Raw genomic sequence first — 144,179 nt, forward strand, 5'->3', positions numbered from 1 at the left:
TCTTACAGCTTGCAGTGCACGTGTTGTGAGGGTTCATAAATTTGCTGTTATTGCAGACTTGTTACTTTAGACCAGACAACCTCTTAAATTAAGCACACAAGAAAAAATCCACGATCAGTCCATTGTGGACATACTGTACCTTCATAATGTCATCATGTGGGTATTATTAATAGCAAAATAATTAGGGCATGGTCTGATCTTTATATTTTCAGTTGTAACAATGCTGCCGCTATGTAGATACGTGGATTGATTACTAATATTGCTACACTTTTTTCTTAATTCATCACTATCATTGATATCTACAGTGCTGACATAATGATGAGGGCTAAGTGAATGAAGAACACTGCTTGCAAGGTATTACTGTCCAGTGTAGGGTCTGTCTCTCACATTGCTATAGACATCTTATAACTATTGGCAGCAGATGCCCATTGCGTTAAAACTGAATTATTGTGCGTTCTTGGATAAATACCAAGAGATGATTGAGTGTAACGAAGGAGTGATGGGTGATCATTAGCATTGATTTTAATGTCAGCTTATGCAGATGAGACTCTGGGTGATTATAACTATTAGTGGTTTTGTGTGTTCCTTCAGCAATTTGTTTAGCATTGAGGGTCTTTGTGGGGGTTAAAATATACTATAAGGGTACTGTCACACAGTGCCATTTTGATCGCTACGACGGTACGATTCGTGACGTTCTAGCGATATCGTTACGATATCGCAGTGTCTGACACGCAGCAGCGATCAGGGATCCTGCTGAGAATCGTACGTCGTAGCAGATCGTGTGGAACTTTCTTTCGTCGCTTGATCACCCGCTGACATCGCTGGATCGTTGTGTGTGACAGCGATCCAGCGATGTGTTCGCTTGTAACCAGGGTAAACATCGGGTAACTAAGCGCAGGGCCGCGCTTAGTAACCCGATGTTTACCGTGGTTACCAGCGTAAACGTAAAAAAACAAACAGTACATACTTACATTCCGGTGTCTGTCCTCCAGCGTCTCAGCTTCTCTCCACTGTGTGAGCGTCTGCCAGCCGGAAAGCGAGCACAGCGGTGACGTCTGACGTCACCGCTGTGCTTGCCGGCTATGGCGCTTACACAGTGGAGAGAAGCAGAACGCCGGGGACAGACACCGGAATGTAAGTATGTACTGTTTGTTTTTTTTACGTTTACGCTGGTAACCACGGTAAACATCGGGTTACTAAGCGCGGCCCTGCGCTTAGTTACCCGATGTTTACCCTGGTTACCGGGGACTTCGGCATCGCTCCAGCGCCGTGATTGCAAAGTGTGACCGCAGTCTACGACGCTGGATCGATATTCATACGATCGCTGCGACGTCACGGATCGTGCCGTCGTAGCGATCAAAATGGTACTGTGTGACAGTACCCTAAGACAAAAGAAGAAGTGAGGGTGGGGTTACATAAATTAGGGGTCCTTTGCCAGGTAGGCCATCTAGTCTACAGTGATAAGCTCCTGCTGATAAAACACTGATTGCATTGAAACTATGTTCAGCTGCTGAGAAAGTGACATCACTGGAATCTGGTTCTCTGCTCTAACATTATGCTGCTTTCAGATTAAAAAGCAAAAACCTTCTGACACATCCCTTTTAAGGAAGTCATATGAGTCCATGATTTTCGTTATGGAATGAAATGATCTCAATAGTATCATCTTAAAGTTCATAATTTTTATAGTACATTTATTAATAAATTGTCATAAGATATGATGAAATAGTTGTTATCTTTTTTCACTTATCTGCTACTTCTTCTCTTTCCCCTGCCTCGTCATCCATTCTGAAAAACAACTAAAATCTGTTTTGGTTAAATTGAGATGTTCTGCTAGCTCACAGATGTATTAGGTAAAGATTCCTGTGAAAACTTATGTAGAGTGGAGGGGTGAGGAGCAGTAACGAGTGAGGAGATGTACTGACACAGACAGATAACCATCGATCCATACTGCAGCTTCAAGCAAGTGATTTATATCCTGTGCAGAGCTGGATTCACAGAAACTCAGCTCAGTACTGCTGTATAAAATCATTTAATCTGCTGATACTTCTGTCTGTATGCTACACATACAAAAAAATCTTTCTGTGGTTACATTGTAAAACATAATAGCAGCTAGTCTCCGCACACTAGTTCAGAAAGAACTGAAAAATTGTGAAAACTGCAGGATATGACATATAATTGTAAGGGGCACAAGGAGGTGTCCGTAAATATGAATGTTTGCCTTCCTTGTTATGCTATTGCAAATAATTCATGTTGTGCATATTTATGGTACCCGTTGTGTAAATACTATGTACGACTACTGTTATAGTTGTAGGGAAAGCGTAGTACCCTAGTTTGGCCACTGGGTGGGGGTGCAGAGTTACTCAGCTTGTAAATAGTTAAGTGGGAGGAGCTAATGGTAGTTAATCTGGGAAACATCTGGAAATTTTAATCAGTTGGGTGGGAGCGCCCTGTCAGGGCAGTCAGCTCTGCAGCAGCCCAAGATCCAGTCAGGCAGCATCAGGGCCAGGAAGGCCAGCCGAGAGAGAAGAAGGGCATTGAGTCACTGACAGCGCAGTATAAGTGGGACTGTGGCTGACAGGGAGGAAGGAACTAAGCAGTATGAACAGGTCACTCAGAATGTGGTGACTTGCTAAGTGGATGCATGTACTCGGGACCCAGGGCGAAATGGTCAGAGGAATCTCTACTAAAGTAAGACTGGGCACAGAGGAAGCTGGAGGACCGATAGGCACAGTCCTTTTTGGAAGCAAGCTTAGTAAAGATGAAGGAAAGGCAGAGAAAGAGGAGAAGCTGTGTAAAGCGAAGCCAGATATAAATACTGACAAGATCAGAGAGGAGAGAGGGACAGCAAGGAAACTGTTTAATGTAAAACTTGCTGTAAATGCTGAAGAGAACTGTTATGTGCCCGTCTTTAATAAAGTTTAACGTTCAAGCATTCAATGGGACTGTGACTCTGTTTATTCTATTTCGGCTGAGGAAAATGTGCAGATCTTTATAGGAAGCCCGAGAGAAAAGGAGCAGGTATGCTGACTGATTCGTGGAGTGTATGTGATGGGAGGTCAGGGTGTGATGGAGCAGAAGTCCTCAGCCACGACTTCCCGTGTGGCAGACCCTTACATAATAAGTAGAAATCTCAGTAGCTTATTGCATCCAAGCTATATGAGAGAAAAACAGCAACAGCTCTTCTACTCTATGTAGCAATTTGTATGCTCTGACATTGCCCCTGAAAGGTTGCAGCTGTTTTGTCTCATATGGCATGGATGCAATAAGCCACTAAGATTTATTTTGTTGAGGTGCAGCTCTTCTCTTGTTTTGAATACTATAGCTTTTAAGAACTAGAGTTAACCATTTGGATGCTTGCACCCATGCATTTTGGACTGACCTTTCTGTGCTGTTGCTGGATATACTCTTAATGTGATAGCCAGAAATAGTCTTAATCCTCATGTAGCATGACACCTGACACATAACAACCTAATATGAAATATCAGATACCCTTTAACTTTTAATTTATTTGAGAAGAGAGGATGAGCAAGAAGCTGTGTGTGTTTACTGTGCAGGATGACTAGCTCAGGTTGTTATGCTTGTGGTGATACATATGTACTGGGGGGGGGGGGGTTAAATGCAATTTTGCATTTTTTGTTTTGTTTTGATTTTTTTACTTAGCATTTGTGCCACTAATGAAATTCAACATGCATTCTGTTGATCACTTATATAATTTGTTACAATAATTTTTATTGCAATCTCTAAGGCCTGTCAGTGACACAAAATTAAATTAAGTCTCAGGGCCAGCATAACATAAAGCAAACCTAATATGCACAGAATTTAAAGGTATTTTCCCACAAACCATCTCAATCAAAAATCACCTGTGACCCTGTGCTGTCCTTTCTGTATACTCTTTTGCTTCCTCCCCTGCCCAGAAGCTGTGGTATGATACAACCATTACACAATACAGACTATTGGGAACAATAAAGCTGGATTGCTTTTTTTTGGAATTGCATTTGAACAGCAATGTGGCTTGCTGTTGAGGGGAAATAGAGAGAGGAAAAAAAAATAATTAAATCTTCAGCTTAGCGAGTGTGAGCGAGCTGAGTGTGACCTGAGCGTAAGTGTGAATGGCGGTAAGTGTGACTTGTGATTCAGTGACTTTGGAATCAGGGAGTTTCCAAGGGAGGAATTGCTGTCTTTATTAATACTTTGTATTTATTTTTTATTTAACATTTGTGTGGTGCAATCCCCATTAGGAAATGTGCTCCACTATTGTTAATGCCATCCAGTGCACATCTTGCCATATGTATGCAGTCCTTGATCAGCCGGTCGAGGGTGCATACTGCTGTGTGAGATGTGAGCACGTTGTGCATTTGGAAACCCAGATTCTGAATCTAAATGTGCAGCTGGCAACACTGAGATCCATAGACAACATGGAAAGGAGTCTTCTGCTCACTGAGCAGACGCTCAATGGGATAGATGAGGGGGGGGATGGTAGGATGGAGCTGCAGGACAGTGAGGCAGTTAGCTGGGTGGCAGTTAGGAAGCAGGGTAGAGGGAAGAGTGTCAGGGAGGCTAGTCCTGATCTGGCTCACCCCAATAAGTTTGCATTGGCAGATGAGGGGGGTGCCAGTACAGGGGTAGCACTGCTGCAGCCAGGCATGTCCTCTGAAAGCCGGAGGAGTGACTGCTCCAGTAAGGAGGGAAATAGGAGAGCAGGGCAGGCCAGACAGGTGCTGGTAGTGGGAGACTCAATTATTAGGGGAACAGATAGAGCAATCTGTCACAAAGACAGGGATCGTCGAACGGTGTGCTGCCTACCTGGCGCTCGAGTCCGACACATCGCTGATCGGGTGGACAGATTACTGGGAGGGGCTGGTGAGGACCCAGCGGTCATGGTGCACATTGGCACAAATGACAAAGTTAGAGGTAGGTGGAAGGTCCTTAAAGATGATTTCAGGGAATTAGGCTGCAAGCTGAAAGCAAGGACCTCCAACGTGGTATTTTCCGAAATACTGCCTGTACCACGTGCCACGCCAGAGAGGCAACGGGAGATTAGGGAGGTTAATAAGTGGCTCAAGAATTGGTGTAGGAAGGAGGGGTTTGGGTTCCTGCAGAACTGGGCCAACTTCTCAGTGGGCTACAGGCTCTACGCTAGGGACGGGCTGCACCTCAATGGGGAAGGTGCAGCTGTGCTGGGGGAGAAAATGGCTAGAAGGTTGGAGGAGTGTTTAAACTAGGGATTGGGGGGAGGGTATTCAATTTATAGGAGGGGTAGATAGTGCAGATAGAGACCTAAGGCACAAATAAGGAAGTTGGGGGTGGCGGTGGCATGGGGGGTGGGGTTAGAACAGTTAATTTAAGAAAGAATAGAGGTACAGAGAGGAACATCAAGTGCATGTATACTAATGCCAGAAGCCTCGCCAACAAAATGGACGAATTAGAACTAATGTTGTTGGAGCATAATTATGACATGGTGGGGATATCTGAGACATGGCTGGATGAGAGCCATGGCTGGGCTGTTAACTTGCAGGGCTATAGTCTGTTCAGAAATGACCGTACAGATAAGCGAGGGGGAGGGGTGTGTCTGTATGTAAAATTGTCCTTAAAACCCATCCTGCGTGATAATATAGGTGAATTTAATGAAAATGTAGAGTCCCTGTGGGTGGAGATAAGGGGAGGGGGAAAAAATAATAAATTACTGATAGGGGTTTGTTATAAATCTCCAAAAATAATGGAAGCAATGGAGAATATCCTCGTAAAGCAAATAGATGAAGCTGCGGCTCAAGGAGAAGTCATTATTATGGGGGACTTCAACTATCCTGAAATAGATTGGGGAACAGAAACCTGCAGTTCCAGTAAAGGTAATCATTTTTTTACAACTATGAGAGACAATTACCTTTCACAACTGGTTCAGGACCCAACAAGGAGGGGGGCACTACTAGACCTAATATTAACCAACAGGCCAGACCGCATGTCAAATATAAGGGTTGGGGGTCACTTGGGGAATAGTGATCACAAAATAATAAGTTTTCATGTATCCTTTAATAAGATGTGTAGTAGAGGGGTGACAAGGACACTAAACTTCAGGAGGGCAAATTTCCAACGGATGAGAGAGGATCTTGGTGCAATTAACTGGGACGATATCCTGAGACATAAAAATACACAAAGAAAATGGGAGACGTTTATTAGCATCCTGGATAGGACCTGTGCACAGTATATACCGTATGGGAATAAACATACTAGAAATAGGAGGAAACCATTATGGCTAAATAGAGCTGTAAGGGGCGCAATAAGGGACAAAAAGAAAGCATTTAGAGAATTAAAGGGAGTAGGTAGTGAGGAGGCATTAAATAAATATAGAAAATTAAATACATTCTGTAAAAAGCAAATCAAGGCAGCAAAGATTGAGACAGAGAGACTCATTGCCATAGAGAGTAAAAATAATCCCAAAATATTCTTTAACTACATAAATAGTAAGAAAATAAAAAACGATAGTGTTGGACCCCTTAAAAATAGTCTGGGTGAAAGGGTGGATGAGGATGAGGAAAAAGCCAATATGCTAAATTACTTTTTTTCATCAGTATTTACAAAAGAAAATCCCATGGCAGACAATATGATCAGTGATAACAAAAGTTCCCAATTAAATGTTACCTGCTTAACCCAGCAGGAAGTACGGCGACGTCTAAAAATCTCTAAAATTGACAAATCTCCGGGCCCGGATGGGATACACCCCCGAGTACTGCAGGAATTAAGTACAGTCATTGATAGACCATTATTTTTAATCTTTAAAGACTCCATAATAACAGGATCTGTACCACAGGACTGGCGTATAGCAATTGTGGTGTCAATATTCAAAAAGGGGACAAAAACTGAACTCGGTAATTATAGGCCAGTGTTATGATCCTAGTGGCAAGGATCATAGGTCGGACTAGCTAAGTAACTGAACAGACTACTAGCTCTGGGGAAGTGGTAACTAGATTGACCGCAACCTGATCCTATCCGCACACAACTATAGGCAGCCGTGGAACGTTACCTAAAAATCATAGACGTCTTTTCACGGCCTGAGAAACTGACTATTCCTGGAGGGAAAGAAAGTCCTCTCTTGCCTCAGTGGAATGACCCCAAAGATATAGAATAGCCCCCCACAAATATTAACGGTGAGTTAAGGGGAAAGCACAAACGCAGAGATGAAATCAGATTTAGCAAATGAGGCCCGCTAATACTAGATAGCAGAAAATAGGAAGGGAACTGTGCGGTCAATAAAAAACCCTATTCAAAATATCCACGCAGAGATTGCTCGATCCCCCGCACCAACTAACGGTGCGGGGGAAGCAACTCCGTACCCCAGAGCTTACCAGCAAAAAGAAATCACATATTAGCAAGCTGGACTAGACTCATCATACACAGAAATCATATTGCAGGCAGATGAGCAAAAAATATTCAAACAGAACTTAGCTTATCCTGAAGAGGCAGAAAACAAGATAATCAGGAGTAATCAGAATAGCACTGAATACATTGACAGCCGGCAACAAGTGGAAGTGAAGCAGAGCTAAATAGGAGCCTCCCTGGTGAATAACGAGGCACCTGATCCAGCCAGACCCGCAGGATAATAAACCAAACCACCAGGAGGAGCCAAAAAACCAAAGTCACACAATACCATCTGTGACCACAAGAGGGAGCCTGAAAACGGAGTTCACAACAGGCCAGTAAGCTTAACCTCTACTGTGGGTAAAATCCTGGAGGGCATTCTAAGGGATGCTTTACTGGAGTATCTGAAGAGGAATAACCTCATGACCCAGTATCAGCACGGGTTTACTAGGGACCGTTCATGTCAGACTAATTTGATCAGCTTCTATGAAGAGGGAAGTTCTGGACTGGACCAAGGGAACCCAGTGAATGTAGTGTATATGGACTTTTCAAAAGCTTTTGATATGGTGCCACACAAAAGGTTGTTACATAAAATGAGAATAATGGGGATAGGGGAAAATATGTGTAAGTGGATTGAGAGCTGGCTCAGGGATAGGAAACAAAGGGTGGTTATTAATGGAGCACACTCAGACTGGGTCGCGGTTAGCAGTGGGGTACCACAGGGGTCAGTATTGGGCCCTCTTTTTAACATATTTATTAATGACCTTGTAGGGGGCATTCAGAGTAGAATTTCAATATTTGCAGATGACACTAAACTCTGCAGGGTAATCAATACAGAGGAGGACAATTTTATATTACAGGATGGTTTATGTAAACTAGAAGCTTGGGCTGATAAATGGCAAATGAGCTTTAATGGGGATAAATGTAAGGTCATGCACTTGGGTAGAAGTAATAAGATGTATAACTATGTGCTTAATTCTAAAACTCTGGGCAAAACCGTCAATGAAAAAGACCTGGGTGTATGGGTGGATGACAAACTCATATTCAGTGGCCAGTGTCAGGCAGTTGCTACAAAGGCAAATAAAATAATGGGATGCATTAAAAGAGGCATAGATGCTCATGAGGAGAACATCATTTTACCTCTATACAAGTCACTAGTTCGCACACACTTAGAATACTGTGTACAGTTCTGGTCTCCGGTGTATAAGAAAGATATAGCTGAACTAGAGCGGGTGCAGAGAAGAGTGACCAAGGTTATTAGAGGACTGGGGGGTCTGCAATACCAAGATAGGTTATTACACTTGGGGCTATTTAGCTTGGAAAAACGAAGACTAAGGGGTGATCTTATTTTAATGTATAAATATATGAGGGGACAGTACAAAGACCTTTCTGATGATCTTTTTAATCGTAGACCTGAGACAGGGACAAGGGGGCATCCTCTACGTCTGGAGGAAAAAAGGTTTAAGCATAATAACAGACGCGGATTCTTCACTGTAAGAGCAGTGAGACTATGGAACTCTCTGCCGTATGATGTTGTAATGAGTGATTCATTACTTAAATTTAAGAGGGGACTGGATGCCTTTCTGGAAAAGTATAATGTTACAGGGTATATACACTAGATTCCTTGATAGGGCGTTGATCCAGGGAACTAGTCTGATTGCCGTTTGTGGAGTCAGGAAGGATTTTTTTTCCCCAAGGTGGATCTTACTCTTTGCCACATGGGTTTTTTTTGCTTTCCTGGATCAACATGTTAGGGCATGCTAGGCTATGGGTTGAACTAGATGGACTTAAAGTCTTCCTTCAACCTTAATAACTATGTAACTATGTAACTATATATATTAAGTGCAACCATGAACTAAGATTACATGAGTTCATGAAAAAACACCATTGCAAATGTAAAAAAAGCAGGGGATAAGTTCAATTGGCAGTGCATTGTTTACTTTCATACATTGGTAGAGCATTCAGTTGGTATGGCATTGTTTACTTTAACATATATAACGCTAATTTAATTAGACAGAACTTAGCTTAACATCTATGCTGTTGCTAGGATACCAAGACATTATGGTTTAACCAATTCAACATCGGGAGTAATAATGCATCAATGATGGACACCCTCCCTTAGATGTGGGCTCCGCCGGTAAGCCCACATCTTTTCTGGCACATGTCAGCTGTTTTGAACAATTGACAAGTGCCACTAACATCCTCGGGAGGAATCGCGATCCACCCGTGGCTGTTAACACATTAAATGCCTCTGTCAAACTCTAACAGCACATTTAAGACGCGCTTCTGGCAAGAGTGTCGGAAATCCCGCTCATAGGTGACCCCGTCACGTGATTACGGGTCACCGATGGGTTAGCAAAAATGAAAACGAAAATACCTCATGAAGGGGTTAAACTTAGGAAAATCACAAAAATAAATGGGTTTCGCATCCTGTTGTACCAGCATTATTATCACCAAAAACATTGCAAAAACTGACATCAGCATTTTTTTTCATTTACTCATTGCTTTCTTTGGGTGAAAACATGCTGCAAAAATGCTGTAAAAATGCTGGAAGAATTGACATGTTGCAATTTTAATAAAATGCAGGAGTTTTTCAATTCAGACAGAAAAAAAAGAACGTGTGCGTGCGATTTTTGAAATATCATAGCTTTTACTGGTACTGTAAAAAGCACCTTTTAATTTGCATAAAAAATGCAGCAAAAGAGCATAGAGGGATTTTTCTTGTTCAACCAGATGCACACACACAGAAGAGTTAAAATCACTACACATTTTAATTTTGGAACTCTTTGCTCCCTTTAGTTTCTATTATCTGTGTTAATGGTTCATTTTTAGATACAGTTTTCGATACTAAAGAGCCATGGAGCTGGGAATATTTTTAGTTTATCTCGCTATGAACATTTATTTATTCATTTTCCCTTAGACATTATGTGTTTCCATCCTGAATTTCATGGCTGTTTACCCAAAACTCTGTCTAATGAAATTTGCATTGAAGGATGTTATCAATATTATTTCCTTCTCCTCCATTGCATCCCAACCTGCAACACAGATATTACGAAGAGCATAAGACATAAGCTCAAGAAATGTTCAAAACTCCATACAAGGTGGTTAGAATGCTAAGACTGGAATACACAGCTAGTCACAGATGAAAGACTGACAGGCTCTCGTGCTTCTCACTTTGCTTCATCCCCCTCCACTTCCTTGCTAATGTTTTCCTGCAGACATATTGAGCAGTACAGAGTAATCCCGAAGGACCTGCAGATGGTATTGTCCTTGCATTGAAGAGTTATTAAATTCTTAAGGTCACCATAAAAGAAGATTTCCATTAAATTGAGTTAATAAAAACATCGGGCAAAGGTTTTCTGAGAGCGCAGATGTCAGAGCCACGAGGGGCCCCAGATCCCTGGACAGATTCAGGAAAAAGAACGAAATAAACACAGTTTTAAAGCAGTCTGTGTCTTTACTCATTGAAGAGAAAGCAGGGTATTTTAATAGTTACCAGGTGTATATAGGGCCTTTAGGTGACATATGTATGAACCAATACAATGTCTTCAGTATAAAATTATGCATCTAGGTGCTCCACAATTATTATTTTAAATGGAACTTTTCAGAAGATTCATGCTGAACCATGGGCAGCATGAAATTCCGACAGGTTCCCTCAATACAAAGAGCTATGTGTACTGTGAAAAACTGCAGAATTTCAGATAAATCATAGATTTAAAAAGTAGGAGAAGCGCCTGCTGGACAAACCCTTTTGAGTTTTTCTAGAGCAACAGGTCTGTTTCGAAAGCTATGTATACTCTGAAACTCTGTAGAGTTTGGAAGTAAGGTACAGCTCTCTGCTATGAATGAAAGAGCCTGTGGATATTTCATGCTGCCCATAATTAGGCAGCACAAATCTGCTGACAGGTTCCTTTTAATTTAGTCTTCTAATGTCTGAACTGAGTAAACTGAAGCTGCGGGCTTTCCCGCCTGAGTTCTGCTGCAGTGATCAGTTATGTGAAAAGTTGCTAATGAAAAGAATCAAAGTAAGGGTATCAGACCTATCTTCAGATTCAAACCAAAGGGTCCATAGGCTGGAAAATAATTTCCCTTCACCATCATAGAGAGGTTTTTTTCCCATAAAAGATGGTTTGAAAATAGAGACGAGCAAACCTTTCAAGGTTCGGTTTGACTCGGCGAACATCTAAAAGTTCCCTGAACATGTTTGCCAAATGGTTTGTCAAATCTACCTGAACCCCATTGAACTCAATGGGAGGCAAGACCAAATGCATAGGCAACACCTTAAGGGGAGCCAAAAGCTTGCCAAACAGCTTAAATTAGGAACAGACACCAGGAAAAGTACCATCATTTGACCCAGAGTACAAGTAGTTTAATTGCAGAGCATGGATGCATAAGAAAGGGCCCGGGATAGGGCGTGGACCAGAATTTCTAGCTTAAACAATAATCAGTAACAGGTGGATAACTGACAAGTGTAGGCATAGTGCTCTGAGAGCCCTGAAAAGTTCAGGCAACACACATGAAGGAGACCCAACTAGGAGTCCAGACATTTCCAAAAATTAGGGGCAGACACCAGAAAAAGTGGCATCAATTAATCACAGTAGAAATTTGATGATGGCACAGCAGCAGTCATCCATGGGCCATGCATGAGGTATCAGGGTCTGGCCCAGCATTTACAGCTTAGAATTGAAGTTTCAATTAAGACAAGGCAAGCCTTCTTTGCTGGGAGCCCTGATACCTCATGCAACAGCTCAAATTGTTTTTTTTCCAAGCCACACTCAGGTGGCACAAATATGAGCTTGGTAGAGCACCGATGTTAGGAAAAATGTAAGGATAGAAAAACAAACAAAATGAGTCACAGATAAAGAGTTCCTCTCTGTACAGATATCAAGAAAAATATATCACCGTAAAAAATGGCTGTACTTACTAAATATAATCTTTATTTAAAGTCTTAACGTGAACATTATAATAATGAAAGAGACCACTATCACCATTGAAAAAGTAAGAGAAGATAGGACCCAAGGGGTACCTGAATCTATTAGAGTACTGGACTGCTCCTACCTACCAGCGGAGGTTGGCACGCTAAGACCTGCGCACTGGTGCACTGCCTCCTCGACGGCTGTCCCTTCTATCCCTATGTAACCCTATGTGGGATGAGAATCTCATTCCATTCCCATCCCTATGGGGATGACTGTTTGCTATTATTTGTTTGAGATACTTTATATTCAGATGATCATCTCATTTGCCAAGACAGTCCCAATTGCTGGTTTTGAATTGAATTTGTGGCTTATATATGCTGCTGGTTATATTCCCATTGATGGCTTCTTGTATTACAATTGCACACGTTTTGCTACTTAGTTTGTTTTTAAATCTTTCTATCTTGTGTGTTTTTTTATGCAAATACAAATTGTGCTTATCACTTTATTATATATTAGGTGTGCGTATTATATATGCATTGACCTTTCCTCTTCCCTTGGTTTACAGGACAGAATTGTATCTAACTAAATGACAAGTTCACTTGCAGCAGCAGGAGTGGCCTCTCTATGCTGTTACACTGAGAAAATGGCATCAGCAAAACAACATGTCCGCTTTTTATATGAAGAGGGACATGTGATTCGGCAGCCAATCACAGAAGACCTTGTGTCATGAGTTTGAGGATGGTTTCTGCGCCCTGATTGGCTGCCTGAATATACACACATTAAGTTTTTGAAAAAAAAATTACACTCTACCTCACCTCTGACATAGGCACACACTCTCCCCTCATAAAACACATCCCCCCTCTCATCATACTGCACCACTATCCTAGCCAAAGTCATATCAAAAGCATTAGTGGAAACGCAATCATTTACAGAACTGTGAACTTTGAGGAATATTGGTCGGGAAACCGAGCACAAATCCGAATGTGCTACGTTCATGCCAAATTTGAAATTGGCGAATGTTTTCTGAACAAGTTCGCTCATCTTTAGTGTTAAATATTCTACTACTTTCCGTGACCCCCATTTATCACAATAATGAGGGGCCCCTTCCATGAAACTGTAGCCAATCAGTGTCCTCAGCAATCATATGACTGAATAAATAGGACATTTTCACTTCAGGTCCCAGCAAAGATCTCTGGAATGGTGAAAGGAAGTAGCACGGGACTGATGTGTTAAGCAACACTTAATTATTTTGGAGCACTCCCTTCCATTTTTGGGGTTTTGAAAAAAAAGTTCTTGAAAACCCTTTCAAGTATATAATAGAATCTAGAAAAGCACAGAACTTGGAGGAGTCATTCTGTGCACAGATACTATATATCCAAACTTATTCAAGACTAGACTTTGGGGTCTTACAGGCCAACATGTAAAGACATAATTTTCTAAATACAGATAATTGAATTTATAAAGACTGGCACAGAGTATTCTAATATGTCAGGGTACTGAGTGCTACACTCACTAACACGATGCCCACAAAAACAATGCTGGGCCTCATCTGTCATTGTTCACCACCAGGTTTATATGAAGAAAAGTGGCCAAATCCAGTAAATATATCAGATACTCATTGTCTCTCTAGGCACCTAATGAGTTTTATAGTTACTATCCTATGCATACTGTATAAAGTCTTCTCTACATTATGGCATCTGATAGATATAAGTTATTTCAATTAAACAGATCCATGAAAGATTTACATTTAAAAAATTGTCAGTCATATGGTGGTAGAATTATTTATCTCACCATTATGAGCAACAACAAATAAAAATAGTAAAATGCTAATCAGTTGTAAAGAAGGAGGTTATCAAATGGAAATTTAATACTGGACTGTTATAATTATTTTTATTGAGATTTTGTCAAAATAGAGCAGAAATTCTTAAGTGTCCTGAATACACAGTAAGTCAGGGATCGGAAACTTTGCTGCAGTCTCTGTGGACAGCTGCTGATAATAAGAGACTTCAGAACCGAAGAGTGCATCTGCCGACGGTATGGGCTATATTATATACAAATATTGGACATGTGAAATTTAAATAACATTAATGTTATATAGAATATACTTAGAAGATTAAGCTACTTAGCCATAATTTAGCCAATTCATGAGAGCCCACCAGTCACAACAGGCGACCTTTCATTGATAGGGACCTTAACCATTTCTATCAGACACGCCTCTCCGGTGACAAAAGTCTACCAATGTAATGGGCAGGTAGGATCCAATGCTAATTAAAAACAGCCTTAAGGTACCTTCACACTAAGCGACTTTGCAGCGAGAACGACGACGATCCGTGACGTTGCAGCGTCCTGGATAGCGATCTCGTTGTGTTTGACACGCAGCAGCGATCTGGATCCCGCTGTGATATCACTGGTCAGAGCTAGAAGTCCAGAACTTTATTTTGTCGCTGATCACCCGCTGTCATCGCTGGATCGGCGTGTGTGACGCCGATCCAGCGATGTGTTCACTTGTAACCAGGGTAAATATCGGGTTACTAAGCGCAGGGCCGCACTTAGTAACCCAATATTTACCCTGGTTACCATTGTAAAAGAAAAAAAAAAACAGTACATACTCACATTCTGATGTCTGTCACGTCCCCCGGCATCCACAGGGTTACGCGCTGCTGCTCAGAGCTTCCTGCACTGACTGTGTCAGCGCCGGCAGTAAAGCAGAGCACAGCGGTGATGTCAATTCAGTGCAGGAAGCTCTGAGCAGCAGCGCGTAACCCTGTGGACGCCGGCGGGGGACGTGACAGACATCAGAATGTGAGTATGTAGTGTTTTTTTTTAAAGTTTTACAATGGTAACCAGGGTAAATATCGGGTTACTAAGCGCGGCCCTGCACTTAGTAACCCGATGTTTACCCTGGTTACCCGGGTGCTGCAGTGGGACTCCGGCATCGTTGAAGACAGTTTCAACGATGCCGAAGTCGTTCCCCTGATCGTTGGTCACTGGAGAGAGCTGTCTGTGTGACAGCTCCCCAGCGACCACGCAACGACTTACCAACGATCACGGCCAGGTCGTATCGCTGGTCGTGATTGTTGGTAAGTCGTTTAGTGTAACGGTACCTTTAGGCCAGGTTCACACAGCTGTATTTTTGGTCTGAGTGATGTACGTGAAAAAGTGGACAGCACTAGTACCAATGTTATTCAATGGGGCAGTGCAGGTGAGAAACTATTTTCATAGATCAAATCTGCAAGTGAAAAAAGTCACAAAATGCATTAGTTTCTTCCATATTTTGGATGAGACTCATCTATTTAAGTCTATGGGTGCGCAAAATAAAAACAGATCCCATATGGATTAACCGTTTGACATCCAAGTTGTACTGATAAATTGTGATCCTTTAACACAGAAATGTGTTTTGGTCTTGTAAATTTTTAATAAGCACAAGCGAACAGATGTTTGCAGCTTCAAGTCCCCTAAGGGTACTAATAAATGCAGTGAAAATTAAGAAAAATGTTTTAAAATATATAAAAGTTAAAATTACTTGCTTCTTCCTCCATTAAAAATTTGGAAGTAAAAAATTTCCCAAAATACACATATAAGTTATCGCTGCATTCGTAAAAGTCCATTCTAACAAAATATAAAATTGGTAAATGGAAAAATGAGAAAAAAATAAAAACACCAGAATTGTGTTTCTTGTCGACCGCTGCAACGACACATAAAATGTAATAAAAAGCTATGAAAACATTGTATGCACCCCAAAGTGACAGCAATAAAAACAGTGACTCAGGGTACAAAAACAAAGTCCTCACATAGCTCCTTATCCTGAAAATTGAAAATTTTACGGGTCTCAGAAAATGGCAACACAAGCAATTTTTTTTTACAGTTTTTTTGCAAATGTCTGAATTTTTTTTCATCATTTAGATAAAATAAAACTAATACATGTTTAGTAAATGGATTATCACACTGACTTTGAGAATCATATTGCCAGGAAATTTTTACAGTAAAATGAATGCTGTAAATAAAAACAAAAGAAAAAAACAATTGCGGGGTTTTTTTTAGCTATTTCACAGGACTCGGAATTATGGGTTATGTTGACAGAAAAATAACAAAGTTGTGGCTCTTGAAATAGCGGCAGGAAAGTGTAAAAAAGAAAAATCGCCCAGTTGGGAAGGGGTTAAGATTTCTGCTTCTATAGCACATTGGATGTAGCATATGCTCATAGTTTCAAAGTCCTTAACAAGGCCAGAAGTCAGAACAAGCCATAGGAAGACACACAGAATCAGCAGAAGGAGCCAAAGGAGCAGCAAGTGCATGCAGGGCAGGACACAAAGCTTGACTAATATAAGCCTTGTGGCTATTTCTAATGCATCGTTGTCTTTGTGACTGTTTTTGGTCTATATTTGTGCCTTTTACATGTTACACCCAGGTCACTATTCTATTTGTACCTTTTATTAAATCTATTTTATTAGTGCTTGTCAGTTTTTTTTATTTTCTGCGTTCTGGGCAGAGTTTAGCAATTCCAAATGTTTTCACTTGATTCATCAATAGTGTTGAGCATTCCGATACTGCAAATATCGGGTATTGGCCGATATTCGCTGTATCGGAATTGCGATACCGAGTTCCGATATTTTTGTGATATCGGAAATCGGAATCGGAAGTTCCTATAACTTCCCAGGCGTGTGCGGTGCGTATGGTTCCCAGGGTCTGGAGGAGAGGAGACTCTCCTTCAGGCCCTGGGATCCATATGCATGTAAAAAATAAAGAATAAAAATAAAAAATATGGATATACTCACCCCTCCGACGGACCCTGGACGTCAGCGTTGCAACCGGCAGCCTCCGTTCCTAAGAATGCAGTGAGTGTAGGACCTGCGATGACGTCGCGGTCTTGTGATTGGTCGCGTGACCGCTCATGTGACCGCTCACGTGACCGCTCACGTGACCGCGACGTCATCGAAGGTCCTTCACTCTCTGCATTCTTAGGAACGGAGGCAGACGCTTGCAGCGGTGACAGCCAGGGCTCGTCCGAGGGTGAGTATATCCATATTTTTTATTTTTATTCTTTATTTTTTACATGAATATGGATCCCAGGGCCTGAAGGAGAGTTTCCTCTCCTTCAGACCCTGGGAACCATCCAGGATCACTTCCGACATTTGTGTCCCATTGACTTGGATTGGTATTGGGTATCGGTATCGGCGATATCCGATATTTTTTGGATATCGGCTGATCCAATCCTATACCGATACTTTCAAATATCGGAAGGTATAGCTCAACACTATTCATCAATTACAGCTCTTTAAAAAGTCGTCACATTTGAAGCAACTCTACTCTAGTCTTCCTTGGATTTTTTAATTTGACAGTATTTTGGTACATTTTCTGTACCATTTTGTTAAACGTGCATCTTTTTGTTCTAAAAAGTTGGAGGAAAAGAGTTGCAGTTGAGAAAAAAAGCTATTTTTGACTTTGTGCCAAATAATACCATTTTTAAAAATGTGGTGCAAAAAATAGCAACTAATAACACAAGACAGAAAAGGAAAAGTGATTTAAGAAAAAAATTAAATGATGAATTCAGGCTAGTGATGAGCAAATATACTCGTTTATCGAGATTTCCGAGCATGCACGGGGGTCCTCCCAGTATTTTTTAGTGCTCGGAGATTTAGTTTTTATTGCCGCAGCTGAATGATTTATATCTGTTAGCCAGCATAAGTACATGTGGGGATTCCCTAGCAACCAGGCAACCCCCACATGTACTTATGCTGGCTAACAGATGTAAATCATTCAGCTGCGGCAATAAAAACTAAATCTCCGAGCACTAAAAAATACTCGGAGGACCCCCGAGCATGCTAGAGAAATCTCAAATAACCAGTATATTCGCTCATCACTAATCGAGGCTCTTGTGATGCTGATGATACAATTCATTTGGTGCATCTTATTCTAGCGGACTCTGGATCAAGAAAGATTTATAAAGTTCCAGTGTTGATGAATTTCCCTGTAAATTTGTTTGTTTGTTTTAATTCTATGACAAACTATTTTTTATTGTATCATTTTACATTTTGTATACGGAAAATAGCAGCTCAATATATATAATACTAACAGTTAGGTCCATATATTTGGACAGAGACAACATTTTTCTAATTTTGGTCATAGACATTACCACAATGAATTTTAAACAAAACAATTCAGATGCAGTTGAAGTTCAGACTTTCAGCTTTTATTTGAGGGTATCCACATTAAAATTGGATGAAGGGTTTAGGAGTTTCAGCTCCTTAACATGTGCCACCCTGTTTTTAAAGGAACCAAAAGTAATTGGACAATTGACTCCAAGGCTATTTCATGGACAGGTGTGGGCAATCCCTTTGTTATGTCATTCTCAATTAAGCAGATAAAAGGCCTGGAGTTGATTTGAGGTGTGCTGCTTGCATTTGGAAGGTTTTCCTGTGAAGTAAACATGCGGTCAGAGGAGCTCTCCATGCAGGTGAAACAAGCCATCCTTAAGCTGCGAAAACAGAAAAAACCCATCCGAGAAATTGCTACAATATTAGGAGTGGCAAAATCTACAGTTTGGTACATCCTGAGAAAGAAAGAAAGCACTGGTGAACTCATCAATGCAAAAAGACCTGGGTGCCCACAGAAGACAACAGTGGTGGATGATCGCAGAATAATATCCATAGTGAAGAGAAACCCCTTCACAACAGCCAACCAAATGAACAACACTCTCCAGGAGGTAGGCGTATCAATATCCAAATCTACCATAAAGAGAACTGCATGAAAGTAAATACAGAGGGTTCACTGCACGGTGAAAGCCACTCATAAGCATCAAGAATAAAAAGGCTAGACTGGACTTTGCTAAAAAACATCTAAAAAAGCCAGCACAGTTCTGGAAGAACATTTTTTGGACAGATGAAACCAAGATCGACCTCTACCAGAATGATGGAAAGAGAAAAGTATGGCGAAGGCGTGTTACAGCTCATGATCCAAAGCATACCACATCATCTGTAAAACACGGCGGAGGCAGTGTGATGGCTTGGGCATGCATGGCTGCCAGTGGCACTGGGTCACTGGTGTTTATTGATGACGTGACACAGGACAGAAGCAGCCGAATTAATTCTGAGGTATTCAGAGACATACTGTGTGCTCAGATCCAGCCAAATGCAGCTAAACTGATTGGTCGTCGGTTCATACTACAGATGAACAATGACCCAAAACATAAAGCCAAAGCAACCCAGGAGTTTATTAAAGCAAATAAGTGGAATATTCTTGAATGGCCAAGTCAGTTACCGGATCTCAACCCAACTGAGCATGCATTTCATTTGTTAAAGACTAAACTTCAGACAGAAAGGCCCACAAACAAACAGCAACTGAAAACCACTGCAGTGAAGGCCTGGCAGAGCATCAAAAAGGAGGAAACACAGCGTCTGGTGATGTCCATGAGTTCAAGACTTCAGGCAGTCATTGCCAACAAAGGGTTTTCAACCAAGTACTAAAAATGAACATTTTATTTAAAATTATTGAATCTGTCTAATTACTTTTGGTTCCTTTAAAAACAGGGTGGCACATGTTAAGGAGCTGAAACTCCTAAAACCTTCATCCAATTTTAATGTGGATACCCTCTAATGAAAGCTGAAAGTCTGAACTTCAACTGCATCTGAATTGTTTTGTTTAAAATTCATTGTGGTATTGTCTATAACCAAAATTAGAAAAATGTTGTCTATGTCCAAATATATATGGACCCAACAGTATATCTGACAACCCATATATTTGTTTCACTAAAGGGATTGTAAAGCCAACATTTAATACCAACTACTAAAACTCAACTGCAGCCGAACATTACAAAACTGAACCAACTTCAAATAAAACATTATTTCAAGGTGTGTGACATGAAGCTGGGTAGTAAAGCACATTGTTTTATGTTATATGCCTGAGAAAATAAACTCAATGGAGTTAACTTTTTATTTCAGAAGCTCTGCTGAAAGTCAATTTTTATTGCAATAGATCGAGGAAGGTTGTAATAAATGACACGTTCAATTGAAAAGACCTTTCAATAACTTGTACAAGACGTACCTAAAGCTTTATTGAAGAATGGGTTTTATCATCAAGGTGGCCATGACAAAGCAGATTCAGTTGATGGCGTTTAGCACAAACTACCGTATTTTGAAAAACACATATGATCCAAGCATGTCCATGGATTCGTTAATCTTCTATGTCCTTTTCTATATTCTTAGGACATCATAGGATTTGGTTAAGTTATATACGGAACATGGATAGATATGCAGTAGAAGATCATAGAGCTGTATTTGTCATTTGACATCATGGTTTCTGGAATCAATGTACTGTATAAGTCTTTTTCTTTTACATTAAGACCACCTCTGTGCATAGTCCTTGTTTATGGATTGTTTATAGATGGCAATAATATTCTTGATAAGGTCATACTAGTGAGTAGAAATTAGCTCTTTAGTATAAAGTTACAAAATATATTTAAATATATTTAAATACAACATTATTTTTCAAGAAGAAGAGTTTCAACAAGAAGAGTTTTATTTTACAATAAAAGGGTTCTCCCAAGAACAAAGTTAGGTTTAAAGTTGATTTTAATTAATAATAAGTTCCACAACTGGATGTGTTTAAAAACATGTTCCTGTGCTGACATAATCTTATAAATGTGCCCCTGCTGTGTATTGTGTAATGGCTGTGCCTGACCGTGGGGGAGCATGGTATGATCATACCATATGTCATGGGCAGTGGAGGAAGCAAAAGACTTTACAGATAGCACAACAAGGGATCACACCTGATTCTCTTTGTGAGATAAATAGTGTTGAGCATTCCGATACCGCAAGTATCGGGTATCAGCCGATATTTGCTGTATCGGAATTCCGATACCGGTATTCCGATACTTTTGTGGTATCGGGTATCGGTATCGAAACAACATTAATGTGTAAAATAAAGAATTAAAATAAAAAATATTGCTATACTCACCTCTCCGACGCAGCCTGCACCTTACCGAGGGAACCGGCAGCGTTGTTTGCTTAAAATTCGCGCTTTAACTTCCTTACGCAAAGTCCCGGCTTGTGATTGGTCGCGCGCCGCCCATGTGGCCGGGACGCAACCAATCACAGCAAGCCGTGACGTAATTTCAGGTCCTTCAGGATTTTAAAATTACGTTCCGGCGTTGTGATTGGTTGCGTCGCGGTCACATGGGCGACGCAACCAATCACAAGCCGTGACGTCACGGGAGGCAGGAGACGCGCGCATTTTAAAATGTGCGCGTGTCCAGCCTCCCATGACGTCACGGCTTGTGATTGGTTGCGTCGCCCATGTGACCGCGACGCAACCAATCACAGCAAGCCGTGATGTAATTTCAGGTCCTTCAGGATTTTAAAATTACGTTCCGGCGTTGTGATTGGTTGCGTCGCGGTCACATGGGCGACGCAACCAATCACAAGCCGTGACGTCACGGGAGCCTGGACACGCGCGCATTTTAAAATGCGCGCGTCTCCTGCCTCCCGTGACGTCACGGCTTGTGATTGGTTGCGTCGCCCATGTGACCGCGACGCAACCAATCACAACGCCGGAACGTAATTTTAAAATCCTGAAGGACCTGAAATTACGTCACGGCTTGCTGTGATTGGTTGCGTCCCGGCCACATGGGCGGCGCGCGACCAATCACAAGCCGGGACTTCGCGTAAGGAAGTTAAAGCGCGAATTTTAAGCAAACAACGCTGCCAGTTCCCTCGGTAAGGTGCAGGCTGCGTCGGAGAGGTGAGTATAGCAATATTTTTTATTTTAATTCTTTATTTTACACATTAATATGGTTCCCAGGGCCTGAAGGAGAGTTTCCTCTCCTTCAGACCCTGGGAACCATCAGGGATACCGTCCGATACATGAGTCCCATTGACTTGTATTGGTATCGGGTATCGGTATTGGATTGGATCCGATACTTTGCCGGTATCGGCCGATACTTTCCGATACCGATACTTTCAAGTATCGGACGGTATCGCTCAACACTAGAGATAAAGCATTTCCCTGTCTGTTTTTTAAAACAATGTTTTGCCTCAAATAAATAATCAGCTGTGTTCTCATGCTGTCCTGTCTGTATACATTTTTACTTCCTCCCCTGCCCAGGAGCCATGGTATAGTCAGAAAATGTCCCTGTATGTGAACACAGCATCAGGAACTCAAATAGTGCATACATACAGCAGCAGAACCACCATCAGTACATGAATACTACACCAAAACTTTCTTCAGTATATGAATGCAATAACAGAACCATTATCAGTACATGAATGCAGCACCGGAACCATGATCACTACATGAATTCAGAACATATACCACCTTCTGTACAGGAATATAACACCAGAAGCACCATCAGCACATCAATACACCATGAGAATAACAATTAGCACATGCATACAGCACTAGAACCACCATCATTACATGAAAGCAACACCATAAGACCCATTAGTACATGACTACAGCACCAAACATAGTACAGTGATCAACTACAATGTCATGTCAGCACCCATCATATACATTATATACATATATTGCATGAATTGTGAACTTCTAGTATGTCCTTAAAAATGATAAAGAGATATCTGGAATTATTTTTACCAGCCATTATCAGACTACGGACCATACAAGATCTCCAGTACTGATTCCACTTAGTCAGAATCTCAAACAAACCTTTACATTCAGGGACTTTACAGGTGATGTCATCTCTGATGGCGACATGATCTATAGGAGATGCCATGATGACATTTCATTTCCAAAATTTGTATCTGGCTTTCTGCAGCAAACTCTTGTTTTAGTTAAAAAATGTGTGTCATTATGGCGCCCTCTGAATAAAACTATCCATGTATGTTTGGCCCCTGAATAAATACCTGCCCATGAATATGTTACCTGCAGAAAATATCCCTCTCATGATATGTTGCAGCTGGACTCTCCTCCCTTATGAGCTATAACCTCCACACCATTCTTCTTCATGAACTAAGACAGCTTACATGTTAGGGCATGTTAGGTTAGGCTATGGGTTGAACTAAATGGACCTAAAGTCTTCCTTCAACCTTCATAACTATGTAACTATGTAGCTAGCTTCCTTATTTTCAAATGGTGGCCTCTATGCTGTCCCCCCTCATAAATATGGCCTCCATAGTATTCCCATACCTCATTGTCCCCCTTGCACCTTTTCTTCTCCATTTTTACCCCACTCTGTTCCCTCTCTACAATGCCACCCTCCACTCTAAACCTTTTCGCATTGTTCTACTCAATACTGCCTCCTCACCACTATGTAACCCCTCAACCCTGCTATGTCCGTTTTCCTACTTAGATTTAACATAGAAAACTAAGTAGCAATAAATATGGAAACATCTTCTACTACAAAAAGGATCAACAAAAGTTTCCTCTGTGCTAGCTGCCTCAATGCTCCAGGCCCCTGCAACACGACTCTATGACATGAGCTTATGCTGCTGCATGACTTGAGAAGACACTATGGGCTGGGAGCTGATTAGTCTCTCTCTTTCCCTGCAGCTCTGGTTTAACATCTCTTCAGATGAATCATGTAAAGGGGAATTGGATTGAATCCTGCGACTCTCACTTTTCACAAATATGGCTGTTTTTAAAGCAACTGCTATGGGAGAACTGACCGAATTCCCCAGTGTAATACTCCTCTCATGTATGTACACTGTGTTCCAAATTATTATGCAAATAATATTTCCTCATATTTTCTCTAAATTACCTATCTGAATTGCAGTCATTGTTATTTTCCAGTCATCTACTATTCTAGTATAATTGCAATGTTTTGGAACAAACTGCCTATGAAAACAGTATCTTTTTTAAAAAAAAACACTAAAAATGCATGTTCCAAATTATTATGCACAGCAGAGTTTTCAACCTTTTTTTTTATTTTGAACAAAAAAATGGTCAATTGTGAAGTTATAAGCATTATCAGCTTATTACAAAATGAAATCAAACAGTTTTCAAGTGAAAACTTTATTCTAGGTGATGTTACATTTGCACATAGGACCCCTTGTTCGAAAGAAGCTTCGGAACTCTCTCGTCCATTGAATTTGTCAGTTTTTGGATGGTTTCTGCTTCAATTGTTTTGCATGTGGACAGAATACCCTCCAAGAGCTGTTGCTTAGATGTGAACTGCCTCCCACCATCATAGACACTCCTTTTGATGATGCTCCAGAGGTTCTCAATGGGGTTGAGGTCAGGGGAAGATGGTGGCCACACCATAAGTTTGTCCTCTTTTATGCCCATAGCAGCCAGAGATGCAGATGTGTTTTTTGCAGCATGAGACGGTGCATTATCATGCATGAAAATGATCTTGCTGCGGAAAGCACAGTTCTTCCCCTTGAACCATGGCAGGAAGTGTTTTTAGAAACTCCACATAGATTATGAAGTTCATCTTTACCCTTTCAGGGATCATAAAGGGGCCGACAATCTCTCTCCCCATGATTCTAGCCCAAAACATTACTCCACCTCCTCCTTGTTGGCGCCTTAGCCGTGTTTTCAAGGGGTGTCCATCAACCAGCCATCCTCCACTCCATCCATCTGGACCATCGAGCGTTGCACGGCACTCATCGGTGAACAAAACAGTTTGGAAGTCAGTCTTCATGTATCGTTTGGCCCACTGGAGCCGTTTCTGCTTGTTGCAGTGGACAGAGGTGGTGGACAGGATGGCTTACGCACAGCTGCAAACCTCTGAAGGACCCTGCATCTTGTTGTTCTGGGGACGTTGGAGGCACCAGCAGCTTCAAAAACTTGTCTGCTGCTATGACAAGGCATTTTTGCAGCTGCTCTTTTAACCTTACGCAATTGCCTGTTGGAAAGAGTCCTCAATTTTTCCTTATCAGCACGCACACGTGCTACATACAATCAGCTACATACTTCTTGATTGTGCGATGATCACGATGAAGTGTCTTGGCAATGTGGATTGTAGTTATGCCTTGACCTAAATACTCCACAATTTTGTGCTTCTCAGCGCCGACACATCCTTTTTCTTTCCCATTTTGGCAAAAAATGTAGGCTGCTTAATAATGTGGAACAGCCTTATTAAGTAGTCTTGCCTTTATTTGGACACACCTGCCAAACTAATTTGCACAGGTATCTGCAATTGCTTTCAGTGATATAAAGAGCCCTGACACACATCACCATCAATGAGTTTAAATGACAAACAAAAAAATGCTAACCTTATCACCCATAAACTCTTTGTGCATAATAATTTGGAACACAGTGTACAGCCCCATGATGTAGTTCATCAGCCCTCTCAGCCCCTCTATATACAACCCCATCCAGCAGAATATCACTCATCTTAGACCCTCTATATACAGCCTCATCCTGCAGAATATTACTTCTCATAGCCCTTCTATATACAGACCTATCCCAATGTACAACATTCCACCCAGCCACTCTATACACCTCCTCCAATACTTCTTTCAACCTTTCCGTATACAGCTATATTCTGAAATATAGAACTTCTCTCATTCCGCCCATGTGCAGTATTCAGGAGTTCATAATTCCTCTCAACTTCCTCTGTATTCGGCTCCATCTTGAATAGATTGCTCCTCTAAGTTATGTGCAGAGACCCACACTGCTGTTATGAGCTCCGCAATGTAAAGTGGAAGGACTGCCCCTTCCCATGGCATCTTCCCTCACAGAAGCAGTTCTAGTCTCACACAATGTATGCAGAGGAGGAGCAGAATACAGAAATGTCCAAATGAGGGTACAGTCATGTGATGCCATAAATGGGCCTCACACCACAGGAAACGTTATCACATAACTGTATCTGTTGTTCCGATATCGCTGTACTCTGCTTTGTTCCTGGGCTATTATGTCCGTCTGATGTCATTTAGCTTATTCAATAAAGAGACCACGTAAAGAATCTAAGCTTTTTCCTCAATTAATATTAAAAATTGAATCGGATTGTGGCACAGTTGCTCCCCGGTTTGGTGAACTGTTAAGCCACATTGGCTGAGTCCCACCACTGCGAAGAGGTGACTATGAAGCTACTAAGAAAGTGACACACAGACAGTTGCAGAGTGACCAACGTGTTGTTGAGAAGATATCCAGCAGGCTATAGGAGGTATCAGCAAATTGTCACAAATGCAACCCACTACTTTTAGTACCAAGAAAAGGACCTACAACGTCCTCCTTCTGAGTTCATGAGCTAAAGCCCAGAATGCCCCTTTAATAAGTAGTACATGTGTTTCTCCAAAGTATCCCAGGAGCCTTTTTTCCACATGACAATGCAAGGCTTCATTTCACTGGTGCAACTGTAAGAAGCCATTGTGGCCTAAACATTCTACCATGACCTGCCACATCTTTGAAGTTGTCTCTCATCGAGCAGATCTGGGACATCATTGGTCAGCAACTGAAAATGGTGCTGCCAGCGGCAGACCTCAATGATTTGTGTGCCTAAGTGAATTCAGCATGGCAGAGGATTCCTTAGAAACCATTAATAACCTCCTTGATAGCAGCCAAGGTGTGTTAGTGCATGAATTCTGTGTGGCACTCATACTCATTTCTGAATGAATTGAGATGTTTCAAAAACTTTCTTCCCGTTTTTTTTTATCATTTGCATATCACTAACATGTTTATCCATCCTGTGATGTCTATTATTATATGACTTTTTGTTCTTGATGCTTTCCTTTTTGGTTATTATATACAGAAATATGTACATTACTTCCACGAAGACCCACACATGCATGAATCCTGAAGAGTCCATTGCCTGAGCTCGAAGCTACACATTTAGCATTTGAGGAAAGATGGAAAAAGACACTGATGTCCTGTACGTGTCCCCTGTTTTTCCATAGCAGCCTATGTCTCCCTGGTCTACCACAGGTTTTCACTGTATCAGCATCTTGTATGCCAACACAGTTAAGTTTGTACACCACCATGAGAGCATATTACTTGGGCTACCATCCGTTTCAGACAGAGTGCTTCTTCTAGTCCCATTATGTGAATAGCAAATCATCTGATGAAGATCTGAGTATTAGACTGAAACGTTACCCCTTTTTTTGGATTGCACTTCTAATTAAGCATTTTCATTCTTTTACACTCTTCTTTGCACATTATACAGAATGTGTCATCCCACTAGCTATGTATAAGAGCTGGTAGATTTTACAATATCCCTCAGCTTCTCACTACTGCCTGGTCACCAGGTTGATACTTATGGATCTTGTACTTGTGGTGACAGCTCAATTCCTCAACATTTCATCCTATCTCCTAAATTTTGCTCTTTACATCCTTTCCTTCATATATTAATATACTGAACATTTTAGCTTTGACCCAGAGAATGCTGTTAACCACAAAATTGCCATTTTTAAGAATTCTTGCAAAGATGTGTATGGATATGGTGCAGATCTCTCAGTATACACTAGAGGCTGATGCCAGTAATTAAATTACAGTTAAACACAGATGGTTATTTCACAGCAGGTTCCCATCTCTGAGCCGTGCCTCCTGCCCTCTCCTGTTACAATATGCTGCCTAGTCCCCGATGTGTGCCTGCCTGACAGCGCTTGTGTGAAAGTGGAGAATTTCTCATCAAGCTTTTCTTGGTCGCTTCTTATCAAGTAAACTCGGCAAATTATCACTTTTATTTTATAAGAGAATTTGCAGCGTGAGAAATAAAGAAGTAGAAATGTCTCAACTAAGCTCTCACAAGTCTTCTTGCTCTGAGCAGTGTGCCAGAAACGGAAGCGTGGAGAATGGCAGGACACAGCTGGTAATGAAAAAATATTCCATTGTTCATAACCATATAATTGAATAAAATAAGCATGTAATTGTGACAATACATGTTAATTTCACAAATATATATTGTACAGCCTTAGCGATTGTGTACGCCTGTTATGGAGGTAAAGTCCATTTAAAAAACTTTAGGAATTGGAATATACAGTGCAAATAGCTGTTTTCCTGGTTTATGAGTCTGTCTACTTGTAGGTAATCAATGGTCCTTTTTAGAGCAATAAAGCTCTGGATTTTTTTGATTATGTTACTGTTTTGTCAGGATGCTGTTTTAGCAGTATGGCTAAGTATTCAGTATTCTGCATCACCTTCGATACTATCAGTAGCATAGCACCATGTAGTCAGCTGTATTCCAATAATATAAATTGGACTTGTTTGCTATTGTATGGAGAACTTTTCTGCAATGTCTGACAATTTTAGAAACTGCATAAAACACACAGGATATCACAGGTTGCCAGGCCATACGATTTTGGATTTAGAGAACTAATTTTTAAAAATCCCTACTGGAGCATTCCATATAGATTAAGGCACATCCTTGTTTAGGTTTGGGAAGATCTGGATAGGACAAAGGTGCACAGATAGGGCGGCACCATAAGGAACACAATGGGCGTGAGTGTGATGGTAGGGAATGAGATGCTGCTAGCTCAGCATCATTGACCAGCGGTGACTTCATCGAGGCCAGGCTGAACTGCGGTGACCTCAGGACCATGAGAAAATGCCAGTGATGATGTCATTCACCACTGGTTCTCAGCCTGGATGGTCACATCTTGGCACCATCCAGTTTGAAAACTATTCAGACCCCAGACATGGATTACGGTGTGGGACACAACGACAGACAGGTATGGTATATGGTTATTTTTTTATTTTATTTTTATTACAGGAGATCGAGGGCTTCGGTGGACTTAGGCGTTAGGTGAGTATAACTGTGTTTGTAAAACAACGAAAGAAAGAAAAAAAAGGGGTCAGACGCACTATCAGCACCGCTGCACCTGTGCTCCACCTCCAGGTTACTGCGTGTTTATTTTAGCCACTGCAGAATGGGGTGCTTGTGAAAACAGATGAAAGTCTGTGACAACAAAAATAAACAAGAGAACGAGCACTCACCATCTGTGCAAACAAAGTCTTCCTATTATTGAGGCTTCATGTTTAAAAAAAATAAATAAAGCGATAAAGCGGACTTTGATAGCGGGACAATTTTTTCCTGGAATAAAAATAAACAAGTGCCAGGCCCTCGCAGGTTCTCTAAATACAGAGGAGGGAGGAATCGTTATTTTTCTAAACAATTTAAAAGAGACTATGTAACAACAGATTCTGACTCTAGTATGAACGAAGATCCCTGTCCATCTACAAGCAAGTCAAAAGGTGATGCATCAGCAACGGAGGTGGTCCCTTTAGAAGGAAAACACGAAGGGGGGGTAGGAGACACAGACCCCGACAACTGGCGCAAGAGAAAGCAAGTCTCCTGGAAACGGACTTATCCACCAGCACATCGTTAAACACAGTTGTTAATCTGTCTTCTCATAAATTGAGTGAGGCACACCTTTCCGTGTTATCAAAGGGATTGAGCTTTTGCTTACCGGAGAAATTTGATGTAGTCCAATTTAAAATAGACTTATTTAAAGCAGTAAGGAAAATGTACTTGTTTACATTCTTTTCTTCCTCCACAGGCACAGCCAAAGAAGTGTATCCAGGCGAAACTTGTTGTTCCGTAGGCCCTTTGGGCTTTATGGTAAATTCCAATGTAGACAATAGTATTTTGGATGATGCACGTTTGTTATTTAGCCTTACAAATCCAGATGCCCCTGTAACAACTAGGTCACCAAGTAATGCTCCATTTTTAGGTAATGTACCCTCCACTTTCATGCCCCCAGTAGCACCAGGTGGACCTATAGAGCTGTTTGAAAGACAGGTCATTAAAGATATAGAAGCTCTCGTTTATCGACAGATGCCATCTAATTTGACTATAGAAGAAACAACAGCCCTAAAAGAAATTAGCAGTTGGGATGACACAGTGATCCGTGCTGCAGACAAGGGAGGAAATTTAGTGCTATTATCTAAAGAATATTATATGTCAGAGGCTCGCAGACAGCTGAGCCAAATAGAAACTTACCATCCATTGAAATCAGATCCCACAGAGAAATTTAAGAAGGACCTAAGGACTTTATTGAGACCCTTTGTAGAGAATGGGACTCTTTCTAGACGACAGGCAGAGAAGTTGTTCACTGAATATCCTCTCAAACCCCACTGGTACCACGTACCTAAGGTACACAAGTCACAAGTTGCTCCACCAGGCCGTCCAATAGTGTCCGGGGTGGGGGCAGTAACAAAACCCTTGTCACGTTATTTAGATTGGCTCTTACACCCTCTCCTTCCGGATATTCCATCTTATGTACGTGATACTAAACATTTCTTGGAAATAATAAGAGGGTTCACTTGGCAGGAAAATTTATTTTTAGCGTCAATAGACGTAGAAAGCCTATATACGCGTATCCCTCAAGAAAAAGCAGTAGAGGCAGTGAGAGAGGTTCTTTTGCACACACCTACAGATGAAAGGGCTGTAGCATTTGTAAGTGAAGGCTTACGTTTCGTTTTATCTCACAATGCATTTAGGTTTGATTCCACCTGGTACGTCCAAACAGAGGGTACAGCGATGGGTACGCCTGTCGCTTGTACCCTCGCAAACTTATACTTAGCAGTATTTGAGGAACGTTTCATTTATGTTGACACTAATCCCTTTCTGCAACATCTAAAATTATATATTAGATTCGTCGATGACGTGTTTGTAGTGTGGGATGGGGATGAATCTGACTTTCAGTCCTTTGTCCAACATCTTGAATTGGCAAATGACATGAACATGAAATTTACGTCCGTGTTCGGTGGGTCACATCTTGAATTTTTAGATGTTAAAATTTGGATTGAGGAGGGATCATTACAAACTGAAGTATTTTGTAAACCCACGGCAACGAATTCATTATTACATTACCAGAGCGCCCACACAAATTATACCAAAAAATCCCTCCCTTACAGTCAATTCCTTAGAGTTTTGAGAGTAAATAGTAGCCAAGCAGGTTCTACTCGACAATCACAGGAGTTATATACAAGATTTAGAGAAAGGGGATATCCCCCTAAAGTATTGGCTGAGGCTTTAATACAAGCCAGAATGGGAGGCACTAACAAGTGGGGCAAAAAATCGGGTTATATGGAACCGGCGCATAAAAGATTTGTCTTTAGTTTTAAATTTGGCCCCATGGATCAAAGTATAAGGTTAGCTATAAGACATAACTGGCATATCTTGGAGAGAGATCCCGGTTTAGCCGGTCCAGTCAGTAAGGGTCCGTTATTTGCAAGTCGCCGTGGCAAAAACTTGAAAGATGTATTGGTACACAACAGGGTGGTTTCTAAAAAGACTGACTGGTTGACAGCCAGCATCCCCCAAGGTAATGTAAAATGCAGACATTGTAATTTTTGTTCTTTTCACTTGGTGGGTAAAATGATCCAAGTTGGTCCGGTCAGACACATGGTCAAAGATTTTATATCATGTAGAACGAAGTTTGTCGTATACGTATTGCTTTGCCCATGCGGTTTTTACTATGTGGGTAAGACTATACGTCCTCTATTCATTCGAATCAGAGAACATTTCAAGTCCATCAGTACAGGCAAGGGTGCTCCTAGACTCATTAGCCACATCCGTACGTGTCATGCAGGAAATGCGGCTTGTTTGCGGTTTGCGGGTCTGGAGCAGCTTACATTGCCGGAACAAGGGGGTAATCTTCATAGATTATTATTAAGGAAAGAAGAGAGATGGATACTGAAATTAAAAGCAACAGGCCCTCTAGGTCTTAATGATCGGACCGACATGTCAGTTTTCTTATAGTAACTTTTGTTAGATATTTATTGTAAAATGTGTCTCTATTATTATTGTTCCATTCTCATTTGTTTTTAAGAAGTTTTAATAGGTAGGATTTCCATAGTTCGGTGACGTTCACAGGAGTGGGTGTGCTGCTGAGACGGATATGCTATATAACCCCTCCTTTTTTACGTCACTAGCAGACCCGTTGAAGCTCAGAGGAGCGAAACGATCGTCGTCATTTGGAACCGTAGGTTCTCCCTGTAAATATCCTGCTTTTTTAAACATGAAGCCTCAATAAAAGGAAGACTTTGTTTGCCCAGATGGTGAGTGCTCGTTCTCTTGTTTATAACTGTGTTTGTTATTTTTAAATAGAAAAGGAAAACTATGTTTTGTTTTATTTCTAATAAAATACTTCATTCTGGCTGTGTCTTTATTTACCATGTAACTATAGGTTTGGTAATGGATAGGTGTCTTATAGACACCTCTCCATTACTAAGCCATGGGCTTGATGTCAGCTTACAATACAAAGGTGACATCAACCCCACAAATATGAACCCCACTTGCCACCGCTACAGGGCAAGTGGGAAGAGCCCTGCAATGCTCCAGAATTGGTGCATCTAATAGATGTGCCTTTTCTGGGCAGCTGCGGGCTGCTATTTTTAGGCTGGGTGGGACCTATATCAGTGGCCCCTTACCAGCCTGATATTACCAGCCCCCAGCTGTGAGCTTTAGCAAGGCTGGTTGTCAAAATGGGGGGGCACCACTCCATTCTTTTAAATTATTTATTTAAATAATTAAAAAAACAGCAGGTGGACCACTTTATTCTTAATAACCAACCTTGCTGAAGCTGACAGCTGAGGGTTGCAACCCCCAGCTGTGAGTTTTGCCTGGTTGGTTAAAGAAAATAGGGGGGAACCCACACCGGGTTTTTCATTCATTTATTTAGTTATAGGGCAGGCGGTTGGTGAGGAATACCCCGATCATCCGCTCCTGCTGTCACTGTTATTAGCGGCAGCAGGTGTCGGATGATGGGAGTAATAGTCCCAAAAAACCCCACCTGCTGTCATCGTTCTGACTTTAATATAGCTCTCATCATTCTCTTCTGCTTGCACCGATCGCCAGCAGAGCAGGGGAGAATGATGAGAGCTGTCTTCAGCACCTGCTGCTGGGGAACAGTGCTTGCTCTAGTGCTTATTCCTCGGTGACGATGCATGACACACAGATGACATCAATGTGTGTTCTCCGAATGCACGTGTGCGGGATGTTTTGAGGCCCATGCTGAAGGTAAAAAACAGACATGTCGGCGTGTTTTGCCCACGGACACACGATCCGTGGAAACACACTAACATGTGCACAGACCCATTCATTTGAATGGGTCTATGTGTGTCAGTGTCTCCGGTACATTTGAAAACTGTCACCACACCTACTGGAGACACGGATGTGTGAAAGAGGCCTAAGACTATGTTCATGTACAGTGTATTTGTAATCATCTCAAATTTTAACATTACTTTTGGTCTTAAGAGCTGGCACAATGGGTGCTCCCCATTGTGTCTCTGTGCTTGGATATAGTGCCCACAGCTCAGTTCTGGCTTTGTGCACATAAGCAAAACTCTCTGGACAAGTTTTAAATAAAACAGTGATCCCTTTCTCCCAACTCAGCTTTAACTTCTTCACTCCTGAGCAAGACGAGTTGTACTTTTTGCGAAACAAGGCGTACTCTTGAATAAAATAATTAATTTTATCATGTGATGCACTGTAAAGTAGAACAAAATCCAAGTGCATTGAAATTGCAACAAAAGTGCAATTCCACAAATGTTTTTTTTTTATTTACCATGTTCAGTATCTAGTTAAACTGACCTGGTAATATGATTCTCCAGGTCAGAGCAAGTATGCAGATACCAAGCATGTAACTTTTTTTATTTAAGTGGTGAAAAGAAGTTTGGAAATTTCTAAGAAATAAATGTTTGTTTTTGTCGTCTTTTTCTGAGAACCATACCATTTTCATTTTTAAGCATATGGGGCTGTGTGAGGGTATATTTTTTGCACCTTGAGCTGTCGTTTTTACTCATACAATTTTGGGGTAGATGCAATGATTTTATGTCATCTTATTGCATTTTATTGCAATACTGTGGTGGCCAAAAAAACATAATTCTGGCGTTTTGATTTTTTTTTCGTTATGCCATTTACTTATCAAATTAATATATTTTACATTTTGATAGATCGGACATTTACAAATGCAACAATACCAAATTGATGTATTTTTTTATATTTTCTTAATTGTCTTATTTTAAATGGGGGTGATTTGAATTTTTGTGTTTTTTTTGTTAGGCAGCATCGGTGCAGCTATGGATCGTATGTTCCTCCATGTGTGTGTTATAATTAGTCCTCCGCTGTGCGCATTGCTGGCCAGGCCGCACATGTCCACGTCATCTCCCCGGCCTGCGCTCCTCAAGTCCTTCCCTGGGTTTACTGCGCATGTCAACTGGAATCCTTCACGGCCGGCGATATCTAAGTACCAAAAGACGCTCATTGCGCATGTCCCAGTCCAAAGTGCTCCATCCAGCCAACTAATTTGCGCAAAACTCTCCTGGAGCTTCTTCAAACCTATTATTTCTCTTATTATAGCAGTAGAGATATTAATTAAGGAATAAGTTCAGACGTCATAAAATTTTAAAGGGATTAAACATATATAAACTCCTAATGTCTAAAAGGGGTAATAACATTAATACTGAATGTGGGTCAATTATCAAACAGTAACTATATACGATATAGTGCACCGATGCCGCCTAACAATGTTGGATGGATACGGTCCGGACATTGCAAATGGACATGCGCACTGATGTGCGCTGTATGTGGGGATGGTGTTACTGTTGGGATTGGTTGGGAAGGTACGCCTGTGGGAGTGGTTATCGCCATGGGGACCGTAATGCTATGTAATGATTGGTGGCATATTACTGTTTACGATCTGGGAATGCGAGCTCTAATGTGTTGTTTGTTATCTATAAGAGCGATCAGAGCTATTAACTGCTGTTGTTTCTGGGGGGCTATTATGGAAATGACTCTGTGGGACTGTTTTTAAGATTTTGTATATGTGTTAAGGTTATATTGTGTTTTTTTTTTCACTTTTGTAAACACCCTATTGGTGCTTTGTTATTATGTGGGACGGGTTATGTGTATATAATGGTAGTTAGAAATGCTGTATCCTGTGCTTGATAAAGGTCTGGTGACCGAAACGTCGCTACAGAAGGCAGAATAAAGATATAAGCTTCTATTTCTTCACAATCCATTGTGGCGCTGTCCTCTTGTTATTTGTGGCTTTGGTACGTTATCCAGGTTGGACTTCCTGGATTTGGACGTGCATCCATGTGTCCATTGAGACTTTTTGTCCACGTAAGGGTGCGCTTTGATGTTTTGGCATTTGGGCTCTGATGGTCATTTTATCAATGTCTGCCCAGCTCACACCAAAGTACCATCACCATCTCAAAAGCCACGTCCCCCTGGTCGTGTGGAGGGAGGCAACCAGAGTATGCATATTTCCTCTATCTTCTCATTTCAGTGTACCATAACTGCTGAAGTGGTGGTGGGCGGGGTAACTGAGACTGTACCAGTGCTTGTGGACTGTGGAGCCGGAGTCAATTTGGTGGATGCTTGCTTTGCTCAAACCCATGGTCTGAGGGATAGGACGCTAGCAAGACCCCTAAGCTTTCAGACCAATGACTCAGTCCCATTCAGCCAGCGGATTGTGACCCAAGTCGTATATGACATAACATTTTTTGGAGTAAATTCATTCACAATTCAGTGTATATAACTTAGGTAGGGCTTCGGGGCTTGCAGCGGAGACATACCGCACTCTACGGAGTTAAATACTCTGCTCCTTCTATGCGTACTTGAAAAGCGTCTTGGTTGTTATGGAGACGTGTTTGTTGGATTGCGCATGCGCAGTATGCTAGAGCTAGTTTTCCGGTCAGGCAGGGAACTTAGCATCTGCGCCATAGCCACTACAACACGCCAGATTGGCACATATCTTTTGGGTTTCGTCACCATTATGCTGCACACCTGGTATGTATGAATGAATCAGAACAAAATCTTTAAACAGGTATTACACCACCAGATCACTGTGGACCTTGAGGAAGACGCTTTAAGAGTCAATACGCGTGGGTCTAACATTGTCACAGTCTGCTTTGCTACTAATTGAGGTGACCTGCCTGATAGTGTGGGGGTAAGATACCGGGTCCTTAGGTGCGGTTTCTTTGAGACTGGTATATATTTTTTTGAGCAATGAATTGCATTGTGCCCTTTGGATACTGAGGTATTCCCACAATTTGTGGGAGGTATTGCCACACGACTATGTATACTGCCTTCACATTGAACATGGTATTAGGATAAAAACCTTATTTGATTGCTTTCTTGAAGGGGGAAACAGCATGCATATATTGTCTGGTCCACTTTATCTTGAGTTTGGTCACATTTTGATATACATGTATAAAGTTGATATAGACTGTGCAATGTTTCTTTGAGTATTTAACTCATATTTTGTATGGACCCTAACCTCCCATTTTGTCGGTGGTTTTTTTTAAAACTGTTTTTAAATTTAAATATACAGTCTTTGTGTGGTGTTTTTCAAATAAAAAATGTTGTTATCTTTTTGTACTAAAACTATTGGTGTGGTGATCCCATTTTTTGATGCATGTACTTTTTCTTTTGTGTTGTTGGTTTACATTGATATGCATCAGGTGATCCCCCACATACCTTTCATTTGAGGTGGATGGTGCCCGCTCAATCTATGTCTTTGCCCAAGTCGTATATGATATACACCTGCGCATAGTGACTCATCATGAAGAGTCCCTGTCATGCTACGTCTTGGACGGTATGCCCACTCCCATCGTTTTAGGCCTCCCTTGGTTGATAAAACACAACCCGGTCATAGATTGGCGGTTCAGGGAAGTAGTCAGCTGGAACCAGTCGTGTAAGGACTGCTGCCCAGGAGTTATGATCTCTGCTGTCTTTCTGCAACCTACCCCTTCTTCTCTGGTGAAGGCAGCAGAGGTGCTGCCAGGGAGTAGGGGCAAGACTCGACTCTCACCACAAGCAAACCCTGTGTGTCGGAGTCTTCTGACGAGGAGGGGTCAGGGGAGGGTGGTGGTTCCCTCTGTGCATAGTGGGGGTATGAGTGCGGTGACACCTCTGTTGTTGGTTCCTCAAAGAGTTCACCATCTTGTGGCAAATGTATGCGTGGGAATAAACGTTAAGGTCCGGACCTGCGTGTGAACGAATATGTGTGGATGTCCACCAAAAACATCAGCTGGAAGTGTGCTAGGGTGATCAGGCTGTATCGGGTGTCAGCCATTCTCAACCCAGGGACTTTCCAACTGGAGTTACCACCAGTAATGCACATACACAACTCATTCCACAGGTCGGTGCTCTGGAGATTTGTGGTGCCTCCGGAGACTACATTATCGTTACCTCCATTGGTCTGCATTTGCCATAAACCTGAGGGTCAGGTGACTGCAGAGGTGAACTCTGGTGGATCGAGGCATCCTCACCATGTGTTGTTTTCTGGTGGTCTGGTGTCGAGAGTCCAGAGGCCCCTCATGGAAAGGGGGGTGCTATCACGATCCATTTTTTGGACTTGTGGCAGCTCTGGTTCTACTCAGTTTAAAACTTTTTCCTTTTGGACTATCGGTGGTTAATGTCAGTTTTTCCCCCCGCTGGCTTTCTGGTGTTACTGCAGTGCTGCTGGGTCAGCTGACGCAGGTGAAGACCACTCCCACCATCCTTTAAAATGTCACCTGATGCATCAGCTGACTGTTGGTGATACAGTTTCTTTCTGGAGACCAGCCTAGCAGGAGCAGCTCTCTGATGTCAGCCACGTCTGGTGATTGGAGTCCAGTTGCTGTTGTTATCTGCAGTGTGGAGCTTAGCAGGGGTGTTCTTAAGCTAAGTGTGGTGTTTTTTCACCTTGTCCCTTTGGTGTTTGTCACTTCCCCTTGTGTGTATTATCTGCAGAGGTGAGGCTAGTGCTCCTTTCTGACCAGTGCACTAGCCAGGGCAGTAATAGGTGACTACTAGGGACAAGGATCATGACGGCGGTGGGGGGAAGGACCCACATAGGGTGTTAGGTGAGTGTAGGGACAGGCTCAGGTTTGGGCTCAGGTGGTGACCATCCCCCTTTCCTTATGGGTAGGCCCTTCCTCTCACCTTTTCCATCCCGTTGTTTGTGAGTTGTGCCGTCCATTGACCGACCACCAGTTGGGTCAGGTCACACCGCGACATGACTTTTGACCTACATTTACATGAAAGGTTGTGAAATGGTTAAAGATTTGAAAGAGTTTTTGATTTACACATGCAGCCTGGGCAATATAGAAACTGATTTATAGTAGGAAACGATATTTTTGCTTTTTATTGCTTCTGGAATCTAGAAACAAAGGTCTGATCATCAAAGCTTTTACTAAAGAATTCTATTGTAAAAGGTTTCATGGATTTGCAAAATTTAGATGCAACTCGGTACCTAAATTTTGCATCTTTTAAAGCTTTCAGTTTTTCCCAGTTCCATCAACATGTTGTCGGAGCTGGGGTGGGACAGGGTGCAGCGGGGGCATGGAACCATGGCTCATCAAATTTATGAAGAGCTGTGGATTTTCTTAATCCAGGAATCTCACTACAATACCTGAGTAGAGTAGGATTTGTGGCACAGAGCGTCGGGGCACAGGTCATCAGATGCCCCAGATTCATAAAGAGGCATGTACGTTTTCATGAATCTGGAGTATATGACTCCAAAAAAAACGCCAAAGCAAGTACAAAACGGAATCCTAGAAAAAGAAAAAATCCAAAAACACAAGGATCCCTAAAATATAACTTTTAATACATAAAGCTAAAACCTCATTGTTCCAAATTTGAAGACATTAATACAAATACACATTACCACAGGAATACATATGATGTGGACTATCTGACCCTGTCAGGTGCCCTAATACTGATCGCTACCTGCCTGCGGAGGTTGGCACCCTAAGTTTCTGCGGTTGGCGCCCCCGCTCCACGACGACTAGCCCTGATAGCCCTATATAGCCCTGTGATCCCTAACAGGTCGTATCCCAATAAATTAGTTACCCCCAAAAAAGGAAAGCAATATAAAAATTAGCAAAACTTGAAAAAGAATATATTCAGAAAAAAACTCAAAAAACAAAACTCAGCAAAAAAACCCAAAATTAGTTTCCTTGCCCCAGACAAGAACCCTTAATAGGGTATTCATATAAGTCAATTTTTTGGGCAAAATTCCCTAACCAATCATATCCCAATAAATTGAGCATTGTAGAGAAATAAGACGTTAATTTTGCCCCAAAATTTACTTATATGACTTATATGAATACCCTATTATTCTTGTCTCGGGTAATGTCGCAGGACGTATATTGATTAAATTGGCATTAGGTTCCGGTTCTATATTATGTTTAAGGGTGGTGAAATTAGCCTTCTGTTTAGGTGATCCTATCAATGTGCAGTTTGCACACTTTATTTCTGATGAGTAGGATGTATACGGTTCAACAGACATTAGGCTCTGGTTCTATATTGCGTTCATGGGCGGTGGAATCAGCTTCATGTCCAGGTGATCCTACCAATGTGCAGTTGCATTCTTTTGTCCTTAAGGGGTAGTGTGCACTGCAACTTTGAATTTTTTGGAATGTTTACGGTTAATGAGACATATGAGAGTTGGATCACTATGCAGAGTCCGACGCTTTTTCTAATTAGGAAGAGATTGTGGTCCCAGCTATTGCAGTTTGATGGCACAATGAATTATTTTTGGTGAACGTATGTACAACTTTGTATGCAGCCCTATATAATTTACCAATGAGTAATGTGCACTGTCACTTTAAAATATTTAAAAATGCTCTTACTGCAGAAGATTTTGTGTATGACTAATGGGTCCTAATATATACGATTTTTTCTGTATAATAGGGAATAGATCTGAGTAACCTTACCTGGATACCTACATGTTCTTTCGCTTACCTTATTTGCATAATTGTTCTGGTTTTGAGTCACTAATTTTATTGTATGTATTTTTAAGTGTATCAATAAAGTTGTATTTCTTTTAATCAAACAAAAACACTTCTTGACTAGTGTTGAGCGATACCGTCCGATACTTGAAAGTATCGGTATCGGAAAGTATCGGCCGATACCGGCAAAGTATCGGATCCAATCCGATACCGATACCCGATACCAATACAAGTCAATGGGACTCAGGTATCGGACGGTATTCCTGATGGTTCCCAGGGTCTGAAGGAGAGGAAACTCTCCTTCAGGCCCTGGGAACCATATTAATGTGTAAAAGAAAGAATTAAAATAAAAAATATTGCTATACTCACCTGTCCGACGCAGCCGGGACCTCAGCGAGGGAACCGGCAGCGTTGTTTGTTTAAAATTCGCGCTTTTACTTGGTTACGTGAGGTCCCGGCTTGTGATTGGTCAGGGCGGCCATGTTGCCGGGACGCGGACCAATCACAGCAAGCCGTGACGAAATTACGTCACGGCTTGCTGTGATTGGTCCGCGTCCCGGCAACATGGCCGCCATTAACCAATCACAAGCCGGGACGTCACGGGAGGCTGGACATGTGTGTATTTTGAAAAGCACGCGTGTCCAGCCTCCAGTGACGTCCCGGCTTATGATTGGTCACGGCGCCATGTTGCCGGGACGCGGACCAATCACAGCAAGCCGTGACGAAATTACGTCACGGCTTGCTGTGATTGGTCCGCGTCCCGGCAACATGGCCGCCATTAACCAATCACAAGCCGTGACGTCACGGGAGGCTGGACACGCGCGTATTTTAAAAAGCGCGCGTGTCCAGCCTCCAGTGACGTCCCGGCTTGTGATTGGTTAATGGCGGCCATGTTGCCGGGACGTCACTGGAGGCTGGACACGCGCGCTTTTCAAAATACGCGCATGTCCAGCCTCCCGTGACGTCCCGGCTTGTGATTGGTTAATGGCGGCCATGTTGCCGGGACGTCACTGGAGGCTGGACACGCGCGCTTTTCAAAATGCGCGCATGTCCAGCCTCCCGTGACGTTCCGGCTTGTGATTGGTTAATGGCGGCCATGTTGCCGGGACGTCACTGGAGGCTGGACACGCGCGCTTTTCAAAATACGCGCATGTCCAGCCTCCCGTGACGTCACGGCTTGTGATTGGTTAATGGCGGCCATGTTGCCGGGACGCGGACCAATCACAGCAAGCCGTGACGTAATTTCGTCACGGCTTGCTGTGATTGGTCCGCGTCCCGGCAACATGGCCGCCCTGACCAATCACAAGCCGGGACTTCACGTAACCAAGTAAAAGCGCAAAATTTAAACAAACAACGCTGCCGGTTCCCTCGCTGAGGTCCCGGCTGCGTCGGAGAGGTGAGTATAGCGATATTTTTTATTTTAATTCTCTTTTTTACACATTATTACATTAATGTTGTTGCGATACCCGATACCCGATACCACAAAAGTATCGGATCTCGGTATCGGAAATTCCGATACAGCAAGTATCGGCCGATACCCGATACTTGCAGTATCGGAATGCTCAACACTATTCTTGACTAAGTGCAGTTTAATAACTAGCCGGGTAGTCAGTATGTTTATAAATAAATAGTGTAGTCTGATTCTGTAGTTACAGTACACTACAGTGTACATGTAAATCTTTCAGAGACAAGCCCAGCAATGGATTTACATGTCCACTCTGATTCTTCGTTACTGAGAAATTGGCATTTGAATAGATATTCAAATGAGGCAGAAGTGCTTTTGGTTGATGGAAGCTCTTCCCAAGCCACTGTCACTCCCATACAGCCCTGCCTCCTGCTGCTTGTCTGACACCTCCTTTGTTTGAAGCTATCAGTCAAGCAGGAGGAGGTGGCCCTGGGCAAGGTATAGAGCTGGAATGACTGAAAGAGCTAACAAATAAATAGTTTATGGGGTGAAATCCTGCAGACAGGATATTTAACAATATAGTTGGTTGCAAGGGTGGCCATATCCATTAAAGATTATATTTTACCTGACTACATCAAACGATAAAGAAATTGAATTAATCCCTTTTTTCTTCAGTTGCTTTGCTTTCTTTGATGCAAGTGATGGTATTTTATAAAGCTGTAACCATTCCATGTCTCCTCTCGCGTACAATGCAGTAATTGGCCATGGTTCATCCTACATGGGATAATAATTCAATTCAGAGGGCAACTAAGTTTTCCAGTATATACTTTCTAATATTTTCTACCAACAGTTATGTTAGCAATAGCAATATTGTCAGGAGCGTGAATTACACATTCCCAGTTACATTTCCCAGTTGGGGAATTAATCAGGAATTCCTATAATGGGATTCTCGCGGTATCTACTTAAGATAACAGCACATTTACCACTCAGTAGATTCCATTGTTCACTGTACTACACATACATCATTGTCACTTACTTTACTACATCATTGGGTATCATTTGTTAATTTCTCAATAGTATTTTAGCGCCAGGAGGTAATATGGCCATTGTTGTAGTCGCGATATTTGTTCCTAGGTGCTTGTCAAACCATTGTCCTGATGAAAGGTGACAATACTATCTTACAGTTCTGCATTCTGCTTGGCATTCATCCTATGATTAGGCAGTAATGGCACATTTACATGCAAATAATTAATATCTCTCCCATTTAGCAAAGAGTCAACCTCTTGCTTCATTCCTGTCATGTACTTAATGGACAGTGAAATCACTCGTGTCTCTTGCAGGATAAAGGGCTGGTCTGTTGTTATAAAAGCAATAGCTAAGTATTATCAAAGAAAATAGACGTCGATAATAAGGAACACCAGGGTCATTTTTGGCACCAGCAGAAAGGGCCAAATGAGGACTGTTTTAAAACTTGAAGCAGGCATGTCATTTTACAGGTGGCAGCATTTTTGCACTTATCCTGAGCTACTGTCATTTATTGCTTATTCTCTTTTCCCTTTATTTGTGTTACTTTATTTTTTTTCATTGGAAATGTTCACATGTATAATCGATGTTCATCCCAATTATGACTAAAATATCTAGTGAAAGGGAAACTGTCACCAGATTTTTGCCATCTAGTCAAAGAACTTGAGGTTGAGACAATGAACCTGAGTCCAGCGATGTGTCACTTAATGGGCTGCTTGCTGTAGCCTTGATGAAATCCAAATTTTATCAACAGAAGATCATCCCTAGAAGACAAGTTCACCTGCTGACAGGTAGTCAAACTTCACCCCCAGCACAGTGTATACGGAAAGCTGCCAATCAGTGGTGTGGGTGGGGATTTACACAGCTCAACACTCAGAGAACTGGTAGATCTGCTGTAATCAGTAAACTAAAGCTTTCTATACACATTAGAAGGCTGTTAGTCGAATGGTGCTTCTATAAGGAGGAAGACCGGGCTGCAGGTGCCTGCATCATGCTGGGTCTGGAACTGCTGAGGCTGCTTCCCATGTTGCCCGAGGGAAACAATAGGGGACAGTAAAGGCCCCATGATCCACCCGGGAAGAGGGGGCATGTGCAACACCCGCTAGGACAGTGGGGTACTTTGGTCGGGTCCGGTGGTAATTAAAGGGGTTGTCACGGAAGCAGTGACCCATCCGTGGCCCTGGGAGTCCAACAAAAATGATGGAGGAAAGTGGAATATAAAGTCTATGGGGGACAATTCGTGATGCCAACTGTGGTATTCGGCCAGGATGGCCAACACTGCTTAAAGGGACTGCTGGATAGATGGTAATACAGCGAGGATGGCTTTGCTCCCCACAGGTGGAGCAGGGGCCTCAGGGCAACCAGTACAGTTGGCAAGGGATGATAGACGGTGGGGTGCAGGATTGAGGGTACAGGAAATAATTGGAGGACACAGGGATTGCAGCCTCCTTTACCTTTTACTGGTGAATTGCAGTGCAGTCTGGGGCACAGGTTACAGGTGTTGAAGGGGTCCGGGCAGCCTGGATGTAATTTGAGATCCACCTAGCCAGGGGGGTTTGGAGGCCTTCCTTTTGAGCTGTATTCTCTGTCTCTTTCTGCCTGAAGCTTTGCACAAGTTCCTCTCATTGTCTTTTACTCCTAACCTGTATGGTTAACAGCATGAGCCTTTCATGGGCACTGTATTCTCACTGGCAGCCCCAGGCTCCTGACCTGCTGTGGTGCCTCCAGGTGTCAGATGGGCCAGGAGTAGTGTTGAGCGATACCGTCCGATACTTGAAAGTATCGGTATCGGAAAGTATTGTCCGATACCGGCAAAGTATCGGATCTAATCCGATACCGATACCCGATACCAATACAAGTCAATGGGACTCAAGTATTGGACGGTATCCCTGATGGTTCCCAGGGTCTGAAGGAGAGGAAACTCTCCTTCAGGCCCTGGGAACCATATTAATGTGTAAAATAAAGAACTAAAATAAAAAATATTGCTATACTCACCTCTCCGACGCAGCCTGGACCTCACTGAGGGAACCGGCAGCGTTCTTTGCTTAAAATGCGCGCGTTTACGTCACGGCTTGCTGTGATTGGTCGCGTCGCGGTCACATGGGCGGCACGCAACCAATCACAAGCCGTGACGTAATTTTAAAATGCGCGCGTTTTCTGCCTCCCGTGATGTCACGGCTTGTGATTGGTCGCATCGCCCATGTGACCGCGACGCGACCAATCACAAGCCGGAACGTAATTTTAAAATCCTGAATGCCTAGAATTAGGCATTCAGGACCTGAAAATTACATCACGGCTTGCTGTGATTGGTCGCGTCGCGGCCACATGGGCGGCACGTGACCAATCACAAGCCGTGACGTCACGGAAGGAAGTAAACGCGCGCATTTTAAGCAAAGAACGCTGCCGGTTCCCTCGGTGAGGTCCAGGCTGCGTCGGAGAGGTGAGTATAGCAATATTTTTTATTTTAATTCTTTCTTTTACACGTTAATGTTGTTTCGATACCGATACCCGATACCACAAAAGTATCGGATCTCGGTATCGGAATTCCGATACCCACAAGTATCGGCCGATACCCGATACTTGCGGTATCGGAATGCTCAACACTAGCCAGGAGACCTTCAATCTCCTGCCCTCTGGTTCCTTTTGCTGTGCCCTTGGTACCCGTACAACCACGGACTCTGGTGTCCGGTTTCTTTTGCGCTTAATTCTGGGAAGAGCTCAATCAAAGCTCCACTCTCAGTCTCTCTCCTCACAAGCATCCTCTCCCTCCACTGTCTCACACTTCAATCCCTAACCCCACCTCCAGACCAGATCTTATAGGGAAGTTCCCCTGAAACCGGGTTTAGAGCTCCCCTTTCTGGTCTGGAGTCAGGAAGGTGCTTTATGTTTGTGTTACCTGCTAAGGGGATCCCTCCTTACTTCCAGGCATGACATCACCCCCCCAAGAGGAAGGCAATGCCATTGTGGCAACCAGACTCCTGGGGTGCCACATGTGACCAAGCAAGGCAGTAAGGAGAAAGCGCGCAAACAGTCAGTTTCCCGCCAACAACGCGAGCAGAAGAAGGTGTGCGGCATGCTCCACAAAGTGACAGACAGCGCGGATACATACTATTGCCGAGGTCTCCTGAGCGCTCGAGCGGGACAGAGAGTGATGACCTGCACCACAAGCAGTGACAGGCCACGCAGCAGAGAAAAGGACCGCAGATACAGGACGGCTGCGTGAGAGACTTACAGTGTGAGAGACTTTCTGGTAATGTGAACGTGCAGAGTAGCGTGTGCCAGGCAGAGCATTTCGGCACGGGCATCTGGGTGTCACCTGGCACACAGAGGAGCAGAGCCATGCAGAGCAACCATTCAGGTGACGGCAGCTGCTCAGAGAGACACGTGATACAAGGAAACTTGCAGAGAGCTTTACTCTTTTGCTCCGCAGTTAAATGGACTGGGGGCTCAGCAGGCAAAAGTTGTGACAGCCCGCTGCCTCCAGAAGATGGATCGCTATTGTCGGACCCCATCAGAGGATTCTACACTGGCTGTTGCCTGCACTACTACCCCCATCTTACCAAGAGCTGTGGAGCCTCCTCTGAGGACATTTCATCGGCCATTGCTGGAACTACAACCCTCACCTGATCATCTGCAGCTGAGGAAACCAAGAACATGATAAGTTTATTAATAGTGATGAGCGAGTGAGTATACTCGTTGTTCGAGTTTTCCCGCGCACGCTCGGGTGACCTCCGAGTATTTGTTAGTGTTCGGAGATTTAGTTTTCATCACCTCAGCTGAATGATTTACGGCTGTTAGCTTGAATTCATGTGGGGATTCCCTAGCAACCCCCACATGTACTTAAAGGGAACCTATCACCCCGTTTTTTTCGGTAGGAGATAAAAATACTGTTAAATATGGCCTGAGCTGTGCATTACAATAGTGTAGTTTGTGGACCCCGATTCCCCACCTATGCTGCCGAAATACGTTACCAAAGTAGTCATTTTCGCCTGTCAATCAGGCTGGTCAGGTCGGATGGGCGTGGCTTCTTCCCCCAGATATTGCGTAGTTTTCCGTTGGTGGCGTAGTGGTGTGCGCATGTCCAAGGTCCCCAATCCTGCACGGGGGGGTGAAAATAGCAGCGATGTCCGTTATTCCATTGGTGGTCGGTGGGCGCGGCCATCTTCCTTTGGCCGCGCGTGCGCAGAAGCGGCGCTCTGCTGGCCGCGGCTTCAGGAAAATGGCCGCCGCGATCTCCATCTGCGCACGCGCGGCATCCCGCGGCCATTTTCCTGAAGCCGCGGCCAGCAGAGCGCCGCTTCTGCGCACGCGCGGCCAAAGGAAGATGGCCACGCGCGGCCAAAGGAAGATGGCCGCGCCCACCGACCACCAATGGAATAACGGACATCGCTGCTATTTTCACCCCCCCGTGCAGGATTGGGGACGTTGGACATGCGCACACCACTACGCCACCAACGGAAAACTACGCAATATCTGGGGGAAGAAGCCACGCCCATCCGACCTGACCAGCCTGATTGACAGGCGAAAATGACTACTTTGGTAACGTATTTCGGCAGCATAGGTGGGGAATCGGGGTCCACAAACTACACTATTGTAATGCACAGCTCAGGCCATATTTAACAGTATTTTTATCTCATACCGAAAAAAACGGGGTGATAGGTTCCCTTTAAGCTGGCTAGTAGCTGTAAATCGTTCAGCTGAGGCGATGAAAACTAAATCTCAGAACACTAACAAATACTTGGAGGTCACCCGAGCATGCTGGGGAAAACCCGAGCAACGAGTATACTCGCTCATCACTATTTATTAAATGAACTGTTGCTGCATTGTCATTGTTTCCCTTTCCTTCATTTTCTATTTTACTGTTTATCTCCCTGTGAAGAGTGCCTTCACTGTTAAATTAAATTGTTAACCCTTGCTCTGCCTTTCTTGTATCACTCGATCCCGCAACCTGCTTACACTTTGGCAGATCGTTAGGCTCACAGCCATCTCAGCCGATACTCACATATACAGGACAGCTAGTTTGCCTGAGTGCTCATGTGTTAACTTAGAGAAAACCGCCAACTGACACCTCAACCAGCAGATTATCTCAGGGAGAACAAGGTGATCATCAGTTTGGAGTCAAACATGCCTGATCAAAATCTTTCTCGACCATCAGTAGGCCCCTATGCACATTAGGCTACTTTCACACTTGCGTCAAAGTGCCTACGTCGCAATGCATCGTTTTGGAGAAAAAACGCATCCTGCAAAGTTGCCCGCAGGATGCATTTTTCTCCATAGACTTGCACTAGCGACACATTGCGACGTATGGCAACACGTCGCATCCGTTGTGCGACGGATGTGTCGTGTTTTGGGGGACCGTCAGCACCAAAAAAGTTCCATGTAACTTTTTTTGTGCGACGTGTCCGCCATTTCCGACCACGCATGCGTGGCCGGAACTCCGCCCCCTCCTCCCCGGACATTACAATGGGGCAGCGGATGCATTGAAAAACTGCATCCGCTGCCCCCGTTGTTCATTTATTTCACAACGTCCGTCGGTGCGTCGGGCCGACACATGGCGACGGCCCCGTACCAACGGAAGTGTGAAAGTAGCCTTAGACTATCAGCTGAACTCATCAATATCGGTGGGTTCATTCGACATTAGTTTAATGTATATGGAGGGATTAAGTGACACATTACTATAATCACAGTCTCTGCCCCTGCTTCAAACTGCTCTCAGATGGGTAGGAAAAACTTAGTGAAATATTCCCTTTAAGGTCAATTCTATGCAACAGCCAATAAATAAGAAAGGTTTTGTTAGGAATACCTGCTGTAGACCCAATCGTCCTCCTTTGGTTTCCAGACTGCTCCGCCGATCTGTCTGCGCGGGGGTGGAGCTATCGTGCACTTGGGTGGTGTAACTACATACGGTGGTGCCTCACATGTGCAAGTGGTGAGTATTGTGGGAACATGGGACACTGTGTCTCCCAGTTGCCAGGTAATCCAGGACAATGCCTTGCCTGGTGTTAGCCAATGATGGAAATGTGTGCACCTTGCTGTATCAGTGAGTTGGGAGTGGCTCCCTGGACATGACTGGGAGGAATGCATCACCTGATTGATATCTTTAAATTTGAACTGGTTATTCAAATCCTGCTCCTAATCCAGTCCAGTGCTGTTTATTCAGTTGCCCTGCGTAGTGATAGGGTGAGTGCTTCCTGGTTTGGTTTTCGTTGCTTCTCAGCAGTTGCTAATGGTCTTTATTGGTTCTTCTTCATTAGCTATTGTCCCGGGGTTTCCTTTTGGGTTTCATTTGAGTTTTATGCTGCTATCTTTGGATTATCTCTTATTACTTGGCTCTACATCATCCACGTCACCATACGCCAGCTATCCGGCAACAGCAATCTGGGTAGGGGTCTGTAAAACCCCCTCCCTTTTGGGAGTGTGTGTAGAATATTCTGGCCCTTACGGAGTTGCCAAGCAGAGGTGGCTTGCGCCATGTGCATCTGGGATTGCACTTTTGTGAGTCCGATGCGAGTCTCTACAGAGTAGTTATTCCTGCGCGTAACAGTTAATGAAAGTTGGTCACCCTCCACACCGCTGGTAAGCTCTGTCCTCCAGTATTACTTGTTATTGTGTCACTGGCTGCTGTATGCCTCTTCTGGATGGTTTATTTTTTTAGCTCACCATACGGTCTATGGCTCTGTATGTCTGTACACATATAAAAACGTTTGATCTCTCTGCCCTTTCTTTTGGGTGACCTTGGTGTATCTATGCTGTCCTGTTGTATTTGTGAACATACATGCATTTTCTATTTTTATATGATATCTAATAAAATTTATATCTGTTTTTATTCAATTTCACCTGCTACTCCTAATTCTCCTTTCGTTCATTCCAATGTAATCTATGCTGCTATGCACAAGTCTATATTTTTACATGGACCGTGTGTTCTTGCAAAACACATGGCAATATATCTATTTTTTTCAGCAAGGAGAAGGGACAATACAAGTCTATAGGGCTGTGAAAAACATGTGCAGCAACCGGATGGCATCTGTGTGATATACGTGTTTAGTAGAAGGATATGTGTATAGGAGAAGCTTTGTAATTCTTTCTTTATCCATGCCGGATAAACACTGATGGTAAAAACGGACGCATGGATGAAAAACTGATGACACGGATTACATTGTACATTATGCATTGTGAGCAAGCTGCTTATCAGAAGCGGGTGCAGGGTTATACATATTAGCTTGACTGTTGTGCACATGAGATGTAGTCCTGTAGCGACGATAATCTCATGTTGATAAAATACTGATATTCAAAATACAAAGCACCTTATAATAAATCACGCATCCTTGGAATCAGGCTTACCTGCCATACATTGTGCTGCTCTCAGATTACAAAGCAAAAACCTGCTGACAGATTCTCCTTAACAAATTCTATTTGAACTTAGACACACAAAGATAGTCAAAGGAAAGGCGGCAGCGCAGGCAATTTGAAAGGAGGGTGCATGCCTCTAAGGGCTTGATCCAACTGCCTCAATATTCATGTTATTTGAACTTACTAGACACTGATGAGTCATAAATATAGATACTAACAGTATATTGGTATAATTGTATACTCACATTCGTTTTAACCCTCTTGCTTTTTAACATAAAATACATTTTTTATATTCACTTCATATTTTCTACTATCTACTAGCACAACCCAACAAAACCTTCCATCTGGCTTCACTCATGTAAGGCATGTTCTCCTAGATTCAGCACGCCATGAAGCATGCTCATGTCTGCTGTTGTTTTAGTGGCTCCTTATAAGCTGTATTTATAAATTCCTTCCATCGCTGCAGTCAATTAAGTTGTAAAACTGCACAGTGAACACATCTCCCAAAGGTGGGATTATATGCAGACAAATTCTGACTGACAATATTGTCAGCAGACCAAGGGAGACGTATTGCATTCATTTTGAGAAAAAAAGGAAGCCTTGAATTCCCTTTGCTGGGTTAGGATGTGCCTGCCATCCCTGATGTATCTGCTGGAGAGTTGATCTGACAAACCGCTTCCATGGATCAAGAAAATGTAAGAAAGGGTTGAAGTTTGATGAATAAAGACCATGCTACATTGTGCTGTTTACTAAATTTAGCATTTACTTTTTTTCTTTTTCAAAAAGTAGAATTCGTAACATTTAAAATATTTCTGTTTTGTGTCACAGAGATAAACGAGTATCCCTTTTTTAGTGTAAAGGTAGGTCATGTGTGATGGTTAAGTAAAGACATCAAGATATTTGGTCCATTGTTTCTAAAATTGGCCAATATCATGATGTTCTTGATGCTTAGGCCTCTACTGTCCTTACGTGTATTGTGTCAAGTTCAATCATCCTACTGTATGTGTAATGGGGTCTACCGTGCTGGAGTACCTCTTTCAGTAGCACCCCGTGTTTCAGGAGGTCCACTCTGCTTTGGCTGGAGTCTGAATGAAGGACGCTGGCTGGAATTGCTTGGTTACATGGGCGCATATAAAAGATCACTGCTTCTCCACGTATTTCCAGTGTGACAACACTTTACTCACAGAACACAGAATATATCACACAGATACAGAGGGCGGGCCAATTGAAAAGCGGCAGGCCAGACATACATTACAATAGCCGCAGGTGGCCGGAGCCTGCCGATATTTACTGTGGGAATTACAAAGGTGGGGGAGGTCAGAAGGGGGATATCTTGTCCCCTCTGCCCAGGGGCGCAGCCTGTGGGCTGATGCATTAGGGACATGCATCTCACATGGAACCTAATATACATACATATAACTGCACAACATTTTCTGGGTACTGGGAGGTTCCGTAACACTATGTATTTTCAATTTATGTACTTGTAGATACAGAGCGCTAAGAGTTCAAGAGAAGACTTCTGGAAATACTCCTCATCGCTACTTTGTAACCATTATTAATTATAACAAAACAGCCCAGCATTTTTTCCATAAAGAGATCAATCCACCTGATTATCACACTCTACGCCTCTTTGCAATGTACAGTATATTCTACTTATTTATCCACAGGTTAGCCTCCATGATATACAATTTGGCAACAGACAATTAAGATGATCACACAGCTTTAGTGTGACTCTAACACATCAGCACATGGGCAGGTGGAGCCAATGCCATTTTTGCTTGCTTGGATGACTATATGATTATATTTCCTTCTCTATTTTCCTAAATAGATAAAGCGACCAAAAGAATGTAGTGATAGAAACTAAACTCTCAACTCCTTCATTACATCTGTGTTACAGGAGCCGCTTAATCATCATCTGTAACTGAGATAGGATCCCACAATCGCACGACCTGTTGAGAACATATGGGATACAGTCCATGCAGTTTCATAATAGAGGAAGTTCTGGTCACTCAGGTAAGCATATTGAAATAACATGCTATGTAATTCCTTCGAGGTCACCATGAGATCCCATGACAAAAGATGAGCATATAAATCCATGGAGGATTGAGCCTTAGTCAAATTTTTTGAAATTTGCAGTTCTATGTTAACTGAAAATACTCTGAGATTTGATGTGTTATTCTCTCACATCAAACCATTGCTAACCATCACTAACAGTGGACATGCTCTTTATGGAAATACTGGGCTTATGTTGTTCCCAGGACCCATGCACTTTAGGTTAGTGTAAGATATTTTTGGGCGGTCTTTCCATTTATTTTCCGTTTGGTTGATGTTATTATGCAGCTTGATGGTCAGACCCTATCTATATATCTACCTACACAGTATATGGGATTCATGCATGTAACACTTTATCCATCTTTTGCATAGACCTAATGGGCATATGTATTATGGTGCACGGCGTTATTATCATATAGGGTCTGTGTGTGTTTTTTGGCTGTCCATTTGTATATGGTCTTTGCAATTGTGTTGTCCATATCATAAGGATATGCTGTCCATATAGGGGCTGGTCACATTGATACAGTTATTCCACATGTTTATGTCTTAAGAGTTCTGTGCGGGCTACTTGCCCTATTGTGGGCTCCTATATATGGCAAGTTTGTGCCTTTTTAAATGTTTTTAAAAGTATATGTGGTTTGCTACTTGTATTGTTGTTTTTTTGAATAAAGCTGTGTTTTGTTTAAATATTGTATGTGGTGATCCCTGTGCTTATAGACCTGGTCGTTTTTCTTTTTTGTGTAGTACTAGTTTATCCCAGGTCTGGTGTGATCCCACAATCCGTGGTGCCCCCATACAGCTATTTGGGTAACCATCACTAACCATCGCTAAGTGAGTAATATAGTTTTGTGTTGCCGTTCGAGATTCCGATAATGTACTGCAGCTGTGACATCTAGCAAGATATCATCCCTTGTACATTGGCTTTCAGAACCTGGACCATTGCAGATCAGCGGTTCCCAATGGAGTACAGTCAGGAACAGCCCTTGCAGATTGGACCGCAGAGTTGGTGTACATTTACAGATATCATCGGGTAAATGGAATAAATAGGGTTGAGCGAAACGGGTCGTTCATTTTCAAAAGTCGCCGACTTTTGGCTAAGTCGGCGTCTCATGAAACCCGATCCGACCCCTGTGCTTGTCGGCCATGCGGTACGCGACTTTCGCGCCAAAGTCGCGTTTCAATGATGCGAAAAGCGCCATTTCTCAGCCAATGAAGGTGAACGCAGAGTGTGGGCAGCGTGATGACATAGGTCCTGGTCCCCACCATCTTAGAGAAGGGCATTGCAGTGATTGGCTTGCTGTCTGCGGCGTCACAGGGGCTATAAAGGGGCGTTCCCGCCGACCGCCATCTCACTGCTGCTGATCTGAGCTTAGGGAGAGGTTGCTGCCGCTTCGTCAGAAGCAGGGAGAGCGTTAGGCAGGGTCCACTAACCACCAAACCGCTTGTGCTGTAGCGATTTCCACTGTCCAACACCACCTTCGGTGTGCAGGGACAGTGGAAGCTACATTTTTTTTTTTTCTCTCAGCGCTGTAGCTCATTGGGCTGCCCTAGAAGGCTCCGTGATAGCTGTATTGCTGTGTGTACGCCACTGTGGAAACCAACTGCTTTTTTCAAAGCACATATCCTCTTGTTCCTTCCTTTCTGCACAGCTATCTTTTTTGTTTGTCCACACTTTTTATTTAATTTGTGCATCAGTCCACTCCTATTGCTGCCTGCCATACCTGGCTGAGATTACTGCAGGGAGATAGTAATTGTAGGACAGTCCGTTTTTTTTTGTTTTTTTTTGTGGGAGATAAAGATTTGCATTTCTGCTAGAGTGCCATCCCTGTGTGTGACATCTCTCACTGAGTGGGCCATAGAAAGCCTATTTATTTTTTTCCTTGATTTGGGTTCTAAAATCTACCTCAACAAAAAAACACTACATCAATCAGTGGGAGAAAAATATTGGCCTCAGTCAGGGCTTGTGTGCCACTCCTGTGTGTGCCATCTCTCATTCAGTGGGCCATAGAAAGCCTTTTTTTTTTTTTTTTTTTTTTAATTATTATTTGGTTTCTAAAGTCTCCCTGAAAAAAATTAAAAAAAATAAAAAAACAGTGGGAGAGTAATATTGACCTTTCAGCTTGTGTGCCAGTCTTGACTCCTGGGTGTGCCACCTCTCTCTCTCAAATTGTGGGCCATAGAAAGCCTATTTATTTTTTTCCGTGATTTGGGTTCTAAAATCTACCTCAACAAAAAAACACCACATCAATCAGTGGGAGAAAAAGATTGGCCTCAGTCAGGGCTTGTGTGCCACTCCTGACTCCTGTGTGTGCCATCTCTCACTCAGTGGGCCATAGAAAGCCTATTTATTTTTTATTTTTTTTATTATTTGGTTTCTAAAGTCTCCCTGAAAAAAACATTTTATCTTATTTGGTTTCTAAAGTCTCCCTGATAAAAAAAAAAAAGAAAAAATAGGTGGGAGATTAATATTGACATTTGTGCTTGAGTGACAGTCCTGCGTGTGTGTCATCTCTGTGATTTGGTGCCACAGAAAACAGAGTGTGTAACATTGTGCCTGATTTTCCTTGTGGTCTCACCAACCTGTTAAGGGATATAGAAATCATACTGAAGTTATAGCTCACCGTGTAAGTTGTTTGACAGCAACAAATAAAGTTACTTTGGTTAAGTTTTTAAAACAATGAGGAAGTCTGGTGCAAGAGGTCGTGGCCGTGGGCGTTCATTGTCAGCTGGTAATGATGGTAGTGGTAGTGGAGCATCAGGTGGTCGTGGGGATAAAAATATTCCACCTAAGTCTGGAGCTGTGGAGCCAGTTTCGTCGTCTGGCTACACAAGGCCTCGAAAGCTTTCTTTTCTGGGAGTAGGAAAACCGATTTTAAAGCTGGAGCAGCAACAGCAAGTTTTGGCTTACATTGCAGACTCAGCCTCTAGCTCTTTTGCCTCCTCTTCTGAAACTGGTAAATGTAAAAGCAGCGCGTCGCTTGTGGATGTTCACGGTCAGGGACAAGTCGCTTCCTTGTCCTCCTCAGCAAAAACTACAACAAGAGAGAAGGATGCAGCAGGCGACACAACGGGTTACTCCATGGAGCTCTTTACACATACCATCCCTGGCTTAGAAAAGTGAAACACTTAACAGGCCATGCCCATTACAAGTAGATTCTGACATGGAGTGCACTGATGCACAGCCACAGCCAGAGTACTATGCTGCTCCTTTGACTCAGACCACCACATTGCCCTCTCAGGGTACTGATCCACAATCAGACCCTGATGAGACTATGTTGCCCCGTCACGAACGCTATACCACCGACCGACAAAGTGACACAGACGAAGTTGCACACGAGCTCGAAGAGGAGGTAATAGATGACCCGGTTGTTGACCCCGATTGGCAGCCATTGGGGGAACAGGGTGCAGGCGGCAGTAGTTCAGAAGCGGAGGTGGAGGAGGGGCCGCAGCAGGCATCAACATCGCAACAGGTTCCATCTGCCGGGCCCCTATCTGGCCCAAAACGCGTGTGAAAGCCAAAACCTGTTGGAGGACAGCGTGGCCATCCAGTTAAAGCTCAGTCTGCAATCCCTGAAAAGGGATCCGATGCTAGGAAGAGTGCAGTCTGGCATTTTTTTAAACAACATCCAATTGATCAGCGCAAAGTCATCTGTCAAAAATGTTCAACTAGCTTAAGCAGAGGTCAGAATCTGAAAAGTCTCAATACTAGTTGCATGCATAGACACTTAACCACCATGCATTTTCAAGCCTGGAATAACTACCAAACGTCCCTTAAGGTTGTAGCACCCTCCGCCAATGAAGCTAGTCAGCAACGCAACATCCCTTCCGTCACTGTAAGGCCACCATTTTCCGCACCACCGGCAGTATCTGTGCAGGTTTCTTTGACAGCCAAAAGCAGTCAGGGTCAGGGAATCACCAGTTTTGTAGGAGGAAATATTGCATCTAGGGCACCGGCGGAAACAATTCCGTCTCCAACCGTCTCTCAGTCTGCCATGTCCACCGGCATACCCGCAAGTTCCACGATCTCCATCTCTCCAGTTCAGCTCACACTACATGAGACTCTGGTTAGAAAAAGGAAGTACTTATCCTCGCATCCGCGTACACAGGGTTTTAACGCCCACATAGCTAGACTAATCTCGTTAGAGATGATGCCCTACCGGTTAGTTGAAAGCGAAGCTTTCAAAGCCCTGATGGAGTACGCTGAACCACGATACGAGCTACCCAGTCGACACTTTTTTTCCAGAAAAGCCATCCCAGCCCTGCACCAGCATGTTAAACAGCGCATCGTCCATGCACTCAGGCAATCTGTGAGTACAAAGGTGCACCTGACTACAGATGCATGGACCAGTAGGCATGGCCAGGGACGTTATGTGTCCATCACGGCACACTGGGTGAATGTGGTGGATGCAGGGTCCACAGGGGACATCAATTTCGGGACAGTTGTGCCTAGCCCACGGTCTAGGAAACATTTGGCTGTAGGCGTTCGCACCCCGTCCTCCTCGTCCTCCTGCAGAAGCTACAGCTCTTCCACAGACTGCAGTCGGCCAACCACTCCATCGGCAGATGACACTGTTGCACACCAGTTGTCCCATTATGGGCCAGCTACTGGCAAGCGTCAGCAGGCTGTATTGGCTATGAAGTGTTTGGGCGACAACAGACACACCGCGGAAGTTCTGTCCGAGTTCTTGCAACAAGAAACGCAGTCGTGGCTTCGCACAGTAGATCTTGAGGCAGGCAAGGTAGTGAGTGATAACGGAAGGAATTTCATGGCTGCCATCTCCCTTTCCCAACTGAAACACATTCCTTGCCTGGCTCACACCTTAAACCTGGTGGTGCAGTGCTTATTGAAAACTTATCCTGGGTTCTCCGACCTGCTCCTCAAAGTGCGTGGACTTTGCTCACATATCCGACGTTCGCCTGTACACGCCAGCTGTATGCAGACCTATCAGCGGTCTTTGAACCTTCCCCAGCATCGCCTAATCATAGACGTTGCAACAAGGTGGAACTCAACACTGCACATGCTTCACAGACTGTGCCAACAGAGGCGGGCTGTTATGTTTTTGTGGGAGGATACACATACACGGGCAGGCAGTAGGATGGCAGACATGGAGTTGTCATTTGTGCAGTGGTCCAAGATACAAGACATGTGTCAAGTCCTTCAGTGTTTTGAGGAATGCACACGGCTGGTTAGTGCAGACAACGCCGCAATAAGCATGAGCATCCCCCTAATGCGTCTGCTGATGCAAAGTTTGACGCACATAAAGGAGCAGGCGTCTGCACCAGAGGAAGAGGAAAGCCTTGATGACAGTCAGCCATTGTCTGGTCAGGGCAGTGTACAGGACGAGGTAGCGGGCGAAGAGGAGGTGGAGGACGAGGAGGATGATGGGGATGAGTATATTTTTAATGCGGAAGCTTTCCCGGGGGCACTGGAAATTGGTTGCGTGGCAAGGCCGGGTTCTGGTTTTTTGAGGGACACAAGTGACGTAGATTTGCCTGAAACTGCCCCTCAACCAATCACAACCGGAGATTTGACAACTGGGACTTTGGCCCACATGGCGGATTATGCCTTACGTATCCTAAAAAGGGACACACGCATTACGAAAATGATGAACGATGACGATTACTGGTTGGCCTGCCTCCTTGATCCACGCTATAAAGGCAAATTGCAAAATATTATGCCACATGAGAACTTGGAACTAATATTAGCAACCAAACAATCAACTCTTGTTGACCGTTTGCTTCAGGCATTCCCAGCAGACAGCGCACGTGATCGTTCTCACACAAGCTCCAGGGGGCAGCAGACTATGAGTGTTAGGGGTGCACACATCAGAAGTGGCGTTGGACAGAGGGGTTTTCTGACCAGGTTGTGGAGTGATTTTGCTATGACCGCAGACAGGACAGGTACTGCTGCATCAATTGAAAGTGACAGGAGACAACATTTGTCCAGTATGGTTACTAACTATTTTTCATCCCTTATCGATGTTCTCCCTCAACCGTCATTCCCATTTGATTACTGGGCATCAAAATTAGACACCTGGCCAGAATTGGCAGAATATGCATTGCAGGAGCTTGCTTGCCCGGCAGCAAGTGTCCTATCAGAAAGAGTATTCAGTGCTGCAGGTTCAATATTAACCGAAAAAAGGACTCGTCTGGCTACCCAAAATGTTGACGATCTAACATTCATTAAAATGAACCACAACTGGATTTCGAAATCTTTTGCCCCACCTTGCCCGGCCGACACCTAGCTTTCCTATGAAAAGCTCTTGCCTGTGGACTACTGTGAATTACTTGTCTAATGTATAATTTGCTGCAGCTGATTGTCCAGCATACGACATGTTTACACCTCCCTAAATGGCCAAACTCCCCACACGGGGCCGTGGTATCGCGACTGGGCGCAAGCACCCGTGAGACTGCTGTTTGTCTGAAGAGGTGGGTGTGCCCGCTTTTGGTCGACGGCACTGCCACTGGGTCCCTCATAGTACAATGTAGTGTCTCTGGCGGTGGTGGTGCGCACCCAACGTCAGACACACCGTTGTAACATGAGGGGCCCTGGGGCGGTCCCGCCGGCCACAAGAGAGTTCCCCCCTCCCCCAGCTCAAACTGTGCTCTACCACGTGCAAAATTATGTCGCACAGCTCCACCAATGTTTAGTCTATTCGCTGACATCATTCAATGTCTGGCACTGACAATACAAATTTGTAGACATCTATGATGCAACTTAAAGTAGTCTGTGTCTGTGTCCTATATTGGCACCATTAAATAGTTACTGCCAAATTACTATGTCAGAAACTCAGCAGATGAGCCCACCCCTGTACCTAAGTATGCCACCTTTTTTTTTTTTTTGGTTGTTTTGCGAGACATTAACATCTATTTATATTTTGGGAGTACTGGGACAGACACTCCTTGCAATACTCCTCCACTGACCACAATGCTGCCTGTGTATCCATGTAACCGATGTAAAACTGCCATGAGCCTATTGTTTGTTATTTTAGGCCTTTGATAGCCTGTCTGCGGTCCCTACTTTAAATACTCCTCCACTGACCACCAATGCTGCCTGTGTATCCATGTAACCGATGTAAAACTGCCATGAGCCTATTGTTTGTTATTTTAGGCCTTTGATAGCCTGTCTGCGGTCCCTACTTTAAATACTCCTCCACTGACCACCAATGCTGCCTGTGTATCCATGTAACCGATGTAAAACTGCCATGAGCCTATTGTTTGTTATTTTAGGCCTTTGATAGCCTGTCTGCGGTCCCTACTTTAAATACTCCTCCACTGACCACCAATGCTGCCTGTGTATCCATGTAACCGATGTAAAACTTCCATGAGCCTATTGTTTGTTATTTTAGGCCTTTGATAGCCTGTCTGCGGTCCCTACTTTAAATACTCCTCCACTGACAACAATGCTGCCTGTGTATCCATGTAACCGATGTAAAACTGCCATGAGCCTATTGTTTGTTATTTTAGGCCTTTGATAGCCTGTCTGCGGTCCCTACTTTAAATACTCCTCCACTGACCACCAATGCTGCCTGTGTATCCATGTAACCGATGTAAAACTGCCATGAGCCTATTGTTTGTTATTTTAGGCCTTTGATAGCCAGTCTGCGGTCCCTACTTTAAATACTCCGCCACTGACAACAATGCTGCCTGTGTATCCATGTAACCGATGTAAAACTGCCATGAGCCTATTGTTTGTTATTTTAGGCCTTTGATAGCCTGTCTGCGGTCCCTACTTTAAATAATCCTCCACTGACCACCAATGCTGCCTGTGTATCCATGTAACCGATGTAAAACTGCCATGAGCAGACATTTTAACATTAAAAACAAAAACACATACAACAAAAAACTGGTACAGTACAAAAAATTGGCCACCAGCTACAAAAACTTTCTCCTGCAAGTAGTTAACTGAAAGGTTTTTTTCCATTGAAAACACAGATATGGCATCCACCGAGTGTTGTCCTGTCGCGTCTTCTTTACATTATTGCCAAGAAGCTGCAACTGAATAAAGCTGTGCTTCAACCTTCTGTTCCAAATTACGATTTTTAAAAATGAAATTGGCTGTTCCGGCCTACTAAAGGTGTCTGCCCCTGCCTGGTGTTGTCCTCAACTGAATAAAGCTGTGCTTCAACCTTCTGTTCCAAATTACGATTTTTAAAAATGAAATTGGCTGTTCCGGCCTACTAAAGGTGTCTGCCCCTGCCTGGTGTTGTCCTCAACTGAATAAAGCTGAGCTTCTACCTTCGGACTCTTATTAACTGCTGTTTTTTTTAAAAATTGGCTGTTCCGGCCTACTAAAGGTGTCTGCCCCTGCCTGGTGTTGTCCTCAACTGAATAAAGCTGTGCTTCAACCTTCTGTTCCAAATTACGATTTTTAAAAATGAACTTGGGTGTTCCGGCCTACTAAAGGTGTCTGCCCCTGCCTGGTGTTGTCCTCAACTGAATAAAGCTGAGCCTCTACCTTCTGGCTCTTATTAACCGCTGTTTTTTATAAAATTGGCTGTTCCGGCCTACTAACGGTGTCTGCCCCTCCCTGGTGTTGTCCTCAACTGAACAAAGCTGAGCTTCCACATTCTGGCTTTCGGCCTATACTATCAGATATTAAACTGCATTTGGCCTACTAGTGTGGTTAGGCCCTTGAAACAGTGTCTGCTGCTCTTGGGTTTGCTACTCCACTGAACAAAGCAATGCCGCCTGTTTAGTCCTGTTACCAATTTTGAACTGCATTTAGCCTACTTTTTTCTTTGGCCCTATATCTGTTTCCTCCTCATCCTGCCCATTGCCCAGCCACTGCTAGATGAGTCTGCTGGTACATTGACCTAGACCACTACATTCCCCTTGTACTCTACACAGCCAGAATCTGACCCTGCTGAAAGTAAGGTTCCCCTTCCCGCATGTTATACCACCTTACACAGGGACAAAGAGGAAGGTGCAGATGAAAGTGCAGGTTCCTTCATCAGGTGGGGGGGCATACTCGTTGGCGACGTCACTGGCACAGGGCCCCTCAGAGTACGCAAAAGTGTCGCTGCTGGTGGGAGGCGCCCCCGCCATGCAAACACACCGCCGTACTTTGAGGGGCCCTGTGCCAGTGCCAATGCGAACGAGTGGGCCCCCCCTGCTTGCTCAGGATCACAGCACTTGCAACGTTGAAATACTTACCTCTCCCTGCAACACCGCCGTGACGTAGTCCGCATTTCCTGGGCCCACGAAAATCTTGAGCCAGCCCTACTCCCCCCACAACTTTTGCCAAATGACCCCCAATTTCCTATGCCCAACTATTATTATAAAGTTAATTAAGATTGACAAGCTTCAGAAACAAGAATGGATGTTTTTGGCATTAAAATGGGCACTGTAGGTGTTTTCCTGGCCTCCACTCACTGCTGACTATGCTTCCCCATTGACTTGCATTGGGTTTCGTGTTTCGGTCGATCCCCGACTTTTAGCGATAATCGGCCGACTGCACTCGACTCGACTCGATCTTAAAAAAATGAAAGTCGCTCAACTCTAGGAATAAACATATATTGAAAACTTGCTGTGCATCTTGATCTCTCAGATTATCTTCCTTCTACTGACAGTTGTGTAAATTTATTTGACACAAATTAATTTTTTGAGGAAAATTCTTAAAACCCAGTTAAAATTTTGAACAATTTTCTTCTTTCTGCCTTTGAGCCAACTGAAATGAAGAAATGCAGCAATTTTCAGATAATAAGGAAGCGTTAAGCAAGCTAATACTGGCTGAATTATATATGCTGGGAGACTTTTCCTCAGTCTATCTGTCTTTTTAGTTTTTGTTCAATATCCATATTTAGCTTCTATGTCCTTGAAGTGCAGATTGTGTCAGTAGAGGTGATGGCACCTGAAGAGCGTACTTACTCTTGCGGGAGGTAGTGCTGTCGCATTCTGAGTAATCTGCTAGTTCGTACCTTGTCTCTGGAATTGTGTGATCTGCTGCAGCACGCTTTCTTCGAGCTTCCTTTTACTTATCCAAAGCTCTTGTTCTGTTGTTGTGCTTGCACTTATGGAGCTAATCAGTGCTTGTTCATCTCTGCGGTACAACATTTCTCACTGTCTTTGCCACATGATAGTAAACAACATTGGTCTATTTGCCTAAAAGATGACTGCAATATGATATTTGGTATCAATTTAGCTTTTCTGTTGTGTTGCTAGAAAACCATGGACTAAACCTGATTTAAAGGGAATCTGTCTCCCCCGGGATGTATATGACTTATTAATATGGGCATACAGGTAATAGAAATGTTAAGTTAGTCCACCTGTATGCCTCATATTAATGGTCTTGATGCTGAAAAATGTTATATTTTTTCATTATGTTAATGATTTCTTAAAGGCTTAGGGCAGTGCGGTGCCTGGAAGAAATCTCTGCCTCTTGTCTTCATTGTAATACTTACCTCCTCCCATCAGTGTCGGTAACAGCGCCGAAATCCAGCACCTGCGCCTTGCAGTCCTTCAGGAATACATTCCTCCCAGCATAGTCATCGCCATGTGCAGGGAAGAAGTGGGGAGAGCATATTATCGCCGCGCACATCATAGATCACAGTGACTCGCCTGCACAGAAGATCCCTAAATGCAGCACCCACAGAAGGGTGGATGAGGTATGTATTTCTGAAGGAGTGCAGGGTGCAGGTGCAGGATTCTGAGGCCAAAACTAACACTGATGGGAGGGGGTAAGTATTACAATGAAGATACGAGGCAGGAATTTCTTCCAGGCACCGCACATCATTAATCATAATCATAAAGAAAGAGTATAACATTTCTCAGCATCCAGACCATTAACCTATTTCCAACATCGGGCTTAATAGTACCCTGATGTCGGACTGCCTCCCTTTGATGTGGGCTCCGATGCTTAGCCCTCATCTTTTCTGGCACATGTTAGCTGTTTTGAACAGCGGACATGTGCCTCTAACAGCCGCAGATGGAATCGCGATCCACCCATGGCTGTTAACTAGTTAAATGCCACTGTCAAACTCTGACAGTGGCATTTAACACGCTCTTCCGGCAAGTGCGCCGGAAATCCCGCCCATAGGCACCTGTGTCACATGACCATGGATTGCTGATGGCTTCGCATGACAACCAGAGGTCTCCAGCAGACCTCTATGGTTGTTATTGCCAGATTGCTAAATGAGCAATTCTGTTACATACAGGTGATCTTATCATCGCCTGTATGTAGCAAAGCTGATCAGGTTATGCCAGCTGCTAGTCTCCAATGGAATAATAATATTGAAGCAAGCATATTCAATAAATGGATTTGAGATATACCACAATCAAGCTCATAAATAGAAAATATGCATCAAGGACATATAGGGGCCAGCTGCCAACAACATTAGTCAAAAAAGAAAAAAGCACAAACCAAGCAGCCATGTAGTCCCATAAAATAATAATTTTTATTAAGCAACATTAAAACCACCAGATAAGATACAGTAATGCAAGGCAGGGGAACAGACGTGTATTCCTAATAGCCATAAGAAACGGGCCAGGACACTGAACCAGAGCCTGCTAAAGCATAATTGTGAATCTCATTGCAATGAATACCCATGATTATAAAATCGGATCAGTGCTATAAAATGGGAAAACAGTAGAGTTCAATCAATCGATACTGTTTTAATGTTGCTTAATAAAAATTATTATTTTATGGGACTACATGGCTGCTTGGTTTGTGCTTTTTTCTTTTTTGACTAGTCTCCAATGGAGACTATTGAAGCATGCCAAAAGCAAAAAAATAAAAAAATAAAACAAATAAAAGTTCAAATCACCCCCCCCCCCTTTCGCCCCGTTCAAAATAAAACAATAAAAATCAAACATACACATGTTTGGTATTGCTGCATTCATAATCGCCTGGTCTATTAATATAAAAAATGAATTAACCCGATCGCTAAGCGTCATAGCAATAAATAAAGTCAAAACGCCAGAGTTATGCTTTTTGGTCGCCAAAACATTACATTAAAATGCAATAACGGGCGATCAAACGACAGTATCTGCAACAAAATTGTATAATTAAAAACATTAGCTCAGCACGCAAAAAATAAGCCCTCACCCAAGATCACGAAAAATGGAGACACTATGGGTATCGGAAAATGGAACAATTATTTTTTTTTTAACAAACTTTGGAATTGTTTTTCACCACTTAGATAAATAAAGAACCTAGCTACATTTAGTGACTATGAACTCATAATGACTTGGGGAATCATAATGGCAGGTCAATTTTAGCATTTAGTGAACATGGTAAAAAGAAAAAAAAAAAAACTTGTGGGATTGCACTTTTTTTGCAATTTCACCACATTTGGAATTTTTTTTCCCATTTTCCAGTACACAATATGTTAAAGCCAATGGTGTCATTCAATAGTTATGGCTCTGGGAAGAAGGAAGCAAAAAAACGAAAATACAAAAGCGAAAATACCTACAGGGGTTAAAGGGTTACTATGTGGCATACAGGTAAGACTAGCTTAACATTTCTATTACCTGTATTCCCATATTAATAGGTCATATACATCCCGGGGGTGACAGATTCCCTATGACTTCAATGTAAAAAAAACAGTTCAGTACTCTCTGCTACATGTGCATTAGTCATTATGCTGCAAGAGAAATGATGGGAATTTTGAGCATCACCTACTGTGAATTATGTAATCCTGTGTTATTTATTTATATAGCTGTTACGTTTAATTAGAACCCTGCCTGTAAAAAAGTGATCCATGCAGAACGAGAATTCTAAGTATATTATGACACTTTTCAATGTAGATAGTCATATGGAACATTATTTTTTTTAAATTGATTGAAACAATAGCTCAAGCCCTAATAGCACATTCACTTTAAATGGTGCAAAATGATTCAACTCTCATTGCAAATAAGGTTTATTGACAAAATGTACAGATGCACGGAACAGACAGACCAACTGTTGAGGGGAATTTATTAACAGGAGTAAGATTCTCCTCGCAGGGAGTGAACAGGGGGTTAATAGAGATAAAGCAAACAGTAAACTGTTAAGTGGAATCGAAAGGGTTAACGAGTGTTCTTGTAACTTATAAGTCCAGGGAGGTCCTGACTGGAGGGTCCTTATTCCAACGTGGGTACAGTCACCAGCAACACTTGAGATCCTGAAGTCTCTCCTCTGTCTCCTGGGAACTGGAAACTCCAGGGTTAAGTCTTTGCAGCCTTTTCTCCCAGTGAAACAGTTACTAGAGCCGCGTGGCTCTCGTGTCTCTTCTTCTCCTGCTAGCTGGACTGACCTACCATTCAAAACTGTTTTCAGTGCAATTTTTCCAGTAAAACTTACATTTTGATGCGAATCAGTTAATTCCTATTGGGGTTCCACTATATATACCATTGATGCTACATTTAGCACACTGATGAAGGTCCATTGCAGACCGAAACGTTTGTGGTTACTGTATGTATATTAAATACCCCCTTTTTTTGCATCACATTGGAGTGTGCTAGTTGTAACTATTCCACGTATTAAGGTTTGGGAACCTATATCTATGCACCTCCTCTTTTAGGCTGTGCTGAACATTTTCTATATCATACTTTTTCTCCCAGTGAAGCTGAAGCAGGAAGTAGCACAGCACACTGCTGGGAGTCTCTGTATATTTGCCTGGCAGTCTCTCTCTCTCTGCAGCAGCAATGCTACACACACACTGAGCAGTTTACTTGTCACACTCAGGGGTCCTGGCTTGCCAGTGCAGTCACCGGGGCTGTGCGCTCAGGTCACTGTCAGGGGATACGTCTTCTCTGACTATGGAGGCTTCCAAGTCCACACTCTCACATCCAGCCTTCACTACGGCTGGTATCTCAGCCTCAGTGCCCTCACGGGGAGCACTGTCTCATGGGGAGCGCAGCGCTGCAGCCTGCTCTCTGGTGCGCTGTCCCCTCTGTCTCGCACGCTCTGCTCTTCCGCTCTTTTCTGACCACACCCCTCTCTCTTCCTCTGCCCCCAGCAGTCACATGGTCTCCTCTGTCCAGGGCTGAAAGTCTTCCCCCCAACAACCCAGCTGCCTGACTAAGTGGTTCCAGGTAAGGAGCAGGGAAAGCAACCTCCTTACACAAGTAGTTTGTCTTACTGAAATGCAAAATTCCCTTTTTAATGACCTTTGCAACCTGAGAATTAGTTAACCCTTCATGGCAAGTATCTTTAGTATTTACTAGGGCACCTTTGGCTGCTATGAACTGCTGCAAACCATAGCCAGAGACCAGTTTCCACCAGTGTTCCAGAGGAATCTTAGCCCATTTTTCATGACAATTGCTTTCAGTTCACTAATATTCCTTGATATGCATAATACAATAATATAGATTTTCAAGAGGGCTTAACATTTAGTGTGCATCTTTACTGGGCAAATAGATGATCTTATTTGTGGGTTTTTCTTTGCATCCCGAACAATTTTCCTGGCAGTTGTAGACGACGCTTTTGTTGGTCTACCTGACCATGGTTTTGTTTTTACAGAGCACCTGATTTTCCATTTGTTAATCACAGTTTGAAAGCTCCTTGCTGGCATTATCAATTCCTTGAATATCTTTTTGTATCCATTTCCTGTTTTATACAGTTCAACTACCTTTTCCCGTAGATCCGTTGACAATTATTTTTCTTTCACCATGACTCACAATCGAAAACATAAGTGGCTGGATGAAAGATGCAAGAGTCTGTCTGGATCCCAGAAACTCACTCAGCTTTTATGCACACACACTGATTACGAGCAAACAGGTCACAGGTGAGGATGTTACCATCAATTGCCATTCAAACCCATTTGTGTCAATGTCTGTGCATGCTATCAGGCCAAAATCACAAGGGTATGTGAACTTTTGATCAGGGTCATTTGGATGTTTTGGGTTGTCATTATGATTTAAAAAGAGAAAATGCAGTAGTTTGACAATAAAAGCCTTCACCCAACCACTAACCATGAGTGGAGAAAAAGTTTTGGTGTTATCATTCATATTCTCTGAATAAAAGGTCAAGAAAGAAAAAATTCTGCTGGGGTATGTAAACTTTTGAGCACAACTGTAAGGACAGAAGCACAAAAAAACAAAAAATCGTCTGAACTTTAAGGGCCTAAAAGTTGCCTTCTGTGTTGACTTTGGAGAAATCACTTGTTGCTTTAGTTGTCATAAGCTATTTTAAATGTTCTTTTTTAGATGGTTTATTGCAATCAGTAGAATGTTTACAAATTTAACTAATAAACTTAATTTGCAATGAAGGTTAAACAATTTTGATTGACGCTGTGACTGCTGTCCCCTAAAGTCCCTGTACATCAAGAACAAAGTTGCCATTTTAGAAAAATGCAAGGTCAATGCAAAATAGCATCCTCCAGTGGTAAGGATAAGGAGTAAATTTGCAGCACAGTTTCTCAACGTGAACAATAGCGGCCACCAGTGGTCAATCAGCAGGAGGAAAGCAAAATTCTTACACATAGAAAAGTTTACTCACACTTTAAATACATGTAATAATATAATTTTATTATGTGTTTACTCAGACTTCCTTTGCCTATTTTTAATAGTAAAGAGGGAAATAATTTTTTACAGCACTGTACATTTTTCCATAAAAGTATGTTATGTTTAATTTCCCAGTTTAGTGCCTTTAATTGGTTTATGCATAAAAAGATAAGCAATGAGAAATTGTGTGGTTTTAGTTTGTGTACAATAAAATATAGCTTCCATTCCTGTTGGTTTGGCATGGAAGTTACATTTTCTGGTTCCTATCCACGCTACACAGAGCTGTCAATGACTTTTGTCATATTTATGGCAGGCTTGGGAATAAAGGAAGAGCTGAAATTCTAATTGAAGGATGATCATTCTCACAGAGATACTCAGCTGGATTTCAGCAAAGTTATTGCTGAACCCGGGTTATTTATAAATACTTCAAATCTCTCTAAATTATTCTCAAAAGCTTTTTGTAAAGGTGATGGTCAGTCTGCATGTCGAAGGACAGTAATCAGAAGAAATAAATGCATATGTTAAAGTATCTTAAGGTGTAACCATCTTTTTAATTTCATTTAATTTTTCAATAATACAAATGAAAATAAGCAACTGAGTATTATATTTTATCAGAGAAATCTGCTTCTTTCTCTGCCAGGACTGACCATAAATTTTCAAAATTCTCAACTCATGGGTAAAACCTGTATTCATGAAGACATATTTTGCATTACTGAACTAGGAGATGACAGCTGCTCCTAATAAGTTTCTATGTAAATGGAACAGAGGAAAAGGGAGGAGCAAGAGGCAGAGCTCCTCCCTCACCTCTATTACATGGAATCTTATAAAAACCAACTATCATCTCCTATCTCAGTAACACAAAAATCTGTCTTCACCGAATACATAAATATATTATTATAAAGTTTGTATTTTCAGGTGTACTATTAATTTATCAAATAAAAATTGAAATAAGGATTACTCTTTAAGTTTCTGAGAATCTTTACCAAACAGTAACACTTAATCAGAATGCTTAAGTTATAATCTTCAATTGGTTAGTTACAAATAATATATGGCTACATTCTCACTTTGTAGCCTTTAGCATCGTAATAACTGAGCTGCATTCATAGATTTATTTTATTTCTTCTATAGATAGAAATAAATAGATAGAAAAATGTAGACAATTGAATTCCCTCTACGAATGAATGAAGCTGATTGGAATACCCTTTTTGCAGTAAAAGTTTTGGTGTCACCTTAGCCTCAGGTTCTGTCAGAACAACTTAAGTTAAAGGGCACTTTTCATTAGTTTTAGCATACATCATGGAGTAGTCATGGCGGAGCTGAATAAAACATTTTTTTGTATTATTTCTCCTCTGAAGTGTAGAAATATTAGCTTTTCAAATTATCGGTTATATTTTATGATAAGCCCAATGGGATGTTACCAGAGATTCTTCTCTGGAATGGATTATTTTTTCCCTTACATGACGTTGGCCAATCATAACCAGGAGGCACCATGCAGGGTACAAAAGAACATGCTGCCAGAAAATTAGAAGTACATACTTTCTCCTGTAAGATGTAATGATAGACAGCCCTGATCTATGTACCTATGCTGTATACTATAGACCAGGAGGATACAGAGATGTTTGTAATCACATTCAGCTCAGCTCTCCTTTTATTGCCCTGAGATGAAAGCTAGATGCTAGGCACAAGAATTTTCCCGCTGCACAGGGTAGATACCAAGCCTTGTCTGTATTGGCAGTCTCCCCTTCAGCTGCGGCCACTGCAGGTGCTGCTAGGCATAGATGTAGGTCCCAGCGTCTTGCTCAGACTCGAGCTGTTTGTCTGGTTACTGCTGGCTCTTCAGCCAGGTCTATGGTAAACAGCAGTAGACAGCGATGAACCGATGCTCTGGAGGTTAAGCCCAGAAAACACCCTACTGAGCATGGTTGTGATGAGGAGGAGTCTCATTGTGGTCGGTTGTCAGCTGCTTTGGTGATGTGGTAGCTCTGGATTGGTCAACGAGCAAGGTCTTGTTAGACTGGACATGAGCTGAACATATAAAAGTGTCTCAAAGGTGCACGAGGGGAACACTAGTAGCATTCTTGTTACATGTGTGTATGGGACATTGTACCAGTGTGGTCTTTACCAGCATGTGCTTAGGGTCGGCAGTAAGACGTTAGAATTCCGGTTCTCCGGAGACAAGATTGTCTGTGTGAATGCAGGGCCATTAGAATTCTGGCACCTCCGGAGAGGAGTTGGATGAGTGCACTTGCTGATTGTGTGACCACTGTTTGCCTTTTACCCCATTTGTGGGCTATGTTCCCCTGTGAGGTTAACAGGGGTCTAGTGCCACACCTGTTCTGTTTCTGTGTGCGAGTGACACAGCTCAGTTGCAGAGCATCTGTTCCATTTCTGTGTGTGAGTGACACAGCTCTGTTGCTGAGCTTCTGTATTGTTTCTGCATGCGAGTTCAGTTCATGTGCTGTTCACACTGAGTGGCGTTTAACTCAGTGTGTGCAAGCAATCACTCACTGTGTGTTCCATCATTGTTCACATTAGCAGCAGTTTAATATCTCTGCATGGGGACCCCGGGTTGCGATTGCACTTTATTATTACATTTTAGTGCAATCCGCCAACCCTAATACTGGAGGTGTTTGTAATCAAACTCAGGTCTGCTCTATACTATACAGTAGATGCAGAGATAATGAATGAGGGCAGGCTGTCTGTCTTTAAATGTCACCCTGGAGGATGCATGTCCTTCTTACCCTCGTATGTGTTGTAAATGTAAGCAAGAAATTAGGCTTTAAATAAATTTTAATTTATAACCTAAAATTTATATACTAATATCTCCACAACAGAGATGTAAAATTTTAAACTAAAAACTAAGATTTTTCAGCATTGCAGCCACTATTTCATGAAGTGGCCAGTTTTACATGATAAAACTGGTGTATGGTCTTCTTTAAATATTCCTTTTATCCCATTTCAGCATCTGGACATAGAGCTGTGTGAAAAAGTGATTGCCCCCTTCCTGATTTCTTATGCTTTTGCATGTTTATAACACTTAAATGTTTCAGATCACCAAAGAAATTTAAATATTAGACAAAAAAAACAAGTAATCACAAAATGCAGTTTCTAAGTGAAGGTATTTTTTATAAAGGTAAAAAGAAATCCAAACATTCAGGGTCCTGTGTGAAAAAGTGATTGCCCCCTAAACCTAATAAGTGTTTGGGCCACCCTTAGGCTGCCATCACACTAGCAGTATTTTGTCAGTATTTTACATCAGTATTTGTAAGCCAAAACCAGTGGTGGGTGATAAATGCAGAAGTGGTGCATATGTTTCTGTTATACTTTTCCTCTAATTGTTCCACTCCTGGTTTTGGCTTAAAAATACTGATGTAAAATACTGACCAAATACTGCTAGTGTGACGGCAGCCTTAGAAGCAACAACTGCAATCAAAGGTGTACGATAACTGGCAAGGAGTCTTTTACAACACTTTGCAGGAATTTTGGCCCATTCATCATTGTAGAATTGCAGAATTTATGTAATTCAACATTGGAGATTCATTGGAGAGTTTCCGAGCATGAATCATCATTTAAAAGTCATGCCACAGCATCTCAATTGGATTAAGGTCAGGACTATGACTAGTACTATCCCTCACACTGTTGATGCTCTAAATCCACCCTGCCTATACAGCGGAGGTTGGCACCCTAAAATTTATTCGAGATAGGCGCCCCCGCTCCACGGCGGCTGTCCCTACTACTCCTGTTTAAACACTATGAATAGTGTGATACAATTATACTCCAATCTAACACAACAGGAAAAATGAAAGGGACAGTGATTGCTTTTTTAATTTAGTCATCCATAGCAATCATTGAGACAGTGTGAGGTAGAGTGAAAGACAAAATTAACTAAAGTGCAAAAAAGTGCATAATCCACACAGAGTACCTCTCTATAGCTGTTCCCTGCTATTTCTGATAGCCTACCTACCTGTGGGGGTTGGCACCCTACTGTTCAGCGGAAGTGGCGCCCCCACTCCTCGATGGCTCACCCTGCCAGTAACCCTATAAATAATCTATTGACTCTTAGATAAATAGCCTGGTGGGCCTAAAGGCCCCGGCACACATAGCGATTTACCAACGATCACGACCAGCGATACGACCTGGCCGTGATCGTTGGTAAGTCGCTGTGTGGTCGCTGGGGAGCTGTCACACAGACAGCTCTCTCCAGCGACCAACGATCGGGGGAACAACTTCGGCATCGTTGAAACTGTCTTCAACGATGCCGAAGTCCCCCTGCAGCACCCAGGTAACCAGGGTAAACATCGGGTTACTAAGCGCAGGGCCGCGCTTAGTAACCCGATGTTTACCCTGGTTACCAAAAAAAACAAACAGTACATACTCGCCTTTCGGTGTCCGTCAGGTCCCTTGCCGTCTGCTTCCTGCTCTGACTGAGCCGCCGTACAGTGAGAGCAGAGCGCAGCGGTGACGTCACTGCTGTGATCTGCTCTCACTGTACGGCGGCACTCAGAGCAGGAAGCAGACGGCAAGGGACCTGACGGACATCAGATGGTGAGTATGTACTGTTTTTTTTTTTTTACATTTACGCTGGTAACCAGGGTAAACATCGGGTTACTAAGCGCGGCCCTGCGCTTAGTAACCCGATGTTTACCCTGGTTACCAGTGAAGACATCGCTGGATCGGTGTCACACACACCGATTCAGCGATGTCAGCGGGACCTCAACGACCAAAAAAAGGTCCAGGCCATTCCGACACGACCAGCGATCTCACAGCAGGGGCCTGATCGCTGGTACGTGTCACACATAGCGAGATCGCTATGGAGGTCGCTGTTGCGTCACAAAACTAGTGACTCAGCAGCGATCTCGCTAGCGATCTCGCTATGTGAGACGGGGCCTTAAACCAAGTTACAACCACAGTCATTAATTACAAGTAGGCTAAAAACACTTAATGAACAATGAACACAGTACAGATAACTGACTGCGTAATCATGTTATGATATAAAAAATATGCCAGCTATAGCCATGGGGTACTCATCGTTCATGATGTTTTAAGGGCAAGCCCCTCATGTCTCTACGCGTTTCACGATCTGGATCATCAGGAGGCTTGGATAAACCGATGCATTGAGGAGTGGGGGCGCCACTTCCGCTGAACAGTAGGGTGCCAACCCCCACAGGTAGGTAGGCTATCAGAAATAGCAGGGAACAGCTATAGAGAGGTACTCTGTGTGGATTATGCACTTTTTTGCACTTTAGTTAATTTTGTCTTTCACTCTACCTCACACTGTCTCAATGATTGCTATGGATGACTAAATTAAAAAAGCAATCACTGTCCCTTTCATTTTTCCTGTCGTGTTAGATTGGAGTATGATTGTATCACACTATTCATAGTGTTTAAACAGGAGTAGTAGGGACAGCCTCCGTGGAGCGGGGGCGCCTATCTCGAATAAATTTTAGGGTGCCAACCTCCGCTGTATAGGCAGGGTGCATTTAGAGCATCAACAGTGTGAGGGATAGTTCTAGTCAAGCACGGTTGTCTGTATGGTGATTGTGTGTTCAATTTTAAAGTGAACAATAAAAATGTAGTTTTATCCAGTAATTGATAGAGTACAAGGTTTTTTGTTTAGTCTTTTTGATTTTGAACCTTGGTTTGTTCATCCAAATTTTCTTGTTCAGGACTATGACTAGGTCACTTCAAAGTGTTAGTTTTGTTTTTTGTAAGACATTCTTACGTGGGCTTACTGGTATAGCTTGGAAAATTGTCCTGCTGCATAACTCAAATGCACTTTAGCTTGAGGTCACAAACACATGGCCGGACATTCTCCTTCAGGATTTTTGTTAGACAGTAGATTTCATAGTTTCATTTACCACAACAAGTCTTCCAAGTCCTGAAGCAGCAAAACAAAACCAGACCACCACACTACCACCACCATATTTTACTGTTGATATGGTGTTCCTTTTCTGAAATGTTGTGTTACTTCTATGCCAGATAAAATGGGACATACACCTTTTGTGTTGTCAGTCCACAGAGTACTATACCAAAAGTCTTGTGGATCATTAAGATGTTTTTTGGCAAAACTAAGTCAAGATTTTATATTCTTAGAAGTGGTTTTCGTCTTGGAACTCTGCCATGCAGGCCATTTGTGCTCAGTCAGTTTTTTTCTTAAGCTGGAGTCAAGAACATTGACCTTAAAGGCCCCGGCACACATAGCGATTTACCAACGATCACGACCAGCGATACGACCTGGTCGTGATCGTTGGTAAGTCGCTGTGTGGTCGCTGGGGAGCTGTCACACAGACAGCTCTCTCCAGCGACCAACGATCGACAAAAGAAAAAATTAACTAAAGTGCAAAAAAGTGCATAATCCACACAGAGTACCTCTCTATAGCTGTTCCCTGCTATTTCTGATAGCCTACCTACCTGTGGGGGTTGGCACCCTACTGTTCAGCGGAAGTGGCGCCCCCACTCCTCGATGGCTCACCCTGCCAGTAACCCTATAAATAATCTATTGACTCTTAGATAAATAGCCTGGTGGGCCTAAAGGCCCCGGCACACATAGCGATTTACCAACGATCACGACCAGCGATACGACCTGGCCGTGATCGTTGGTAAGTCGCTGTGTGGTCGCTGGGGAGCTGTCACACAGACAGCTCTCTCCAGCGACCAACGATCGGGGGAACAACTTCGGCATCGTTGAAACTGTCTTCAACGATGCCGAAGTCCCCCTGCAGCACCCAGGTAACCAGGGTAAACATCGGGTTACTAAGCGCAGGGCCGCGCTTAGTAACCCGATGTTTACCCTGGTTACCAAAAAAAACAAACAGTACATACTCGCCTTTCGGTGTCCGTCAGGTCCCTTGCCGTCTGCTTCCTGCTCTGACTGAGCCGCCGTACAGTGAGAGCAGAGCGCAGCGGTGACGTCACTGCTGTGATCTGCTCTCACTGTACGGCGGCACTCAGAGCAGGAAGCAGACGGCAAGGGACCTGACGGACATCAGATGGTGAGTATGTACTGTTTGTTTTTTTTTACATTTACGCTGGTAACCAGGGTAAACATTGGGTTACTAAGCGCGGCCCTGCGCTTAGTAACCTGATGTTTACCCTGGTTACCAGTGAAGACATCGCTGGATCGGTGTCACACACACCAATTCAGCGATGTCAGCGGGACCTCAACGACCAAAAAAAGGTCCAGGCCATTCCGACACGACCAGCGATCTCACAGCAGGGGCCTGATCGCTGGTACGTGTCACACATAGCGAGATCGCTACTGAGGTCGCTGTTGCGTCACAAAACTTGTGACTCAGCAGCGATCTCGCTAGCGATCTCGCTATGTGAGACGGGGGCTTTACTGAGGAAAGGGAGGCCTGCAGTTCTTTGGATGTTGTTTGTTGGGTCTTTTTTGATGTCTAGAATGAGTCGTCGCTGTGCTCTTTGGGTAATTTTGGTTGGTCGGACACTCCTGGCAAGGTTCACCACTGTTCTATGTTTTCACAATTTGAGAATAATGGACCATCACTGTGGCCAGCTGGAATCCCAAAGCTTTAGAAATGGCTTTATAACTTTTTCCAGACTGTTAGATCTCAATTACTTTGTTTCTTATTTGCTCCAGAATTTAATTTTATAGTGGCATAATGTCTTGCTTTTGAGGTTTTTTGTTCTACTTCACTTTGTCAGGATGTCCTATTTAACCCCTTTCTGACATTGGACGTACTATCCCGTCGAGGTGGGGTGGGCCCGTATGACCACCGACGGGATAGTACGTCCAGCGCGATTGGCGGCGCTCACAGTGGGAGCGCGGCCGATCGCGGCCGGGTGTCAGCTGATTATCACAGCTGACATCCGGCACTATGTGCCAGGAGCGGTCACGGACCGCCCCCGGCACATTAACCCCCGGCACACCGCGATCAAACATGGTGTGCCGGCGGTACAGGGAAGCATCGCGCAGGGAGGGGGCATCCTGCATGCTTCCCTGAGACCCCCGGAGCAACTCGATGTGAGCGCGTTGCTGCGAGGGTCTCTTACCTCCTGCTCGCTGCAGGTGCCCGGATCCAAGATGGCCGCGGCATCCGGGTCCTGCAGGGAGGGAGGTGGCTTACCGAGTGCCTGCTCAGAGCAAGCGCTTGGTAAGCCTGCAGTGCTGTAAGTCAGATCGGTGATCTGACAGAGTGCTGTGCAAACTGTCAGATCACCGATCTGTGATGTCCCCCCTGGGACAAAGTAAAAAAGTACAAAAAAAAATTTCCACATAAGTAAAAAAAAAAATTCCTAAATTAAGAAAAAAAATATATATATTATTCCCATAAATACATTTCTTTATCTAAATAAAAAATAAATATATATAAATAAAAATAAAACAATAAAAGTACACATATTTAGTATCGTTGCGTCCGTAACGACCCCACCTATAAAACTATATCACTAGTTAACCCCTTCAGTGAACACCGTAGGAAAAAAAAAAAGCGAGGCAAAAAACAAAGCTTTATTATCATACCGCCGAACAAAAAGTGGAATAACACGTGATAAAAAAGACGGATATAAATATCCATGGTACCGCTGAAAACGTCATCTTATCCCGCAAAAAACGAGTCACCATACAGCGTCATCAAAGAAAAAATTAAAAAGTTATAGTCCTCAGAATAAAGCGATGCCAAAATAATTATTTATTCTATAAAATAGTTTTTATCGTATAAAAACGCCAAAACATAAAAAAATGATATAAATGAGGTATCGCTGTAATCGTACTGACCCAAAGAATAAAACTGCTTTATCAATTTTACCAAACGTGGCACGGTATATACGCCTCCCCCAAAAGAAATTCATGAATAGCTGGTTTTTGGTCATTCTGCCTCACAAAAATCGGAATAAAAAGCGATCAAAAACTGTCACGTGTCTGAATATGTTACCAATAAAAACATCAACTCGTCTCGCAAAAAACAAGACCTCACATGACTCTGTGGACCAAAATATGGAAAAATTATAGGTCTCAAAATGTGGAGATGCAAAAACTTTTTTGCTATAAAAAGCGTCTTTTAGTGTGTGACGGCTGCCAATCATAAAAAACCGCTATAAAAATGCTATAAAAGTAAATCAAACCCTCTTCATCACCCCCTTAGTTAGGGAAAAATAATACAATTTAAAAAATGTATTTATTTCCAGTTTCCCATTAGGGTTAGGGGGTTAGGGTTAGGGTTAAGGCTAGGGTTAGGGCTAGGGTTAGGGCTAGGGCTAGGGTTAGGGCTAGGGCTAGGGTTAGGGCTAGGGTTAGGGCTAGGGTTAGGGTTAGGGCTAGGGTTAGGGTTACAGCTAGGGTTAGGGCTAGGGCTAGGGTTAGGGTTAGGGCTAGGGTTAGGGCTAGGGTTAGGGTTAGGGCTGGGGTTATGGTTGAGGCTAGGGTTGGAGCTAAAGTTAGGGTTAGGGTTGGGGCTAAAGTTAGGGTTAGCGTTTGGATTTCATTTACAATTGGGATTAGGGTTGGGATTAGAGTTAGGGGTGTGTCAGGGTTAGGGGTGTGGTTAGGGTTACCGTTGGGATTAGGGTTAGGGGTGTGTTTGGATTAGGGTTTCAGTTAGAATTGGGGAGTTTCCACTGTTAAGGCACATCAGGGGCTCTCCAAACGCGACATGGTGTCCGATCTCAATTCCAGGCAATTCTGCATTGAAAAAGTAAAACAGTGCTCCTTCCCTTCCGAGCTTTACCGTGCGCCCAAACAGGGGTTTACCCCAACATATGGGGCATCAGCGTACTCGGGACAAATTGGACAACAACTTTTGGGGTCCAAGTTCTCTTGTTACCCTTGGGAAAATATAAATTTGGGGGGCTAAAAATCATTTCTGTGGGGAAAAAAAAATTGTTTATTTTCACGGCTCTGCGTTGTAAACTGTAGTGAAACACCTGGGGGTTCAAAGTTCTCACAACACATCTAGATAAGTTCCTTGAGAGGTCTAGTTTCCAATATGGGGTCACTTTTGGGGGTTTCTACTGTTTGGGTACATCAGGGGCTCTGCAAATGCAACGTGATGCCTGCAGACCAATCTATCTAAGTCTGTATTCCAAATAGCACTCCTTCCCTTCCGAGCTCTGCCATGCGCCCAAACAGTGGTTCCCTACCACATATTGGGTATCAGCATACTCAGGACAAATTGGACAACAACTATTGGGGCCCAATTTCTCCTGTTACCCTTGCGAAAATACAAAACTGGGGGCTAAAAAATCATTTTTGTGGAAAAAAAAGATTTTTTATTTTCACGGCTCTGCGTTATAAACTGTAGTGAAACACATGGGGGATCAAAGTTCTCACAACACATCTAGATAAGTTCCTTAGGGGGTCTATTTTCCAAAATGGTGTCACTTGTTGGGGGTTTAATGTTTAGGCACATCAGGGGCTCTCCAAACGTGACATGGCGTCCCATCTTAATTCTAGTCAATTTTGCATTGAAAAGTCAAATGGCGCTCCTTCCCTTCCGAGCTCTGCCATGCGCCTAAACAGTTGTTTACCCCACATATGGGGTATCGGCGTACTCAGGACAAATTTCACAACAACTTTTGTGGTCTATTTTCTTCTCTTACCCTTGGGAAAATAAAAAATTGGGGGCGAAAAGATAATTTTTGTGAAAAAAAATGATTTTTTATTGTTATGGCTCTGCATTATAAACTTCTGTGAAGCACTTGTTGGGTCAAAGTCCTCACCACACATCTAGATAAGTTCCTTAAGGGGTCTACTTTCCAAAATGGTGTCACTTGTGGGGGTTCAATGTTTAGGCACATCAGGGGCTCTCCAAACGCAACATGGCGTTCCATCTCAATTCCAGTCAATTTTGCATTGAAAAGTCAAATGGCGCTCCTTCCCTTCCGAGCTCTGCGGTGTGCCCAAACAGTCGTTTACGCCCACATATGTGTTATCGGCGTACTCAGGACAAATTGCACAACAACTTTTGTGGTCTAATTTCTTCTCTTACCCTTGGGAAAATAAAAAATTGGGGGCGAAAAGATAATTTTTGTGAAAAAATATGATTTTTTATTTTTACGGCTCTGCATTATAAACTTCTGTGAAGCACTTGTTGGATCAAAGTCCTCACCACACATTGAGATAAGTTCTATCTCAATTCCAGTCAATTTTGCATTGAAAAGTCAAAAGGCGCTCCTTCCCTTCCGAGCTCTGCGGTGCGCCCAAACAGTGGTTTACCCCCACATATGGGGTATCGGCGTACTCAGGACAAATTGTACAACAACGTTTGGGGTCCATTTTCTCCTGTTACCCTTGGTAAAATAAAACAAATTGGAGCTGAAATAAATTTTGTGTAAAAAAAATTTAAATGTTAATTTTTATTTAAACATTCCAAAAATTCCTGTGAAACACCTGAAGGGTTAATACATTTCTTGAATGTGGTTTTGAGCACCTTGAGGGGTGCAGTTTTTAGAATGGTGTCACACTTGGGTATTTTCTATCATATAGACCCCTCAAAATGACTTCAAATGAGATGTGGTCCCTAAAAAAAAATGGTGTTGTAAAAATGAGAAATTGCTGGTCAAATTTTAACCCTTATAACTCCCTTACAAAAAAAAATTTTGGTTCCTAAATTGTGCTGATGTAAAGTAGACATGTGGGAAATGTTACCTATTAAGTATTTTGTGTGACATATCTCTGTGATTTAAGGGCATAAAAATTCAAATTTGGAAAATTGCAAAATTTTCAAAATTTTCGCCAAATTTCCATTTTTTTCACAAATAAACGCAAGATATATCGAAGAAATTTTACCACTATCATAAAGTACAATATGTCATGAGAAAACAGTGTCAGAATCGCCAAGATCCTTTGAAGCGTTCCAGAGTTATAAACTCATAAAGGGACAGTGGTCAGAATTGTAAAAATTGGCCCGTCATTAACGTGCAAACCACCCTTGGGGGTAAAGGGGTTAAGTGATTTTTTAATTCAAAACAGGTATGGCAGCAAACAGGGCTGTGTGTGGCTAGGGAAATTGAGCTCATCTTCCCAAAGATGTGATAAACCACAGTTAATTTATATTTTAATTGGGGGGGTCACTTTTCACACAGGGCCCTGTAGGTTTGGATTTTTTTCCCTTAATAATAAAGACCTTTACTTAAAATTTGCATTTTGTGTTAACTTGTGTTATCTTTGTATAATATTTAAATTTGTTTGGTGATCTGAAACATTTAAGTGTGACAAACATAGAAAAGTTCAGGAAATCAGGAGGGGCAAACACTTTTTCACACAAACCTTTAAATACCAAAATCATTTTAACCCCTTTCTGCCATCGGACGTACTATCCCATCCACGTGACCTGAGACTTAATTCCCATGGATGGGATAGTACGTCATACGCGATCAGCTGCGCTCATGAGGTGAGCGCAGCTGATCGCAGCCAGGTGTCAGCTGATTATAACAGCTGACACCCGGCACTGTGTGCCATGAGCAGTCACGGACCGTTCCCGCCACTTTAACCTCCGGAGCACTGCGATCAAACAAGATTGCAGCGTTCCGGTGGCATAGAGAAGAATCGTGCATGGAGGAGGCTGTTATGATCTGGTGGCCTAAGAGCAGCATGAGACGTACTCTGGAGAACGTGGTACCTGTACTGACCGCAGACCCTGAACTTAACACAGCGACTAGAAGTAGCCGTGGAATGTACCTATCACTCCCTAGACATCTCGACACAGCCGGAGGACTAATTACCCCTAGAGATAGAAAAGGGAAAACTATCTTGCCTCAGAGAAAATTCCCAAAGGATAGCCAGCCCCCCACAAATATTGACTCTGAGAGGAGAGGGAAAAAACATACACAGACTGAAATCAGAATTTAGCAAAGGAGGCCACTTCTAGCTAAATAGAAAGGATAGGACAGAGTACTATGCGGTCAGTATTAAAACACTAGAAAATATCCACCACAGAAAATACAAAAATCTCCACAGCTAGCTAAAGATATGGAGGGTATATCTGCATCTCCAGAGATACCAGCTTGGCTAAGCAAATCCTTATTCAGACCAAGCTGGACAAGACAAAAACATGGAAAAGAACTGAACAATAAGGCCACAGCATGTGGACAGCAAAAATCAAGGCCAGAACTTATCTTGGTTGAAAGGAACAGCAAAGCAGGAGAGAGCAGGCAAGGATGTGAATCCTCCAGGAACATTGGACAACTGGCACTGACTAAAGGGTCAAGCAAGGCTAAATAGCCCAGTCAGGATTGCAAAAACTTGACAAACCTGATGAATGCTGCGATCCAGAGACAGCAGCACTACCACTTATAACCACCGGAGGGAGCCCAAGAGCAGAATTCACAACAGTACCCCTTCTTTAGGAGGGGTCACCGAACCCTCACCAGAGCCCCCAGGCCAATCCGGACGAGCCAAATGAAAGGCACGAACCAAATCCTCAGCATGAACATTGGAGGCAACAACCCAAGAATTATCCTCCTGGACATAACCCTTCCATTTGACAAGATACTGAAGCCTCCGCCTTGAAAAACGAGAATCCAAAATCTTCTCAACCACATACTCCAACTCCCCATCAATTAACACCGGGCAGGAGGATCAACAGAGGGAACAACGGGCACCACATATTTCCGCAACAAAGATCTATGAAAAACATTATGGATGGAAAAAGAGGCTGGAAGGGCCAAACGAAAAGACACTGGATTGATAATCTCAGAAATCCTATAAGGGCCAATAAACCGAGGCTTAAACTTAGGGGAAGAAACCTTCATAGGAACATGACGGGAAGACAACCAGACCAAATCCCCAACCCGAAGCCGGGAACCAACATGCCGAAGACGGTTAGCAAAACGCTGAGCCCACTCCTGAGACAACACCAAATTGTCAACAACATGAGCCCAAATTTGCTGCAACTTGTCAACCACAGAGTCCACCCCAGGACAATCAGAAGGCTCAACCTGCCCCAAAGAAAAACGAGGATGAAAACCAGAGTTACAAAAGAAGGGTGAAACCAAGGTAGCAGAACTAGCCCGATTATTAAGGGCAAACTCGGCCAATGGCAAGAAAGCCACCCAATCATCCTGATCAGCAGACACAAAGCATCTCAAATAAGTTTCCAAAGTCTGATTAGTTCGCTCGGTTTGGCCATTTGTCTGAGGATGAAACGTGGAAGAAAAAGACAAATCAATGCCCAGCCTAGCACAAAAGGCCCGCCAAAACCTAGAAACAAACTGGGAACCTCTATCGGACACAATATTGTCCGGAATGCCATGCAAACGAACCACATGCTGAAAAAACAACGGAACCAAATCAGAAGAGGAAGGCAACTTAGGCAAAGGTACCAAATGAACCATCTTAGAAAACCGGTCACAAACCACCCAGATAACCGACATCCTCTGGGAAACCGGAAGATCCGAAATAAAATCCATAGAAATATGCGTCCAAGGCCTCTCAGGGACCGGCAAAGGCAAAAGCAACCCACTAGCGTGGGAACAGCAAGGCTTGGCCCGCGCACAAGTCCCACAGGACTGCACAAAAGAACGCACATCCCGTGACAAAGAAGGCCACCAAAAGGACCTACCAACCAAATCTCTGGTACCAAAAATCCCAGGATGACCAGCCAACACAGAACAATGAACCTCCAAAATCACTTTACTAGTCCATCTGTCAGGAACAAACAGTTTCCCCACTGGACAGCGGTCAGGTTTATCAGCCTGAAATTCCTGAAGAACCCGTTGTAAATCAGCGGAGATGGCAGAAAGAATCACCCCTTCCTTCAGAATGCCGACCGGCTCAAGGACCCCAGGAGAATCAGGCAAAAAGCTCCTAGAGAGGGCATCAGCCTTAACATTCTTAGAACCCGGAAGATACGAGACCACAAAATCAAAACGGGAGAAAAACAGGGACCATCGGGCCTGTCTAGGATTCAGCCGTTTGGCAGACTCGAGGTAAATCAGATTCTTATGATCGGTGAAGACCACAATACGGTGCTTGGCCCCCTCAAGCCAATGTCGCCACTCCTCAAATGCCCACTTCATAGCCAACAACTCACGATTGCTGACATCATAATTGCGTTCCGCAGGCGAAAACTTTCGAGAAAAGAAGGCACACGGTTTCATCAAGGAACCATCAGAATTCCTCTGAGACAAAATGGCCCCTGCCCCAATCTCAGAAGCGTCAACCTCAACCTGAAAAGGAAGAGAAACATCCGGCTGATGCAACACAGGGGCAGAAGTAAATCTCCTGAAAGGCAGAAACAGCCGCAGAGGGCCAATTCGTCACATCAGTGCCTTTCTTCGTCAAATCGGTCAGGGGTTTAACCACACTGGAGAAGTTGGCAATGAAACGGGGATAAAAATTAGCAAAGCCCAAAAATTTCTGAAGGCTCTTCAAGGATGTGGGCTGGATCCAATCATGAATGGCCTGAACCTTAACCGGATCCATTTCTATAGATGAGGGAGAAAAAATGAAGCCCAAAAAAGAAATCTTCTGTACTCCAAAGAGGCACTTAGACCCCTTCACTAACAAGGCATTTTCACGAAGGATCTGAAATACCATCCTGACTTGTTTCACATGAGACTCCCAATCATCTGAAAAAAATCAAAATATCATCCAAATATACAATCATGAATTTATCAAGATAATTCCGAAATATATCATGCATGAAGGACTGAAACACAGATGGAGCATTAGAGAGTCCGAATGGCATCACAAGGTATTCAAAATGACCTTCCGGCGTATTAAACGCAGTTTTCCATTTGTCACCCTGCTTAATACTAACAAGATTATATGCCCCTCGAAGGTCAATCTTAGTAAACCAACTAGCCCCCTTAATCCTAGCAAACAGATCAGAAAGCAAAGGCAAAGGGTATTGGAATTTGACCGTGATCTTAGTCAAGAGGCAATAATCAATACAGGGTCTCAAGGAGCCATCTTTTTTTGCAACAAATAAAAAACCTGCTCCCAATGGTGAAGAAGATGGCCGAATATGCCCCTTCTCCAAGGACTCCTTAACATAGCTCCGCATGGCGGAATGTTCTGGCACAGACAGGTTGAAAAGTCGGCCCTTAGGGAACTTACAGCCTGGAATCAAGTCAATAGCACAATCACAGTCCCTATGCGGTGGAAGGGAACTGGACTTGGGCTCATTGAATACATCCTGGAAATCTGACAAAAACTCAGGATTTCAGAAGAGGGGGAGGAGGCAATTGACATCAAAGGAACGTCACCATGAACCCCCTGACAACCCCAACTAGTCACAGACATAGATTTCCAATCTAACACTGGATTATGCACCTGTATCCATGGGAAACCCAGCACAATAGCATCATGCAAATTATGCAACACCAGAAAACGACAAACGTCCTGATGGGCTGGCACCATGCACATGGTCAGCTGTGTCCAAAACTGAGGTTTATTTTTAGCCAACGGTGTAGCATCAATGCCCCTCAAAGGAATAGGACTCTGCAAAGGCTGCAAGGGGAAACCACAACGTCTGGCAAATTCTAAGTCCATTAAGTTTAGAGCGGCGCCTGAATCCACAAATGCCATGACAGAAAATGACGATAATGAGCAGATCAGGGTCACAGATAACAGAAATTTAGGTTGTACAGTACTGATGGTAACAGAACTAGCGATTCTCTTGGTACGCTTAGGGCAATCAGAAATAACATGAGCAGAATCGCCGCAGTAAAAACACAACCTATTCTGACGTCTGAATCCTTGTCGTTCAGCTCTAGACACAATCCTATCACACTGCATAGGCTCAGGACTCCGCTCGGAAGACAATGCCATAGTGTGCACAACTCTGCGCTCGCGCAAGCGCCGATCAATCTGAATGGCCAGAGACATAGAATCACTCAGACCAGCAGGCGTGGGGAACCCCACCATAACATCTTTAACGGATTCAGAAAGACCCTTTCTGAAAATTGCCGCCAAGGCATCCTCATTCCATTTAGTCAGTACAGACCATTTTCTAAATTTCTGGCAATATGATTCTGCCGCTTCTTGACCCTGACACAGGGCCAACAAGGTCTTCTCAGCATGATCCACTGAATTAGGTTCATCATACAATAACCCAAGCGCCTGAAAAAAGGTGTCTACATTAAGCAACGCCGGATTCCCAGGTTCCAGGGCAAATGCCCAATCCTGGGGTCACCACGCAGCAGAGATATAACAATTTTAACCTGCTGGATGGGATCACCAGAGGAACGGGGTTTCAGAGCAAAAAACAGTTTACAGTTATTTTTAAAGCTCAAAAATTGGGACCTGTCCCCAAGAAACAAATCAGGAGTTGGTATTCTAGGCTCTAAAACCGGAGTCTGAACGATATAATCGGAAATACCCTGTACTCTAGCAGCAAGTTGATCCACACGAGAAGCCAATCCCTGAACATCCATACCAGTGCCACCCAGAGGTAAAGAGGGAAAAAAACACAACAGACTACAGAAAAAAAAATGGCTCAGCACTTTCCTTCCCTTCTTCTGAGATGTGGTTAACTCATTGTTGGCCAGTTGTACTGTTATGATCTGGTGGCCTAAGAGCAGCATGAGACGTACTCTGGAGAAGGTGGTACCTGTACTGACCGCAGACCCTGAACTTAACACCGCAACTAGAAGTAGCCGTGGAATGTACCTATCACTCCCTAGACATCTCGACACAGCCGGAGGACTAATTACCCCTAGAGATAGAAAAGGGAAAACTATCTTGCCTCAGAGAAAATTCCCAAAGGATAGCCAGCCCCCCACAAATATTGACTGTGAGAGGAGAGGGAAAAAACATACACAGACTGAAATCAGAATTTAGCAAAGGAGGCCACTTCTAGCTAAATAGAAAGGATAGGACAGAGTACTATGCGGTCAGTATTAAAACACTAGAAAATATCCACCACAGAAAATACAAAAATCTCAACAGCTAACTAAAGATATGGAGGGTATATCTGCATCTCCAGAGATACCAGCTTGGCTAAACAAATCCTTATTCAGACCAAGCTGGACAAGACAAAAACATGGAAAAGAACTGAACAATAAGGCCACAGCATGTGGACAGCAAAAATCAAGGCCAGAACTTATCTAGGTTGAAAGGAACAGCAAAGCAGGAGAGAGCAGGCAAGGATGTGAGTCCTCCAGGAACAATGGACAACTGGCACTGACTAAAGGGTCAAGCAAGGCTAAATAGTAAAAAATAAAATTGACATGTGTAAAAATAGTTAAAATAAAAATCCTAAAAAAAAGACAAATAAATTACTAAAGATTTTTCCAAAAAAATACATTTTATATGTAAGTAAAAAAAACAAATAAAAGTACACATATTTCGTATCGCCGCATCTGTAACGACCTGACCTATAAAACTCTCCCACTAGTAAACCCCTTCAGTGAACACAGTAAAAAAAATAAAAAACGAGGCAAAAAACAACGCGTTATCATCATACCACCGAACAAAAAGTGGAATAACACGTAATCAAAAAAAAGGATATAAATAAACATGGAACCAAAGAAAACGTCATCTTGACCCACAAAAAACGAGCCGCCATACTGCATCATCATCGAAAAAATAAAAAAGTTATAGCTCTCAGAATAAATCGATGCAAAAACAATTATTTTTTATATAAAATAGATTTTATTGTATAAAAGCGCCAAAGCATAAAAAATTATATAAATGAGATATCACTTTAATCGTACTAACCCAAAAAATAAAACTGCTTAATCAATTTAATCACACATGGAACGGTATAAACGCCCAACCCAAAATAAATTCATGAATTGCTGTTTTTTGTTCATTCTGCCTCCCAAAAATCGGTATAAAAATAGATCATTAAAGTCATGTGCCGAAAATGGTAACAATAAAAACGTCAACTCGTCCTGCAAAAAACAAGACCTCACATGACTCTGGTGGCCAAAATGTGGAAAAATTATAGCTCTCAAAATTTGGTGATGCAAAAACTATTTTTTGCAATAAAAAGCGTTGTTTAGTGTGTGACAGCTGCCAAACAAAAACCAGCTAAAAAACCCCGCACTAAAGAGTAAATTAAACCCCTCTTTATCACCCCCTTAGTTAGGGAAAAATAATAAAATAAAAAAAATGTATTTATTTCCATTTTCCTATTAGGGTTAGGGTCAGGGTTAGGGCTAAAGTTAGGGTTCGTGCTAGGGTTAGGGTTGGGGCTAAAGTTATGGTTAGGGTTGGGACTAGAGATCAGGTTAGGGTTTGAATTACGTTTACATTTGGGATTAGGGTTGGGATTAGGGTTAGGGGTGTGTCAGGGTTAAGGGTGTGGTTAGGGTTATAGTTGGGATTAGGGTTAGAGGTATGTTGAGGTTGTGGTTGGAGTTAAAATTGGGGGGTTTCCACTGTCTAGGCACATCAGGGGCTCTCCAAACGCGACACGGCATCCTCAATTCCAGCTAATTGAAAAAGTAAAATTATGCTCTTTCCCTTCCGAGCTCTGCCATGCGCCCAAACAGTGGTTTACCCCCACATATGGGGTTTCAGAATACTCAGGACAAATTGTGCAACAACTTTTGGAGTCCAATTTCCCCTGTTACCCTTGGGAAAATACAAAACTGGAGGATAAAAAATCATTTTTGTGGAAAGAAAATGATTTTTTATTTTCACGGCTCTGCGTTATAAACTGTAGTGAAATACTTGAGGGTTCAAGTTCTCACAACACATCTAGATAAGTTCCTTGGGGGTCTAGTTTCCAATATGGGGTCACTTGTGGGGGGTTTCTACTGTTTAGGTACATCAGGGGCTCTGCATACGCAACATGACGCCCGCAGACCATTCCATCTAAGTCTGCATTCCAAAACAGCACTCCTTCACTTCCGAGCTCTGCCATATGCCCAACCAGTGGTTCCCCACCCCATATGGAGTATTAGCATACGCAGGACAAATGGTACAACAACTTTTGGGGTCCAATTTCTCCTGTTACACTTGGGGAAATTAAAAATTGGGTGCAAAAATATCATTTTTGTGAAAAAAATTTGATTTTTTTCTTTTAATGGCTATACATTATAAACTTCTGTGAAGCACTTGGGGGTTCAAAGTGCTCACCACACATCTAGATAAGTTCCTTAGGGGGTCTACCTTCCAAAATGGTGTCACTTGTGGGGGTTTCCACTGTTTAGGCACATCAGGGGCCCTCCAAATTTGGCATGGCGTCCTATCTCAATTCCAGCCAATTTTCCAAAAGTCAAATGGTGCTCCATCCCTTCTGAGCTCTGCCATGTGCCCATACAGTGGTTTACCCCCACATATGGGGTATCTGCGTACTCAGAACAAATTGCACAACATCTTTTGGGGTCCAGTTTCTCCTGTTGCCCTTGGTGAAGCACCTGAAGGGTTAATAAACTTCTTGAATGTGATTTTGAGGAGTGCAGTTTTTAGAATGGTGTCACATTTGGGTATTATCTATCATATAGACCCCCTCAAAGTGACTTCAAATGTGATGTGGTCCTTAAAAGAAAATTGGTGTTGTAAAAATGAGAAATCGCTGATCAAATTTTAACCCTTATAACTTCCCAACCAAAAAACAAACAAAATTGTGCTGATGTAAAGTAGACATGTGGGAAATGTTACTTATTAAGTATTTTGTGTGACATATCTGTGTGATTTAAGGGCATGAAAATTCAAATTTGGAAAATTGCAACATTTTTAAAATTTTCACAAAATTTCCATTTTTTTCTCAAATAAATGCAAATAATATCGAGGAGATTTTACCACTACCATGAAGTACAATATGTCACGAAAAAACGTCAGAATCACCAGGATCCAAGCAAGCGTTCCAGAGTTATTACCTCATAAAGGGACAGTGGTCAGAATTCTAAAAATTGGCCCGATCATTAACATGCAAACCACCCTTGGGGTTTAAGGGGTTAATCACCTAGCCATGAACCCTATAGCTTGTTACACAGAAGGTAACGGGTCTTAGCAGGACTCAGAGATGGGGAAAAGGGAAGGGTCCTGAGCAGGAGATCCAAGGTGCCAGTAGTGAAAAAAATAGGATGCAAAAAGCTGAGCAAGTAAAGGAGACTTATGAATCAGGGTTGTAGCAAAGCAAGGAGAAACAGTGTGTTTGAAAGCCCTGTAGTATACTATAGAAGAAATATGCTTTGTGGAAAAATGTAAGACTTTGTACCTGTTATCCCTTGTATATACAATAACCCTTACAAAGTTACTGTTCAGTAAAGAGTTTATTTTGGAAAGGTGGTCTCCCTCATTGAACTGTGAAACATCTGGTCCTGGCAACACTAACTACATGTGGCCTGCATGGGCATAAGTCCCTCACAGCATAAGTGTCCACACACCCAGCCAGGACCAAAACTTTCATGTAATATGCCGGGGCACTGAAGACGAGTGCCTCGCAAGTGGCTACCGCTCTGCACCACGTTACAAATGTACAATAAGTAAACTGTTTCTGGTAATGGACACAACTACTGTGATAGGAGCAAAAGTGTGGTACAATTACTGTGTATGGCAATGGAATAGGTGAGAATATAACTGTCTAACCCACTTTGGATGGCTATAGCAGTTTGTATGGAGGTGGAAAGGTGGCTACAAAAACAGTCAACAACAAACTAGTTATGTGTATTACATTTCACAAAGGCATGTCATGTAATAAAAATGAAGTCAGTTTGGGCTGGAGAGAGAAGAAAAGACTGACAATTATGAGTTACTGGATTTATCAGTACACTGTTCACTTATACAGTTTACAGAGGAAGTGCATAGAGCCGGTATCTACACTTTTTGATTAATGCATTTTGATATTTTTATATTTAGCACATCTGTTTTTTTTCAATTATTCATTATCACTATGATGACAATAGCAGTTGACATTGTCTGGCAGGCTTATGTGTCCCTTGTAGAGTGCTTTTTGCACTTTTGGTCTTGGTACAGTGGGAGAAATAAGTATTTGATCCCTTGCTGATTTTGTAAGTTTGCCCACTGCCAAAGACATGAACAGTCTATAACTTTAAGGGTAGGTTAATTTTAACTTTGAGAGAAAGAATATTAAAAATAAAATCCAGAAAATCACATTGTATACATTATATAAATTTATTTAAATTTTGCAGTGACAAATAAGTATTTGATTCCACTGGCAAACAGGACATAATACTTGGTGGCAAAACCCTTGTTGGCAAGCACAGCAGTCAGATGTTTTTTGTAGTTGATGATGAGATTTGCGCACATGTCAGGAGGAATTTTGGTCCACTCCTCTTTGCAGATCATCTCTAAATCATTAAAATTTTGAGACTGTCACTTGGCATCTCATAGCTTCAACTCCCCCCAAAGCTTTTTATGGGATTAAGGTCTGGAGACTGGCTAGGCCACTCCATGACCTTAATGTGCTTCTTTTTGAGCCACTCTTTTGTTGCCTTGGCTGTATGTTTTGGGTCATTGTCTTCCTAGAAGACCCAGCCATGACTCATTTTTAATGTCCTGGTGGAGGGAAGGAGGTTGTCGCTCAGGATTTTATGATACATGGCTCCATCCACACTCCAATTGATGGAGTCAAGTAGTCCTGTTACCTTAGCAGAGAAACACTCCCAAAACATAATGTTTCCACCTTCATGCTTGACAGTGGGGACAGTGTTCTTTGGGTCATAGGCAGCATTTCTCTTCCTCCAAACACGGCGAGTTGAGTTAACGCCAAAGACCTCCATTTTTGCCTCATGTGACTACAGCACCTTCTCCCAATCACTCACAGAATCATCCAGGTGTTCATTGGCAAACTTCAGACAGACCTACACATGTGCCTTCTTGAACAGGAGAATCTTGCGGGCACTGCAGGATTTTAAACCTTTATGGCGTATTGTGTTACCAATGGTTTTCTTGGTGACTGTGGTCCCAGTAGCCCTGAGATCATTAACAAGTTCCCCCCATGTAGTTTTAGGCTGATCTCTCACCTTCCTCATGATCAAGGATACCCCACGAGGTGAGATTTTGCATGGTGCCCCAGATTGACGTCGATTGACAGTCATTTTGTATTTCTGCCATTTTCTTACTATTGCACCAACAGTTGTCTCTGTTATGACCCCAATGGCAGAGGGTCTCAGGAATAATGCTAAGTCAGTAAATACAGAAAACCAGCTCATAGGGCAGTGGTAACTGGGCTGACCATATAACTAATCCTAGCACCACAAATACCAGCAGCCGGGGAACGTTCCTACGTTGATCCTAGACGTCTCGCGCCAGCCGGAGAGCTAACTACCCCTAGAAGGGAAAAGAAAGACCTTTCTTGCCTCCAGAGGAAATACCCCAAAAAGTTGGATAGAAGCCCCCCACAAATAATAACGGTGAGGTAAGAGGAAAAGACAAACATAAGAATGAGCTAGGAATTTAGCAAAGAGAGGCCCACTAGCTAATAGCAGAATATAGAAAGATAACTTATATGGTCAGCAAAAAATCCTATCAAAAATATCCACACTGGAAATTCAAGAACCCCCGAACCGTCTAACGGCCCGGGGGGAGAACACCAGCCCCCTAGAGCTTCCAGCAAGGTCAGGAATCACATTTAGTACAAGCTGGACAAAAATGATAGCAAACAAATAACCCAAAGAAACAAAGAAGCAAGACTTAGCTTAATTTAGCACGAACCAGGACCAGCAAACAGGAGCAAACAGAATGTGTCTGATAACACCGATGCCAGGCACTGGACTAAGGTTCCAGGAGGTTTATATAGCAACACCCCTGAAGTAACGACCCAGCTGGGTGCAAACAGAGGGAAGGAAATCCCAGAGTCATATCACTAGTAACCACTAGAGGGAGCCAAAAAAGTCTAATTCACAACAGTCTCCTTCTCACCCAGCGTCTTACTTATGGTTTTGTAGTCCATTCCAGCTTTATACAGGTTTATGATCTTGTCCCTGACATCTTTATAAAGCTTAAATCTTTGGTCTTGCCCATGTTTTAGATGTTAGAGTCTGACTAATTAATTCAGTCTGTGGACAAGAGTCTTTTATAAAGTTGGCTATGTAAGACAGCTGACCTTAATGCAGGTAACGAGTTTATTAGGAGCGTCTAACTGGTCTGTAGGAGCCAGAACTTTTAATGGTTGGCAGGGGATCAAATACTTATTTCTCACTGCAAAATGCAAATAAATGTATATAATTTATACAATGTGATTTTCTTGATTTTATTTTTGATATTCTATCTCTCAATGTGAAAACCTTTAAAATTATAGGCTGATCATGTCTTTGTCAGTGGGCAAACTTACAAAATCAGCAAAAAAAAAAAAAAAAAAATATATATATATATATATATATATATATATATATATATATATATAATTGTCTAAGGGTTTTTCTGTCTGTCTGTCTGTCTGTCTTTCCTGGAAATCCCGCGTCTCTGATTGGTCGAGGCCGCCAGACCTCGACCAATCAGCGACGGGCACAGCATGGCGATGATGATGTCATAAAGGTTGCCTCGACCAATCAGCGACGGGCACAGTCTGCCGCGAATTCGCCTCGACCAATCAGCGACAGCACAGTATCGACATAGATGTCATAATGGTTGCCATGGCGACGATGATGCCATAAAGGTTGCCTCGACCAATCAGCGACAGGCACAGTCTGCCGCGAATTCTGGAATCATCATTGTCCATATACTACGGGGACATGCATATTCTAGAATACCCGATGCGTTAGAATCGGGCCACAGTCTAGTATATATATATATATATATATATATATATATATATATATATATATATATATATTGTCTCTAAGATATATCTTCATATACCCTATCAGTGCCACTGGGTTCTTTGCATCCAAGCAACAAGTGGCTGGCGATGGCATCACTTAGGACCAAAAATTACAATGTGAACCATAAAACTATTGTTTTTATATAGGCTTTAAATACACAGATACCAGGTTTTATTTTGCTAACTGTTGCCTACAATGATTGATTCTGATTGTATGTAATGTTAAAGCATATGATAATGTGTTTTTAAGTTTTGGATTGTACTGGATGATATTTTCTGTGAATCACATATTCGGTTCAGGTTTTATTTTTCAAATATCTACTTCTTTCTTGAAAGGTCCCATGAGTTGGCATCAGACAGGCCTCTTGAAGTAGCAAAAAGGGAAAATTTTAGTACAGAAAACACAATTTATATGCCTTAATAACTGAGCTCTTGCTTCCCACACCATTGCTTAGCTATACACAAGACTGCAAAGATGAAATAAAGGGACTGATGGAAAGAAATCTCTTTGGTTTTAGATATACAGTGTTCTAGATATTCTTCTATCTACTGATATTTACAAAAAAAGTTCAGAATTATATACTTGTCATTTAGTAATCAAGTGTGCAACTGTATAATACACATTTTAAGGCTTTGACTGACATATGTTTACTTTGTAATTCCCAAATTTAGATAAAGGATACCACAACATTTGAAAGAACTCTTTAGGAACCGAAGCAAGCCAACATAATTCTCAGTGACTTCCCTTTGTTTTTGGAGGTGATTTGGGGCATGCAAGGTGTGCAATGTTATTGACCTTCTGTATGTAATCTTATATTATACTAGATGGTGGCCCGATTCTAACGCATCGGGTATTCTAGAATATGTATGTATGTATGTACATGGCGCTTAGCACAGCCACGTAGTATATAGCACAGCCACGTAGTATATAACACAGACAGCCACGTAGTATATAGCACAGCCATGTAGTATATAGCACAGACAGCCACATAGTATATAGCGCAGCCATGTAGTATATAGCACAGACAGCCATATAGTATATAGCACAGCTGCGTAGTATATCGGACAGCCATGTAGTATATAGCAGACACATAGTATATAGCTGCCACACAGTATATAGCACAGCCAACGTAACAGACAGCCACATAGCATATAGCACAGCCACGTAGTATATAGCAGCCATGTAATATATAACACAACCCACGTAATATATAGCACAGCCTACGTAATATATAGCACAGCCCATGCAGTATATACCACAGCCCACGTCGTATATAACACAGGCCACGCAGTACATAACACAGCCCACGCAGTATTTAACACAGCCCACGCAGTATATAACACAGCCCACATAGTATGTAGCAGTGTGGGCACCATATCCCTGTTAAAAAAATAAATAAAATAAAAAATAGTTATATACTCACCCTCCAGCATCCACCGAAGCTGTCCCTATGTGCGCGATGCTGCCGCCAGCTTTCGTTCCCAGTGATGCATTGCGAAATTACCCAGATGACTAAGCGGTCGAGACTGCTAAGTCATCTGGGTAATTTCGCAATGCATCACTGGGAACGGAAGCTGGCGGCAGCATTGCGCGCATCGGTGGACGTCGGAAGGTAAGAATAGCACAATTTTTTATTTAATTTTTATTATTTTTAACATTATATCTTTTTACTATTGATGCTGCATAGGCAGTATCAATAGTAAAAAGTTGGTCCAGGATGGGGCGACACACTGGCACTGACTGGAGGAGAGTAAGGAGGGGCCAATTCGCTGCCGGACTAAGCCTGTAGCTGATTGGTTGCGCCCGGCCGGCCACGATCAATCAGCGACGCTGGATTTCTGTTAAGGAAGTTAGTTACAGATAAACAGATGAAAGTACCCCTTAGGCTAATTTCACACTAGCGTTAACTGCAAACCGTCTCAAAACGTCTTTTTTGCCGAAAAAACGGATGCATCGAAAAAGTGAAAAACGGAGACAAACGTATGCCACGCATACAGCATTTCGATGGATCCGTCGCAAATCCGTTAAACGTTTCCGTCGAAAATACTGGATGCGTTGCATACGTTGCATACGTTTTTACCATCCGTTGCATCCGTTTTTACGACGGATCCGTTTTTAAAATGGGAGGCTCCCAAATTTGATTGGCTACTGGAAAATATGGAAAACTATATAGTTACTGTTTTTACAGCCCATCTTTGAGGGTTTTAGTTTTGTGGCAGCGATGGAAGGTGTTCTTGGGAGGATTGCGAGTTTGGTTACCGACGTTATCTTTGAGACAAATCGCCTGGATATCATAGTACGGGAGAAGGAGGCGGCAGCGGAAAGGCGTAGGATGCTTCTGCAGCAACGGAGACGGAGACGACTGTGGATTCATCCGATTAATGAACTACGGATGACCCGGGGTGTCCAGTCCACTCTGTACCTGGAGTTGCGGCACAATCCACACAAATTCTATAACTACGTGCGGATGAGGATGGAACATTTCGACTTTTTGCTTCAAAAACTGGAGGATGTCATCCGAAGACAGGACACAAGGATGAGGCTTGCCATCACACCGGCGGAGCGGCTGATGGTGACCCTGCGGTAAGCCTCTATTTTTTGATGTCATTGGTCATTTTTAATGTTATATTACATGCTGCAGACAATACTGCGCTGACATACTGCGCACTATTTTCTGCAGCATGTAATTTTGGTTTTCTTTGCGGCCATTCCACTGCTTTTTTTTAAATGTCATTGCTGATATTGAATGTTCTATAACAGACTGCAGAAAATACTGCGCTGAAATATTGCGTTGCATTTTCTGCATTTTTTTTTTTTAATTTGGGTTTGATGACATGCAACTGCTTTTTTTTCTGTCATTGGTCATTTTTAATGTTATATTACATGCTGCAGACAATACTGCGCTGGCATACTGCGCACTATTTTCTGCAGCATGTAATTTTGGTTTTCTGGGTGGACATTCCACTGCTTTTCTTCATGTCATTGGTCATTTTTATTGTTATATTACATGCTGCAGACAATACTGCGCTGGCATACTGCGCACTATTTTCTGCAGCATGTAATTTGGGTTTTCTTGGCGGACATTCCACTGCTTTTTTTACACCGGTTTCATGCTTGTTTGATTGTGTGTCCCGTCCTTAAAAAAAAATTAACAGTGAAATTAACAGTGCCATATTGAAACTTGTTGGTCTGTGCAATTTTTTCTAACATATTTTTTTTTTTTTTGTAAAGTTTCCTAGCTACGGGTGAATCTATGACTTCGCTACATTACCAATTCCGGCTGGGCATTTCCACTATTTCCGGAATAGTGAAGGACACATGTCGGGCTATTTGGACCACTTTGCAACCAGAGTATATCCCCCAACCATCCATGGAAATCTGGTTGCGAAGTGCAGAAGAGTTTCAGCAAATTTGCAATTTCCCTAATTGTGTGGGTGCAGTTGACGGGAAACATATAAGGATTGCGAAACCGGCAGGAACAGGATCGGAGTACTATAATTATAAGAAGTATTTCTCCATCGTCCTTATGGCTATTGCAGATGCCAACTGCAGGTTCCTTGCCGTGGACATAGGAGCGTATGGACGGTCCAACGATTCCCAAGTTTTTAAAAACTCACCAATGGGTCGTTGCCTTTATGGAGAGAGCTACGATTTCCCGTCAGCCAGACCACTGCCAGGAACAACTGAACCAGCCATGGAATATGTCTGTGTAGGTGATGAAGCCTTTCAACTGTCGCCGCACCTACTGAAACCGTATAGTAGCCGGAACTTAACCCATACCAAGCGGGTCTTTAATTACCGGCTTACTAGAGCATGAAGAGTAGTGGAGTGTTCTTTTGGCATATTGACGGCGAAGTGGCGAGTTCTGCTGACGGCTATCAAACTGAAAAACACAACTATAGATGAGGTAGTTAAAGCCTGTGTGGTGCTCCACAACTTTGTCAATTCAAAGGAGCCCGTTTCCTTGGATGACGAAGAGTTGGAGACCACCTTGTGGGACTACCGCAGCAGCTCGGTTCGCTCTACAGGTTCTGTTACAAGGATGAGGGACCAGTTTGCCGATTATTTTGTGTCACCTGTCGGGCGGATCCCATGGCAAGACATGATTGTTTAACCTGTTTACCAAGTGTTTGTTTATGTAAAAAATGTGTTTCTTCAGAAAAAAAAAAAAATTACAAAAGAGTGGTTTTCTTGCTAGTAAAACCAATATTTTATACCTGTGACACGTCTGGTGTTTATTTTTATTTTACCTTTGTTATTAGTTACCATATGACCTTAAGAAATCCACACACACACAGAGTAGAATTTGAATCAGACTGAAATTTATTTGACCTTTTTTTTTTTCAAAATTTTTTTTTGTTTACCAAAAAACATACATATTTTTTATGTACAAACTTTTTTTAAAAAAATGTTCAAAGTTTTTGTTAGAAAATAACTTTTTAACATAAACAGACATTTATAAATCTTGAAAGTTTGGGGTGGAGATACGAGGGGAGGAGGGGCTGGAAGGTTGGACCACGTCGATAGGTGGGGAAACCCTACTTGTTTGAGGTGCAGTGGAAGGGGGGGTAAAACCAGGAGGCTGGCCAGAGGGGGGTGGTGTTGGGGTAGGGGGAATACTAACTGGGGAAGGTAAGCTGGGCAAGGAAGAAAACAGTGGGGAATGAATTTGGTTTGGGGGCCGGGATGGGTATGGGGACAGGGTTGGGTATTGTGACTGGGTTGGGTAGTGGGACTGGGTTTGGTAATGGGGCTGGTGTGGGGATTGGGGCTGTTTTTGGTAATGGGGCTGGTGTGGGGATTGGGGCTGGGTTTGGTAATGGTGCTGGTGTGGGTATTGGGGCTGGGTTTGGTAATGGTGGGCATGGTGTGGAAATGGGGCCTGGGGTGGAAATGGGGCCCTTGGTGGGGCCTGGGGTGGAAATGGGGCCTGGGGTGGAATTGTAGTGGAGGTGTGGGGAGGTGTGTGGGTAGATTGGGGGTCGTTAATGGCCTGCAGTAGAGCATTATGGCAGGTATTCATTACCCGCATCTGTTGCTCAAAAGAAAGATTCTCCATGCTCCTGAGCATGGATTGAAAAAAAATATTGGCCGGATCGGGACTTACAGCTGAATGCAGCCTATCCAAGCGACTGATGGTTTCCTGGCTTGTTTCACTGATGCGGGATTGCACCATGTTGAAACCAGCAGTCACTTGCTCTCCCAAAATTTTGAAAGAGCCTTGGAAGGATGCATTCAGGTGTAAGAACTCAGGAGCATAGCTCCTTTCCTGACCCCTCTGTCGCTGACGCCACGAACCTAATGGTGGTCTCGAGGTGGCAGGATCAGAGGGGTGGGGTAAAGGGAACGCTAACTGTTCAGCATCAGATGCGAGCAATGAAGCCTGCAATAATGCTCCACTGCTTGGGGCGGATGAAGTGGAGGGGACAGAGGGGTCAGAGGAGGGGACAGAGGGGTCAGAGGAGGGGACAGTGGTGTGGGGCCTACCGACGTGGCCCTCAGTGGCGGACTCAGGAGGGATCGCTCCATAGGGCGCAGAGGAAGACGCAGGCGCACGGTGGCTGGAGAAGGTGCTGTGAAAGAAAAAACAAAAGAAATTAATACATTGATATGGAAAAGCCCTGACTGAAAGCAAACTAAGTAGACAGGTTAACATGGTTAGTAGTGGGCTGTAGAATACTTACACTCTGCTCAGCATGGTTCGCCTCAGGAAGGAGAGGGCCTGGACATATTTGTATTTGCTCCTCTTCCTTCCTGCTGAGCCACTCGGGGCCTGCATCTCCAGGTTGAATTCCCTCTTAAAGCGATCCCTCAGTGACCGCCACCGCTTCCTAACCTTTCCACCTGTGAAGACAAGAATCAAAAGAAAATAAAAAAAAATTGGTAAATGCAATACCTTACAGTCAGCTCAAAACATCACTGGAAAGTGAATACTTACCTAGTTTGCTCAGCTGCTGAGGATGAAGGCTCTCCACCTTAGAAAGAGGTTGTGACACACTTCGTCCCAGAGCCGACGGGTGACACCGGTATCGGCATGCCTGCGGTCAGCCATGTTCCACAGCGGCTCCCGCTCGCGAACCTCTTCGATGAGACCATCTATGTCGATGTCGTCATCATCGTCATCATCGTCATCTCCTGCGGGAGCATGCTGTGAAGCCTGTGCCAAAAAAAAAGAATAAGAAAAACAAACAAATTAGTACACTGAAACACTAAAGTACCAATAGAATCCCCCTCCCAAAAAAAAACTCACTGATGGCCGACCGCGGCGACGAGTCCGCCGACTCTGGGAGTGTCTGGGAGAACCTTCAGCGGCAGCAGCAGGAGCAGCAGCAGCAGCAGGAGACTGAAATTAAGGAAACAAATTCTCTGTAATGTAGGCATGTTTTCGGTGTATAGTTATGTATGAAAATCTGTTTTGTGTATGGTGCAGTGTGATGTGTGAAACAACTGTTTCACCACTACTTACACTTGGTTCCTCCTCCACTTGCATCTCTCCACCCATCTCGCCCCCTTCTGACAGCTCCTCATCTGATTCAGCTTCCTGTTGAAACATAATTTATGCATGTAGTGATCAAAAAAAATGTAAATTAAAAAAAAAAAAAATGTTTGTGTTAACTTACCAATACACGCTGTTGCTGTGGAGGAGGGCTGTCAGAAGAGGACATTGTTGTGGTAGCAAGGCCGGCGGCTGTGGTCCTGGTGTCTCTGTAAAAGTTAAAATACACTTGCAATCTGCTCTACACATTGAAGCAGCAGATTGGGGGTCTTCAAAACTTACTTTGAAAGATTTGTGGCTGTGGTCCTGGTGGGCTGGTCCTGGGCTGACAGGCGGCGGCTGTGGTTCTGGGCTGACGACAGGCGGCAGCTGTGGTCCTGGTGTCTCTGTAAGTTAAAAGACACTTGCAATCTGCTCTACACATTGAAGTAGCAGATTGGGGGTCTTCAAAACTTACTTTGAAAGATTTGTGGCTGTGGTCTTGGTGGGCTGGTCCTGGGCTGACAGGCGGCAGCTGTGGTCCTGGGCTGACGACAGGCGGCGGCTGTGGTCCTGGTGTCTCTGTAAGTTAAAAGACACTTGCAATCTGCTCTACACATTGAAGCAGCAGATTTGGGGTCTTCAAAACTTACTTTGAAAGATTTGTGGCTGTGGTCTTGGTGGGCTGGTCCTGGGCTGACAGGCGGCAGCTGTGGTCCTGGGCTGACGACAGGCGGCGGCTGTGGTCCTGGTGTCTCTGTAAGTTAAAAGACACTTGCAATCTGCTCTACACATTGAAGTAGCAGATTTGGGGTCTTCAAAACTTACTTTGAAAGATTTGTGGCTGTGGTCTTGGTGGGCTGGTCCTGGGCTGACAGGCGGCAGCTGTGGTCCTGGGCTGACGACAGGCGGCGGCTGTGGTCCTGGTGTCTCTGTAAGTTAAAAGACACTTGCAATCTGCTCTACACATTGAAGCAGCAGATTTGGGGTCTTCAAAACTTACTTTGAAAGATTTGTGGCTGTGGTCTTGGTGGGCTGGTCCTGGGCTGACAGGCGGCAGCTGTGGTCCTGGGCTGACGACAGGCGGCGGCTGTGGTCCTGGTGTCTCTGTAAGTTAAAAGACACTTGCAATCTGCTCTACACATTGAAGTAGCAGATTGGGGGTCTTCAAAACTTACTTTGAAAGATGTGTGGGTGTGGTCCTGGTGGGCTGGTCAGTGGCTGCGGTCCTGGTGTATCTGTAATATGTATAATGGATTTATAGTTAGACCACCCCCTGAACTAGGTAATGTTTAACGATAAACACCCTGCAAAAATGATGTCAGAAATGTTCATTACAGGTGAACACCAAAACACCCCCAAAAAAGTTGTACGTTATAGCATTCATTTCCATGTCCCAAAAAATAACACTTTGAAATGTTAACCCACCATGCAAAAATATATTTGCCACATTTTATTTTAAAAAATCACCTCCCCCCCCTAAAAAAAACCTTTACAGTATAAGCTTTATTAAAAAATAAGCCCTCAACCAACTCTGTATTGTATGTGTAAGCATTGGTACATACACCAGTTTTAAATTTACCTTTATGAAATGATACTACGGACATTTTTTTAACAAACATTTTATTTTCTTTTTTTTTCACTTTTTTTAAAAAAAAATCACAATTAGGAGCTGAAATGCTCTTTATTTTAAATACAAGTACATCAACTGCAAATGGTTTTAACAGTAAAATAAAATCAACACTTTTAAATAGAAAAAAAACCACACTCACACATTCAAACCACAAGCTGCAGACCGCTAGACTTTTAAAAAATACATCAGATTTAAAAAAAAAACAAAAAAAACAAAACACATTTAAACCACATGCTGCACAGACCACTATACAGTCAATACATCAGAAAAAGGCAATTAACCAATTAAAGCCTGGACAAATGCACATGCAATCAACAAGACGCACACAAACATGCATGGTATGTGTCCACATTCCGGATCGCATCAGGATTTGGTCAGGATTTTCCATCAGTATTTGTAAGCCAAAACCAGGAGTGTAACAATTAGGGAAAGTATAATAGGAAAACAGTCACACTTTTGCTTTTATCACCCACTCCTGGTTTTGGCTTACAAATACTGATGGAAAATCCTGACCAAATCCTGATGCAATCCTGAACATGGACACATACCCTCCAACATGAACAGGCATAAGATTGGCAAAGGCATAATAAGGTGCAGGCACATTAAGACATACTTACAAAAGCACACAGCCGTACAAAAAAAAAAAAAAAAAAACATGCACGCACATAAGCTTTATGCAAATACACATATGTACAACAAAGGCAGAAAGGTGAACCCAATCAGAAGACGCATACACACACACACACACACACACACACACATTTTTACACACACACGTAAAAAAGGCTGGCAGTCCTCCGGCTGTAGCTGGATGTCTTCACAGTGTCAGGCCTCAGGGTGGATCTGGACTCTAGCATGGCACTGGCTGGTGCAGGACGATGGCAGGCCTCAGGTTCTCTTCAGGTTTTAAGCTCTTGCTGTAGTCAGTACCTCATACACACAGAAATGCACAGGCACACAGATGCACACAAAAATTGCAATACTCACACTGGCTCTATGGTGGCTGGAGTCTTGTGGCTGGCTCCTTCCTGTGGCTGGCTCCTGTGTCAGGCTGGGGTCTTATGGCTGGGGTCTTATGGCTGGGGTCTTATGGCTGGGGTCCTGTTGCTGGCTCCTTCCTGTGGCTGGCTCCTGTGGCAGGCTGGGGTCTTGTGGCTGGGGTCTTATGGCTGGGGTCCTGTTGCTGGCTGGGGTCTTGTGGCTGGCTGGGGTCTTGCTGGCAGTCTCTTCTCTCTTGGTCTTCTTGCTGGCATATGTGGGGTTGAAGGCCCAGGCCAGGTTTATATAGATTTGGGGGTGTCTGGCCAATTGGCAACAAAATTCTGCTTCTGAGCATGCTCAGTGTAAAAAAACGTATTGCAGCAATGTATTGCGTCGTACGACGTGTCCCGACGCATCCGTCGCTCATAGGCTTCCATTGCAGCCAACGACGTATGCCGCAGGGTGCGTCGTGACACGTTTTTTAGGCGGAGACCAAAAACGTTACAATCAATGTTTTTTTGAGATGACGTGTCGCCAAATTTCGACGCATACGTCGTAAAACGTACACGACGTATGTCAATCCGTCGCAATACGTCGCCAATACAAGTCTATGGGGAAAAAACACATCCAGCAAAAACTTTTGCTGGATGCGTTTTTTCGAAAAAAAGACGTTTTGAGACGTAATGCAGTTAACGCTAGTGTGAAAGTAGCCTTAGACAATTATATATATAGATCATAGATTTCTTGACAACAGTTGTGTTTTTCTGAAATTCTGATAATCTACTTTAGCAATAGCTCCACTTATTTGAGCTTAGAGCAGTGTTTGATAGGGCTCTTGGTTTGAGGTAATAGGTGATACTGTATCACTTTAAATGTCAATATACTGCATACGCAGTAGAACATAATTTTATACATTGTAATAAGATGTCCTATTACTACAGGTGTATAAATGCATTAACAGCTATAATCAGAAGGGTACTCTCCAATAAAAAAGAAAAGCCACCGGTCCATTGGAAGAATTGATTGTAAAGCTAGATAGAACCTACAAAGACGCCATTGAAGACCCAAAAGTATGTCAAATATCAAGCCAGAATTTTTTAAATTAATATATACAGCTGGAAAACAAAGATAAAATGCAACATCAAGACACAATACCTATTAAAAACATGGGAGATTATGCATATTGGGTAATGGACATGGGAAAATGCTGAAAAAGTACATGCAAACAGCGATGTATTGGTCAAGTGAGTAACACCACAAGTAATAGTGCATATATATATATATATATATATATATATATATATATATATATATATATATATATATATATATATATATATATATATAGCTCCGGCAAAAATTAAGAGACCATTGTGAAATGTTCAGTTTGTCTGATTTTTCTCTTTATAGGTATAGTTTTGAGTAAAATGTAAATTGTTCTTTTATTCTATAAGCTTCTGACAAGATGTCTCCGAATTTCCAAGCAATACATTTTGCATTTTTTTCTGACAAAGAAAAATGGTCAAAATAAAAAAACAGTGCTTTCAGACCTCAAATAATGCAAAGAAAACAAGTTCATAATCATTTAGAAACAACAATACTAATGTTTTAACTCAGGAAGAGTTCAGAAATCAATATTTAGTGGAATATCCATGATTTTAGTCACAGCTTTCATGAGTCTTGGCATGCTTTCCACCAGTCTTTCACACTGCTTCTATTGCAAAAATTTCTTCTTTGTTTGATTATATTCCAGAGGTTTTCAATGGGGTTCAGGTCTGGAGACTGGGCTGCCCATGAGAGGGTTTTAATGTGGCTGTCTCTTATTTTTGCCAGAGCTGTGTGTGTATATATACAGTATATATTGTATATATATAGATAGATAGATAGATATAACATAGTTCACTTCGTGCATAGTAATAAGTACTATAAGGAGCAATTGATGCTGTGCTAAGATAAAATAAGTAGGTCATCAATTCTCAAGAAGGCAACAATAGAAATTAACCCCTTAACCCCCAAGGGTGGTTTCACATTTGAAGTCATTTTGAGGGGTCTATATGATAGAAAATAACCAAGTATGACACCATTCTAAAAACTGCACATCTCAAGGTGCTCAAAACCACATTCAAGACGTTTATTAACCCTTCAGGTGTTTCACAGGAATTTTTGGAATGTTTTAAAAAAACAAATTAACTTTTTTTCACAAAAAATTTACTTCAGCTCCAATTTGTTTTATTTCACCAAGGGTAACAGGAGAAAATGGACCCCAAAAGTTGTTGTACAATTTGTCCTGAGTACAATACCCCATATGTGGGAGTTAACAACTGTTTGGGCGCATGGCAGAGCTCGGAAGGAAAGGAGTGCCGTTTGACTTTTCAATGCAAAATTGGCTGGAATTGAGATGGGATGCCATGTTGCGTTTGGAAAGCCCCTGATGTGCCTAAACATTGAAAACCTCCACAAGTGACACCATTTTGGAAAGTAGACCCCCTAAGGAACTTATTTAGATGTGTGGTGAGCACTTTGACCCACCAAGTGCTTCACATAAGTTTATAATGCAGAGCCGTAAAAATAAAAAATAATATTTTTTCACAAAAATGATTTTTCACCCCCAATTTTTTATTTTCCCAAGGGTAAGAGAAGAAATTGGACCCCAAAATTTGTTGTGCAATTTGTCTTGAGTACGCTGATACCTGATATGTTGGGGTAAACCACTGTTTGGGCACATGGCAGAACTCAGAAGGAAAGGAGCACCATTTCACTTCTCAATGCAAAATTGACAGGAATTGAGATGGTACACCATGTCGCATTTGGAGAGCCCCTGATGTGCCTAAACATTGAAACCCCTGCACGTAAAACCATTTTGGAAAGTAGACCCCCTAAGGAACTTATCTAGATGTGTTGTAAGAGCTTTGAACCCCCAAGTGTTTCACTACAGTTTATAACGCAGAGCCGTGAAAATAAAAAATCTTTTTTTTTCACAAAAATTATTTTTTAGCCCCCAGTTTTGCATTTTCCCCAAGGGTAACAGGAGAAATTGGACCCCAAAAGTTGTCCAATTTGCTCTGAGTACGCTATTACCCCATCTGTGGGGGGAACCAACGTTTGGGCGCATGGCAGAGCTCGGAAGGGAAGGAGCACTGTTTTACTTTTTCAACGAAGAATTGGCTAGAATTCAGATCCGACGCCATGTCGCGTTTGGAGAGCCATTGATGTGCCTAAACAATGGAAGCCCCCAATTCTAACTGAAACCCTAACCCAAACACACTCCTAACCCTAATTCCAACCCTAACCATAACCATAACCACACCCCTAACCCTAATTCCAACTCTGCCCATAACTCTAACCACACCCCTAACCCGAACATGCCCATAACCCCAACAGACCCCTAACCATAATCGCAACCCTAACCACACCCCTAACTCCAACACACCCCTAACCCTAATCCCAACCATAACCCTAACCACACCTCTAAACCAGACACACCCCTAACCCTAATCCCAACCGTAAATGTAATCCAAACCCTAACTTTAGCCCCAACCCTAACCCTAACTTTAGCCCCAACCCTAACCTTAACTTTATCCTCAACCCTAACTGTAGCCCTAACCCCAACCCAAACCTTAGCCCCAACCTTAACCCTAGCCCTAACACTAGCCCCAACCCTACCCCTAGCCAAACCCTAACCCTAGCCCTAACCCTAGCCCCAACCCAAACCTTAGACCCAACCCTAGTCCCAACCCTAACCCCCACCCTAACCCTAATGGGAAAATGGAAATAAATACATTTTTTAAATTTTATTTTTCCCTAACTAAGGGGGTGATGAAGTGGGTGTGATTTACTTTTAGATGATTGGCAGCCGTCACACACTAAAATACACTTTTTATTGCAAAAAATAGTTTTTGCGTCTCCACATTTTGAAAGCTATAATTTTTCCATATTTTGGTCCACAGAGTCATATGAGGCCTTGTTTTTTGCGGGACGAGTTGTCGTTTTTATTGGTACCATGTTCGGGCATGTGACATTTTTTGATCGGTTTTTATTCTGATTTTTGTGAGGCAGAATGGACAAAGACCAGCTATTCATGAATTTCTTTTTGGGGGGGGCGCTTATACCGTTCCACGTTTGGCAAAATTGATAAAGAATTTTATTCTTCGGGATAGTACGATTACAGCGATACCTCATTTATATAATTTTTTTATGTTTTGGTGCTTTTAAAAACTATTTTATAGAAAAAATAATTATTTTGCATCGCTTTATTCTGAGGACTATAACTTTTTTATTTTTTTGCTGATGATGCTGTATGGTGGCTCGCTTCTTGCGGGACAAGATGATGTTTTCAGCGGTACCATAGTTGTTTATATCCGTATTTTTTATCGCGTGTTATTCCACTTTTTGTTCAGCAGTATGATAATAAAGCTTTGTTTTTTTACTCATTTTTTTTTTTTTATGGTGATCACTGAAGGAGTTAACTAGTGGGACAGTATTATAGGTCGGGTCGTTACGGATGCGGTGATACTAAATATGTGTACTTTTATTGTTTTTTTGTTTTTTTTAGATAAAGAAATGTATTTATAGGAACAATATTTTTTTTTCTTTATTTAGGAATTGTTATTATTTTTTTTACGTATGTGAATATATATTTTTTTACTTTATAACATTGCCCCAGGGGTCAGATTGCTGATTTGACACTTTGCAGTGCACTGTGTCAGATCAGCGATCTGACAGGCAGTGCAGGGTTGTTTGCAAGCGCCTGCTCTGAGCAGGCGCTTGCAAGCCACCTCCCTGCAGGACCCGGAAGCAGCCCCGTGGCCATATTGGATCCGGGGCCTGCAGGGAGGAGGTAGGAGACCCTCGGAGCAATGCGATCACATCGCGTTGCACCAAGGGTATCAGGGAAGCAAGCAGGGAGCCCCCTCCCTGCACGATGCTTCCCTTTGCCGCCGGAACACTGCAATCATGTTTGATCGCAGTGTGCCAGGGGTTAATGTGCCAGGAGCGGTCCGTGACTGCTCCTGGCACACAGTGCCGGATGTCAGCTGCGATCGGCCGCGCTCCCCCCGTGAGCACAGCTGATTGCGCTGGACGTACAATTCCTTCACTAGGAAGAAGGGCCCACCCCACATGGATGGAATAGTACGTCCAATGACAGAAAGGGGTTAATATCCAATTTTTTACGCCATTACATTTTTTAGGAATGCGCTGATTAATTTCTTAATAGTCCTGGATAGACTTAGATTTAGAAGATAACATTCGGGCGCTGCTAGTGGAAGCTTATGTGCTTAGAAGTGTGGATAGACAATCCCTTTAAAGGGAACCTGTCACCCCCAGAAAACCCACCAGCATCAGGGGCTTATCTACAGCATTCTGGAATGCTGTAGATAAGCCCTGATGTATCCTAAAAGATGAGAAAAAGAGGTTAGATTATACTCACTCAGGGGCGGTCCCAGTCCCGGTCCGGTCCGATGGCTGTCGCAATTCGATGGGTATCGCGGTCCGGTCCGGCGCCTCCTATCTTCATCAGATGACATCCTCTTTTGGTCTTCACGCTGTGGCTCCGGCATACTTTATCTGCCCTGTTGAGAGCAGAGCAAAGTACTGCAGTGCGCAGGTGCCGGGCCTCTCTGACCTTTCCCAGCACCTGCGCACTGCAGTACTTTGCTCTGCCCTCAACAGGGCAGACAAAGTACACCTGCAGACCAGAAGATGGGAGGCCCTGGACCCGACCATGATGCCCATCAGATTGGACCGCCCGCCCAGGTGAGTATAATATAACCTATTTTTCTCATCTTTTAGGTTACATCGGGGACTTATCCACAGCATTACAGAATGCTGTAGATAAGCCCCTGATGCCGGTGGGCTTAGCTCATCTCGATTTTGGGGGTGACAGGTTCCCTTTAAGGCCTTATGCATGTGCAGCACCCCAGAGTCCTGGTCATTGCAGTAACGTCGCTCTGCCGCTAAGGGGAGTGATGGTATGTCTGATTGCACTAAAAGAGTTCACCTGACCAGGTATCACAGTCACACATTACACTTCACACTCTGGCCACCAGGAGGAGCAAAAGGTTGTATGTATTAGGCCACTCCTCACACTCTGGTAAAACTGAGGGTTGGATAGGAAGTTAGAGAGAACCTGACTGGGTTTTGCCCAGGTAAGATCTAGTGAGAGAAGAGGTTGCTTGGAAAGACACAGGGAGGTCCCTGTCAGGGGTAGGATCCTGACAGTGGCCTAGCACAGGACAGATCGTTACGGAGCCGTGCCTGCACCTCATTGCGGCGGCATCTTAAGAAAGGACACGAAGCGAAGTATATTGTGGAGAAGTGAGAAATGAGATCACAGCACAAAGGCGATAGAACCAGAAGGAGTTGTGCCCCGAGATCGGCAACATCCTTTTGAGGCGCGTAGCCGGCGGCTGGAACACCGAGGATGTAATAGACTCTACGCATTACTTTGAACTACGGCAGGGCAGTTAACTCTAGGTTGGCTGTCTCACCTTTTCACCTAATGAAGACAATGGAGGCAATTGTGGGAGAGGGGCGTCTCTAGGGTCCCTATAAAATAACTCCAGGCCTACTCCGTCATACGGGTGCGTCCTATCCATTTCATCTGGGGGACGGAGAGAAAGAACAGAAACATACAAGACAGTTGTGAGGACTATCCCGTGGTGCTCAGCAGGGAAGTACTACAACACCCAGGTGCTAGTAGGTAGGCACTGATTTCCACCTGCAAAGGGAACTCTGGATGTGCCTTCGGTCCGGCCGGTCTCAGCCAGCCCTGTTAATAGTGCTCTGGATTGCGGATGCTGAAGCCTTCAGTAAAGAGGTAAAGAGACTGCAACCCTGTGTCCTCGTTATTTACTGCGACCTACACCACCACCTACACCTTTTATTGGGCGCCCCTTAGCAGGACCACGGACCGGGTCGGGCCACCGTGACATCCTCAGAACCGATAGACCCGGTACCGAGTACCCCGCTGTCCTGTGTCTGGGGGCCGCTCCATAAAACATGTACAATAACTTTCTCTGTAATTGATAGTTCTTTTTCTCTACTTACCTGAGCCTCCTGGGTACTTCTGCAGGTCTTTTTTTTCCTCAATATTGGTCTTAATAATTGGGGGTTTTCCTTCCACTGAACAGTCCAGGCTGATTATTCTGTTCTTTGGTCCTTTACTCTGGACAATGACTCTTCATCCACTTGGTCCATCTCTGGGGTGGGAGACATCTTCTGTCCTGCGTCTGGATTCTTCCTCTTTTTGCCCTTCCTTTTGGGCTCTTTGATTGAAGACTTCTCATCAGCCGATGAGCCGAAGTGTCTTCTGTTCTTCACTCCTTCACTCTGGGCAATGACGACCTCATCCACTCGCTCCATTTCTGGGGTGGGAGACGTCTTCCATCCTGAGTCTGCTTTTTTAATCTTGTTTCCCCTCCTTTTTGATTTTTTGATTGAAGACTTGTCATTAGCCGATGAATCCAAGTGTCTTCTTTTCCTCTTTTCCTCCCTATAAACTCTTCTTTCTCCATATTAGCGCTTTGCTTATAATCCACAGACAGATTCTTCACCTTCACCATCAACTCCAACTGTCACTTTCCTCAACTGTCAACTGAGCGCACGGGCACCTGGATGGCACTGGTCATGTGATCAGTAACTTACCAATAGGATTCCAGGGTATATGCTATAGGAATGTATCCATTTGATATACGGGTTGTAATAAAATTAAATCTGTTTATGTTTTACTGTTTTTAGTTAGTTGATTTAAACTTTATCTTTGCAATTTTCCATCACTTGAGTATTATCTCACAGATAATGTTAGGATTGTTGGGCCCATTTTAACAAAGTTCTGTATTATTTGTTCACACAACAATCAATAAACTGTATACCTGACCATTGTACTTAGTGAGAATCAGCTGAGAGCTCGACATTATTTGCATCGAGTGGATGTGAACAAAGCAAGCAATATTAGTTTCTCATCTACTGCTGTACTCAGTATAAGCAGTGGCTGAAATGACAAAGCTAAGGATAATAATGTTTGTTTTGATTCCTGCCTATGCAGAGCACAGAAGTCTGTGACAAACTGATTTTGACTTCAGTGCCATGTATAAGCAGTGACTATGGTGACAGAAAATGAGCAGCTAATTATTGGAGACAGCTCTAATCATGTGCAGTGCATATAACCAGTGTTCATTCAATAGCTATTTATTTTCGGTTGTCTTTTTTTCTGGCTATGTAGAGTAGACCACTCCAGATGAGTTTGCCATAGGCTGCTGTACTCTGCTTAGGCAGCATCTTCTATGATAAAGCTCACTTCATTATACTGAGATTTGTAATTTGGGTCTTTGCTTATGTAGAGAGCAGCAGCCACTGGCAAAATCATCCCACCTTGTGCGCTCTGCATAAGTAGAGTTAGGTGGGCATTCGCTTTGCCGCTCAATACTGTCTTCATTTATTAGTTAGAGCTGCTTTTATACTTTTACATTATTTCTAATCCGAGCTAGTGTTACAAGTAAGGAAAGGGACTTATTCAGGGTTATGGTAATTGTTAGGCCCGGGGCTAGGCTTAGGGCTGGGTTTAGGGACCAGATTAGGAATAGAGTTAGGATTAAATAGGATTATATATAATTAAGAATAGGGCTAGGGCAATAAAATTGTTACATTAAAAATGTAGTAAGAAAATAAAAAAAAAAAAATATATAATAATGTATAATGTTTAATATTTTGAAAATCTGAGATCTGATTTCAGCAAAAAGCTGAAAAAAATTAAAAAAATTAAGACATAAAATCTCAAAGTATAATTACATCAGTATTTTCCCATAAATTACAATTTACTGGCAATACTGGGGTTTTGGAAAGGACTCAGGGAGCGCTAATGCTTCATGGGTTAGGGGGCACATACTTGTATTGTACTGGGTGCCTGTAACCCACGCTGTACCCGTGTGCTATCAGCATAGTGTACAGCAACCAGCCAGTTTTCGTAATTCACTTTTTCATCTGTCGCCTAAAAGACAACAGGTAAATATTAAATGTACTACAAACATCAGGCTTATTGTTGTGTGATGCTCACTTTAGGTGAGGGTTTTTTTACAAAAAGCCCTAAATGTGACGTTTTGTTCATGTTTTTTCCCAAAAGTTTCTTTGTAGGACTTGAAAAGGTATAAAAAGGCATAAACATATCTGAATTAAATAAAATATCATCTGGGAAAAGCTGGTAATAATATGAATGAAAACAACAGAGTTTCTTACAAGCAAAATAAATCCACAAAAACTATGGGTGAAAATAATCTACTGTTGGTCTTAATAAAAGATGTTTCTGTGCTCTTAAAGAGGTTGTCTCATCTTGTCCTCTGAAGGACACTGCTCTCCTGGCTTCCTGCTCGCTGGGGGTATTGCGCTGTTGTTTAAATACATGAATGTATGAACATTTTTTTCATGTGAACAATTATAATAAATACTGACGACAGGTCTCCATGCCCAGCAGCTTGCTGTGTAGCCTCCACCTCACCCTCCAACTCTAGTTTTGCAAACACTTCCTCAGGGAGTGGTAAGGTGCAGGAATGGGTGGGCTTTTAAAAAAGAATGTGGTTGATAGCGCTGGTTATGGCCATTAATAACACTGCCATTCAACTATGATTATGTGGCGCAGTCACTGTGGATGCCCGTGATGGTGTACAAATATAGCCTTTAGTCATGTTGTCTGCCTTTACAGACATTTGTGATAGTATGGCTAATTCTGAAGAACTAAATTAATTTGAACTTGTCACCATCGAGTGAAGTCAGTCCATGAAATTTCTTAACTCCCAAATATTTATACTACAACTATGAATGATATTATTGAAAAGTGGAAGCGTTTAGGAAAGAGGGCAATGCAGTTATTTGCTTTTCCTATCTGTTGTGTTTCCTGCAATGAGACCTTTTATTCTACAGTATATTGTTAACAGATTGTTGCTGAGCAGATTGACCACTTGAGCCCAGCTGAGTATGCTCAGTAGCTACATTCCAGGTTCAGGTGTGTTTTTAGGCCTCTTTCACACTTCCGTCTTTCATCACCCATCACAATGTGTTGTTTTTAGTGTTGAGTAGGGTTGAGCGAAACGGGTCGATCATTTTCAAAAGTCGCCGACTTTTGGCTAAGTCGGCATCTCATGAAACCCGATCCGACCCCTGTGCTTGTCGGCCATGCGGTACGCGACTTTCGCGCCAAAGTCGCGTTTCAATGACGCGAAAAGCGCCATTTCTCAGCCAATGAAGGTGAACGCAGAGTGTGGGCAGCGTGATGACATAGATCCTGGTCCCCACCATCTTAGAGAAGGGCATTGCAGTGATTGGCTTGCTGTCTGCGGCGTCACAGGGGCTATAAAGGGGCGTTCCCGCCGACCGCCATCTTACTGCTGCTGATCTGAGCTTAGGGACAGGTTGCTGCCGCTTCGTCAGAAGCAGGGAGAGCGTTAGGCAGGGTCCACTAACCACCAAACCGCTTGTGCTGCAGCGATTTCCACTGTCCAACACCACCTTCGGTGTGCAGGGACTGTGGAAGCTATTTTTTTTTTTTTTTCCCCTCAGCGCTGTAGCTCATTGGGCTGCCCTAGAAGGCTCCGTGATAGCTGTATTGCTGTGTGTACGCCACTGTGGAAACCAACTGCTTTTTTCAAAGCACATATCCTCTTGTTCCTTCCTTTCTGCACAGCTATCTTTTTTGTTTGTCCACACTTTTTATTTAATTTGTGCATCAGTCCACTCCTATTGCTGCCTGCCATACCTGGCTTACATTACTGCAGGGAGATAGTAATTGTAGGACAGTTTTTTTTTTTTTTTTGTTTTTTTTTGTGGGAGATTAAGATTGGCATTTCTGCTACAGTGCCATCCCTGTGTGTGCCATCTCTCACTGAGTGGGCCATAGAAAGCCTATTTATTTTTTCCGTGATTTGTGTTCTAAAATCTACCTCAACACAAAAACACTACATCAATCAGTGGGAGAAAAATATTGGCCTCAGTCAGGGCTTGTGTGCCACTGCTGTGTGTGCTATCTCTCATTCAGTGGGCTATAGCAAGCCTATTTTTTTATTATTTTTTTTAATATTATTTAGTTTCTAAAGTCTCCCTGAAAAAAAAAAAAAAACCTAAAAAAACAGTGGGAGAGTAATATTGCCCTTTCAGCTTGTGTGCCAGTCTTGACTCCTGGGTGTGCCACCTCTCTCCCTCTCATTCAGTGGGCCATAGAAAGCCTATTTATTTATTTTTTTAAATATTATTGGGTTTCTAAAGTCTCCCTTAAAAAACAAAAAATACATAAAAAAACAGTGGGAGAGTAATATTGCCCTTTCAGCTTGTGTGCCAGTCTTGACTCCTGGGTGTGCCACCTCTCTCCCTTTCATTCAGTGGGCCATAGAAAGCCTATTTATTTTTTCCGTGATTTGTGTTCTAAATTCTACCTCAACACAAAAACACTACATCAATCAGTGGGAGAAAAATATTGGCCTCAGTCAGGGCTTGTGTGCCACTGCTGTGTGTGCTATCTCTCATTCAGTGGGCTATAGCAAGCCTATTTTTTTATTTTTTTTTTTAATATTATTTGGTTTCTAAAGTCTCCCTGAAAAAAAAAAAAAAAACCTAAAAAAACAGTGGGAGAGTAATATTGCCCTTTCAGCTTGTGTGCCAGTCTTGACTCCTGGGTGTGCCACCTCTCTCCCTCTCATTCAGTGGGCCATAGAAAGCCTATTTATTTTTTTTTTTAAATATTATTGGGTTTCTAAAGTCTCCCTTAAAAAAAAAAAAAAACCTAAAAAAACAGTGGGAGAGCAATATTGCCCTTTCAGCTTGTGTGCCAGTCTTGACTCCTGGGTGTGCCACCTCTCTCCCTCTCATTCAGTGGGCCATAGAAAGCCTATTTATTTTTTTTTTTTAAATATTATTGGGTTTCTAAAGTCTCCCTGAAAAAAAAAAAAAAACCTAAAAAAACAGTGGGAGAGTAATATTGCCCTTTCAGCTTGTGTGCCAGTCTTGACTCCTGGGTGTGCCACCTCTCTCCCTCTCATTCAGTGGGCCATAGAAAGCCTATTTATTTATTTTTTTAAATATTATTGGGTTTCTAAAGTCTCCCTTAAAAAACAAAAAATACATAAAAAAACAGTGGGAGAGTAATATTGCCCTTTCAGCTTGTGTGCCAGTCTTGACTCCTGGGTGTGCCACCTCTCTCCCTTTCATTCAGTGGGCCATAGAAAGCCTATTTATTTTTTCCGTGATTTGTGTTCTAAATTCTACCTCAACACAAAAACACTACATCAATCAGTGGGAGAAAAATATTGGCCTCAGTCAGGGCTTGTGTGCCACTGCTGTGTGTGCTATCTCTCATTCAGTGGGCTATAGCAAGCCTATTTTTTTTTTTTTTTTTTTAATATTATTTGGTTTCTAAAGTCTCCCTGAAAAAAAAAAAAAAAACTAAAAAAACAGTGGGAGAGTAATATTGCCCTTTCAGCTTGTGTGCCAGTCTTGACTCCTGGGTGTGCCACCTCTCTCCCTCTCATTCAGTGGGCCATAGAAAGCCTATTTATTTTTTTTTTTAAATATTATTGGGTTTCTAAAGTCTCCCTTAAAAAAAAAAAAAAACCTAAAAAAACAGTGGGAGAGTAATATTGCCCTTTCAGCTTGTGTGCCAGTCTTGACTCCTGGGTGTGCCACCTCTCTCCCTCTCATTCAGTGGGCCATAGAAAGCCTATTTATTTATTTTTTTAAATATTATTGGGTTTCTAAAGTCTCCCTTAAAAAACAAAAAATACATAAAAAAACAGTGGGAGAGTAATATTGCCCTTTCAGCTTGTGTGCCAGTCTTGACTCCTGGGTGTGCCACCTCTCTCCCTCTCATTCAGTGGGCCATAGAAAGCCTATTTATTTATTTTTTTAAATATTATTGGGTTTCTAAAGTCTCCCTTAAAAAACAAAAAATACATAAAAAAACAGTGGGAGAGTAATATTGCCCTTTCAGCTTGTGTGCCAGTCTTGACTCCTGGGTGTGCCACCTCTCTCCCTCTCATTCAGTGGGCCATAGAAAGCCTATTTATTTTTTTTTTAAAATATTATTGGGTTTCTAAAGTCTCCCTGAAAAAACAAAAAATACATAAAAAAACAGTGGGAGAGTAATATTGCCCTTTCAGCTTGTGTGCCAGTCTTGACTCCTGGGTGTGCCACCTCTCTCCCTTTCATTCAGTGGGCCATAGAAAGCCTATTTATTTTTTCCGTGATTTGTGTTCTAAATTCTACCTCAACACAAAAACACTACATCAATCAGTGGGAGAAAAATATTGGCCTCAGTCAGGGCTTGTGTGCCACTGCTGTGTGTGCTATCTCTCATTCAGTGGGCTATAGCAAGCCTATTTTTTTTTTTTTTTTTTAATATTATTTGGTTTCTAAAGTCTCCCTGAAAAAAAAAAAAAAAACCTAAAAAAACAGTGGGAGAGTAATATTGCCCTTTCAGCTTGTGTGCCAGTCTTGACTCCTGGGTGTGCCACCTCTCTCCCTCTCATTCAGTGGGCCATAGAAAGCCTATTTATTTTTTTTTTAAAATATTATTGGGTTTCTAAAGTCTCCCTGAAAAAACAAAAAATACATAAAAAAACAGTGGGAGAGTAATATTGCCCTTTCAGCTTGTGTGCCAGTCTTGACTCCTGGGTGTGCCACCTCTCTCCCTTTCATTCAGTGGGCCATAGAAAGCCTATTTATTTTTTCCGTGATTTGTGTTCTAAATTCTACCTCAACACAAAAACACTACATCAATCAGTGGGAGAAAAATATTGGCCTCAGTCAGGGCTTGTGTGCCACTGCTGTGTGTGCTATCTCTCATTCAGTGGGCTATAGCAAGCCTATTTTTTTTTTTTTTTTTTTAATATTATTTGGTTTCTAAAGTCTCCCTGAAAAAAAAAAAAACATAAATTAGGTGGGAGATTAATATTGACATTAGTGCTTGAGTGACAGTCCTGCGTGTGTGTCATCTCTGTGATTTTGTGCCACAGAAAACAGAGTGTGTAACATTGTGCCTGATTTTCCTTGTGGTCTCACCAACCTGTTAAGGGATATTGAAATCATACTGAAGTTATAGCTCACCGTGTAAGTTGTTTGACAGCAACAAATAAAGTTACTTTGGTTAAGATTTTAAAACAATGAGGAAGTCTGGTGCAAGAGGTCGTCGTGGGCGTTCATTGTCAGCTGGTAATGATGGTAGTGGTAGTGGAGCATCAGGTGGTCGTGGGGATAAAAATATTCCACCTAAGTCTGGAGCTGTGGAGCCAGTTTCGTCGTCAGGCTACACAAGGCCTCGAACGCTCTCTTTTCTGGGAGTAGGAAAACCGCTTTTAAAGGCGGAGCAGCAACAGCAAGTTTTGGCTTACATTGCAGACTCAGCCTCTAGCTCTTTTGCCTCCTCTTCCGAAACTGGTAAATGTAAAAGCAGCGCGTCGCTTGTGGATGTTCACGGTCAGGGACAAGTCGCTTCCTTGTCCTCCTCAGCAAAAACTACAACAAGAGAGAAGGATGCAGCAGGCGACACAACGGGTCACTCCATGGAGCTCTTTACACATACCGTCCCTGGCTTAGAAAGTGAAACATTTAACAGGCCATGCCCATTACAAGTATATTCTGACATGGAGTGCACTGATGCACAGCCACAGCCAGAGTACTATGCTGCTCCTTTGACTCAGACCACCACATTGCCCTCTCAGGGTACAGATCCACAATCAGACCCTGATGAGACTATGTTGCCCCGCCACGAACGCTATACCACCGACCGACACAGTGACACAGACGAAGTTGCACACGAGCTCGAAGAGGAGGTAATAGATGACCCAGTTATTGACCCCGATTGGCAGCCATTGGGGGAACAGGGTGCAGGCGGCAGTAGTTCAGAAGCGGAGGTGGAGGAGGGGCCGCAGCAGGCATCAACATCGCAACAGGTTCCATCTGCCGGGCCCGTATCTGGCCCAAAACGCGTGTCAAAGCCAAAACCTGTTGGAGCACAGCGTTGCCATCCGGTTAAAGCTCAGTCTGCAATCCCTGAAAAGGGATCCGAGTCTAGGAAGAGTGCAGTCTGGCATTTTTTTAAACAACATCCAACTGATCAGCGCAAAGTCATCTGTCAAAAATGTTCAACTAGCTTAAGCAGAGGTCAGAATCTGAAAAGTCTAAATACTAGTTGCATGCATAGACACTTAACCACCATGCATTTTCAAGCCTGGACTAACTACCAAACGTCCCTCAAGGTTGTAGCACCCTCGGCCAATGAAGCTAGTCAGCAACGCAACATCCCTTCCGTCACTGTAAGGCCACCATTTTCCGCACCACCGGCAGTATCTGTGCAGGTTTCTTTGCCAGCCAAAAGCAGTCAGGGTCAGGGAATCACCAGTTTTGTAGGAGGAAATATTGCATCTAGGGCACCGGCGGAAACAATACCGTCTCCAACCGTCTCTCAGTCTGCCATGTACACCGGCACACCCGAAAGTTCCACGATCTCCAGCTCTCCAGTCCAGCTCACCCTACATGAGACTCTGGTTAGAAAAAGGAAGTACTTATCCTCGCATCCGCGTACACAGGGTTTTAACGCCCACATAGCTAGACTAATCTCGTTAGAGATGATGCCCTACCGGTTAGTTGAAAGCGAAGCTTTCAAAGCCCTGATGGAGTACGCTGAACCACGATACGAGCTACCCAGTCGACACTTTTTTTCCAGAAAAGCCATCCCAGCCCTGCACCAGCATGTTAAACAGCGCATCGTCCATGCACTCAGGCAATCTGTGAGTACAAAGGTGCACCTGACTACAGATGCATGGACCAGTAGGCATGGCCAGGGACGTTATGTGTCCATCACGGCACACTGGGTGAATGTGGTGGATGCAGGGTCCACAGGCGACATCAATTTAGGGACAGTTGTGCCTAGCCCACGGTCTAGGAAACAGTTGGCTGTAGGCGTTCGCACCCCCTCCTCCTCCTCCTCCTCGTCCTCCTGCAGAAGCTACAGCTCTTCCACAGAACGCAGTCTGCCAACCACTCCATCGGCAGATGACACTGTTGCACACCAGTTGTCCCATTATGGGCCAGCTACTGCCAAGCGTCAGCAGGCTGTATTGGCTATGAAGTGCTTGGGCGACAACAGACACACCGCGGAAGTTCTGTCCGAGTTCTTGCAACAAGAAACGCAGTCGTGGCTGGGCACAGTAGATCTTGAGGCAGGCAAGGTAGTGAGTGATAACGGAAGGAATTTCATGGCTGCCATCTCCCTTTCCCAACTGAAACACATTCCTTGCCTGGCTCACACCTTAAACCTGGTGGTGCAGTGCTTATTGAAAACTTATCCTGGGTTCTCCGACCTGCTCCTCAAAGTGCGTGCACTTTGCTCACATATCCGACGTTCGCCTGTACACGCCAGCCGTATGCAGACCTATCAGCGGTCTTTGAACCTTCCCCAGCATCGCCTAATCATAGACGTTGCAACAAGGTGGAACTCAACACTGCACATGCTTCAGAGACTGTGCGAACAGAGGCGTGCTGTTATTTATTTGTGGGAGGATACACGGGCAGGCAGTAGGATGGCAGACATGGAGTTGTCAGGTGTGCAGTGGTCTAAGATACAAGACATGTGTCAAGTCCTTCAGTGTTTTGAGGAATGCACACGGCTGGTTAGTGCAGACAACGCCGTAATAAGCATGAGCATCCCCCTAATGCGTCTGCTGATGCAAAGTTTGACGCACATAAAGGAGCAGGCGTCTGCACCAGAGGAAGAGGAAAGCCTTGATGACAGTCAGCCATTGTCTGGTCAGGGCAGTGTACAGGACGAGGTAGCGGGCGAAGAGGAGGTGGAGGACGAGGAGGATGATGGGGATGAGTATATTTTTAATGCCGAACCTTTCCCGGGGGCACAGGAAATTGGTTGCGTGTCACGGCCGGGTTCTGGTTTTTTGAGGGACACAAGTGACGTAGATTTGCCTGCAACTGCCCCTCAACCAATCACAACCGGAGATTTGACAACTGGAACTTTGGCCCACATGGCGGATTATGCCTTACGTATCCTAAAAAGGGACACACGCATTACGAAAATGATGAACGATGACGATTACTGGTTGGCCTGCCTCCTTGATCCACGCTATAAAGGCAAATTGCAAAATATTATGCCACATGAGAACTTGGAACTAATATTAGCAACCAAACAATCAACTCTTGTTGACCGTTTGCTTCAGGCATTCCCAGCACACAGCGCACGTGATCGTTCTCACACGAGCTCCAGGGGGCAGCAGACTAGGAGTGTTAGGGGTGCACACATCAGAAGTGGCGTTGGACAGAGGGGTTTTCTGACCAGGTTGTGGAGTGATTTTGCTATGACCGCAGACAGGACAGGTACTGCTGCATCAATTGAAAGTGACAGGAGACAACATTTGTCCAGTATGGTTACTAACTATTTTTCATCCCTTATCGATGTTCTCCCTCAACCGTCATTCCCATTTGATTACTGGGCCTCCAAATTAGACACCTGGCCAGAATTGGCAGAATATGCATTGCAGGAGCTTGCTTGCCCGGCAGCAAGTGTCCTATCAGAAAGAGTATTCAGTGCTGCAGGTTCAATATTAACCGAAAAAAGGACTCGTCTGGCTACCCAAAATGTTGACGATCTAACATTCATTAAAATGAACCACAACTGGATTTCGAAATCTTTTGCCCCACCTTGCCCGGCCGACACCTAGCTTTCCTATGAAAAGCTCTTGCCTGTGAATTACTTTTCTAATGTCTAATTTGCTGCAGCTGATTGTACAGCATACGACATGTTTACACCTCCCTAAATGGCAAAACTCCCCACACGGGGCCGTGGTATCGCGACTTGGCGCAAGCACCCGTGAGACTGCTGTTTGTCTGAAGAGGTGGGTGTGCTCGCTTTTGGTTGACGGCATTGCTACTGGGTCCCTCATAGTACAATGTAGTGTCTCTGGCGGTGGTGGTGCGCACCCAACGTCAGACACACTGTTGTAACATGAGGGGCCCTGGGGCGGTCCCGCCGGCCTCAAGAGAGTTCCCCCCTACCCCAGCTCAAAATGTGCTCTACCACGTGCAAAATTATGTCGCACAGCTCCACCAATCTTTAGTCTATTCGCTGACATCATTCAATGTCTGGCACTGACAATACAAATTTGTAGACATCTATGATGCAACTTAAAGTAGTCTGTGTCTGTGTCCTATATTGGCACCATTAAATAGTTACTGCCAAATTACTATGTCAGAAACTCAGTAGATGAGCCCACCCCTGTACCTAAGTATGCCACCTTTTTTTTTGTTTTGGTTGTTTTGCGAGACATTAACATCTATTTATATTTTGGGAGTACTGGGACAGACACTCCTTGCACTACTCCTCCACTCACCACCAAGCTGCCTGTGTATCCATGTAACCGCTGTAAAGCTGCCATGAGCCTATTGTTTGTTATTTTAGGCCTTTGATAGCCTGTCTGCGGTCCCTACTTTAAATACTCCTCCACTCACCACCAAGCTGCCTGTGTATCCATGTAACCGCTGTAAAGCTGCCATGAGCCTATTGTTTGTTATTTTAGGCCTTTGATAGCCTGTCTGCGGTCCCTACTTTAAATACTCCTCCACTCACCACCAAGCTGCCTGTGTATCCATGTAACCGCTGTAAAGCTGCCATGAGCCTATTGTTTGTTATTTTAGGCCTTTGATAGCCTGTCTGCGGTCCCTACTTTAAATACTCCTCCACTCACCACCAAGCTGCCTGTGTATCCATGTAACCGCTGTAAAGCTGCCATGAGCCTATTGTTTGTTATTTTAGGCCTTTGATAGCCTGTCTGCGGTCCCTACTTTAAATACTCCTCCACTCACCACCAAGCTGCCTGTGTATCCATGTAACCGCTGTAAAGCTGCCATGAGCCTATTGTTTGTTATTTTAGGCCTTTGAAGCCTGTCTGCAGTCCCTACTTTAAATACTCCTCCACTCACCACCACCAAGCTGCCTGCCCGTGTATCCATGTAACCGCTGTAAAACTGCCATAAGCCTATTGTTTGTTATTTTAGGCCTTTGATAGCCTGTCTGCGGTCCCTACTTTAAATACTCCTCCACTCACCACCACCAAGCTGCCTGCCCGTGTATCCATGTAACCGCTGTAAAACTGCCATAAGCCTATTGTTTGTTATTTTAGGCCTTTGATAGCCTGTCTGCGGTCCCTACTTTAAATACTCCTCCACTGACCAGACCACTGCTGCCCGTGTACCCCTGGAACCAATTATAAAGTGCCTACAGCCAGCCCATTTTCTTATGTTAGGCCTTTGAAGCCTGTCTGCGGTCCCTACTTTAAATACTCCTCCACTGACCACCAAGCTGCCTGCCCGTGTATCCATGTAACCGCTGTAAAGCTGCCATGAGCCTATTGTTTGTTATTTTAGGCCTTTGATAGCCTGTCTGCGGTCCCTACTTTAAATACTCCTCCACTCACCACCAAGCTGCCTGTGTATCCATGTAACCGCTGTAAAGCTGCCATGAGCCTATTGTTTGTTATTTTAGGCCTTTGATAGCCTGTCTGCGGTCCCTACTTTAAATACTCCTCCACTGACCAGACCACTGCTGCCCGTGTACCCCTGGAACCAATTATAAAGTGCCTACAGCCAGCCCATTTTCTTATGTTAGGCCTTTGAAGCCTGTCTGCGGTCCCTACTTTAAATACTCCTCCACTCACCACCACCAAGCTGCCTGCCCGTGTATCCATGTAACCGCTGTAAAACTGCCATAAGCCTATTGTTTGTTATTTTAGGCCTTTGATAGCCTGTCTGCGGTCCCTACTTTAAATACTCCTCCACTCACCACCACCAAGCTGCCTGCCCGTGTATCCATGTAACCGCTGTAAAACTGCCATAAGCCTATTGTTTGTTATTTTAGGCCTTTGATAGCCTGTCTGCGGTCCCTACTTTAAATACTCCTCCACTGACCAGACCACTGCTGCCCGTGTACCCCTGGAACCAATTATAAAGTGCCTACAGCCAGCCCATTTTCTTATGTTAGGCCTTTGAAGCCTGTCTGCGGTCCCTACTTTAAATACTCCTCCACTGACCACCAAGCTGCCTGCCCGTGTATCCATGTAACCGCTGTAAAAGTGCCATGAGCCTATTGTTTGTTATTTTAGGCCTTTGATAGCCTGTCTGCGGTCCCTACTTTAAATACTCCTCCACTCACCACCACCAAGCTGCCTGCCCGTGTATCCATGTAACCGCTGTGAAACTGCCATGAGCCTATTGTTTGTTATGTTAGGCCTTTGATAGCCTGTCTGCGGTCCCTACTTTAAATACTCCTCCACTGACCACCAAGCTGCCTGCCCGTGTATCCATGTAACCGCTGTAAAACTGCCATAAGCCTATTGTTTGTTATTTTAGGCCTTTGATAGCCTGTCTGCGGTCCCTACTTTAAATACTCCTCCACTCACCACCAACAAGTTGCCTGCCCGTGTATCCATGTAACCGCTGTAAAACTGCCATGAGCCTATTGTTTGTTATTTTAGGCCTTTGATAGCCTGTCTGCGGCCCCTACTTGCAATACTCCTCCACTGACCACAATGCTGCCTGGAGTGCCTGCCTGTGTATCCATGTAACCGATGTAAAACTGCCATGACTGCCTACTGTTTGTTATTTTAGGCCTTTGATAGCCTGTCTGCAGCCCCTACTTGCAATACTCCTCCACTGACCACACCAATGCTGCCCGTGTACCCCTGGAACCTATTTAAAAGTTCATAGAGCCTAGTTATATATTTTATTTACTATTAATAAGGCCATGATGGACTACGCTGTACCACGCTACAAGCTAACCAGTCGACACTTCTTTTGCGAGAAAAGCCATCCCAACCCTCCACCAGCATGTAGAAGACCGCATTGTCCATGCACTCTGGCAATCTGTGAGTACAAAGGTGCACCTGACAACAGACGCATGGACCTGTAGGCATGGCCACGGAAGATTACGTGTGCATTACGGCGCAATGGGTTAATGTGGTGGATGCATGGTCCACAGGGGACAGCCTACTAAGTCTGTCTGCAGTCCCTAATTCAAATTGTCCTCCACTGTCTAAATCGGAACTTCCACCTTCTGGCTTTCGGCCTATAGTATCAGAAATTAAACTGCATTTGGCCTTCAACTTTGGTTAGGGCCTACTAACGGCTTCTGCCCCTCCCTGGTGTTGCCCTCAACTAAATAAAGCTGAGCTTCAACCTTCTGCTCCAAATTACCATTTTGAAAAATGCAATAGGCTTTTCCGGCCTACTAAAGGTGTCTGTCTGTGTGCCCCTGCCTGGTGTTGTCCTCAACTAAATAAAGCTGAGCTTCAACCTTCCGGCTCTCATTAAGTGGTTTTAAAAAAAAAAAATGGTGGTTAGGGCCTACTAACGGCTTCTGCCCCTCCCTGGTGTTGCCCTCAACTAAATAAAGCTGAGCTTCAACCTTCTGCTCCAAATTACCATTTTGAAAAATGCAATAGGCTTTTCCGGCCTACTAAAGGTGTCTGTCTGTGTGCCCCTCCCTGGTGTTGTCCTCAACTAAATAAAGCTGAGCTTCAACCTTCCGGCTCTCATTAAGTGGTTTTAAAAAAAAAAATGGTGGTTAGGGCCTACTAACGGCTTCTGCCCCTCCCTGGTGTTGTCCTCAACTAAATAAAGCTGAGCTTCAACCTTCCGGCTCTCATTAAGTGGTTTTAAAAAAAAAAAATGGTGGTTAGGGCCTACTAACGGCTTCTGCCCCTCCCTGGTGTTGTCCTCAACTAAATAAAGCTGAGCTTCAACCTTCCGGCTCTCATTATGTGGTTTTAAAAAAAAAAATGGTGGTTAGGGCCTACTAACGGCTTCTGCCCCTCCCTGGTGTTGCCCTCAACTAAATAAAGCTGAGCTTCAACCTTCTGCTCCAAATTACCATTTTGAAAAATGCAATAGGCTTTTCAGGCCTACTAAAGGTGTCTGTCTGTGTGCCCCTGCCTGGTGTTGTCCTCAACTAAATAAAGCTGAGCTTCAACCTTCCGGCTCTCATTAAGTGGTTTTAAAAAAAAAAAAATGGTGGTTAGGGCCTACTAACGGCTTCTGCCCCTCCCTGGTGTTGCCCTCAACTAAATAAAGCTGAGCTTCAACCTTCTGCTCCAAATTACCATTTTGAAAAATGCAATAGGCTTTTCCGGCCTACTAAAGGTGTCTGTCTGTGTGCCCCTGCCTGGTGTTGTCCTCAACTAAATAAAGCTGAGCTTCAACCTTCCGGCTCTCATTAAGTGGTTTTAAAAAAAAAAAATGGTGGTTAGGGCCTACTAACGGCTTCTGCCCCTCCCTGGTGTTGCCCTCAACTAAATAAAGCTGAGCTTCAACCTTCTGCTCCAAATTACCATTTTGAAAAATGCAATAGGCTTTTCCGGCCTACTAAAGGTGTCTGTCTGTGTGCCCCTCCCTGGTGTTGTCCTCAACTAAATAAAGCTGAGCTTCAACCTTCCGGCTCTCATTAAGTGGTTTTAAAAAAAAAAATGGTGGTTAGGGCCTACTAACGGCTTCTGCCCCTCCCTGGTGTTGTCCTCAACTAAATAAAGCTGAGCTTCAACCTTCCGGCTCTCATTAAGTGGTTTAAAAAAAAAAAAATGGTGGTTAGGGCCTACTAACGGCTTCTGCCCCTCCCTGGTGTTGTCCTCAACTAAATAAAGCTGAGCTTCAACCTTCCGGCTCTCATTATGTGGTTTTAAAAAAAAAAATGGTGGTTAGGGCCTACTAACGGCTTCTGCCCCTCCCTGGTGTTGCCCTCAACTAAATAAAGCTGAGCTTCAACCTTCTGCTCCAAATTACCATTTTGAAAAATGCAATAGGCTTTTCAGGCCTACTAAAGGTGTCTGTCTGTGTGCCCCTGAATGGTGTTGTCCTCAACTAAATAAAGCTGAGCTTCAACCTTCCGGCTCTCATTAAGTGGTTTTAAAAAAAAAAAATGGTGGTTAGGGCCTACTAACGGCTTCTGCCCCTCCCTGGTGTTGCCCTCAACTAAATAAAGCTGAGCTTCAACCTTCTGCTCCAAATTACCATTTTGAAAAATGCAATAGGCTTTTCCGGCCTACTAAAGGTGTCTGTCTGTGTGCCCCTCCCTGGTGTTGTCCTCAACTAAATAAAGCTGAGCTTCAACCTTCCGGCTCTCATTATGTGGTTTTAAAAAAAAAAATGGTGGTTAGGGCCTACTAACGGCTTCTGCCCCTCCCTGGTGTTGTCCTCAACTAAATAAAGCTGAGCTTCAACCTTCCGGCTCTCATTAAGTGGTTTTAAAAAAAAAAAATGGTGGTTAGGGCCTACTAACGGCTTCTGCCCCTCCCTGGTGTTGTCCTCAACTAAATAAAGCTGAGCTTCAACCTTCCGGCTCTCATTAAGTGGTTTTAAAAAAAAAATGGTGGTTAGGGCCTACTAACGGCTTCTGCCCCTCCCTGGTGTTGTCCTCAACTAAATAAAGCTGAGCTTCAACCTTCCGGCTCTCATTAAGTGGTTTTAAAAAAAAAATGGTGGTTAGGGCCTACTAACGGCTTCTGCCCCTCCCTGGTGTTGCCCTCAACTAAATAAAGCTGAGCTTCAACCTTCTGCTCCAAATTACCATTTTGAAAAATGCAATAGGCTTTTCCGGCCTACTAAAGGTGTCTGTCTGTGTGCCCCTCCCTGGTGTTGTCCTCAACTAAATAAAGCTGAGCTTCAACCTTCCGGCTCTCATTATGTGGTTTTAAAAAAAAAAATGGTGGTTAGGGCCTACTAACGGCTTCTGCCCCTCCCTGGTGTTGTCCTCAACTAAATAAAGCTGAGCTTCAACCTTCCGGCTCTCATTAAGTGGTTTAAAAAAAAAAAATGGTGGTTAGGGCCTACTAACGGCTTCTGCCCCTCCCTGGTGTTGTCCTCAACTAAATAAAGCTGAGCTTCAACCTTCCGGCTCTCATTATGTGGTTTTAAAAAAAAAAATGGTGGTTAGGGCCTACTAACGGCTTCTGCCCCTCCCTGGTGTTGCCCTCAACTAAATAAAGCTGAGCTTCAACCTTCTGCTCCAAATTACCATTTTGAAAAATGCAATAGGCTTTTCAGGCCTACTAAAGGTGTCTGTCTGTGTGCCCCTGCCTGGTGTTGTCCTCAACTAAATAAAGCTGAGCTTCAACCTTCCGGCTCTCATTAAGTGGTTTTAAAAAAAGAAAATGGTGGTTAGGGCCTACTAACGGCTTCTGCCCCTCCCTGGTGTTGCCCTCAACTAAATAAAGCTGAGCTTCAACCTTCTGCTCCAAATTACCATTTTGAAAAATGCAATAGGCTTTTCCGGCCTACTAAAGGTGTCTGTCTGTGTGCCCCTCCCTGGTGTTGTCCTCAACTAAATAAAGCTGAGCTTCAACCTTCCGGCTCTCATTATGTGGTTTTAAAAAAAAAAATGGTGGTTAGGGCCTACTAACGGCTTCTGCCCCTCCCTGGTGTTGTCCTCAACTAAATAAAGCTGAGCTTCAACCTTCCGGCTCTCATTAAGTGGTTTTAAAAAAAAAAAATGGTGGTTAGGGCCTACTAACGGCTTCTGCCCCTCCATGGTGTTGTCCTCAACTAAATAAAGCTGAGCTTCAACCTTCCGGCTCTCATTAAGTGGTTTTAAAAAAAAAAATGGTGGTTAGGGCCTACTAACGGCTTCTGCCCCTCCCTGGTGTTGTCCTCAACTAAATAAAGCTGAGCTTCAACCTTCCGGCTCTCATTAAGTGGTTTAAAAAAAAAAAATGGTGGTTAGGGCCTACTAACGGCTTCTGCCCCTCCCTGGTGTTGCCCTCAACTAAATAAAGCTGAGCTTCAACCTTCTGCTCCAAATTACCATTTTGAAAAATGCAATAGGCTTTTCCGGCCTACTAAAGGTGTCTGTCTGTGTGCCCCTGCCTGGTGTTGCCCTCAACTAAATAAAGCTGAGCTTCAACCTTCTGCTCCAAATTACCATTTTAAAAAATGCAATAGGCTTTTCCGGCCTACTAAAGGTGTCTGCCCCTCCCTGGTGTTGTCCTCAACTGAACAAAGCTGAGCTTCCACATTCTGGCTTTCGCCCTATACTATCAGATATTAAACTGCATTTGGCCTACTAGTGTGGTTAGGCCCTTGAAACAGTGTCTGCTGCTCTTGGGTTTGCTACTCCACTGAACAAAGCAATGCCGCCTGTTTAGTCCTGTTACCAATTTTGAACTGCATGTAGCCTACTTTATTCTTTGGCCCTATATCTGTTTCCTCCTCATCCTGCCCATTGCCCAGCCACTGCTAAATGAGTCTGCTGGTACATTGACCTAGACCACTACATTCCCCTTGTACTCTACACAGCCAGAATCTGTCCCTGCTGAAAGTAAGGTTCCCCTTCCCGCATGTTATACCACCTTACACAGGGACAAAGAGGAAGGTGCAGATGAAAGTGCAGGTTCCTTCATCAGGTGGGGGGGCATACTCGTTGGCGACGTCACTGGCACAGGGCCCCTCAGAGTACGCAAAAGTGTCGCTGCTGGTGGGAGGCGCCCCCGCCATGCAAACACACCGCCGTACTTTGAGGGGCCCTGTGCCAGTGGCAATGCGAATGAGTGGGCCCCCCCCCTGCTTGCTCAGGATCACAGCACTTGCAACTTTTAAATACTTACCTTTCCCTGCAACACCGCCGTGACGTAGTCCGCATTTCCTGGGCCCACGAAAAACTTGAGCCAGCCCTACTCCCCCCACAACTTTCCCCCAATTCCCTATGCCCAACTATTATTATACAGTTAATTAAGATTGGCAAGCTTCAGAAACAAGAATGGATGTTTTTGGCATTAAAATGGGCACTGTAGGTGTTTTCCTGGCCTCCACTCACTGCCGACTATGCTTCCCCATTGACTTGCATTGGGTTTCGTGTTTCGGTCGATCCCCGACTTTTAGCGATAATCGGCCGACTGCACTCGACTCGACTCTGGACAAAATCGGGTTTCCCAAAACCCTACTCGATCTTAAAAAAATGAAAGTCGCTCAACCCTAGTGTTGAGCATTCCGATACTGCAGATATCGGGTATCGGCCGATATTCGCTGTATCGGAATTCCGATACCGAGTTCCGATATTTTTGTGATATCGGAAATCGGAATCGGAAGTTCCTATAAGTTCCCAGGCGTGTGCGGTGCGTATGGTTCCCAGGGTCTGGAGGAGAGGAGACTCTCCTTCAGGCCCTGGGATCCATATTCATGTAAAAAATAAAGAATAAAAATAAAAAATATGGATATACTCACCCCTCCGACGGACCCTGGACCTCAGCGGTGCAACCGGCAGCCTCCGTTCCGAAGAATGCAGTGAGTGTAGGACCTGTGATGACGTCGCGGTCTTGTGATTGGTCGCGTGACCGGTCATGTGACTGTGACGTCATCGAAGGTCCTTCACTCACTGCATTCTTAGGAACGGAGGCAGACGCTTGCACCGGTGAGAGCCAGGGTACGTCGGAGGGGTGAGTATATCCATATTTTTTATTTTTATTCTTTATTTTTTACATGAATATGGATCCCAGGGCCTGAAGGAGAGTTTCCTCTCCTTCAGACCCTGGGAACCATCCAGGATAGCTTCCGATATTTGCGTCCCGTTGACTTGTATTGGTATCGGGTATCGGTATCGGCGATATCTGATATTTTTGGGATATTGGCCGATCCAATCCGATACCGATACTTTTGAATATCGGAAGGTGTCGCTCAACACTAGTCGATTTGTGAAAAAATTGCATCCTGCAAATTTGCCCGCAGGATGCGTTTTTTTCCCATAGACTTGTATTAGCGACGGATTGCGACGTATAGACACACGTTTCGTCCGTCGTGCACTGGATCCGTTGGAATTTGGTGACACATCATCTGGAAAAAATGTTCAATGTAAAGTTTTTTGTCTGCGCTGGAAAAACGTGCCACGACGCATCCTGCGGCATACGTCGTTGGCTAGAATGGAAGCCTATGGACGCAGGATCCGTCGTGGCACGTCGTATGATGGAATCCAGAGCTGGAATACGTCTTTTTACACTGAGCATGCTCCAAATCAGTATTTAGTAGCCAGTTGGCCAGACAGCCCCAAATCTATATAAACCTGACCTGTGGCTTCACCCCTAAATGTGCCAGCAAGACTCCTGCCAGCATCCAGCCAGAAGCCAGCCATCGTCCAGACAGAAGCCAGCCAGCATCCAGCCAGAAGCCAGCCAGCGTCCAGCCAGAGGCCTGCCAGCCAGCGTGAGTCCTGCCATTTTTGCATGCATCTGTGTGTGCGTGCGTCTGTGCTTGCGTGCATCTGTGTGCACATCTGTGTGTATGCATGCGTCTGTGTGTTTGCGTGCGCCTGTGTGCTTTCGTGCGTGTCCATGTGTGTTCAAGTCTGTGTGTGCATGCGTCTGTGTGTGCATCTGTGTGTGCGTGCGTCTGTGTGTTTGTGTGCGCCTGTGTGCTTTTGTGCATGTGCATGCGTGCGTGTGGGTGCGTGCATCTGTGTGTGTTTGCGTGCTTTCGTGCATGTGCATGCATGCGTGCGTGCGTGTGCGTGCATCTGTTTGTGTTTGCGTGCGCCTGTGTGCTTTCGTGCGTGCATGGTTTTTTACTGTGATGTATTTATAAAATAGTGTGGCGTGTGCAACATGTGGTTTCAGTGTGTGTGTTAGGCCTGTCCCACACGTCCAGATAATTCCGGTACCGGAAAAATCGGTACCGGAGTTATCTGTGTCCGTGTGTCCGTGAGCTCACGTGGCACATCAGTGTGGCACACGTGCGGCAGCCATGTGCCGACCGTGTGCCGACTGGGTGCCACATGCTACAGTAAGCGCTGTCCCCTGCTTTGGGTGCTGAAGCCCCCATTCATTTCTTCTCTCCAGCAGTGTTCGCTGGAGAGAAGAAATTAAAAATCATTGTATTTTGGTTTTTTTGCTGTAGAAATAAAGATCTTTGTTTCCCCCCCCCCCCCTCCCACCCCCTGTGTGCCCCCCCCCCCTGCTGGAAAGAAAATACTCACCCGGCTCCCTCGAAGCGTCCTCTCCACGCCGCAGCTTCTCCTGTATGAGCGGTCACGTGGTGCCGCCCATTACAGTCATGAATATGCGGCTCCACCTCCCATAGGGAGGGAAACAAAGATCTTTATCTCTACAGCAAAAAAAACCAAAATACAATGATTTTTCATTTCTTCTCTCCAGCGAACGCTGCTGGAGAGAAGAAATGAATGGGGGCTTCAGCACCACGCTGGGGGGACAGTGCTTACTGTAGCGTTGTCTCCTGCACGGAACACCAACTGCACACGGACAGCATCCGTGTGCGGTACGTGTTTTACACGGACCCATTGACTTTAATGGGTCTGTGTGATCCGTGCGCTCCCACGAACACTGACATGTCTCCGTGTTTTGCACGCGGACACACGGTCCGCGAAAACATGCTGACATGTGCAGAGACACATTGATTTTAATGTGTCTACGTGTGTCAGTGTCTCCGGTACGTGAGAAAACTGACACCTCACGTACCGGAATCACTGACGTGTGAAACCGGCCTTATGGTGGTGTGAGCGTGTGTGTATGTGTTTGGTTTTTTACTTTAATCTTTTTTTTTTAATTGTATTGTTGAAAACTTTACAGTTAATGTACTTGTATTTAAAATAAAGAGCATTGTAGCTCCTAATTGTGATGTTAAAAAAAAAAAAGAAAAAAAAAATTATTACCTTAAATTTTTTTTAATTCAAACTGCACGAAGTATCATTTCTAGTGTTGAGCGATACCGTCCGATACTTGAAAGTATCGGTATCGGATAGTATCGGCCGATACCCGAAAAGTATCGGATATCGCCGATACCGATACCCGATACCAATACAAGTCAATGGGACACCAAGTATCGGAAGGTATCTTGATGGTTCCCAGGGTCTGAAGGAGAGGAAACTCCCCTTCAGGCCCTGGGATCCATATTAATGTGTAAAATAAAGAATAAAAATAAAAATGACCAATCACAGGCCGCAACGTCATCTAAGGACTTTCAAGCGCTCATTCTTATGAACGGAGGCTGGGGGTTACAACCAGGGCGCGTCAGAGGGTGAGTATATCAATATTTTTTATTTTTATTCTTTATTTTACACATTAATATCGATCCCGATACCGATTCCCGATACCACAAAAGTATCGGATCTCGGTATCGGAATTCCGATACAGCAAATATCAGCCGATACCTGATACTTGCGGTATCGGAATGCTCAACACTAATCATTTCACAAAGGTAAATTTTAAAGTGTGGTGTAGGTACAAATGTACACACACCATGCAATACTGAGTTGGTTGAGGGTTTATTTTTTAATATAAAAGGTGTAGGAAAATTTTAAGAGTTTTTTTTATTTTATTTTTGTAATTTTTAAAGGGATCTTTTCAAATCACATATGTGGTCAATACATTTTCAACTGGTGTTTAGGCATTTCAATTTTAAAAGAGGGTATTTTTTTTTTTTTTTGGTTGGGGGGAAATGGTTTTACAGCTTGCACATATTATTGAACTAGGATATCCAGCTCAGACTGGTGTGCATTGGGTAAATTTTTTGGGTGATTTCTCAAAACGTTTGAGCAGGGTGGTTTTTAAATCTATTACATTATCTATTTTGGTTTTTTTTGTGGGTCTAAGTATAAATTATCTGTATACATGGAGATACACCAGGGACCACCGAGCAACCAGGGACCACTGAGCCATCAAGCCAGTTTCCTGATGTAAATATTAAAGACCACAAAGCTTGGAATACAATTTGTATAGCAGCTTACAAGTGTCTTTATACTTGCAGATACACCAGGAACCACCGAGCCAAACAAAATGTCTTCTTCTGGGAGCCCTCCGTCACAGCGTCTGTATAGTGAGGTAATTTAAAAATTCTTTTTTTTTTTGGTACTTGTTAAAATTTTGGTTAAACACTATATGCATTAATTATGTTTTCACAGGAATTAGAAGCAGCCGAGGGCCTCTCAGGAGACAAGATGGGTGGAGAAATGCCAGGAGCGGGCGCACAGAGTGTAAGTTGTGCTGAAACAGTTGCTTCACACATCACAGTGCACCGAAAACATACAAAACAGATCATCATACATCACAGTACACATACAACATATGCCTACATTCAACATAATTAATTTTCCTTTTTTTTAGTCTGCTGCACATTCTGGCCAACGCCATGACGGTGCTCCCAGCAGCTCCCAGAGTCGGCATCGTAGTCGCCTCAGCGGTCAGCCAGCAGTAAGTCTTTTTTTTTTTTTTTTCTTTCTCTTGGTCGTTTTGTGTTTCAGTGTACTAATTTTTTTTTGCTCTTTTCACAGTTTTCACAGCGTGCTCCCGACTCAGATGTTGAGGACAGCGAAATAGATGTGGACCGCCTCATTGAGGAGGTCCGCGAGCGGGAGCCGCCATGGAACATGGCTGACTGCAGCCATGCAGATCAGTTTGTTACCCATCGGCTCTGGGAGCAAATATTCGTGAATGTTGTGGACAACTGGGAGGACCTTGAACCAAGGCAGCAGACCCGAGAACGTAAGTAGTCACATTTCAGTAATTTCGGTAGCAGGATGGAATGTGTTCTACTTAACCCATTTTATTTATTTCATTCTTCTCTTTACAGGTGAAAGGGTAATGAAGCTGTGGCGGTCACTCAGGGATCGCTTCAAGAGGGAGTTCAAAAAGGAGATGCAGGCACCGAGTGGATCAAGAGGACGCAGGACACAATACAAATACAGCCGCGCCCTGTCATTCCTCCGGTCCACGATGTTGAGCAGAAGGTAAATATTCCACAGCCCATTTAATAATTCACCATGTTAACCTATCTAACCTTTTTATTTCAGGCAGGGTTTTTTCCTATCAATATATAATTTTTTTTTTCTATTATTTCACAGCACCTTCTGTAGCATTCGGGAGCCTGCTTCTACCTTGGACCCTCTGGAGCGATCCCACAGGAGTCCACCACCGTGGGCCACGTCGGTAGACCCCACCCCTCTGACCCCTCGTCTGGCCCTTCCCTCACTTCCGGTACCTCGGCCCCATCCACATCAACATCCGCCAGTGCTGGAGCATCATTGCAGACTTCGTTACATGAAGCTGCTGGTGACGAGTTAGCTTTCCCTTTACCCCACCCCTCTGATCCTGCCACCTCTAGAACACCATTAGGTTCGGGGCAGCAGCGACAGAGGGGTCAGAAAAGGAGCTATGCTCCTGAGTTCTTGCATCTGAATGCAGGCTTCCAGAGCTCTATCAAACTTTTGGGAGAGCAAGTGACTGCTGGGTTCATCATGGTGAACAAAAACATCAGTGAACTCAGCAGTTGCTTGGATAAGCTGCATTCAGATGCAAGGGAATCTCCAAATAACCTTTTTTCCAATCAATGCTCAGGAGCATGGAAAAGCTAACTCTTGACCAGCAGATGCATGTAATGCAAGGCTGCCATGCTGCTCTAGCACAGGCCATCACCCAAGCCCCTCCAACTCCCACACCTCCCCACACAGCCACTGTCTCTCCTACCAACCCTTTCCAAAATACTTGCCGTTTCCCAACCCAGGCCCAATTCCCAACCCAGGCCCAATTCCCAACCTAGGCCCAAATCCCAACCCAGGCCCAATTTCAAATGTCCTCCCCTCTGTTTCCTTCCCTGTTAAATTTTCCTTCCCTGTATAGTTTTCCACCTACCCCAACACCACCCCCTGTCCAACCTGACCTCCATGCTCAGCCTCAGGTTTTCTCCCCCCTTTCCACTACAGATCAACCCCAACCCAGTAGGTTTTTCCCCACTATCGACGTGGTCCAACCTTCCAGCCCTTCCGTTAGTATCTCCACCCCACAGTTTACAGATTTGTAAAGATTAATCTTTTAAAAATTGTTAAAGTTGTTTAATAAAAATTGTGAAAAAATGTTTTTCATAAAAATTGGTTTAAAAAGTGATTAAAAAAAGTGTTTAATCTAAATTGATTAAAAAAAGTGGTTAATAAAAATTGTTTAAAAAAAGTGTAAAACATTTTTTATTGTCAAGAGTCTTCATTTAACTATGGTAAAAAAAAGGTACAAAAACATAACACGTTGTAAAGGTATAACATGTTTGGTTTATTAGAAAACATACCAAACTTTAGGGAAATAAGTAAAATTTGGTGTCAAGAAAATCAGAAGAGTGACTTTGTACACAAACATTATTGCCATAGACATACATAACATCAAAGAAACATCTCAAACAATGTCATCTTGCCATGGAACTCTGCCTTCAGGCGACATGAAATAATCAGCGAAGTGGTCCCTCATTCTGGAAACCGCAACTGCGGTCCGAACAGAGTTGCTTTGATAGTCCCACAAGGTTGTCTCAGAGTCCTCTTCATCCATGGAAACTGGCTCCTGAGAAATCACGTAATTATGCAGCACCACACAGGCCTTGACCACCTCATCCACAGTCTCTGTCTGTAGTTTGATGGCGGTTAGCAGCACTAGCCATTTTGCAGTTAAAATACCAAACGCGCACTCCACCACTCGTCTGGCTCTAGTTAAAGGGAACCTGTCACCCCGTTTTTTGAAGATGAGCTAAAAATAGCGTTAAATAGGGGCAGAGCTGGGCGTTACATTAGTGTCTTTGTGTGCCTTTATTACCCACCTATGCTGCCGAAATACCTTTGTAAAGTCGGCGTTTTCTGCTGTCACTCACGCTGGTCTGGTCCTATGGGCGTGGTGACAGTGCTGTTTCTCCCCCAGAATCCTGCTCATCATTACGTTGGTAGCGTAGTGGTGTGCGCATGTCCAAAAGGTGAAGACACTGCCCAGGTGATGAAAAACAGCGCGATCTGCGCTATTCAGCCGTTTACCGGTGGGCGCGGCCATCTTTCCTGTGGCTGCGCGTGCACAGATGGAGCGCTCTGCTGCCCGGGGCTTCAGGAAAATGGCCGCCGCAATCTCCATCTGCGCACGTGCGGAATTCTGCGGCCATTTCCCTGAAGCCCCGGGCAGCAGAGCGCTCCATCTGCGCACGCGCGGCCACAGGAAAGATGGCCGCGCCCACCGGTAAACGGCTGAATAGCGCAGATTGCGCTATTTTTCATCACCTGGGCAGTGGATTCACCTTTTGGACATGCGCACACCACTATGCCACCAACGTAATGATGAGCAGGATTCTGGGGGAGAAACAGCGCTGTCACCACGCCCATAGGACCAGACCAGCATGAGTGACAGCAGAAAACGGCGACTTTACAAAGGTATTTCGGCAGCATAGGTGTGTAATAAAGGCACACAAAGACACTAATGTAATGCCCAGCTCTGCCCCTATTTAACGCTATTTTTAGCTCATCTTCAAAAAACGGGGTGACAGGTTCCCTTTAAACGATAATTAAAAACTCGTTTGGTTCTGGTTAGTCCACTGCTGAAATAAGGTTTAAGTAGGTGTGGTGACAGCTGGAATGCCTCATCACCAACACAGATGAATGGCATAGGTGGGCCAGATGTTCCCGGGAGTGGTCTTGGCGGTGGGAAATGATAGGTGTCTCCATATAGACAATGGCCCATAGCAGATGATTTAAAGACCTGTGAATCATTTGAGTGGCCATATGCTCCAATATCCACCGCAATAAACTTACAATGGGCATCCGCTATGGCCATAAGCTCTATAGTAAAAGTAATTTTTGTAATTATAGTACTCCGAGCCAGATCCTGCAGGTTTTGAAATCCGTATGTGCTTGCCATCGACGGCACCCAAGCGATTAGGGAAATGGCAAAGTTGTTCAAAATTGTCTGCACTCTCCCTCCAGATGTCCATTGTGGGACTAGGAATGAAGTCCTCATGCAAACTATCCCATAATGCCCATCATGTTAGTTTCACAATTCCAGATATTGTGGAGATTCTCAGATGAAACTGGTAATGGAGGGACGTAAGTGATTCTCCAGTCGCAAGGAATCTGTGGAAAAAAGAAATATTATTACAAACTGCAAGCAACAAGGCAATTTTCACACAGAAGAATATTATCCTTAATTTTTAAAGATTTTTTTTAAAAAAATTGTTGTTAAACGGCACTGCAGATTTTTTTTTGTTTTATTGCACATTTAAACCAGTGTTTTTACAGCTGTGCATTCCTATTATGGAGAAGGTGTTAAACGCTGTGGAATGGGCACAAATAATTGACATGCTGCAGAAAATACAACGCTGTGTTTCAGCGCATTATTTTCTGCAGTATGTTCACTGCAGATGTGGTTTTCCATAGGTTTACAGGGTACGATGCGAATACCCAGCGTCAAATTGGGCTGTGTGCCCGCTGCAAAATTACGCAACATGTGCACATGGCATGAAGTATGAACAATGATAAAGCAAAATATATAAATAGAGGCTTACCATCATACTCTCCGCCGGTGAGATGGAAAACCTCAAATATGTGTCCTTCCTTCGGATTAAATCCCCTACACGTTCCACCAAATAGTCGAAGTGTTCCGGTCTCATGCGCACATAGTTAAAGAATTTTTCCAGGCTCTGTCTCAACTCCATATAGAGTGTAGAATACATGCCCCGGGTCATTCGCTGTGCGTTGATGGGATGTATCCATAGGCGGCGCCGGCGATGTCGCTGTCGAAGGATGCGCTCTCTTGCTGCCTCCTTTTCCCGAACTGTGATTGCCAGCCTATTGGCCTCAAAAGTAAAATCAGAACATATGGTTGCAATCTTTACTAGCACTCCTTCCATCTCTGCCACTTGCCCTAAACCCTATCAAAGATGGGGTGTTAAAACACTCAATATATAGGTTTCCCTTTTTTTCCAGTAGCCAATCACATTTGGGAGACTCCCATTTGTAGGCATGGAAAACGGATCAGTCAAAAAAACAGATGAAACGGATGGTAAAAACGGACAAAACGGATACCACGGATCCAGTTTTTCGACAGTACTGTCTAGCAGATCTGTCGAAATACTGTATGCGTTTCATCTGTTTTTCACTATTTTTCACGAATCCGTTGATACATCGCGACGATGCATTATGACGGACGCCTGCCGATGGAAGTGTATAAAGCCTAAGGCCTCTTTCACATTTCCGTCGGCCCGACGTACCGATGGACGTTGTGCAAAATTGTGCACAACGTGGGCAGCTGATGCAGTTTTCCGACGCATCTGCTGCCCATTCTGAAGTCCGGGGAGGAGGGGGCGAAGTTCTGGCCGCACATGCGCGGTCGGAAATGGCGGATCCGATGGATGAAAAAACGTTCCCTTGAACAGTCCGCAAAAACACGATGCATCCGTTGCACGACAGATGCGACGTGTGGCCATCTGTCGCAGTCCATCGTCAATAAAAGTCTATGGCAAAAAAACGCATCCTGCGGGCACATTTGCAGGATACGTTTTTTTACCAAAACGACGGATTGTGACAGATGGCAAAAAACAGAAGTGTGAAAGTAGCCTAACTCACCATCCCAGGGAGAATAATGTCTCCATTGTTGCTCTTGGAGTCTGATATTGGCAACTGTGCTGACATTTTGTCAGCAGCACAGGAGCCAATCAGTAAGCTCAGCAGCTTTGAGCTGGACATTCAATCTATCTATCATCAATCTATCATCTATCTATCTATTATCTATCTGTCTATCTATTTATCTGTATATCTATCTATCTAACATCTATGTATTATCTATCTATCTTTTATCTTTATTATCTGTCTATCGATCGATCTATCTATTTATCTATGCACAGATGAATTTGCTAAGGAATATACATAGTCAGACATTAACTTTCCTTTGATACCTTCATAAACAGTGTAGTTATTAATTTGCAGCAAGGAGCGTTAGAGAGGGATTGAATCGATGCTCTAATTACAGGTCTCTGATACATTCATTCTGCATGTCTGGTAACATCACGGTGATAATTACTGAGATTTGGCATAGAACAGAGTATAAATGTAGCCAATAAATTCCATCTCTGACAGGACAGCTGACAGCTCCCATTTACTGGCTGCCATTGTAGTAGAAGTGAACGAGGTGCGAGGGCGAGGGGTCAGGGGCAGCTCAATACCTGCCTGCCATCTACAGGACCAATTACCTGTCGGACAGAATCAGTGTGACAGCTTGTAACAGGAGCACCATCTGCCGGATATTGCTGTAGCTACAATGCATGCAAATGTGCAGATTATCAGATCTGTAAAGCAGAATCTTGTACTTCAAATAGATTCTATTTTGTGTAAAAGTCAATAGTTTAGCCTTCACTGCCGACTTTCTCAGGTACTTTCTGTACATGTCTGCAGATTAGGTATATATGTTCTGTATATTTATATTTAAAACAAATGCAAATTTCAGCTCTACTTTCTAAGGCTATGTTCACACGCTGCGGTTTTTGCTGCGGATCCGCAGCGGATTTGCAGCTGCGGATCCGCAGACGTTTTCCATGCAGGGTACAGTACAATGTTACCCTTTGGAAAACCAAATCCGCTGTTTCCACGTTCCTTTTTTCCGCTGGAAAATCCACGCTGATTTTCTGCGGAAAGAAAGAAGTAGCATGTCACTTCTTTCTGCGGATTTCGCAACTTTTTTCCACCTGCACCAATAGGAAAGTGCAGTTGGAAAACCGCAGTGGAATCTGCAGGAGAAACCGCACAAAAAACCGCAGGGAAATCCACCGCGGTTTAGCACTGCGGGATTTCAAAATCAGGACCTGAAAAATCCACAGAAAAAAAAGGATGGTGTGAACAAGCCCTAAGTGATTAGATTTTGTGTTGAAAAGCTAATTGGGTCTATTTTAGACATTATTTGTCTCATTCTCTACACAGTGTGTCATGGTGGTATGACATGTACTTCTGAGACCAGTGAGATGAAATGTTTAATCACAGTGCACAATGCTCTCGCTAATACAGATGTGACGTCCGTGAGACTGAGGTACTCAGCACCAGATCAATGAGGTCCGTCTCTTGAGGGGGATGTCACTAGTGGCTTGACCCGGTGCTGTGGCCTCAGGCGATGCACAGTGTAAGGGATATCATGAAGGAACAGACACTTACTTGATCAGCAGCAGGTCCTCTCAGCTGTGATGACCCCGATCCTGGATCTATGGCTATTGTTCAAAATGAAAGACTGAGGCGCTGAAACGTTTAACCAGTTTACTTTAACAAAAAGGGATTTGCAACCAATACTGTCACCGGAGTCTGTTTAAGAACTCTGAATTACCTTGATCCTGTCAGGATTTCCACCTCTTATTATGCTCAGTTTCTGTATGGCCCTGCTGCTGTATGTGAACTGGCTGCCGACCCAATCTGTCTCTTCTGTGCTCTGGTTCGACGGACAACCCGAGTCCTTTTTTTGTCGGCTTACCCCCTCTGGGAGTACCGCTGAACTCTGCGTCTGTTGCTGCGTCTTACCCTGGTGAAGCTGATATCACCTCACTTCCTTCCGGTTGCTGTATTATATCTAATGAATATAGCCACGGATCCGGTATCCGTCTCTGCGCCTATTCTGGGTAGAGGTTATTGCTACCCGGTTCTCACAATGTCCTTTTTCTCTATTCCTCTTTTCCTACTATGGGTATTACAGGCCTATAATCCGTCATAGGGCTGTTAGGAGTTCAGTTATACGATCTCTCACTTTCAGCTCCCCAACCCAACTGCCAATCCTTTTCTCAGACCAGAATAGATCAAGGGGAGTCTCTGGAGCTCCCCCTTCTGGCCAGAGATGGTAGTGCAGTCTTGCTATTTTAATATTTGTATTTGGTGTCAATAACTATTTTTGTGGCAAATACCCCTAAGGGCGCCACATTCCCCCTTAGTTAAGAACAGTACTCCGGGACTGTGGGATGATAACATTTTGAAATAACAATTGATATGTACAGAGTCTTAAAAATGAAAAGTTACAAAAACCACTCAAAGAAACAAAAAAAAAATGGAATTCTGTAAAAAGTCACTTCAAATAGCGTCCATTAATACAGTTCTATCCTTGAATGTACTAGGAAGCAAAGTTCACAAAACAGTCTTTCCGGAGCTTTGATTTAGTGTTTCCGGGCTGATAAAAAGTTCAAGAATATGCAAGAAGTTCATACAGGTAAGTCTCTGTAGGTACTGGGCTTAAACGTTACAGAACGATAACAATGACTATAGTCTTATAGTTGGTAATCCGCATACCTGGCTGGTAATTGACCCTGGGTACTACGCTGGGATCTACGTAAAAGCGGTGTCTCTTTATGTGGTGTACTACTGTCTACTGCGGATATAGTATCTGCCCTCTCTGCTAAAGATAATTCCACCACTATGGGGTTGGCAAGTCCACCGTGAATGGGATCACTCTGATCAGGAATCTGTTCTTCCTGACCTGGAACCTCTTGTAGTACGGGGTCAGCCTCTTCCTGTCTTGGGACTTCTAATATTGGATTCGGTGTTGGATAAAAGGCCACCATGGGAACCACTACTGCACCATGGTATGTTAGTAGGGTTTTGGGAAAGTCCCCTATACAGGTGTGATACATTTCCTCCTCTTTTTCCTTTACTGGTTGAACCTGTATAGGTTGAATAACTTCTGATTCTGGCTGGACAACTTCTGGCTCTTTCAACGTTTCCGGACATAATTTAAGATTGTCTCTTGACTAGTGTTGAGTAGGGTTGAGCGACTTTCATTTTTTTAAGATCGAGTAGGGTTTTGGGAAACCCGATTTTGTCCAGAGTCGAGTCGAGTGCAGTCGGCCGATTATCGCTAAAAGTCGGGGATCGACCGAAACACGAAACCCAATGCAAGTCAATGGGGAAGCATAGTCGGCAGTGAGTGGAGGCCAGGAAAACACCTACAGTGCCCATTTTAATGCCAAAAACATCCATTCTTGTTTCTGAAGCTTGCCAATCTTAATTAACTGTATAATAATAGTTGGGCATAGGGAATTGGGGGAAAGTTGTGGGGGGAGTAGGGCTGGCTCAAGTTTTTCGTGGGCCCAGGAAATGCGGACTACGTCACGGCGGTGTTGCAGGGAAAGGTAAGTATTTAAAAGTTGCAAGTGCTGTGATCCTGAGCAAGCAGGGGGGGGCCCACTCGTTCGCATTGCCACTGGCACAGGGCCCCTCAAAGTACGGCGGTGTGTTTGCATGGCGGGGGCGCCTCCCACCAGCAGCGACACTTTTGCGTACTCTGAGGGGCCCTGTGCCAGTGACGTCGCCAACGAGTATGCCCCCCCACCTGATGAAGGAACCTGCACTTTCATCTGCACCTTCCTCTTTGTCCCTGTGTAAGGTGGTATAACATGCGGGAAGGGGAACCTTACTTTCAGCAGGGTCAGATTCTGGCTGTGTAGAGTACAAGGGGAATGTAGTGGTCTAGGTCAATGTACCAGCAGACTCATTTAGCAGTGGCTGGGCAATGGGCAGGATGAGGAGGAAACAGATATAGGGCCAAAGAATAAAGTAGGCTACATGCAGTTCAAAATTGGTAATAGGACTAAACAGGCGGCATTGCTTTGTTCAGTGGAGTAGCAAACCCAAGAGCAGCAGACACTGTTTCAAGGGCCTAACCACACTAGTAGGCCAAATGCAGTTTAATATCTGATAGTATAGGGCGAAAGCCAGAATGTGGAAGCTCAGCTTTGTTCAGTTGAGGACAACACCAGGGAGGGGCAGACACCTTTAGTAGGCCGGAAAAGCCTATTGCATTTTTTAAAATGGTAATTTGGAGCAGAAGGTTGAAGCTCAGCTTTATTTAGTTGAGGGCAACACCAGGCAGGGGCACACAGACAGACACCTTTAGTAGGCCGGAAAAGCCTATTGCATTTTTTAAAATGGTAATTTGGAGCAGAAGGTTGAAGCTCAGCTTTATTTAGTTGAGGGCAACACCAGGGAGGGGCAGAAGCCGTTAGTAGGCCCTAACCACCATTTTTTTTTTTTAAAACCACTTAATGAGAGCCGGAAGGTTGAAGCTCAGCTTTATTTAGTTGAGGACAACACCAGGCAGGGGCACACAGACAGACACCTTTAGTAGGCCGGAAAAGCCTATTGCATTTTTTAAAATGGTAATTTGGAGCAGAAGGTTGAAGCTCAGCTTTATTTAGTTGAGGGCAACACCAGGCAGGGGCAGAAGCCGTTAGTAGGCCCTAACCACCATTTTTTTTTTTTAAAACCACTTAATGAGAGCCGGAAGGTTGAAGCTCAGCTTTATTTAGTTGAGGACAACACCAGGCAGGGGCACACAGACAGACACCTTTAGTAGGCCGGAAAAGCCTATTGCATTTTTTAAAATGGTAATTTGGAGCAGAAGGTTGAAGCTCAGCTTTATTTAGTTGAGGGCAACACCAGGGAGGGGCAGAAGCCGTTAGTAGGCCCTAACCAAAGTTGAAGGCCAAATGCAGTTTAATTTCTGATACTATAGGCCGAAAGCCAGAAGGTGGAAGCTCCGATTTAGACAGTGGAGGACAATTTGAATTAGGGACTGCAGACAGACTTAGTAGGCTGTCCCCTGTGGACCATGCATCCACCACCTCAACCCATTGCGCCGTAATGGACACGTAATCTTCCGTGGCCATGCCTACAGGTCCATGCGTCTGTTGTCAGGTGCACCTTTGTACTCACAGATTGCCAGAGTGCATGGACAATGCGGTCTTCTACATGCTGGTGGAGGGTTGGGATGGCTTTTCTCGCAAAAGAAGTGTCGACTGGTTAGCTTGTAGCGTGGTACAGCGTAGTCCATCATGGCCTTATTAATAGTAAATAAAATATATAACTAGGCTCTATGAACTTTTAAATAGGTTCCAGGGGTACACGGGCAGCATTGGTGTGGTCAGTGGAGGAGTATTGCAAGTAGGGGCTGCAGACAGGCTATCAAAGGCCTAAAATAACAAACAGTAGGCAGTCATGGCAGTTTTACATCGGTTACATGGATACACAGGCAGGCACTCCAGGCAGCATTGTGGTCAGTGGAGGAGTATTGCAAGTAGGGGCCGCAGACAGGCTATCAAAGGCCTAAAATAACAAACAGTAGGCAGTCATTGCAGTTTTACATCGGTTACATGGATACACAGGCAGGCACTCCAGGCAGCATTGTGGTCAGTGGAGGAGTATTGCAAGTAGGGGCCGCAGACAGGCTATCAAAGGCCTAAAATAACAAACAGTAGGCAGTCATGGCAGTTTTACATCGGTTACATGGATACACAGGCAGGCACTCCAGGCAGCATTGTGGTCAGTGGAGGAGTATTGCAAGTAGGGGCCGCAGACAGGCTATCAAAGGCCTAACATAACAAACAATAGGCTTATGGCAGTTTTACAGCGGTTACATGGATACACGGGCAGGCAGCTTGGTGGTCAGTGGAGGAGTATTTAAAGTAGGGACCGCAGACAGGCTATCAAAGGCCTAAAATAACAAACAATAGGCTCATGGCAGTTTTACAGCGGTTACATGGATACACGGGCAGGCAGCTGGTGATGAGTGGAGGAGTATTTAAAGTAGGGACCGCAGACAGGCTAGCAAAGGCCTAAAATAACAAACAATAGGCTTATGGCAGTTTTACAGCGGTTACATGGATACACGGGCAGGCAGCTTGGTGGTCAGTGGAGGAGTATTTAAAGTAGGGACCGCAGACAGGCTATCAAAGGCCTAAAATAACAAACAATAGGCTTATGGCAGTTTTACAGCGGTTACATGGATACACGGGCAGGCAGCTTGGTGGTCAGTGGAGGAGTATTTAAAGTAGGGACCGCAGACAGGCTATCAAAGGCCTAAAATAACAAACAATAGGCTCATGGCAGCTTTACAGCGGTTACATGGATACACAGGCAGCTTGGTGGTGAGTGGAGGAGTAGTGCAAGGAGTGTCTGTCCCAGTACTCCCAAAATATAAATAGATGTTAATGTCTCGCAAAACAACCAAAACAAAAAAAAAGGTGGCATACTTAGGTACAGGGGTGGGCTCATCTACTGAGTTTCTGACATAGTAATTTGGCAGTAACTATTTAATGGTGCCAATATAGGACACAGACACAGACTACTTTAAGTTGCATCATAGATGTCTACAAATTTGTATTGTCAGTGCCAGACATTGAATGATGTCAGCGAATAGACTAAAGATTGGTGGAGCTGTGCGACATAATTTTGCACGTGGTAGAGCACATTTTGAGCTGGGGTAGGGGGGAACTCTCTTGAGGCCGGCGGGACCGCCCCAGGGCCCCTCATGTTACAACGGTGTGTCTGACGTTGGGTGCGCACCACCACCGCCAGAGACACTACATTGTACTATGAGGGACCCAGTAGCAATGCCGTCAACCAAAAGCGAGCACACCCACCTCTTCAGACAAACAGCAGTCTCACGGGTGCTTGCGCCAAGTCGCGATACCACGACCCCGTGTGGGGAGTTTTGCCATTTAGGGAGGTGTAAACATGTCGTATGCTGTACAATCAGCTGCAGCAAATTAGACATTAGAAAAGTAATTCACAGGCAAGAGCTTTTCATAGGAAAGCTAGGTGTCGGCCGGGCAAGGTGGGGCAAAAGATTTCGAAATCCAGTTGTGGTTCATTTTAATGAATGTTAGATCGTCAACATTTTGGGTAGCCAGACGAGTCCTTTTTTCGGTTAATATTGAACCTGCAGCACTGAATACTCTTTCTGATAGGACACTTGCTGCCGGGCAAGCAAGCTCCTGCAATGCATATTCTGCCAATTCTGGCCAGGTGTCTAATTTGGAGGCCCAGTAATCAAATGGGAATGACGGTTGAGGGAGAACATCGATAAGGGATGAAAAATAGTTAGTAACCATACTGGACAAATGTTGTCTCCTGTCACTTTCAATTGATGCAGCAGTACCTGTCCTGTCTGCGGTCATAGCAAAATCACTCCACAACCTGGTCAGAAAACCCCTCTGTCCAACGCCACTTCTGATGTGTGCACCCCTAACACTCCTAGTCTGCTGCCCCCTGGAGCTCGTGTGAGAACGATCACGTGCGCTGTGTGCTGGGAATGCCTGAAGCAAACGGTCAACAAGAGTTGATTGTTTGGTTGCTAATATTAGTTCCAAGTTCTCATGTGGCATAATATTTTGCAATTTGCCTTTATAGCGTGGATCAAGGAGGCAGGCCAACCAGTAATCGTCATCGTTCATCATTTTCGTAATGCGTGTGTCCCTTTTTAGGATACGTAAGGCATAATCCGCCATGTGGGCCAAAGTTCCAGTTGTCAAATCTCCGGTTGTGATTGGTTGAGGGGCAGTTGCAGGCAAATCTACGTCACTTGTGTCCCTCAAAAAACCAGAACCCGGCCGTGACACGCAACCAATTTCCTGTGCCCCCGGGAAAGGTTCGGCATTAAAAATATACTCATCCCCATCATCCTCCTCGTCCTCCACCTCCTCTTCGCCCGCTACCTCGTCCTGTACACTGCCCTGACCAGACAATGGCTGACTGTCATCAAGGCTTTCCTCTTCCTCTGGTGCAGACGCCTGCTCCTTTATGTGCGT

Source organism: Ranitomeya variabilis, chromosome 8 (genome assembly GCF_051348905.1).
Source record: "Ranitomeya variabilis isolate aRanVar5 chromosome 8, aRanVar5.hap1, whole genome shotgun sequence".
Lineage (NCBI taxonomy): Eukaryota > Metazoa > Chordata > Amphibia > Anura > Dendrobatidae > Ranitomeya > Ranitomeya variabilis.